Source organism: Gordionus sp. m RMFG-2023, chromosome 3 (assembly GCF_954871325.1).
Source record: "Gordionus sp. m RMFG-2023 chromosome 3, tfGorSpeb1-WG-v2, whole genome shotgun sequence".
Taxonomy (NCBI): domain Eukaryota; kingdom Metazoa; phylum Nematomorpha; class Gordioida; order Chordodea; family Parachordodidae; genus Gordionus; species Gordionus sp. m RMFG-2023.
The window spans coordinates 36,703,651-36,822,946 of NC_088777.1; the positions used below are offsets into that span (position 1 = coordinate 36,703,651).

At 27.0% G+C, this 119,296-nt stretch overlaps 2 protein-coding genes across 6 annotated transcripts; one reads left to right on the top strand and one right to left on the bottom strand.

The window, feature by feature from the left end:
* Nucleotides 1–6,373: 6,373 nt before the first annotated feature.
* Nucleotides 6,374–18,553, bottom strand: LOC135926303 (uncharacterized). Of its 2 annotated transcripts, XM_065462124.1 has the most exons (7): nucleotides 18,402–18,553; nucleotides 17,674–17,809; nucleotides 17,247–17,631; nucleotides 16,899–17,025; nucleotides 8,733–8,995; nucleotides 8,339–8,500; nucleotides 6,374–6,998 (listed from the first exon to the last, which is right to left on the bottom strand). In XM_065462124.1, exons 1-7 carry the CDS (start codon nucleotides 18,429–18,431, stop codon nucleotides 6,953–6,955), a joined length of 1,149 nt encoding a protein of 382 aa, XP_065318196.1. In that variant the 5' UTR covers nucleotides 18,432–18,553; the 3' UTR covers nucleotides 6,374–6,952. The 2 variants fall into 2 exon arrangements, with proteins under 2 accessions (XP_065318196.1, XP_065318195.1); XM_065462123.1 differs by having other exon boundaries at nucleotides 6,375–6,998; nucleotides 17,247–17,809.
* A 32,047-nt stretch (nucleotides 18,554–50,600) lies between these two features.
* On the top strand, nucleotides 50,601–117,472 carry LOC135925649 (E3 ubiquitin-protein ligase UBR3-like). 4 transcript variants are annotated; one of them, XM_065461050.1, is made up of 37 exons: nucleotides 50,601–50,758; nucleotides 50,802–51,021; nucleotides 55,494–55,630; nucleotides 58,393–58,536; nucleotides 58,677–58,925; nucleotides 59,144–59,284; nucleotides 59,498–59,631; nucleotides 59,893–60,022; nucleotides 62,538–62,726; nucleotides 62,866–63,021; nucleotides 63,336–63,463; nucleotides 63,646–63,831; nucleotides 66,818–66,946; nucleotides 68,809–68,861; nucleotides 69,593–69,714; nucleotides 70,293–70,450; nucleotides 70,568–70,637; nucleotides 70,762–70,858; nucleotides 71,286–71,472; nucleotides 72,616–72,747; nucleotides 73,097–73,914; nucleotides 84,271–84,356; nucleotides 85,288–85,431; nucleotides 85,829–85,963; nucleotides 86,789–87,261; nucleotides 90,596–90,706; nucleotides 91,111–91,835; nucleotides 92,198–92,292; nucleotides 100,096–100,288; nucleotides 101,296–101,411; nucleotides 107,439–107,584; nucleotides 107,851–108,120; nucleotides 108,283–108,409; nucleotides 111,515–111,543; nucleotides 116,454–116,714; nucleotides 116,941–117,080; nucleotides 117,183–117,472. In XM_065461050.1, the coding sequence occupies exons 1-37, from the start codon at nucleotides 50,704–50,706 to the stop codon at nucleotides 117,298–117,300; spliced, it is 6,804 nt and encodes a 2,267-aa protein (XP_065317122.1). In that variant the 5' UTR covers nucleotides 50,601–50,703; the 3' UTR covers nucleotides 117,301–117,472. The 4 variants fall into 4 exon arrangements, with proteins under 4 accessions (XP_065317122.1, XP_065317123.1, XP_065317121.1 ...); XM_065461049.1 differs by having other exon boundaries at nucleotides 50,602–50,758; nucleotides 85,823–85,963; XM_065461051.1 differs by lacking the exons at nucleotides 107,439–107,584; nucleotides 107,851–108,120; nucleotides 108,283–108,409; ... (2 more) ...; nucleotides 116,941–117,080; nucleotides 117,183–117,472 and adding an exon at nucleotides 101,934–102,077 and having other exon boundaries at nucleotides 85,823–85,963.
* The last annotated feature ends 1,824 nt before the right edge of the window (nucleotides 117,473–119,296 follow it).

Below are 119,296 nucleotides of genomic sequence, written 5' to 3' on the forward strand. Positions count from 1 at the left end.
AGATTAAATCGCCCTAAATAAAGTCATATAAATAATGTGTTAAATAAAAATATAGTCTGAAATTTTTCTCCCAAAATCGTCTAGAATTAATTTAAGTTTATTATTTCGTAATAAAATTATAAGTTTTTTTTAAAAAACATAATGCAAAAAAGAATATCTGTTAGAGCTCATCATTTTCAGAGAGATTATAACATACAAATTTGCTAATTTTTTAAATATCTTGAAAGTTCAGTTGTAAACTTCCCAATTTTCACCAGGTTCGATCTACAGCACGGAATAAATTTATCGAAATCAATTTCTTAGGCACCTTAGTTTAGAAAAGAGCAAAGTTGTTAAACCCTACTTTTAAAAGTAGCGCGCTACCGCTATCGCTACCTATCAAAAAAAGTAGCGTGCTCTTAGCTACTATTTTTTAAAAGTAGCTTTGGCTACTTTTTATAAAAAAAATTTAGAAATAAATTGGTTTTATTTTTTGCTTATAACATAATTGCATAGTATATAATATATCAAAATCAACAGTAACAAATATTTACACATAGTTAGTTTTTATTATAAAAATATTTATGTAAAAAAACTATAATTTATGTAATAAAAATAATTATTTATGGTAATATTCAATTATTTATTTTGTTTCTATATTATCATCCCCAAGTCTAAAGCGACGACGAAAAAGTATAAGTTACGCCTTATTAAATAATCTCTCAACACTAGCACTTGAGCGCAAGGTAGTTTTTAATTTTATAATACTTTTAATCTAAGAAAAATTATCAAAATTACTTATTTGTATTTTTAGATTTAAAAAATGCGTCTAGAGGATTTTGAATTATATCAGCATCCTTTATTTCCAAAAAATATTCAATGAAAGTCATTTTTATGGTTCTAATTAGGACATCTGTCTGCTATCTCAATAAGTCAATGACATATATAATACCTAGACTGACGATTCATTCATTAAAATGCATTTTTAAGTGTCGTTAAAAGCAAATCAGCTGGACCTGCCATTTTGGTAACACATAGAGTAATTATTCTCATGTTAAAAACTACTATAAAATTGATAACTTGCTTCCTTATTATCTCGATGATCCGATAATTCTTTAATAAAGTTTGCAACAGATATAGGAATAAATTAGGCTCTCGTTTAAAATTTTAATAATGATTAATGTAACCAAGATGGCGTCTCCAGCTGATTTGCATTGATGTACACTTTTAATGAATGAATTGTCAGTCTAGGTATTATATATGTCATTGCAATAAGTAGTGTCTGACAACAAAAATTGTTGTTCCAGAGGATAGTTTTAATCATCATAGTAAATGATGGCTTATGGCTGAATTGTATCAATTATAAAATAGACAATAACTTTATCAGCTAGTTTCTGAGAAATATTGGCATGTGCAATATTTATTGTTAATCAATTTAGCTTGAATTCAATTGGTCTCTTTGAATGTAGTCTCCCCTATAACAAAATTATTAAGATGTTTTCTATCTCTTTAAAACTGTTGGCATAAAAATTCTTACAAAATAAAAATACCATTAGAATTTAAAAATAACAATTGCCTTTAGGTGTTTTTTGAGATAGCTACATTAAGGATATATTTTTTTTACAGTTTGATCAAATAAATTTCCACCTTTTGTTTTACATTAATTTGAAAATATTTTCAAATTTGAATGGAAAATTTGTATTATTGTTATCAAGAACATTTTACTCCAGGGTTCCTATCAATAATAATTTACACCAGATGATTTAGGTTTATATTACAAATTGAAAATATAAACTACAAATTGAAAATATAAATTACAATTTCAAAATTAAATAATTAATTATGATATTATATTTAAATTTTCATGTTTATTTACATTCATTATTTTTAAAAAGTAGCGCGTTAAAAAAATAAATAATTGGAAAAAAGTAGCGCGCTATTAGCTATAGCTACCAAAAAAGATAGCGCGCTACACTTAACAACTCTAGAAAAGAGAGTAGGGTTAAAAAGTTAGTGAAATATTAATTGGTTATGGTTAGTTTCCAATAAAAATTAGTTTATTAAAACTTAGTAATTATAAAATAAATTTGAATCCTGAACAAGTTTAATCATAGTTCAATTACCAAACTTTTAGTATTTTATAATATATAGGCGTGGCCAAGATTTTATTATTAGGTTGATTTTTTTCCTACAAATTTTATTGGAGATTTTTAAGATAACCTATTGTAGACCTTTGGTTATGTTACATTTTATATATAATTTTTTCCAAAAAATTAGAAATTTTAATCATTATTTGCAAAAATTATAAATGATTTAATTTCTTAAATAATCGTTTACAGTGTTATTTATATACATTTATGGGGGTATGTAGGGGAGGGATTTTTATTGGCTAATAATGATTTAACGAGAACATGCAAATTCTGAAGGGAGGGGATTTTAGCCCTCCATCCCTCTAGCCACGCCTATGTTATATATAATATTTTTATCTAAAAACATGTATTTAAATTTGATAGATAGATATTACAATAATTGTTCTCAGATTTTATAACAAAATTTTTCAGAATATATTTGAATCCTACAACAGCATTGTAATTTTTAATATTTAAAACTTATAGATGCAAAAGGCTTTCAAATTGAAAATAATACCAAACATCAAATTCATATTTAAAATAGCTCTTAGCATTCCCAATAAGATAACAATAATATATGACATTAAGAATCTAGATAAGAATGCTATATTTTTACTTGGCCAAAATACTATATCAGAACAGGGTACACTAATTTTTTAGAAAAAAACAACTGTAATCTCCTAAGCAAGGAAGACTCGTTGATGAAACCATTATATCTAGAGAAATAATGTGAACCGTTAAATTTTTGAACCAGTAATAAGGTAAAAGACTAGACCCTTCGAACCAAAGCGGCCAAGGGTGCTGGGTTTTAACTAGATAAAAAGATTATTATGAGGTAGATTGGAATATATATTGATTTTATTGATGGTCGATATTGAAATGTGGGGTAAAAATATTATCACAGAAAAATTCCATTAAGATTTTCCCACCTATTAGAGTAGAAAATTTTGTTTTGACACTACTAATAGATAAAATATTATTTATGTCAATGATAAATCTAGGAAGATTAGATACATTTATATAACATTTATATAAAGGTGGGACACCCTGGAGTTAGGAAGACATCTCTATATATCAGAAATGGCAGATCAATCCCTTCATTTGGAATAGTGATACTAAAATGAAAACATCTTTAGGATTTCTGAACTACATCCAACTTCTAACTCATCAAACCATTTTCGGTTTGAGCTTGCCATGCTCATCACAGGCATCGACTCAATAATCTTGTTCATTTTTTACAATATATTTTCGCATGGGCAGCTCCTTATCCATACCTTCTATATTATCAAGTTTATCCTTTCATTTCTCTATCCTTCAAACTCACCAGATAAATTACTGGGAAAATATAAATAAAAAGAACAATATTTCGAATTTTACAATAATATATATTTTAATTAAGCATTTTTATAAAAGCAGAATGGGCAATCACTTCAACAATCCATCGTCTTTGTTTACGTTTCTAATTGAAAATATTGTTTTGCAAATTAAAAATAGCATTTTCTTTTATTCCTTTTACATTTACAGAAAAGTCTTATTATCAACCATTATGATCAGTCTACACAACCATTCAAACTTAACATGAACCAAACCATCAAAACGGTATTAAAAGTTATTTTGAGTACCTAAACCTTGAACCAATTCTTATTGACCAAGAAATGTCTGTAAAAAAGGTTTAATATTTTAATTTAATCTGAAGCCTAACTATTTTAAATTAAAAATTAGGCGAGGCAGTTTAATGGGTATTGTTTTATTTTTTTAATCATTTATTAAGCGGATTTATATTTCAACTTAAAAATATGATTTTGCCCGTAATATATACCAATATATGTAGAATATCTACCAATAAATTTTAAAGAAATTGTATTGAGAATATTTGGAAAATAGATAGATGACAGACTTTCTATCTGTTTCTAATGTACAATAAAGGCTAATTAATATTTAATATATCATCTTCTTATACCACAATTTTAATAAACAAGTTAATACCATAGTTGGTAAACGCTACCTTTAAAAGTAGCGCGCTACCGCTATCGCTATTTTTTTAAAAAGTAGCGCGCTACCGCTATCACTATTTGTCAAAAAAGTAGCTCGCTATTAGCGATTATTTTTTAAAAGTAGCTTTAACTACTTTTTATAAAAAAAATTTACAAACAAATTTTTTATTTTTTACTTATAATGTATTGTATAGTAAATATATAAAAATCAACATTTATAAATATTAAAATATAGTTAGTTTTGATTATAAAAAAATTTATGTAATAAAAATAAATATTTATGGTATAATTTGTTGCATTTTAATAAAAGATCATTTCAATATTATCATCCCCAAGTCTAGGGCGACGATCAGAAAGTATAAGTTTTGCCTTATTAAATAATCTCTCGACACTAGAACTTAAGGGTAAGGGCGTATTTAAGCTTATATACTTATTTTTAATATAAGATAGATTATCAATAATTTTATTTGCAAGTACATCGTATGTCTGGCATCCCATTATCATTTTGAGGGCTAATGCCACAGATCTTCTTTTTAAAATTCTAGGGTCTAGCCAATGGCCTGTGATTCCCAAATAAGCTCAAAAATATTTAATCAGATCAATTTATAAATATAAACAAGTTTTTACCTTCTGTTATGTGTTCAACTATCTCCTGTGGTACATATATATGATATCTCTGATAACTCTACTATTAGAGCATCTTTCATTTTAAAGTTATCTGCTATTTTCATTAGTGCCTGCCAGCATAAAATTGTTGTACCAGGAGATAGAGTTTTAATCATCATGGTAAATGATGGATTATTAACTAAGGACATTGGCTGAATTGTATAAATTATAAAATCAACAATAACTTTATCAGCCAATTTCTGAGAAATATTATCATTTGCATTATTAATTAATTTGGTTTGAATTGAATTAGTCTTTTTGGATGTAGAGTCGCCTATACCAAAGTTATTTAGATGTTTCTCCATTTCCTTAAAATTCATGAACAGTCTTTAAAATAAATATTATTAGAATGTAAAATTGACAATTTACTGTTGTAATATTCGTTAAATTTGTACTTTATATTTAATTCGCATAAAGAGTTCTTTTGGATTTATTATTATAACGCGTGATAAAAATATTATATTTGAATAGTGAGAACTGAAAATAATTTAAGTTATGAATATTATTTATAAAGAAGATTGAAAAGAGTATAAAAACTCCAATTTTTACCATTCGACATGATCTTTTATAATTATTAACTTTTTTGTATTTTATTTTTATTTTTATTAATCTTTTTTTATTATTTTTACTTTTATAATTTTGTTAATTTGATAATGTTATAATTTTGAATAAAGAATTAAATTGATTTCGTGATTCCTAATTATTATTAATTTTTTTATATATATATTTGTTTTCTATTTTTATTTTTAGGTCTCAAAACCACCCACTTTCAACATTTACCTTTAGGTCTTTCTTGAGGTTATAGCTACTGGATTGATTTGAGGAAATATTTTTTTTACATTTTAAACAAATAAATTTGAAACCAGTTTTGGTTATATATTTATTTTAAAAAATTTTCAAATCTATGGAATGGGAAATTTGTATTATAGCTATTAAGAACATTTTCTTCCCTGGTATCTTCCATTTCATTAATATCATTGTCTGAATCACTTTCAACGATTTGGATATCCATAGGCGATGACATTTTAAATTATTAACACGTGATTTAGGTTTATAATACAAATGAAAATATAAATTATAAATTGAAATTATATTTTAATTTCAAAATTAAATAATAAATCATAAAAATTATAATTAATTATGATATTATATTTAAATTTTCATGTTTATACTTACCATTATATTTTTTATAAGTAGCGAAGTTAGCGGCTACTTAGCTACTTTCAAAAAAAGTAGCGCGCTAAAAAATTAAATAATTACAAAAAAGGTAGCCGCTATTAGCTATGCTACCAAAAAAGTTAGCACGCTACATGTAGCTTGTTACTTTAACAACTCTGGTTAATACACTCGCATCCAATTTTTAATTTTTCAACAAATTTGTTTATCAAAATATAAAACTTAAAAAATAAATACAATTTATTCTTAATAATTTTATTTCATAATATTAAAAGATTATTTAACAATATTTTAAATTAGGATTATATTGTAATAACTAATTTGAATGTGTTATTTTCGAAACTGGTCTATATGAAACAATATAAATTTAAAATATTTTCTAGTTACTGAATTTTTTTTATCAATAAAAAGCATAATACTTTTTCTATTGTGGAATTATAATATAGATATTATATATATAAATAAGTGTTGATCAGATTTGATGGAAAACATTTCCATATTTTTTATTTATTTGAAAATAAAATTATTTGATTTGCAAAAAATTGTTAAAATAACATATTTATTCTTATCAATTTTTACAAGCTAAATATCTTTATATATAAACGAATTAAAAAATATGAAAATGTTTTAAATTAAATCTGCATGTATCATTTATAATCAACAACCCTTAACCTTATAACCTAATTACTTTCTTGTTTAGCTTAATCGCTGCCATTTTTAAGTTAAATAGGGTCATTCTTTATGACAACTGACAGTGATTAATTTAACATTAAGTTTAAACGAGGCGACATTAATGATAATACTTAAAAAGGGAAGGGATAGTTTAAAATGTTATAAATTTTTATAATTTATAATTGTATAAAATAAATTCAAAAAAAATTAATAATTATAATAGTATTTTTTTTTACATATTATAATATTTATTATATAAAATAGGAACCTTTTCATTTTATGATATGATTGTGCATATATAAAAAAATGTATCAAATTTATATTTGACATAAAGACTTAATATGTAGTCGATCTTTTTCTCTTTGGAGGTTTTAGCACGAACCTAAAAAAAAATTATTTAATAATTATAAGTTTTGAAATATGATTGAATTTAAAGCCTGATAAATTTTAATCAATCATTGTTAGATATTACGTTTATTAGAAGAATTCTAAAGTCCTATTCCCCTATTCTGCAAAAAATTTTTTCGTATTAATTTTATTTTTATTTATGATATTTTTTTTAAACGAGTGCTCCCATTTTTTAGTATAAATGTATTTCTCTTCTTTTTAGCATCTATAATTCACACCATTCACTTATTTATTAATATAAATAATTATCTACTTTCCACATGGACATCTTAGCCTATGCATAATAACAACCCTATATGCGCTGATTTAAATTAAGATTTTGAATTCGCACAAAAACACATTATATGAGATAGAGTCCCAATAGGCGGGTCTTAGAAGACAGACCTACCCATTATTTGAAAAATTTTAGCCTCCTACCTGCCCGCTCTATGTTTAAAAATTATTCTATTGGTTGGTTTGGTTTTTATTCAATCTTGGTTATATATATTTATTTTTTTATAAAACATCCAATATTTTGAAATAAGGAATTAATTTTTAACAAATATAAGTAGACCCTGCTCAGCCCACTCATGAAATATTTTAAACGAACTTTACCTTTCGTTGTTTAGAAATATTTTTATGCGTCGTTCACCCATCGTCTAAATTATTAAGCCTTGAGGACATGCTAAAAACCAGCCCATTGCAGGACTAATATTAAATTTACAGATATCTTTGGAGATGTATTAAAATAACTACACCTTAGTGGAAACTGCAACTGCCGGCCAATCTCAACCAATAATTCTGAATATATTCTAGCAGAGTGTTGCTATATTATATTTATAAAATGGACATTTGTTAAAAAGTTGACTTTGGAACTAGTATAGTTAATTTATTACACAAAGAAGTATTCCAAGAACTAGCAAAAATATAATATTTAATAACCCTATTAAAATATGGCCCCTATATATCTATACCTTACACTACTCTAAGTACCAATTTCAAAATTTTAGAATTACATCTATAATAAATAAATATCATAAGTGTGATCTCTTTTAAGCACTAAAGGAAATATGATAGGTTTATATAAAGCTAAAAGCGATTGCCTTTCAGCAATTGTTAAACTTAATAATGCAAATACAGGAAAATACCAAAGGAGAAATTTTGAACTAAGCTAATAATTTTTTTCGATTTAACATAATTGCAGTCAGCAGTAGCAGAACTCCTGGAGTAATTTTCAGTTTCAGATCTCATATCTAAGATTCAAATATCAAAAAGTTAACAGAGGTAAGAATACAGTGGATTTTTATAATTAAAATAGGTATACTATATATTTACTTGTATAATAGCACAGCTATGAAGCATCCAATTAGTTCTGCTATGTAATAAACGTATTGAGTATTCATGTGATGGTAATGATCTCTCCCCTTAATCATAATATAAACAAAAGATGGACCCAAAACTCTGGCTGGATTCATTGCTGCGCCGCTAACAGTACCACTTATATTTATGTTTATATTTATATACTTTTTAAAAGTAATATGTAAAATATTATATCAAAGAAATAATATTTATATAAAAGAAAAAAAGGGAAGAAATAATGATCACCTAGCATAAATATGCATATCTAGACTATATTTTCTTTAACTTACACATCAGAAAATGATAATTTTATATAATAGTAATCGAGAAAATCTAAATATAAAATTATGATAATATATATAAATCATACCCAGCTATTACGGCCGCAATAACAGTTAACCCAACAAGGAATGGTACTATATAAGAGGGCACCCCCGGCCCAGCATAACTATTGCTGATATGATCCGAACTTCCATCATTTTTATCTTGCAAAACTAGTGCCAAAATCAGGAGCAAAAATGTGGTCGTAAGAAATACCTCACAGGTTATCACGCCTCCCAACATCTGTTTTTGAGTGTCGAAAGTAACCATCCCACCAAGATTTTCTTCGTAAATTTTGGCATTGGTAGATATCTAGTTAATTTTTTTAGATAATGATTATTAAATAAATACATCGTCGTTTTATTATTGCCTGTTTTTTAAAAATATATATAAATATCTGCCTCTACCAAAGAATGCAATACGAGAACTTTCAAATGCTGTATGATTCCTTTTTAGGAACTCAGCTCAAAATATTTAAGCACCCGTATATTTTTTTTATTTATAAAAAAATTGATTCCCCCATTAAAATATTAACCATTAATTTAAGATAGCCAGTTTAAATCAGACAAAATATGCGGTCGCAAATGTTTTCTGTCCTTATATATTTTGTTTCTTTTAACACAAATGAAAAATTAAATATTAAACAAAACTATACTATCTTCTTATTACATAAAAAATTGTTGTCAAAATTTTATAATTTTTGTGAAAATAAAATAAACGCCCTTAGAGGGAGTTTCATATTTTCGAGCTGCAAATAATAGGTTTTGTTAGATAAGGATAATTTTTTTACATAATTTATGGTATTATGACAGATATTATAGGTGCAAAATATATAATTAATTCTTTAAGTAATTTATATATATCTGAATATTTAAAAATTCCGAGGTAATAATTTATATTTTTTATTTTCTGAAAATTTAAAAAATTCGACATCACCATAAAGGCAGGGTTGGCAGGGAAAACGTATTCGATTGTTATAATTTTTCATAAAAAATTGGAAGGGGGGCTCTCCCCCAACCTTCTTTTTCTAAGAGGGTTAATGAAGTTAATTTAGGATTAAATAAAATACTAATCATAAAATTATAAAATATTTATAAAAAATAGTAAAAATTTAAAATGACTATTTTATTCATAAATCAGGGTAAAACAATCATTTAAGTGTTTTTAAACAAATAAATATTTATAAAAATTTTTTTTATAAAATGATATTTATATTATATTCATTTTAGACTTTATCAATCAATTGCAGAGTTGTTAAAGGATCTAGATACAAGTATCCTAGATACAATCCTGTATCTAGTTATAAAAATGTGGTATCTGTATCTAGATAGATTTTTGATTAAAATATCGGTATCTAGATATTATTTTATACGATGTATCTGTATCTAGATCCATTTAAAAAGTATCTTTTAACAACTCTGATCAATTGTCAATCATCAAGTTAATTTAAATATTCTTGTAAAAATATAATTGTTATATTGTGTACTAGCATCAAATTTTTAATTTTAATCAAAAAATAATTGATTCAAATTTTTAGCACATGTTTATAAATAGAGAATTTTGGTTAACTCTTTTAGGATTATATAAATTGGAAACGACTAACAAAATATTACATTTAAACTTATTTCCCAGATCACCTTTATTGAAATGACCATAATATACTAAAATAAAATATATTTAAACATTCTAATTGACTCAAAAGTTATATATTATTTATATTCGAAAGTGGAATTAAACCAATATGGCATCTATTTTTAAATTTACCAATGTTTAAAAATATAAAAAGGATAAAATTTTATGTTTTTAATAAATTTATAAAAAGGATAAAATTTTATGTTTTTAATAAATTTATAAAAAGGATAAAATTTTATGTTTTTAATAAATTTATAAAAATATGAATTTAGATGATTAGAAGTAAAATCAAATATATAAGATGAGGGTTCAGTCAATCTAAGTTCTATTTAGTCATTTTTAAATTACTATTCCTCCTGATATGGCTGGTAAAATATGGTATTCATTAAACTACTTATTTTTTAACATATTTTTATACTTTCTTTCTTTCCTTCTCCTCTAGTTTTTTTGTTCTTTTTCAATCACTTATCTTTTTTCCTATATTCTATTTTTATATTTTACACCTATATTAATTTTATCTTAGATCATATATTATATCATTTAATTTACTATTCAAATAAAAAAACCAATGACCAGTTTTATTTATATAAATAAAAATAAACTTTTTTGCTATAGCAAAAATAAAAAATTATATAAGTAGTTTTTTAGAGCATCGGAAAGTGAAGGTGATATTTTCTTGCGAGAATTTAGTTATTTTTTTTTTTACTATAAAGAAGCAAAAGTAAGAATATATAACACATTTTTAACTTTAAATATATCTATTCTTCTAATTTATATTTCTTCGAAAGAAAAAGAAATGATCTTTCAAATACTCATATAGTCAATAAAAGTGGCAAACATTCTAAAAAAAATAATCAAAAAAGAAGCTAGAGCTCGCGTCAAACTAGTTCTTGTATTTCAATCAAATTCTAGAAGAAATGATAAGATAGCAGCAGAGCTTAAATTTAAAGATTATGTAGGAAATGTATCTTAGGGCATAAAAATAATAAATCAATTTTACAATTTTAATTTCTAGATATAAATTCTTTAAAGGAACAACGAAATATCGATAAAATGAATAATAAAAAGAGTTGACCATGGCATCTTTTAACCTAGATGCTTTGGCTCTCCATAATTTAATTATCTCATCTTTTTTTAAACGAAGACTAAATACATATAATAGTGCAGGCAATAGCGTGGTATATTGTTCAATATTGTCAGGAGGAATTTCATGATGCAACGGAAACGATACGGTCTTTGCCTTTTTCTAAACCGGGATGCAACATTGAATTATACAAGAAATCGACAACATACATAGTCAGATTGAAAAGGTTATTTTTTTTGTGATGTCACATTAAATTCATCCTAAAAACAAACTTTAATGTCCCTTAGGTTTTTTGCGATTATTACGAATAGCCAACAGATCAAAATCAAGTAATGTTTATCATCTAATCAAAATGTTTTTATTAACATAACATGATTTTTTTTTTCAAATTAAAATGTGGGTTGTAGTATATTTTAGAAATTTCAAAAAATGTGGTATAATTGTGATAGCTAGTGAGTTGAATGTGATAGATTTCGACTTCTTGAAAAAATTATAGTAGTCTACTAGTCAATGTGGTAGATCTGACATCCCTGCTGCTATATCTTAAACAAGTATTCAAAGATTTTGATCTCTAGATTTTTTAAATAAAGATTTTTTTTGAGAAATACTCAATTCGATCAAATCTTACATAAAATACCAATTTTTTTCTTTTATAAGTAAAAATCTTTCATGACGAAATTATAAATTTTTTGAAAAATGATTTTGATCTTCTTAAAAAATATCTTTTTTTGTGATCTTCAAAGATTCTTCGACGAAAACTTTGGGCAAAAAAACTCTTATTTGATGCTATATTAGTTAAATTTAAAAAAATCTTATGGAAGCCAACAAAATATTTAGAAAAAGTGAGTAAAGCTCCTAAATCAGGCTCATTATAAAAAAAATATTTTATCATAAGTTTTTTATATTTAATTTTCCGCTCTAATTTTTACAGCCTTTTTAAAATGGGGGCGAAAAAAAATTTTTAATTTGGCCTTTCTCAATTATTATTCTTTTTTCCTCCTAAGTTTACACTAACATCTTCCTTATTAAGGGAAAAATTTTAATTTGGTTTTGATATACATTAATAAAATAAACTTTCCTTTTAAACCGAAAATCCATATCATACGGAAAAGGAATGAACCCAAATAAAATTGGAAAGCAAAAAGAGAGAATCCAAGTAAGGGTTGGAGAGAGAAAGGGAATGAAGAAAGAAAGATTAAGGAAGGAATGATAAATATAATGATCATCTATTTGCTTTTAGCAAAAATTTTAGAAGATTTATGTAAATTTTAAGTAAGTATAATTTTAAAAAATAATTCTAGAAAAATAAATGGGTTATCAAAATTATAATATTGATTGAGATTTTATTACAAATTTTTACTATAAAGAAAAGACTTAAAAAATTAAATTAATTATTAAAATTCTGCTAAGTTAGTTTGGGAAATTTGATCAATAATATCTAGGGTTATTGTACTATTCATTAATATTTTTTTATTTGGTTTAGTTAGTGGTAAAACACAAAAAAGGGATAAACATAGTTTAAGTATTTTTTTGCATATTTGTCTTTAAGTAAGTGAAGAATTATGTTTTATTTCAATTTAGGTTAGACAGTGACCTATAAAAATGTGTATTTTAAAAAATATATTTCTTTTTCTAAGAAAAGTAAAGGCCTAAATTTATAATCTGATGTTTTTTTAATATTTCCTGGAAAAAAAAATTACCCCTCACTGGAATTATATTTTTTTCCTAAATAATATATTTAAGAATAGAACATTATAAGCGACACCTGGTACTTATGTATGAAATCAAAAATCAAAGTCAAGATTCGGATTGGAAGATTTTAAAAAACATAAGCCTAAGCCGCGATGTAAAGACCAATTGAATCATATGCTACAACATTAAAAATCAACCTGAATAAATTTTTTTGCAAATATAAAAATAATAAAATATAATAACCATCACAACAGTAACAAACAATCATTGGTGTTATGTGAGAGTGATGGTGCTTGGCACTTCTAAAATAATAATTAGCACTCCCTATTTTTTTTATTTTTCAACATTCCCTCCCCCTCCCCCTTCTAAAAGTTAAAAAAAAATTGGGAAAATTTAAAGTTTATTAAAAATTTATAAGAAATTAAAAATGCTGTATAAATAAAAAGTCAATGAGCCACACAAATAAATATATATTTTTATTAGAATAAAAAGATCAGCTTTACAAAGATTAGGTTAGAAAATGTTCTTCATTCTTTTTAAAATTATGCCCAAATGTATTACACTAGATTGTATCATATTGCTAGATAATCTATCTTTTCTTTTATTCACCTGCTTGGAAAATAATGTTCTCGAGGATCTGAAGTTGATTAAATTATTAATTAAAAACTGATACTAAAGAGTTCGACCAAAAACGAGAAAACCGGACCGAAGTTAATCCTCAAAATAACCTTTACATTCTGCAATCTATAATAAAAAATAATAAAGGTTTTTACGACGTAATAATTACCTAAAAAGTAAAATCAAATTATATATTAAATATAAATTTATATTAATAGAAAAAATTTTACACTACATTAAAATAAAATTTAAGAATAGAGAGTTTAGGCATTTTAACGAGCCATTTACACCTATACCTAAAACGAATTATTTGTTATTCGATATTCGATTAGATTCGTATTTTACGAATACGAATAACACAATTATTCGATTCAAAAATTCCAATCGAATTTGAATAAGGAAAATATATTATTCGTCGAATAATTTTTTATATTATTCGATCGAATTATTCTAGATTATTCGACTAAAATAATTTATAGTATTAATAAATAATGGAATTTAATTATATATTATTAATAAGAATTATATGAAATTTTTCCTATTTAATAAAATTTTCTAGTGGAATAATGAAGAAACATTTTATATTTCTAAAATTGTTGTTAACGGCTGTTTTTATTCGAATAACTTCATAATACAAAATAAACTTCCAAAAATTGTTTTAATATGAAGAGAAAGTATTTATTTTTATATGCAATTTTTAACATATATATAATTATAATAAACTAGTAGCTATCACGTCAAGAATGACGGGCGAATCAAATATTTCTCTTTCGTTTGAGATGAAATCATAAATTTGACTTTTTGCCTAAAATTTTTACCAGTTTATTTGTAAAATATTGCTAGATATGAGTTTTGCATACCTTATTTTAGATTGCATAGCTTTTTGACGATTTATTATTTCCCTACAATTATTTGTTCATATACAAGGTACTAATACTCTATTAACATTTTTTTAAATAATGGAAATTCAGTAACCACCTCTCATCAAAATAAATTTTTAGTTCACATCTCGATAGGCAAATTTCTAATTTATCCATCATTAAATGAAGGAGAAATAACTGATTTACCAATCATTATACGGTTAACTAATGAATACTACACTACACTATTTCAAGTTTATAAATTTTAAAAAACTTATATTATATATTATTTTAGTTTATGTTAATAACCAATAATTAAATGTCAAAGTATATTCTAAAATTAAAAACATGCTTTTTAATAAATAGATAAAAAAAAATATATTATTAATTTGGAGATAATCTATAAATTTTGATTATAGGTGGTAGTGTTTGGGATTAAAGATTACCATTCAATCTCAGTAGGAATTTCTTATTGCCGAAAGAGAGACTATTAATACAAGAATCTTCAACCCCATGTGAGTAACTCTTATGTTGGAGCGCATATGTTTACCAAATATAGAATATCATTAAAAGAGGATACAATCCGAAAAACTTTGTGTTTAAAAAATTGGTTGTTGTTAGATTTGTCTTCTACATAATATGAACATTATATTGATTTTTCTACATTATATATAAATATACTATATATGTATGCTTCTATTTTATCTTACTAATATAATTTGTTTGTATTTTATCTGTAGTTAAATTTTACAAAATAAATATTCAATCTTTTTTCATTTATGGTTAAATAAAATTAATCATTTTATTATTCGTACGAATACGAATAATGAATTATTTAATTTAAACGAATACGAATAAATATTTGATGCCATTCGTATTTTTTAGGTATATTTACACCAAATCTGTTCGATATATCAGATCTAAATCTGCATAGATATTGATGTTTTGAAAAAAATTTGGGTGAGACCGATTAAAAAAATTAATTTAAAATATAACAATTGGGAAAATTATAACCGAAAATTTATTTACTACTCATTTTCAACTTTCATTTGAAAGAAATCTTAACATACAGCTAAGTTTATTTAAAAATAATAAATAAATTTGAAACTTCAGAATAAACTTGACCGTAAATCAAAATTTATAAAATCCTGTTAGGTCGGTCTTAGAATTAAGAAATAACCAGTCGGCCAATTTTTTTTAAAAAAATAGGGCCGTGCGAGGGATTGGAAATTGAATATTTGATAAATCCGAGACCTCTGCAGCTCTCTGATATTTTTTAATATAATATTTATATGGAAATACTTTTACTTCTCACAATAACCCAATAAATAGACTCAACAAACCCTCAATAAGGCTCATACTTCCCCGAGCTTTTTTTGGCAGAAGAATATATATTGTGGAAAAGTATGTGAGCTCTTTTTTTTATATAAATATTATAAAAATAACCGGTAAAAAATGAGATATTATTATCTATTTTAAAATTATCAGACATTTGATTTTTATCGAAGTTGTTGCTTTCTAGGGTTCTTACAATTCCTATCTTCTCTAAAGGAAAAATATCGTTAGTGTTCGGCGATATTTTTAACATCTTACTCCACTCAATATTATCAATCAGCACAGCATATCCATATAATTTTTCACAAGGAACCAGAAATAACGTTTCAAACGGGAAGAAATATTAAAAATTATAAGATTTAAGGGGTCTGAAATCGAAAGACCAAAAAACAAATTTTTTTAAAATATTCTAGCATATATCTTTTTATCACAATATTCCTAAAATTGGGGTTTCCTTTCTTCTTCTTTTTTTATAACCCTTAATATTCACTAAAATATTTTCGTCCCTCTTCCTTTCCAATATAATCAAATCTTCTTTTTGTACACAGATCTATTCACCAACTAACCGTGCTGATTGGGAATTACGCTCACACTTCTCTATCTTTTTTAGAGTTACGTGTTATTTTGGACGAGTTCCTAAAGCGTTGACAATATGCCAGCACACGTTGTGATTTTTTGTTTACTTATTTTTGAAATAAAGGTTCAATGACCGGCCTGCCTTTTTTTATATAAATTTTTTCAAATTTGAATTTCACCCCCTTTCCCCGAAGTTAGAAATACTATTTTATAAGCAATAATCAAGCAAAACACGCAAAAATAGTGTTAAAATAAATATTAATTTAGAAATTTATTATAAATAGAAAATCTTATTCTTAATCTTAAATATTTGAAAAAAATATACTTCCGAAATCACTTTATTCTAAATCCTTTCCTTCCTCTCCTTCTAGTATTTTAATATCATTTTAAAAATTCCGATATTATAAAAAAAATTTACGAAAAATAAGCCGGAGGCTAAAATAGAGCCGATAAGCTGGGCGAGAATGTAGAAAAACGCCTTTTTGATTTTGATAGCTCCATTCAATGCAATGCCTAGAGTAACCATTGGGTTCATATGTGCCCCACTATTACATTATGAAGGCATACAATAAAGCGATAGAATAATATATTCTTTAAGAAAAATTTCTTATATTCTTAAATTAGCATTTTAAAATTTTTTAACTACTTATTAAATGCAACCGCAAGACACCTAGAAAAAAAATTCTAACCATATTCATGATTATAATTGGTCATAACTTAGTAATATAATATTTCTTTCCTTATTAGAATCTTCTAAATTTTAAACCTTATATTTCCGAATAGGGCTACGAGAACGATCACAATTAGACCATGGGTCAAAGCCACACCCGCCAAACCTAAGCCAGAAGTAGACTGCAATGTTCCAAAGTAAACAAGTACCATAGTTGCCAAACATTCTGAAAAGGTAGGTTTTAACCAATTCTGAACGAATTTTCCTCTGTTTGACGAGACCTCGATACCGTCATCTAATGATAAATGGCTCTTGCTGTTATGATTGATGTTGTTGGAATAAAATTTTTTAACCCCATCATCGACGTTTCCGCGCGTCAAACCTTCTCGTCCATAGATTATGTCAAATTCGATGTTTCCGTCGACGACTTTTGTCGCGTTGCCATTATTTTCGGATTTTTTGACCAAGCTAAAATTGGAATCTAAAATTTTACTATCGTTATTATTTTGTAAATGAGGCTTACTAGGGCCTATATTCAAATTCGAATCATTTTTGATTAGTTCTGTCGAATAATAATTATTGTTGTTATTAGTATTAGTTTCCGATAATTTTTGGTCGTTTTCATTAATCATTTCGTGGTTCGCGAAAGCTTTATAATCCTTAAAAAATGGTTTTTAATAAAATAATTTTTTTGATATAAAAAGAAGATATTTTTCTTCAAACATAAAAAAAATATAATATTTTATACATAGATTTTATATTACACAAAATACAGTTTTTTTTATGAAAATTTGTTATGAGATAAAAAGTTGTTTTCAAAACTTTGAATATTTTTATAGAATACATAAAATGAGGGTGAAGGGGAGATTTTTTTATAGAAGGAAAAGGGCGGGTTTTTTTTTTATATAATATAATATTTTAAATAGATATTTTTGACATAAATTAAAGGCTAATTTATTCGTGAATAAGATCGTTTTGCCATTTGAGAATCTTTTTTTTAAAAAAAATAAATCTGGAATAAAGCCATTTAGGTTTGTTTACCAACCCTTTCACGTTTCAAATGATGAATTACTATTAATTATTTAGAAGGAAAAAAAATTGTTTTTCATCACATTTTTGGCCATTATAATTTTTTGAATAATTAATTTATTTAGAATTGTATGAAGAAATTGACTTTATTATAAATTACTATATGGTAATAGTGTATAAGTGTAATCATCAATAAAATGACGAATAAATGTCCACGGATACCTGTTTTTTCCAAGTCCTTGGATTCCACATTTGAGTGAAATCCAATACCGTATTCTGGAAGGGGGTTTCAGTTTATATCTTTTTCCATTTTATTAATTTGCATGATATTAACTAGGAAATTATAAAAATTATATCAATCTTTCAATTTTTAAACTTAAATCACAAAAATAATATTTGTTCTTAAAACATTTTTTTAATCAGTATTGCGTTTTTATGATTAAAATATAAAAACCAAAAGAATTAATAATATTAAATGTTAGAATGACCGGCGGTTATCACTTTAGTTCAAAATGTTAAAATAAAAATAAGAGACAAATACAATTAATATTGCAGTTGCAACATATTAAATTAATTGCTCTACCTGGAAATATTTTCCTTTTACATTAATCACTATATGTTTATAATAGGTAGGTAATCGATCCGAAGTGAACGTAAAGGCTCGAACAAAAATATCACAATTTTAATAAAAATTTTAAAAGCTTAGAAAAAGGGAATCGTTTTAAAAAAAATAATTTCTTCCACACTTAAATGTCAGTCTTAATTAAAGAATATTGATAATTATGATGCGCTGCCGCTGTTTTTATACAAATTTTTATTTTAAAAAACCGTGCGCATTCATGAGGTAATAAGATATTTTTATTTACAATTTGAGACTAAAAAAGAAAGTTTAATGAATATAATTTGTATTTTGGTAAACTTAATAATATATCTAAAAAAAATAGCCGTTTTTTTAATGAAATCTAGTGGGTCAATAGGCTGAGAAATTTATGAAGTGAAGGATCGGTGGCTAAATTTCCTTCGAGACTGAAGCTAGCAAACACAAGCAGTTAGTAATGGGTTAGAGGGATGGGTAGGGTTAATTAATATTATTTAAATATAGTCTTAAAATTTTTTAAAATTAAAGCAACCTAGAATAACCATTAGTTATAAATTCTATATTATTTTTTTAAATTTATAATATAATTAGTGTTTTTTTTACTTTTTATCTTAATAAATACACTTTTTAATAGAAAATTGATAATGCTTATATAATTCGACTTTAAGTATAACAATTCTATATACTATAGATAATTGTTTCGTTTTCAAAAAAATCCCATTTACAATTAATTACTTTTATAACCACATTTATCAATATCTTATATATTTATATATCCATCCATACTACTCTAAATAACAATGAATTAATCATATTTGTTTGTTTAAATATAATTGGATGCGGATCAAAATATTTTGAAAATTATCAAATAAATTATTTTATTCATCAATATACATATCTGGTGATCAGTGTTGTTAAAAGCTACTTTTAATAGTCGCCTATCGCTACGCTATTTTACAAATTTTTGGATAGTTTAAGATTATTAGCAGGCTATCGCTGCCGCTATTTATCAAAAAGGTAGCACGCTACTACTTTTTACGCTATTTTAGATTTTTTTAAAAATATTTTTTACGTATCTCTATTTCCACAAATAAAAAATATGACTAAATTTTCAAATACATATATATTTTTTTTATTACATCTCAATAATAATAACATTTCCATAATGTCATCCCCAAGTCTAGAGGGACGATCAGAAAGTATAATCTGACTAAATAATTGTTCAACACTAGCACTTGAGGGCAATGGAGTATGGCCGGGCAAATTTTTTTAAAAAAATATCGAGCCGGACTAGAAAAATGCTCCATGCAAATTATACTTACGAATTATTATATTCGACTTGATTTATATTTTACGAATACGAATAATAAAAGTATCGAATACTTTTTTTCATCTATTATTCGATTGAATTATAGAAATTTTTTGGGAAATAATTTAAAAATATTCGAAATTGTTTGAAATATTCGAGACTATTCTTAAATATTCAAAATTATTAAATATTTGTAACTATTTATAAATATTTGAAATTACTCTTAAGTATTTAAAATGTTCCATCTATAAATCATTTTTTTAAATTTCAATAATCCATTTTTTCATTTAGAAAATATTTTTAAAGAATTTAACTTTCAAATCAAATATTCCACGATCGAATAATATGACCGTGCCGGTTAAAATCTAAATTCTAACTGCTGAAAATATTTTGCCATTTGCAGACATCTATTGGATACTAGTCCCAGTCATTGATAGTATTTTAGAATTCTTTTTAAAATTATTTTTTTATTGAATAAGAAATATATTCAATAAATATATTCAATGTTATTTATAACATTTCGCCCATTTTTTAAATTTATCTTCATTTTATCTTTATTATTCGATTTCCAACATCATAGGCGTAACCAGAAGAGCAAGGGAAAATCCCCAATTTGAATATTGTCTGTTCTTGTAAATATTATTTTAGCCTTTCCCCCTACACACCCCCCGCCACCCTCTCCCCCTAAAATTTATACAATATCACTAAAAAGAAGAATCTGAAGAAAAAAAGTAGTAAAAGTGAGTAACATTTTAAAATATTTAGGAAAAAAGCATTTTCATAAAAGAAACTGAAAACCAAAAATTATTTTTATAAAAATCACCCAAAGGCCTGCAATAAGTAGTCCTAAAAATTCCATTAAAATTTATTGAGGAGGGGGGCCTATTTTAGTGCCCACCTCCTTAGTAAAATCTATTCCACGTCTATGCCAAACTAAGTACAATATCATTTGAGAACAATATCTCACATCGTGTTTTAGGCCCAATTACCTAAGTAATGTTGCAGATCAGCGTCAAGGAGCTGTGTAAGTTGCTCCATACCCGGTCTAGAATACCATCAAGACGGAGTTTGTTATGACGAGGTCAACGCTAGGATACAAGAGGGTTGATTGAAATATAAAAGAATATCAGGAGTTCTTTGTGACAGACTATTGTGGCTTAAAGGTAAGGCCTATCTTGTTAGACCTGGCTTGTTTTATGGGTATAAAACTTGAGCATTTCGTCTGCCAAGAAATGTTGGATGTAAGTAAAATGTTAATTATCCAGTGGAGCTTAGATTGCACACAACAGATTCGTATGATCAATGATAACTTAAGAAAGAAGATGACCGTAGCTCCCTTGTCGGAAAAAATAAAGAAGAGTAAACTAGATAGTATTGACACGTGGAGAGGACTGATACAGCTAATGTGAATGTCCAAGTTCTCGATTTTGAATCGGGCTAACGAACTAGAGGCTGGCCACGACTAACTTAGAATTTTCAAATCCGCAAGGACATGTTGGATAAGAAGATTGCAGTTGTTAGTTATTACCCAAAGCCGAGCCGTATAGAAGAATAGGGCGCATTCTAAAGTCCCCAATTAGTTTTGGGATTAACATGATACAGAAGAGAGGACTTCAGTAATGGCGTCTTTCGTAGTAATAAATAAGAACGATTATGATGATCCCCGATTGACTCCGACATCTTTAGGGAAAGAGGCCGTTTATTACTCTGGATATCGTTTGTATATATATAGAATGTCTTTTGTACATATTTTGAATTAAATTTACATATGTTTTGGGACTTTGATTTTACTAAACTCGGATTTTATCGAAAGAATTTCTTTAGATCCACATTGCACATTTAATTTTTTTCTCTTTTCCATTATATTTTGCAGAAACAGCATCGCCGTTGATGTAATAGGCATAAATTCAAATAGGATGTCGTCAATTATAACAATTCTCCTAATATTTCTTTCCAACAATTTTCACCCTTACTTTAAATATTGGCTCATCAGCTTAATTTGCCTATATTTACATTTATGAATGTATCCTTTATTTTTAAAATAGGGTTGGGGTAACCTTTTGTCATTCGTCTCTGGCATCTGGCTTAATTCCCATTTTTCACTATAAGTTTGTTAAAACAAATAAATTCTCTTGCCAAAAGCTTCTAAAATATCATCCAAATCCGTGTCATTTTTTTTGGAGAGAATCAGTAATTTATGATTTAAGATTTTATTATTATTTTCACTCAACTATATATGGGGATTTTGAGTTATCCTTTAATTCCTTTGTAATTTTTTCTCTTTATTGGGAGTTATATGAGTTTCAGCTGTAAATAATTATGTATATTTATCTTATATTCATTTTATCTCCGTTATCTCCTTCGCTTTTCTAGCCCTTTGTGGCACCTTTTTAAACATCTAATTTTCCTCTTCTACTATTTACGCTATTATTTATGATTTATTTATTTCTGTTTATTGCTCTCGTCACACGTCCATTCGTATCACTCAGGCGCGTAGCCAGGAATTTTCTACCGGGGTTGAGGGTGGGGATATAATATTTTTATACTGAAATGGTTTTATTTAGAGTATTAAATTATAGAATTAATATTAGAACTAATGATCATATAAAATTTATTAGAACCCATCATATTTGAAAATATTATAAATTCGAATACAAATAATAAAATATCGGAGCGAATATAGGTTAAAAAATATTACAGCGATATAAACTGGTATGTAAAGTAAATCACAATAAAATATTTAATTAAACATTTTGTAAAAATCTAAAAAATTTAGTCAAAATATCCTTCATAAATAAAAATTTAATCTTCTTTGCGATTGCGCCAATTTTTTAATAATTTGTTTTGATTAGATTTCGATGAGTAAAACTAGTCTATTCAATCTATTTTAAGATACCATACTTTTGATATAAGTTTTTACTCTGTAATGAAGAAAAGGCCCTCTCATTAGGGCTTGTACTAATTGATATCATTGCTAAAATATACAATAATTTTAATAATAGGGAAAACTTATAAAATAATTTTAAAGTATGCAATGCTTCCACTCTATTTCCTTGAGTATTATCTACAAAAATGAATCTTTCATACCATTTAAATTCTGAAAATAATTTGTCTTCAGATATATTTATATCCTCATAATAAAATTTAGCTAAATATTTTTTCAATATCATGATTTGATATATCCTCAGATCAGAGAGAGTTATGAGATATAATATTTGTAAATTGGATATAGCCATTTGATAAATCATAAATCGTTCATTGATTGAGTCAACATTAAATCCGAAAGTGAAATAAAAAGAGTTATTTTATAATGATTCTCATTGAGTCCATGTTTATTGGAACGATTTGTTTGTCGGTATCGAGGCTTCTAAATCTCAAAATCATATAAATTCACTTTTGCCTCAACAATCACATAAATCTCGAAACTGGTCAATATTATCCTATGGTCTTCTAAGTTGTAATATAATAATATTCGCGATTCTAATAACTTCAGCCAAATCCATATTTTTGGAAAATATTGCATAAAATTGTTGTGTAATTATATTTATTAATAAATTCCAATGAAAAAAATCGGCAGTCATATTAAATCTAATAATGTATCAGCTTCAAGTGTAATATGTATTTCAAATGATTATGATATTTCTCCAAGGGCATACAAAATAGGCTCTTCTAGATCCAAAAAATGCTGTAACAGCTTAATGCCAAAGGCTCCATCTTGTCGTGCAGGCTTTTTGCAGTTTCTTTTCCTGGAGCACAAGAACTCTCAGAAATAATTTTATTCAGCAAATTTTGGCTACTTGGATATCATATACTCTAGAAATTTTATAATCATAGTCATTATTAGAGATAAATTAAATTAAATTTTTTTTGGTTGATAAAATTTTCTTATATCCATCAGTGTTTAAGGTTTAAAATATGTAAGAAAATTAACTTTAAATTTTCGTGAGATAAAATTTTATATACAAGAAATAAATATTTAAATTAATTATAATTCTTTGCTAATACTTAGAGTAGAATATAACCTATTTTAAATAGAAAACTTTGCAATTCACACTTCATGAAGTCCTTTTATATTTTTTCCAAAAATTCTTGCTATAGGAGGGGGGGGGGAGGTTTCTCCCTCTCCCACAACCCCTCTCGCTTGGTGCGAGCTTGAGCCCTTGTATAATTTTCTAAAATTTTTGCTTTTAAGTTAGTAACAAATAACTATAAATAACTGTTACTTTTCAAAAGTAACTTTTAACATCACTAATGTCAACAAATAAGCAAGATTAATCTTTATAATACTTAAAACTTAGAGTGTGCAATTTAGATAATTATCTAATATTATTTCATAAAAAATTAAAAGCAATTCAAATTTTGAAAATATAAAGAACCCTTAGCCACGATCTACTCAAATAATATTCATAAGTATTAATATTTAAATGCAAATATTAAAAATCGAATAATAAAAAATTATTAGATTCGAATATCTTCTAAATTATTTGAATATTATTATAATCCGGTTCAAATATCGAATAATTTTGAGTCCTACATTTATATTTCAATTCAATAAATTACAAAAAATTCAAAAAATATTATGTATTTAATAGGTAAGGTCCAATTAAATATATTTTACTTTTTTTCAGAATCAAGAATGAAATTAAAAGATGGAAAGAATTTTAATAATAAGTATTAATTAAAACAAGTTGTTAATTACAATAATATGAAAAGCAAATTCAAATTAGACAATCCTTGTTTTTCATATTAAATTTTAAAACAATATCCTTATTTCTTTTCAATGGATCATAAAAGGAGATCCTATTTTCATATAAAATTTATGTGTTTTTTCATAAAGGATTTAAAAATTAGTCGGAAGGCTAATAAATTATTTTCTAGGAATTTGCTTGGAAGAGAATGGTTAGCAATTTTTAAAGGAACACTACAAGTAGTCGTCTTTTTTAATCAACTAGTCAATAAAAAAAACAACAACTTATTTAAAAAAATTCGCTCTCTGTTCATCTGGTGTTGAAAAGTGTTAGCTTTAAATTTTACCTTTACTTATATTGATTAAATATTAAAGAAAGGTACAAATATTTGCTTTATAATTTTAATGTATAATTGTTTTAAATTACCATAATAAAATCCCAAAACAACAATTTATAAATTATGAATATACGATTTCATGTATTTTTAAATCGTAAAATTAAAAAAAAGTATAGCTAGAAACATTAAAAATTCAATCTCATTATAACTTTTCTTTTAAAGTTAAGAAAACAATTTTATTTATTTTTGAATATATAAATGTAAAACTATAAAGAATAAATTACAATCAATCTGATTTCTGAGAATTCCTACTAGATATGTTATAATTAACTGAGACGTATAAATTTATATTTGGCCCCCTTCTTTTTATAAAGCTATATATGATTAATAACTTTAACTACATTTAGATTTATAGTTTTTTCCCAATTATTTTAATTGTTTCCTTGTTACTAACCTTCCCCTTTTTGAACATACATAATATTAGTAGCAGCTTACAGTTTTTAAATTAAATACATAAAATAATAATTAATTGGCTGTATTTATGGGTGCTTAAAAGCTAAGAGTTGTTTAATATAAAGTGCTCATAAAACCTATTTTGTTTTTGTTATTATAATTGCTAATCAATGTTTTAGCAACTTTCAATTAAGGTATTTTATTTATTTTTTTAAAACATATGGGAGATAATTTTTATAGGGGTACAGGCAACTCAATTTTGACACCAAGGGTGTTGTCTCATTAGTATACTTTCCAATTGTAAAATATGGCTATGACTTCTCCCTTTATTTATTTTTATTTTAAAAAAGAATACATAAGCATAAATTAAGGTCTTAACAAAATTGGCCAAATATAGAGTCGTGACTATAATAGAACGAGGCAGAGAAGATAATAAAATTTAACCTAAGAAATAACTATAAACTATGTGATTTTCAGACGGATAATAAAGGGTTAAGAAGAACGTAAATTAGCAGTGGCATCAAGGTAGATAAGGGGGAGGGGAATAGATAATATAATTGGGTAAAAATGTTTTTTCTTTATTTAAAAAGGTATCTGGAAAAGATTTTTTTTTAAAACTGCGAAATACAATACTATAGACACATTTAATTTTTTAATAAAATTTTCACATTAAAAATAAATTGTTATAAATTATATAAAACAATTTGGAAAACGAGACTCTTCATGTACAATATAATTTGTATGGAATAATTTGACCTTTTCTATTTCCAAGTGTAAAGGCGCACTCATACAATAACTCGATCTTACCGCTTGCTTATAAAATATCAACTATTGTAATCGTTTTAAATCTCACCGTAACTAATTCATCTTATTTTGATATCACATTTACTACTTTTATGCTACCGCAAGCTACAACCATACATTGAATCTCATATTATATGACGATAGGGATTTTTTTTATCGAAAAGAAAGAAGGATTTTTTTTTTAATTATAATTGCTTTTGTGCTTCTATTTTTCGTTTTATCTCGAATCTTTAAAAAAAAAGTTCATTATTAATTATTACAATGGTAATATGAATTAATAGAAAAAAATAAATCTATCATACTCGATAACATTTTAGTTATTATTTTCTAGGAAATAAAAAATTAATAGAAATGATGAGACAAAAAAAATAGCAGGAAAATCTAAATAATAAAGAATAACAAAATGAAAAAAATATAAAAAATAATAATGTTAGGTATCATAGAATAAACTCTTCAACTCGTCCCTGCTTAAATTATTGTTATTTTTGGCTATCTCCACACTCTAACTAATATTTTAAGAAAATATTTTATTTGTTAAGAATGAGTCAACTATTGAAATTTTGATATAAATTTTCTTATTTCTACTGTCTTCTACCAAACGAATTAAAACGTTAAATAAAATATAATACTAATTAAGCAGAGGCTATAGTCCTAAAATTTAATACGGAAGCACGCTGTTGCTCTAAAAAAAAATAGGTAAGGGTATGTTAAAATAGGCAAAAATAGAGGCTACATTAATTATTTTTTGCGAGAATTTGAGGCGTCGTTTTTTTTTTGAAATTTTTGAAATAGTTTATTTCGAAGCATTTCACGTAAAATACATTTATATTATATAGAATAGCTATTTTAAAAGTTATGTAAAAATTTATGTTCACTTAAATTATATAAATATATAAAATCTACCTGCTCTTTTCCATTGATCTTGCTCTGGCTTATAAAAAATAATTTGTCTATTAAACACGGATAGTCAAAACTGATATTATGTCATTTCCCTATTTCTTTTAGATTTTCTGTTTCTTTAGAACAATTTCATTTTTTTAAAAAGAGCATTCCGTGCCCCCTTTTTAAAAATTTCTTAAAGGGGGACCGAAAATAACAAATAATATCTATAAAGATTGTAAAATCATAAGATTAAAAAATATCTAGAATCTCGGGAAAAGAAACACTATTGTATCTAATACATAATTCTTTTTAAATCACGATTTAAAATGCGACATTTTAGACTTAGCCTAATGCATGCAATCATAGTTTTTATTTCATTTATACTTCGTTTCTGTTTATTAACTAGAAAAACTGATTGATGAATTTAGTAAGAATAATCAGGAATTACATATTGGGGAACCCAAATGTTCAGTGCTTCTATAATTTTCTGTCATGATGCCAATCTATGGATTTTTTTTCTTATTTTGCCAATAATGTCTTTTTCTTATCCACCAAACGGACCAAAAAGCTATATATACTAAATACTCATAAATTATTTATAAGTTTTAGAATTAATGTTTCCAGAAGTTTGGCTGACTTAACGCTCGAGAGGAGTCATATAGTCTTTATTTGGTTCATCATTTGATTACCTATTTTGTGGTTGGCTATTTAAGAATTAATAAATAAGGTATTAAATATTACCGGAAACCAGATATTTGGAACTTCTAATTCTCCGTCCTAATAGGTTACAAATTTTGAGTTCTTATTTTACCAATAAGTGTTTTTTCCCTTTAAACTATCTATACATAACAAATTAAAGCAATAGAATTTGCTAATTAAGCACTATAAGTTTGGTTATATGTTTCTGAATAAATTTCAAAATTGTATCATTTTAATACTTAGATGTTATAGATTTTATTTTGTTTATATTTTGTTTTTTTTGTAATTCGCAAAACTGATTGAGGGATTATTAAGTACTAGTCAGACATTGAATATTAGGGAAGGGTTTCCTTTAATCGAAAGATTTTGATCGTATTTTGGTCCATTTTGGGTTAAAATGGACGATATCATTATTTATATGAGTTTATTAATATAAATTTATATGCAAGTAATTAATCGATTTCTGTATTTATTTAATATCAGATAATTCCAAGTAATTTCTAACAATATTTAAAATATAATCTTGATTTACAGCAATTAAATAAGTCAATCAGAAAAGTGGACGAATTTATGTTCAAATGACTTTACGATCATAGTTAAGCAATTCGAACATTAACGTAAACCAGATATTTTGTTTTATTCTAGATTTTCTATTATGTCACGATGCCAACTTTCGTAATTTTTCTTATTTTGCTGATAATTGTTTTCTTTATTTTTATTATATCTGCCAAGCGGAAAAATAATATTATAATTAAACATTAAACTTTAACTTTTATTAAAATTTTGGAACAAATTTTTTTATTTTTAAATCGTAAGGTATGGCCAAATTTTTATTGCTAATATTATTTTTTCTTTAAACATGACACTGTACTGGTTAAAGCGCTCAGAATACGATTAAAAATAGGGATATTAAATAATGCTAATAATAATTTTATATAAAAAAAACACAAAAATTATGTTAAAAAAGACGTTCAATATTAATTTTTATAAAATTTTTATAAACTTTTCCTCCGATAACATTGCCATTCTTGCTTTCTTTGTTAATATTATTAGTATTGGTAAATTTAACACGAATACGGTGACTGGTGTTGGATTTGGGTAGAGCAGGGATATCAACATTGCTTATATCCTTAAAGAATCCTGGATTTTCGGGGAATTCATAACTGTTCTTGCGTTTCCCCGGAGATTTGAGAATTACCATCTAAATCTACTTATAAAATAAATTTATAAAGTTGATTCTTTATAATGATAATAATAATTTTGCAAATATTTTGTTTATTTATTTTTATTATAATTGCTTTAGTGCTTCGATATTTTTCATTCCAACTGGAATCTTGGTATACCAATTTTAGAAATGTTCTCCGCAGGAATTTGGTCTGGGGGGGGGGGGATAATAAAATTTTTTAAGAAATATTATTGTTTTTTAAAAATATCAAGCATAAATTTATTAGGACTAATAACTATTTCTAATACACAATTTTAAATTAATGTGAATTATAAAAAAATTATATGTAAAGAATGACTTAAATGACCAAAAATAGATTTGAATTTTTTGAGCTTTAAAATTTATATAAAGTATAAAAAATTTAAATGTTAGAAATATAAATTAATACACAAAAAGCTTAGGGAATAATTGTATTTTGTATGTTATATTATTTACAATGTAAAATCCAATCTTCATTGGGATTGAGCTAATTTTTCAATTATCTCATCCTTGCTTGTTGTCAAATGCCTATGAATATTCAAAAGATCCAAACCTTTCAATCTACTTTCAAAAGTTGTACTTCTTGGTATGTTTTTCAGAGACCTGCAGGCCCGGCCCCCGGGCCGAACCGTATGGCCGGGCCCGAAATTTAAAAAAAACACCAGGGCTGAGCCTGAATTTTTAAAAAAAAACATCTAGGCCGGGCCTGAAAATTTTTTTTAAAAAAATATCCGGGCCGGATTGTATATTTTAAAATAGCCTATATTTGAAATCGTTATTATTAGCTATAAAAATCAAAAATAAAAATAATTTATTTTAAAAAAATCCGGGTCGGGCCTGATAATTTTATTTTAAAAAAGGCCTGGCCGGGTTTGAAAATTGAGCTTAGCCGTAAAAATCTTTAAAAAAATCCGGGTCGTGCCCTGCAAATGGTACCTCTGCAGGGCTCTGTTATTCTTCTTAAAAAAGAGAATGTTCTCTCATTATTTAATTATTGGGAAGAGTTGCTAATATATATAAACTCTTTTAATACATTGGGAATATAATCTAAAATGTGTTTGAAATAGTGCAGAGCATCCATAGCATTTTTTGGGCATTTTTTGGGACTGTATCAACCATAGTTAATCTTATAAACATAGTTATTCAGCTAATAAGGCATCATAAGATACTTTAACATCTTCATGATAAAAATCCAACAAATATTTTTTTTCTATCACCATCTGAAAAAGGTTGGGAAGGCTTTTATGGAAATAATATTTGCAGATTGGTAAGTGCTGCATAATGAATTAAAAACCATTCATTTATTTGGTTTATAAATTTGTATCTAAGATATACTCTTCTACTGATCCTATATTAATGTTTTAACTATGAGCTTGCCTTGCTGCAAGTCGAGTGAGACAAATATTAAACACGTATAGCTCTGCTTTTGACTTAACAATAACATATAAAATATGAAATTCTTCATAAACATTAGCCCTAATTTCCTTGAATTCTAATAAAATGCTCTCCGCTATTCTCATCTTCTTAATCAAGTCATCATGTTTTTGAAAAGTAATACATAAAATAATTGTACATTCCAATGAGAAAAAAAATTTGGAATAAGCATTGAATCCATTAATTTTCCTGCTTCTAAGGAAAAATTTCTTTCAGGCCATTGTGATATGTCAGTAATAGCAAATAATCGGCTCTTCTAACTCCATAAAAGCTGTTACTGCTTGATGGCGGAGACTCTATCTCGTAGGACAAGGTTGCAATTTCTTTCTCCCTGTTGGACAATTTCAGAATAATTATTATTTGACTATAAATTTATATATGGTAGATAAATATTACGCCACTCAAAATTTGAAAATAATAAGATAATATTACGCTGGAAAACTTGAAATCGAAATTAATTGATAAACTTAGTGATGAATGTGATAATAGATGTAATTAAATATATATTTAATATGAGATAGGAATAAATATTAACAAATATAAATTAATATAGTACAGTGTAAATTTAATTCAAAACATTTCCATATTTATTAATTTATTTGAAAATAAAATTATTTGACTTGTAAAAAGTTGTTAAAATAACATATTTATATATTCTTAACAATTTTTACAAGTTAAAATTTTTATTTACAAACGAATTAAAAAATATGGAAATGTTTTAAATTAAATCTGGACAACACTCTAAACACAATTATTTTTGAAAAATATATCCGGCATCTGCATTTTTTGGCTTTGGGGGGGGGGATTTGTCCCCCTGTCCCCCCCCCCGCTGCGTACGCCAATGTCTCATTTTGTTATTAACTTTGTTATTAACTTTGTTATTAACTTTGTTATTAATCTTGTTATTTATATTGTCTATCAGACGGATTGATGCATTACTAAAATAAATAATAATAAAGCTATTCTTATTAGCCTAAGCTTTAGAATTAAATTTTGTTCTTTTAATAAAGTTTTAGACATTTATTTAAGTGTTATGATTTTTTTTAAAATTATTTTAAATAAGCTAAAAATAAAAGTGGTCCATATCAATGAAGCGGAGTAATATATATCTAAATGATGATAGTACAAATTAAAGGTTTGAGTGTGTGCAGACGTCCTAAAACATATATTCCCATTTACTACGGTGAAAAGATTATTAGTAGCTTGGGTATAATTTATTTATCATCAATTCTTAAAAAACATATTATAGACAATGCTTTATATTCTAATATGTTTAGTAGAAAATTCTTAGGTAAGCATTTCTATTTATCATCAATTAGGAATTTTCTTTTTAACAGTAAACTTACGGTGATTTTTTATTTATCATCAATTAGTTATGATGCTAAAAGGGCAAAACTTTATATCCCAATTTGTTTTAACAGTAACTCTTTAGGTAAACATTTTTATTTTTCATCAATTAGGATGTTAAAGGCAAAATTTTATATTCCAATTTGTTTTTAACATTTAACTCTAGGCTAACATACTTTTTTTATCATCAATTAGGATATTAAAGGCATAAACCTTATATTCCAATTTGTTTCCAACCTTGAACTCTTTAATGTTTTTATTTATGATCATTTAGGATGTTAAATATAATACTAAATTACTTTATATCATTTTAATCAAAATTAATGGGGGAGGGAGAAGAGAGATTAATTATGAATGAAATGCTGCCATTGATTTAAACAAATGGAATCCACAACTCAAAAGATTTCCCAAAAAATATTAACAAAAAAATGTAATTAAAAAAACGACCCTAGCCGGTCTAAAACCGGACATGTCTATTATGATCTGCATTTCTCTGATAATTACTTTAATACTCATAAATATTAAAGTTAATATTGTAAAAGAAAAATATATTATAAAAATTGGAATAGTGTTGTTAAACGGCGTGATTTAAGCCGATTTTTAAAAACGGCTAACTCACTATTTTATCTAGAAAAATATTATACAACTAAGATTTTGGGCATAGATGGGATTATTAGCAAAATCTCGAGGTTTAGGTAATATTTTTCTGGCTAAAATATTGAGTTAGCCTATTTATAAAATCGGCTCAATTGAGCTGTTTCAATATTAAATTGAATCAATGTAAAAAAATTGCAAAATAATAAATAATATCTAAAATATGTCACAAAATTTGAATGTAAAAAATATAACTAATTTTATATTTTTTTAAAAAATATTACGATTTAGTTCTTAAAGATTAGAGGATTGAAAAATCAATTTTATCTGGCCCTATCCCACCCGCGTCACCGATGACATAAAATCAAATCTAGACCCAAAATTTTTTTTTAATGTTATAAATTAAGTTTTAATATTTTCTCGAGCCACGGACTTGTCTGACCTGTATTTTATTGATGAATGTCATCAGTTGACGACGGGCAGGCCCTGAGGGACTCTAGTACTCGTATGTATTTTTTTTAGAAATTTTTTGCAAAGCAAATATGCTTAGCTTTCCAAGTCCTTTATTATAATTGGACTTTTCTCAAAAAAATTTCTTTTTCCTTATATACCTATACTAAGAATTTCAAAGAAAATTTATTTACTTTTTCTATTTAATTAATTCCTGACCCTTTAGTTATATTTGTTTTTTCCATCTTTCAAAAAGCTTAGAATAAATTTATTTACTTTATACATTTTGATTAATCTGCCGCTAATTGTTTTGTGTTTAGTAGGAGTGCAGTTCGGGTTATCGCCCTGAACCCCTAAGTTTTTAAAATTTTAAGGGATGCCAACTTTGGGTAAATTAAGATCGCAAAACAATCTTAATAATGTTAGTATAGTAATCGAAATTTGATGTCAGAAATAATTCTTACAATTGATTTTCTTTTATTTCATATCAAAAAATTACATCCTTTTTCTAATTCAAATTCATATAATAATATACAAAAACAAAAATAGTAAAAAATTCAATACATTCAATTTCCGTTCCAACCCTTCACACTAATAATTATTAATAAAAAGATATTTTAATTTAATGATGACAAATTTATATTAACAATAGTTTCACATTGAATCCATCATAGCTAGCTATACAAGAATAGCCCCCCCCCCCACTCCTATGGAAAGAAATCATGATTTGGTTTTTAAAAAAAAAAATTTTCATTAATACTTTTATATTAATAACCTGACAAAATTTGATTTTATATATTTTAAAAAAGAAATATATGCTACCGGAACACTAAATAAAAATAGGAGATACTTGCTCATAAAGAATATGGAAACAAAATTAACAAGAGGCTAGTTTGACTAGAGAAGTGATAAAAATACAATAAGTATAATTAAATGGCGAAATTATCGGGACGTATTTACAATGTCCAATTATATTGATCCATGATCAGTGGATAATGTGAAGAGAAAAAATAAAAAAGAGGAGGTATTTGACGTAAAATGTCTAATGATGATAAAAATATATAATAAATTTATAGGGTATGTTGACCATTTAGGCCATTTTATATGAAATTTCGCGAAGGCGGTGGAAACGGCGGCTGCCAATATTCTTTTGGATGATAGATGCAGCTATTATCAATTCATTCATAATCTGCAATATTCTTACAGGCATAAACTCTCATCGAAAAAAAAAATTGCTAGCAAATTGGCACACTGCAAAAATGTTGATAGGGATGATAATATTCAGAATGATAAATTATAATATATATTAATGCAAAGAAAAAATTATAAGCCTTATATCCTTCCAGAAATTTCAGCTCATCAACCTATCAACCTCCAGGCAGGAATCTCTCGAAGATGTACCCTCTGTAGTACAAAGTTAAATCCCAGAAGAACAAGGTGGTCTTAAAAATCATGCAACGTACCACTATGTCTAAATAAAAATAGAAACTGTTTCGAAATTTTCCATAAGATGTCAATGATATGAATTTGAAACCACTAGAGAGAGCCGCCATAATTTTTTTTGTATGTTTTATATTATACTATACATGAATCAATAAAAAAATTACTATATATCGTGTTGCATCATATTAATTTTATGAGGGACTTAAAGGGTTAAATTATTATATTTAAAAATGTTCTACATAATGGTTTATGTAAATATTTGGGTTTAAAATTTATTTTATAATTATAATTTTAACAATCAAATATTTAAATTATCCTATAAAAGAGATCTTAAGAAATAAAAATGGCAATCTTGTCCATTAGAAGACAGAAAATCTAATGGGTTTAGAAACTCCATAAGAAGGTTTGAATCACCCCAAGGTTATTGCTTGTTTGGAAAAATTAACACTTTTATAAAATTGAAATTTTTTAAATGATAATTTATTATTATAGTTCCCACTAATAATATAGAGATGTATGCACCTATTGATATATAATATTTCTCATTATATAAAAAGGTATGGAAATTATAGATCAATTTTTTTTTTTAAAAAGTTAGAATAGCCCCAGTTTCCCTTATTCCAAAATTTATGCTTACACTTAGGAAAAAACAACTTTGATAAAATAACTTAACCTTTGAGAGGTATATACCAACCTCCATTTACAAAAAAAATTATATCGAATTAAATTTAGTAGATATTTCAAATAGTGTTGCTAAATGTTTTGAGCCGATTTTTAAAAAACAACTAACTCAATATTTTAGCCAGAAAAAATATAATCTATGCCTCGATATTTCGATAATATATGTATTTGTTCCTTCTATGAGCAAAATCTTCAGACTTGCTTAATATTTTTCTAGATGAAATATTGAGTTAGCCGTTTTTAAAAATCGGCTCAAAACGAGCCGTTCAACAACACTATTTTCAACATGGGGTTTTTTTTATCACTTTCTATTTTCGGTGAAATTAATGTGTGCAAAAATTCATAAGTTTATATTAATTATATATATTCGAGTTATGGAACTTTTCTTAAAGCATAGGTTTGTATATTTTGTAATTTTTTAAATAATGTTATATGGAAGATAAATATAAAAAAATTGGTAGTAGAATAGCTATTGAGTCGTCTAAACACATTTCTTCCTTGGTTAGGGTTACATATTCATGAAGATCTGGGGTGATCGGATTAATACTTGTTACATACAAATAATGTCTCAATGCAACCAATTTACCAATTTTTTTGATAATACTTTTGTAATTAATAAATATTTAAAGTTTTATTGTGACATATTAATTTTTCATAGAAAAAAATCTAATTTATATAAAAGTTAATTTTAAAGTCATGACTTTTGCGAAAAACTTAACATTTTGTTATAATAATGGGAAAAAATATATTTACTATATTAGGTTCTAGGATGTTGTGAGTATGTGTGTACTAAATATTTAGCCTTAAATTTGCAAAACTCGCTGAGATATATGCAATTAAAAGTGAGTAGTACGAAGAAAGTCCCACATTATTTCTAGTATAACCTTTTTCCTCTTCACTTCTCGAAGGTTAAATGTAAGTAAACATATTTTGTAAGTAATATATTATTCATTAATAAAATACAATATATAGGGTAAATAAGCTTTTGACCATTTAAAGTTAAACAATCATTTAAATTTTCCGTAAATTTCTGATTTCAGATTAAGATCTCAAAATAATAAGACAAGTTTCGAAAATATTTTATAAATATTTGCCAAAAATTAATATTTTTACTTAAACGAAACCTTTCATAAATGTCAGATGACCAACCTTATTTAGTTATTCATCTCAATTTAAATTTAGAAAATTAATTTAAAAAATATTCAATTATTTTTTACCTTTCTTTGTTTTTCGAATTTTTTTTTAAGTTTTAAAAATTAAACAGCTTTTTTTTTGGAAAATTTCAACTCATGGAGTATTACATATATGTTGATGTTGCGTAATATAAACATTATTATAATAAATATTCCGTGTTATATGTATTTTTTATTACCGAAAACAAAATTAAAATATTATAGGAATTATTATAATTATTATAAAAATCATGGAAAATTCCAAGGAAAAAATAAATAACAAAAAATACCTTATCTTATTTAATTCGAATCACTTTCCATTAACAAGAATAATTTTAAAACCACTTCCCATTTTTAAAACAGATTTTTCCCCAGCCTGACCCTTATACGATAAAACATTTTTATTAAATAATATTTTTGGGTTGAGAGATGCTACTTTAAAAAAAAATGATATGTAAAAAATTTTTATCTCTTTAACTGTTCAAATTACCTCAAATTACACCATGTATAATCAATTTTGTTTTGAAATCATATCTAATCAAATCATAATAGCACACATAATGGGTGAATTGAATTCTGTTTCTGGGTAAAAATATATTTCATTATTATTATTATTATATTTCCTTCTTTTTAAATCGAAATTAGGTCTCTTATTATAGACATATATGATTAGAGGCAAAGAAAAATAAAACTTGTACGTTATATTTTATCTGTTACAGAAAAATGTGATTTTATATAAATTATTTATTAATTAGATAAATTCTTTATATTTTTTTGTATTATAAATTATAATTAACTAAAAAGTGGTGCATAAGAATATTTAATCACTCTTCAGGCACGGTTCTAGCGCTTAATAGTTAGGCGTGACTGAAATATAAAAAAATGATTTAAACCTTCTCAATGTAATCAACTTGGTATATGGTAATAATTTTTTTCACTAAATGGATTTAATAAAGAAAAGATAGAAATACCTTTTTAATTATCTGTTTTAAATATCTATGTATGAGCAATTTTGGAAGGTTTACAAGTCATAAAAAAGGCATAAAAAAGGATGGTACTTTTTTTAGAGATCCTTAAATTTTCTTTAATAAGAAGTCACAATTGCCCCTAAATGCTATTTCTAATTATCCATTCCCAAATAACTTTATCATACTAATTAATCTTTTTAAATAGTATACCTTCTATTACTATTTATTGATTAAGATATGTATCCAATACCTGTTTTATCTGTTTTTTTTAAGATTTATCCAAAAATGCATAGCCTTATGTTGCACCCTAAAAAAATTAATAGGCTTCTATGGTTCTCCTCCAATATGAGAGCCCTTTTGTTATGAAAGCTATTTAAAATTATAAAAGTTATAAAATTTACCAACAGCATTTGAATATTTAATTTTTCACTCCATTATTACTCGCATATGAAAGACCGCTATTGGTTGAACCGGAAGGGCGTGTCAAAATCATTTGATCTCGTTTTAAATTTAAGTTACTGGGATATTTAAATTTTATTCTAATATGGATTTTAATATAGTGGGCATCTATTTTTGCACAAATAATTAACTATGAAACGATACACATGTTTAAATATACTATAAAAGGGGGTAAACAAAATAAGATTTTATTTTTAATAGAATAAAGATTGAAATTAAATATGGACAAGCAATTAATTAAGAGGATTAATATAGTTGATTAATCATTATAAAAAAATGTGTTAAAATTTAATTCAAAATAAAAAATTAAAATACTTACATATTAATTATTTTTAATTTTTCTTAAATAATAAAAAAAAATGTTTAATATAGAATCTTTATTATCCAATAGTAATACTAATTTTTCCAATTTAAATGAAAACTCCCAATCTTCGTCGAGAATTCAAAGACCAAAAAGAATACACAAATATTGGAATAAAGAAAAATTAGATATAGTTACCAAAATGTTATCATGTAAGTATCCTTTGTACAATCGGAATTGGAGGATTCATTATAAAATAATAGACGGAGCTTATAATGGGCTACATTCCGTGATTCTATGACGGAGCTTATTAGTATCCTACCACCAGATGCAATCATTGTAATGGATAATGCATCTATCCATAGAAGCCATCTTATCGATTCTTATAAAGGTAGGATTGAATACCTACCACCTTATTCACCTTAGTTAAATCCCATTGAAAATTTTTTTGGAGTTTTGAAAAATAAATTTAGAGCAATCAATCCCCGCCCTAATTCAAGAGATGAAATTGTTAGGAATATTATTCAACTCTTACACGGATTTATTCCTTATGATTTCACTAACTTTTACAATCACATGCAAAGCTATTTGGAGTTGGGTTATCGCGGGCAACTGATTAATTAGGTGATCTTTATAATCGATTTGTATTAATAATTATAATATTAACTCTTTTAATTTCTAAAAAGGTACCAACATCAAATTCGTGGAACAATGGAATATTTTGATAAATTATAATTATATTTTTTATGTATTAATTATTTTATCGAAATTATTATAAAAGTTTATAGTGTTATCATATTTTTATCGAAATAAATGGATATACAAAATAGATTACATTTAAGAAATTCTAAAATATTTTCAAATATTAAAAAGACTTTTTACAAAAAATGATTTAGAATTTTAAATGAAATTTAATCAAATATCTTACTTGAGCATTCTCAAAGAAAATAAAAAAAAAATTCATTTTTCATCACAAATTATATATATGTAACACATTTCTTTTTATAATGATTAATCAACTATTAATCTTCTTAATTAATTGCTTGTCCATATTTAATTTCAATCTTTATTCTATTAAAAATAAAATCTTATTTTGTTTACCCCCTTTTATAGTATATTTAAACATGTGTATCGTTTCACTGTATAAATAATTTTTTATATAACATATGAAATTTTAAGATCAAATTTGGAAAATTTTTATAAGGCAAGTTTTTAATTTTTTATTAAATTTAAAAGATATTAATATATAATTTAACTTTTATAGTTATAATAAAGTTTGAACTTTACAATTTAAGAGAATTTTGGTAATATTTATGCTCTCTCGATATCATTTTAACAATGATTAATATATATTTAGTGATAGTGTAGCTTAGAGATCTGGAACCGGTAGGTTAAAATATAAATTGTGTGATCCTCGGGTTAAAAATATATTTTTAACAATGTGCGAGCCTCCAAAAATTTTTGTTATATAGGATTGAGCATGAAATTTTTTTGAAGAAAAGAATAAATTATTTTTAAAAAGAATATCATACATATAGATAAAAGAAAGGTTCATATTCATTCATTGTATTATTAATGTAAGATATATTATACATTTAAATTTTATAATTTGTATAAAATACATAATACGGGTTTATTCTTGAAATTCGCAGATGGAATAGAACGATATAATTATATTTAATAATAAATGAGAAATTATCTTAATTCTAAACATAAAATGACTGTAGGTTCATCTAGCTAGAATTTGCCTCCAATTTTTATAAGGGGGAAGAGGTGGGTATTTAAATAGAGCGCGATAAAGGGTAAGGTAAAATATAGGGCAGGATAAAGGGTAAGGTAAAATAATCAATATTTATAGATCAAGAGCAAAATAATTGGTAAAGAATTCTAATTTATTAATAAATATTGAATTAAAATGATTGCTTCACGATACATTTAAACAAATTTTGACTTTATACATATTTGGAGGTAATTTTTAGATTGCGGTTAGTAACAACTAGTTTATCACTTTATAAATAGTGGTTCAATTAATTTGGATTATATCTATAAACCATATTCTGATTTTTTATTTATTATTAACATCTTTGATTTATTAGATTATGCACCCAGCAAACTTTGTATGTTCTTTGCCTGCTCTTTCATAAAATAGGGTCAACTCTCTAATCACATCTTTCTTGATATCTTTTTCTCTTAAGAGCTCCTCTACATTTTGAAATATCTATTGACGATTCTGGCCTAAAGTTGTTAGAAACTATGAGTGGGAATGATTTAAATACCTTGCAAGCTGTTGAAATATGATTTCGAATGGAGTTCTATAAAAAAAATTGTTAAATTTGTTATGCCTGAAAGGCTATGCTAATATCACGTTTCATTTCGTTTATAATTTTTGTTGTTACTTTTGCGACCAACCATTTGAGAAAATTGTTTGCCTTACACTATATTAAATGATATATTTTTTGGATCGAACAATTAACATTATTTTTCATATATAAAGAAAAAGACATTTATAAAGAGATAGCAATAATACATATTTGTTGAATTATGTATTAATATGTTATGTAAATGTTTGCTTAAATATAGAAAATAAAATATACCCTCGAAATATAACGAATCAACAAGTCGAATCCATTATAAGAACATATCATTACTAAATATTATAGCCTTTCATCATGGTGGCCAAGACGACTCTCGAACTCGCGACCTTAGGCCTATCACCTGTTTACTCATCAGGTCTATGTTCAACATAAATACGACATATTGTATATCTAATTATCGAACGCATAACTTTAAATGTCGCCTTTTGGCCGAGTATAATGAGTTCTTTTTCCCACTTATGTTATTACAGAAAAATAGAACCCACTAATCAATTATCTAAGTCTTTTTCCTCTTTCAATAATAACACGGTTAAATAATATAAGAGACTCATATCGTAGAATATATTAAAATTTAGGACGTAAAACAACGCAAAGTAACGTACAATAAGTCATCGTAAAATACAAATCGCGGCTCTGAATCGTAAAATAGGTCAATACTAGTGCTGTAAACGTTACTCCAAAAAATAAACGCTTTATTCGTTACGTTGAAAAAGGAACGAATTATGATTACTCTAAAAAAAAGAACTTTTTAATTTTTATTAAAAAAGTAACTCATTACTTAAAAAAAATACTAAGTATTATATATATAATTATCTTTATTTTTTATCTCCATAGATAATAAAAATAAAATTATACAAAAATAATATTATAAGATAAGTTCTTTTTATAATAATTTTTGTTTATTTTTAACAATTGATTTTCAAAATTTTGATCAGATAAACAATTTAGTGTTCAACACATTCGTCAATTGAAGCAAGAATAAGAGGGTGTGATTATATTCAATAAAAAATTTTAATTGGGGGAATATATAAAAATATTTAAATAAGGATCTTTATTTTCAAAAAAGCTGATTATATTAACTTCACAAGAATCCTCATTCACATCCTCATCCAATTTTTTAAAATCCTTATCGAATTTTAATTTGTATTCATATTTTTATCTATATATGTTTTTTCTCGAGGAACTTTATTTGATTCTCCAGATTATTTTGATATTTTTTTTCCAACCTAACTTTTGATAATTAAAAAAGAAATTTTGTATAATTTTAATATTTGTTTAAATTTAAAATATAATCTGCAGAATATTATTTCAAAATTGCCTTTCCTTTTTAAATTACCTGTTAATTTTTTTTAAATGTTATTAACTAGCTTTTTTAATCATTACAAAAATTATCGCTTTCTCTTCCTATTTTGGTTTTATATATTTGTTGAATGAGTCTATTTTTCTTCTTAATTCATTTTTTTACAATTTTATTTTTTAATCTAAATTTTTTTATGACTTTTAGATTATATAAAATTAAATTAATAAAATAAAATAAGTTTATTTAATAATATAAGAGATTGAAATATTTAATTATTTAGTTAATCATTTCAAATGCCATGTAAATGGAAGGAAAATATATATAATAACATCAAGTTGTCTTTCAGCATACATAATGTAAAGGTGGGCAATATACAGAGAATTCTAAAAATATGGAAAAGACAAGGTAATTACACCATAACGAGAGAATCTTAATTTTAAAAGCTTCAGTATAATTTATCTTCTTCACATTTTTTTTATATTAAAAAAAACTGCACTGATTTACTTTTTATCCAGCTACCCTGCCAATATTGAAAAACCGACTTGATATCTTTTGATATTCATCATAGCCGATCTTTATTCTTATAAATTAACTTTAATTTAATATCTTAGCTTACTTATCTTTATAGGCAAGATCAACAAGAAATATAAAAGTTTCATAAAATTGTAGGTAGTGATCATGTAAAATGATAAAATTTGTCAGACTTTTTTATTATTTATCTTTTCCTATTTATAGTCCTAAGTAGTCTAATATACTTAAATGAGCGTTAGATGGGCTGGGGTATACTCTCTCTTCTGCAATTTTATTTAGAAGATTAATTTTTAAGCCCTAATTTAAAATAATATAAATTCTTATACTAGATTCACCCTTTGGTTGATTATATAGACAAATTATTCTTTTAAACTATGTACCTATTTTTGATATTTTATCCGTATTTTTTCTATATCGTCTTGATCTTCTATTAAAATGGACTGAATTTTGATTTTGAAAAAATTAATTTCTAAAATAATGAAAAAGTTATCCGTGTTTATTTTTTAATTAATATGTTATGCGACAGATATTTTTCTTTAAATCTAGATGTGTAATTGTAAATTAATATTTAAAAAAAAAGATCAATTGATATAGTCGATCTGTTATTTTTTTAAATTCCCAATATTACAACCTATGTGTCAGCGATAGTATTACTAATATTGGTATAGTTAATAACCCTATTAATAATGTAAGCCATTTTAAATCGCCGTAAATAAACATGAATAAAGTTGATATAATTTCATATATCTGCAAGATAATTACTATGAATAATAGCACCAAAAATAAAAAAATATTTTTTCAAAATGGACAAATCATATATTTTTATAAATTTTTTAAATTATTTTTTTCATATATAAATTTATATTTTATAGAATTACACTTTTAATAAATCACATTTCTAATATTTATAAAGTTAATAATTACCACACACACTAATTAGCTCTAAAAGGTATATTTTATATGGAAACTTTTTTAAATCGATATATCATTGGAATATTGGAATTTTTTAAAGATCTTGTAAATAATAGAAAATAAAAGTTTTATGGGGAAACCTGTTTTTTGTCAACATTTGTGGTGGCTACAGGCGCGTAACCAATGGGGGGGAAAGGGGAAAATTTCCCCCCCCCATCGCAAATTTGACTATTTTCATAAATATCATTTTAAGCTAATAAAAATTTTACCCCCCCCCCCCAGACCCCCCCCCCCCCCCCCCACTAATCAAAATTTTACAAATATTTGAATATCAATTTTCCAACATATTATTCAAAATTATTAATAAAATGGAAATATATTTAGTCAAAGAGATTGAAATCAAACGATAATTAATAGATAAGGCTGAGCATGAAAAAAAGTAATGTGTCGTTAGCAGCGATATCATTATTGAATTCAATTGATCAATCAGAGTTTATCATTGCTGCTAGTTGCATCAATAAATTATTTTCCTATAGCTCACTACTTTGTAGAAATATACAAAAACCAAATTTAGATTTGATTCAGGTTATTGATTTGGCGGAAAATATACATGAACAGGTAGATACAATAAGAATGAATGTAGACGTTGAATCGAAGGCTAAATTTTATGATATAATACTAATTAAACCTCGTCTAGCACCTAGGCCATTATTGAGATGAAAATAAATATTGGCTCAACTGAAGAATATTATAAAATATCCATTTTCATCCCATTCTTAGATACTTTTTTATCGCAAATAAAAGTACCGGTTTTAGATAAAAAACAAGTCTTTAGCAATCTTCAAGTTTTATTACCCAAAGATCCTTCTTCATTTTCTAATGCCACTATTGGTAAAATTAAATATTTAGAAAAATTTTATTCCTATGAGATTGATACTGAAATAAATTTAATCAGTGAATTCGAATTGTGGTATAAATATTTATACGTTTAGCTATTTTACCTGAGCATACTATTGATGCGCTCAATCGGTGTAAAGAAACCTTGGCTCAATTTCCTAATATTTCGAAGTTTTTTTATATTCTTGCATGTTTGCCTATTACAACATGTACGAATGAAAGGACTTTTTCCAACTTGAGAAGGTTGAAAACATATTTACGAAGTACTGAATCTCGGCTAAATGGGTTAGCTCTGTTAAATAATCACAGAGATTTGGTTCCAACGACAAACGAAATAATTAAAAATCTTGTATTTGATAAGAAGTTAAAAAAACTTGTTAATTTAATTATTTTCTCGTCAATATTTTAAACTACTATTAGTATTTTCAATAAAAAAATTATATTCTACTTATATTGTATGAGAATTTAAGCTGAGGCTAGTTTTTAAAGCAAATTTTATAAAAAAAATGACATTACACTTTATTTCAACTTTACATTTAAAAAACCTTTACATAAAAACCTTTACATTTAATAAACCTTACATTTAAAAACCTTTACATAAAAACCTTTACATTTAAAAAACCTTTACATTTAAAAAAACTTTATTAAATATAATATACCTAACTTGAAATAATAAAAAAGAGGCTTGTAATATCCTATCCATAAGCACGAATTAGTAAATAATAGTTAAAAATAGAAATATAATTAAATTATGAATAATTTAATAGAATAGCTAAATAAGACCCGGCCGAAGGCCGGGGAAAGCTGGCCGAAGGCCAGGTAAAAGGGGTTTGGGGCGAAGCCCCCAAAAATTTTTCCCCCCTATAAGAAAATCCTGGATACGCCACTGGGTGGCTAAGATATCTAATTAATTATTATACATATTTATCACTTTTGTTTTTAAGATTGAGCTATAGTTTCCAATTATTTCAGGTATTTTTATATCAATAACGCTATTACAATAAGTATGAGACTCAGGGATTAGGTACAATGGATCCTATACCCCCTAAGCATATGAAACAAAATACTTCCCTAGAAAAATAAAGAAGAATAAGGATACAGAAATATTTATAAAATTTGTTCTTCCCACTCCATCTTTCCTTTAATTACATATTTAAAAATAACATTTAAAAAGTGATATTTATTGCACAATTTTAAATAAAAATATAACTAAATTCTGACTAGAAATATTGAAAAATATAATTTTTAAATATGTTTTATAAAAAAAAATAACAGCTAATATATTGCAAATAAATTCATAAAAAATAAATAAATGTTTACGAAAGTTAGCCTTAGCTGTCTACTTTACAGATCAGTAGCGTAACTGGGGGTGGATAAACAGGGGTTCAAGCCCCCTGAAAAATTTGAAAAACCCCTCAAAATTTTGATTTTTTTATACCACTAAAAAAATGTATTTTCATAATGTTATAGCTAAAAAAAAAGTTATAAAAATTTTTCGAGCCCCCTGAGATTGTAAAGGCCTGTTACGTCCATGCTACAGATGATGTTAAAATTCTGTTAGGAGATGAATTATCTTATTTTGCTTTCTAAATATAGTTTGCGAATTTATAACTTTTATTTTAAAGTTATTAAATTTGTATTTTTTTTATCAACTTTAAACGATATTTATATTAATTTATTATTTCAGAATCTATCATTTAAATAATAACCTTTTACTCTTTATGAAAAATTAAAATGGTATATATACGACTGGTGGCATTCTCAGGGGGCTCAAAAAAATATAATTGATCTTATATTGAAACAAAAAGTTTTACACTATCCATCTTTTATATCAAAGAAATCAGGCTACTTCTACAAACTCATACACGTTTTATTATTTTTTGAGTTTGAACGTACCCTTATAACAAAATATTTTTAAAAAAAGAATTTGGGCTAAGTTAAATTCATTCATTGATTACTAAAATGCAATTTCATCACCCCCTTAAGGAATTGAAGTGTGCATCACGTATTTTTACTAATATATAGATCCCATACATTATATCTTATCGTTTATTATAGAGGACGTACCTTTATGTAGCCTCTGCTAGAATAGGAAAGAAGGGGTAAGGCACGGGTTATTTTATTTATTAATTCCGTTGCCAGTAGAATAGTGATGTTTAAATTTCATGTAATAATATAATATAATAATGTACCAAAAGATCCGATTTATTTATTTTTTTGTTTTTTCTTATATTTTTTTAAAAAGTCTTATGCTTTAATTGTTGGGAGTATGTCGATATCGTGTAACCCAAAGAAAAAATCTTGTTTACTGACGTCTAGAGTTGTTATAGATACAAAATAGGTAACGGTATCTGTATCTAGATATATTTATATAAAAAGTATTCCGGCTATAAAGATATTTATATTTAACTTTGATAGATATATTTTTAAATAATTTTGTTATACTTTTTTTTATAATAAATTATATTATAATATGTCTGAGATTATTTCATTAAATGAACTAACAGATATATTTTAACTTGCGCAATGAGCAACATCATGTTAAATTTTATGCTATAATTTATTTTATTTAAATTAATTTAAAAAAATATATATCATAATTTTATATAAATATTTATAGATAATCTCTGAAAAGAAATCAGTTATTAAATATTGAATTTATTTGGGCAATACTTAGATGATATAAATAATAAGTTTTGCTACTAATCAAATTTTGAATAATTATTTGAAAAATAAGCATCGAATTTTAATATATTTATTGATTAAACTAGAGCTCTGCAAAAGTAGTCTCGGCCCGTACCCGGTTCGGCCTTACTTTTTCAAAAAAATCGGGCTCTGACCGGGTCGGGCCTATTATTTTTAAAAAAAATTTGGGTCCATGCCTTAGAAATTTTTCAAAATATATCTTAATTTTTCAATTTTATATTGAATTTTTTATAAAAATATTTGATTATATTTATAGAAACTAGATGCTAATTTTGAGTAATTATAAAAATTAATTTCTATATTTAAATAAATTCGGGCTGGGTCGGGCCAATATAAATTTTTTTTTAAAAAAATCGAGTTCGGGCCGGGCCGGCAAAACTTTTAATAAAAATTTCGGGCCTGGCCGGGTTTGAAAAATTAGCACGAATCACTAGATTAAACCACTATAAAGTTATTCATTTTTCAATATAACAACAACTCTGCACTCATTGCCCCGTTATAGAGAGTTTAGTGTGGCTAAAAATTTTCAGGTAAACTGGAGTACCTTAAAACTTTTAGAATGTTTTGTTATTAAAATATATCAATTATTTATAATCATTTAATTATATCTATATATTGTATATGAATTTTTAAAATCTGACAATCATTATTTTAATAATATATTTATATATGGATGTGATATCAGATAAATAAATTTTTAGACCCATACGAAATTTAAATTTTAACAATAGAGTCCAAATTAAAAATTATGCACACCTTACATAAGTAGAATAAAAATTGTATCTGCCTCTTAGATGGATTTGTAAAAATATATGTGTATATAGATCGTTTTTCGAAGATGCAGACCTATATTTGTGTCTAGATCTGTTTGAAAAGTATTTTTTAACAACTGTTGTCACCTGTCCTAGTTCCAGTGATTGGGATCCTATGTATTTATCATCTTTCAATTGTATTACCTTATTATTATCATGTATATATTAGATATTTCATTAATATTATTATTGGTTCACATTTTCATTTTCATAATTCTTGACATTTATTTACTTACATTCATTGATATATCATTCTCATCATCATATTATTGGTACACTTTATTTATCAACATTTGCTTCGTCATCTATTATTATTGACATTGATGTTCTGGGTGAAGAGAAATGGATTTTCATTTCTTTCGTTTCCCATTCTAGTTTAGGCCATGTCTGAACATATAATTGTATTTTTTCTTTTTCTTTGTTTCCGCTGAGTGCCATGAACTCTTTAAATGATTGATTTATCAAGTCCATATACTTTAAACCAGGGACCTCGTTGGCTAGATACTAGCACCAATCTTGAAATATAGATTAGCATCTTTGTAAAAAATTAGTAATCAATTTTTAAATAATTAGCACCCAGTAATGATTTTACAAAATTTTCGGCGTATTTTAATTTAATATTTCCATATGGCATAATCATTTTATTATGATTTTCTTCCTCTCGTCTCAAGTAAAAACAAAATGTGGCAAAGACAAAAGATATTGTAGAAAAAAAAGTATGCAATCTATTATTTTATAAATGAAATAGAACCTAATATATAAAATACGTTAAGGTTATTTAAATTTAGTATATATTCATTTTTACGTTGATTTTTGAGTATACCAAAAATATAGTTATTTTTTGTATTGGGTCGAGATTTATAGATTATAACTTTTTAAGGATAACGTTAAGAGGCGTGATTAGTAGCTCTATTTTTGCCTCTTCCATAAGATGTGATTGATTTTGTCTAATATTTTAGAGTGATTAGGATGAGTGCACTGCCTTTGTAATCCTTAAGGCCCTTAGGATTTTTACATTTGGGGAAGTTTGATATTATCGAAATAATCGATTATCCTGGAAAATTATTTGTATTCCATATTATATTAAAGGGTGTATAGATTACGTGATTATAATGGCATGATTGATAAATATGACACCAAGCAAAAATTATAGATATCAAACGTATATTGATTTAATATAACAGGATTTAATGGATCTATTTTTTATATCGCACATGTTGTTTGGCATGTTAAATTTTTATACATCCATTTAATAAAATACAATCAAGAGATTTTTTTAAACATTAATTACAAAAGTAAATTTTAGTTTATATTTTTAAATTTTACGGTAATGTAAATAAAAATGATTAAATAAGAAACTACTATCTCTACTTTTGAATCTTTCTTTTGTGATAGCAATATTCAATAAAATTGGATTAATAGTATTACTGCCATATTTTATATTTTCCTTTAATTAATGACTTTATTGATAAGAATATAATAAAACATAAGCCAAATATATCATTATGATTGTAATTTAATTGTACTATTTTAACAAAAATATAAATAAACATCAGTATGTAGCGTATGCGCTATCTTATTTTTTAATATTATTTTAAAACCATATCTTCGATAGGAAATAACAAATAGATTTTTAGAATATGCATCAATAATAACTAATTGTAATTTATAAAATTATTAATAATGACTTTAATATAAAAAAAACATATAATGAATAATTGGTATAAATTTATAGTAATATAATATTTTTTCTCTAGAGAAATTTTTTTTGAGAATCATATTAAACAAACTTTATATTAAGAATATAGAGGTTTTTATTGAATATACAATCTTTTTGGCCTTTTTAACGTACAATCTGTATCTTACACTTTTTTAGTTTTTTCCCGTTGTGGTAGAAAACCACATGGCATCAGACTTATTCCTGCCAGTCCCTTGCTTGGCATTTTTAATGTATCGACCTTTTGCAAAATTTAAGATAGCCTGCAATTATTTCTTAGGCTCTTTCTAAGAGAAATAAGTATACAACTTAAGCTTACAGATATAATATCACTATTCACTTAGTTAGTGATGTTAAAAAGCCCTATTTGAGTCTATTTTTAAAATGGCCCTATTAAGATTATGTAAACCCATAGATTTTGCCAATAGATGGTAGAGAAATTTGGGCATCTATTTGTCTAATCTTGTTGTAATCGAGCTTTTTATAAAGATTAGTTATTCGAACCTAACTCTAGATTTAATGCCGTTCTCTAATTATAAATGTAGTGGGTAGTGTCTACATGAGCTGTGATGGGAGGGGGGAGGGGTAATTGCAGTTTGTTTCCAATTTTTTTAGGGGGTAGGCATATAGGATGGTAGGCTAGGGGTAGAATAAAAATATTGGAGCTTATCTATTAAATTTTTAAAAAAAATGGAGCAAAATATATTGCTGTATATAATTATTTAATACTTTTATTATATACCTTTCAGTCATTATTTTTCAGATAAAACTTATTACTGTATAATTTTCTGTTATCTTTTTAAATGTAATTTAAAAGGTTAGGTTGAGACATTCTATAGTTCATATTCATGCCAAAAAGTGTCCTATAATAATGCATTCATTGTAAATGAAGGGTTTTTAATTTAATTTATGTTATAAATAATAACCCTTTTACAATATTAGAGTATTGATAATTTAAGTTATTCTTTTTAAAATATATGACGTAGTACCATTATAATTAAAAACATGATTTATAATGTGGGAATAGAATACGTATCCTATTGTAGACTCTAGCACTAAGCAGAAAAATATAAAAATTATAAAATTTAGAGCATTAAGTAACATTTTTATTCTTGATAAGAAAATAATTAATATTAATATCTTCTAAAATGATTAATATGATTGACATAAATATTTAATATATGCCATTCAATATGTCAATTTGTAACAGCTACCAGCTGATCATATAATCTGACAATGGTATATTTAGGATGATCATGTAATAAAATTTTGCAGAAATGTCCTATGCCTTAAATTTATCTATATCGAAGAAAAAAGAATTAGTTCAACATTTAAATAATGAATTAGTTCTAACTGATTTAAAAGCCCAAGAATATAATTCACAAAAATTTTTGGAATTTTTAGATGATATTTTTTATAAATCATTTATAGATGATGCCAATTTTTTGCAAATGGTTCAAGTATTGTTTACAGGGGGAATGGATCTGAAAAATTTTAAAACTAAGTGTAATAGCTTATTTACCTTATCTTGAATTAAATTGCATATTAGTTAAAAAATATGATTTTACCAATGTTTGTGGTTTGGTTTGGAACATCAATTTTATAGCATACAGATGTAGAGATTGTGCTGTATCTCCTTGTATGTCTATTTGTCCTCAATGTTTTAAAGGTGGTATCCATGAAAGTCAAAATCATGATTATAATCTATTTAAAAGCCAGGCTGGGGGTGCTTGTGATTGTGGTGATATCAATGTTATGAAACCAAATGGGTATTTTCTTATATTTATATTATTGGATTTGGCATATAATAATGAAAATTAACATATTTAAAAAAAATTTTTTATAAACACCTTCAGGCTCAAAACTCGAAATAGTATAATTTTAAAAATTTGTGTTGGGGCTAAAAAAAATAAATAACCACATGAAAAATTGAATGTTTGATTATTGAACATTTACTTCTTTTATTTTTATATTCTCTTGAATCCCCAGGTTGACAGGCCTTAAGATTATTTTTAAGAATCATGACCAGGCTTAAAAACATTGATCCTAGATTATGCTTATGATTTATATATTTTAAATTTGAGTTATGCTTAAGAATTTTTCTAAAATTCAGACTGATTCTAAAAAAATTGATCTCTGCAGGTCTATGATTATTATTATTGTATCTTAAATATTTAGGGTTACCAGATCCTCAATAGAAATGAGGGTTAATTTGTTTTTTATATATAATAAGAAGATATGGAAGGATTTTTAAAAAAATTTAAATTAATTTTTTGAAATAAATAAAAGCAATCACTTATCCTGGATGGTGTCAGTAAGACATTCATGTGAAATCAGAATTACTCATTTACTGGGTTTCCTTTTATTAGATGTTGAACTTGTAAATTCAACTATTGAGAACCTCAAGATTAATTAAATATTCTAAATTTCCATTTAAATTCATATTAAAACCTATTATTTCTAATTCATTAGAATAATTTTGTCCCAAATTTAAAGGAGAACTAAAGATCCTGTCAAAATAACCATACTTTATACTTATTATATAATTCAATTGAAAATATTTTGAGGTAACTACATATGTTTATGCATTTTCTCCAGGTAATTAAATCTATTTAAAATCATCATGAATATTGCTCAACTATATTAACATTTCATTGGCCTCAGCTGATTATTGTTCTATATACATTTTTAAAATTTTTCAGGATACTTAAAATATATAATTCAATTGAAAATATTCAGAGGTAACTACAATATTTATTCATTTCCTCTAGCAAATTAAATGTATTTAAAATCATCATGAACATTGCTCAACTACACATACCATTGACCTCAATGATTATTTTAGTGTTCTATATCCATTTTAAAAAATTTTGAGAAGTATATATTTACATATCATGCTGTAATATTTCAAATAAAGAATTATTCTAAATTATATTTTAGCATTTTTATTAAAATAAAAAATACAGTGTATTGAAGAATTGATTTATTGGGAAAAAAACATTTTGCAAAAATGTGGATATAGATCACTATAATACTCAGCCAATGATATATTTCTTAGCCTTATAATTTATATATAGGTATTTTAAAATATTATATTGGATAGATAAACTAAATTATTTTATCTTGATGTTAAATTCGTATATTATGCACATTTAAAAAATATATTTTATATTCTTCACTTTCTTTCCTTTGGTTTTTTTATATAGAAATTAACATAAAACGAATTAAATTGTTTGCAGAAAAATGTGCTGATTTATTTCACAGATCATCTATTTCGTTCATTTTTCCAGACTCTTGATTAGAAAAAATATTCCTTTATGTTAGTATTATGAGATGGTATTGAAAAAATATCTAAAGTATGATTCGCAATTTATTGTGTTCTTCAGAGATTGTAATATCCATATTTTTAACCCATTTTGGCTAAGTGGAAATTTTGTGTTTCATCTATCTTTACGATCCGATATTACTAAAAAACCGATCCGATATTTATATTAATTTTTATTTACCATCTATTTTTATATCAATGCCCTAAAAATATCAATATATTATATTTTAATAAAACCCAATTAACTTTCACGAATGATTAAGTATATTATATTTTTATTCTTCAAAAGTTAATAATCTCATTTAAAATATTTGCAATGTTTGTGGATGAATTTAGTGTTTGGTAAACAGCTCCATTTAACCGATTCTTAAGAAAGGCTAAATCAAAATAATTTCGCCATTAGTCTGCCATCTATGGGCAAAATCAATAAGCTTGAGTAATTTACTTTTGGCTAAAATCTTGAGTTAATTGTTTTTTAAAATTGACGAAATCACGCTGTTTAGCAACACTAGCTTAATGCGACTCGTTAGATATTTTAAAATCCTTTTCTTGTTGCAGACAATTTTACAAAAAATTTTGTAAAATTTTAAATTATTTTGTTAAACATTACAACAAATATATTGTATTTTTGTTCTTTTTATTAATTTATTATAATGAAATTATTTATAAAATAAAATTATATGATTATATATACAATCAAAAAATAACCACAAACATTTAAAAAAAATACGGATCGATTTTTTAAAAAATATCGGGCCGATCCTTTATTTTTAAAAATGCTAAATATCTGTGCCCATCCGATATTTAATATCGGCACAGCCCTAATATTTTCTTGCATTTTTTTAAACCTTAAATATTGATAGATATATTATTAAAAAACTTAATATAATTTAATATAAAAAATATATAACGCAAACCCAATAACCAAAAATTATAATAACTGGTATTTATATAGGAAGGATGAAGACACTATAAATGATAGTATCCCTCCTCTTAATAACCCCATTTATTGGGTTTCTGTCACATCTACCTATTTTAACAATAATGACAGGGATTTTAAAAATGAATATGGATTTAACTGTGGTGGTTACGCGAATATTATTTTATTACAACTTAGAAAACTAAGAGATAATATCGAACCAATAATTTCACGAGATTTTGTGAATGTAGAGTGAAAGCGAGATTATTTGATTTTTAAATTCGCAATCCTCGACTTATACTTAGGCATTCAATCGTTCGGTTCGACTATTGACGTGCATTCAATTTAGGATTATTAAAGAATATTCCACTTTTGGATATTTTTTGAGTCAAATCGTGAACGATTTATGATTTATCAAATGGCTTTATCCAATTTAAAAATTTATTCTTATTTAAAAGAATATATTTAGAAATTCGTCTTAGGATATATTAAATCTTGGTAATGCATAAATATTTCGCTCAATTTTATTCATAGGATATAAATGTATCTGATGATTATGTCGGATGCAAATTAATTTCAGAATTTAAATCTTCATGAAAGATTAATTTAAATAAATAATCCTCCAAGAAACGTTATTGATACTTTAAAATATATATTGTAATTTTTTCTAAATCTATTAAAATTACTGTATATTTTGGTAGCAAACAAGTATAAATGAGAAGATTTTTTCTTCATTCCGGAGAATAAAAATTTATCTCAGATGTACAACATCAGAAAATCGATTGAAGGGACTAGTACTTATTATAGATTGAGATTTAATCCTCAATTACAAAACAAATTATTGAAATATTAACTCAATCGTATAAAAGATTAAATTTCCATTTATGAACGATTTTGATTAAATTTTTAAATCATCATATAAATGTTTAATTCTATATATTATTATGTTACATACCAGGTTATATAGCTACAATATTATATTCGCTCTTAAATATTTTGTATTTTCCAATATTTTATTATTTATGTTCATGGTAATATGTTAATATGATTGCTTCTAATAAATTATATATAATAATTTTAATAAATTTTTAATGTTTCAAAAAAAATCATATCAATATTTAAAAAAAATAAATTGTCCCCCCTTCCCCCCCCCTCTCCTAGAAAATTCTACTCTCCTGGCACCGATATTTAGCCCAATCCGATATTTTTATTTTTTTAGTTATTTTATGATTGTATTAATTTTTTTAATTTTATCAATAATTTCTTAATTTTAAATTAATGAAAGGAACTAAAATTACAATTTTTTTATAATGTATAAAAAAATAGTTAAAAATTTTATGCTGTTATATTATCTGTAACAAGAAAAGATTTTAAAATATCTAACGAGTCACACATTCAGCTAGGTGTTGTTAAACGGCTCGATTTAGCCAATTTTTACAAATGATGAACAAGATTTTGGAGTAAATTAGTCAGGCATATTGATTTTGCCCACCGATGGCACAATTGGACTTTTATTGGCGAAATATCGAGGTTTAGGTAATAATATTTTGGCTAAAATTTTAATTTAGTTTTTTAAAAAATCGGCCAAATGGAGCTGTTTAACAACACTACAAATATTTTAAAGGAGATTTAACTTTTGAAGAATTAAAAGAAAACAAAGTACACTTAATCACTCGTGAAAGTTAGTTGGTTTTTTTAAAAAAATATATAAGATATTGATATTTTTATGACATTGGTTCAAAGATGGTAAATAAATATCAATACAATATCGAATCGAATTTTTTTAGTAATCGATCGGTGAAAAATTTATGGATCGCCACAGCGTTAATATTTAAGTAAAATGAGAATATATATCGATATTTTTGACATCTCAAAAGAGGACTTCTGGTAACCCTTATACATATTTAACTAAATTTTTTAATTCAAACTTATCTATAATATATCACTAAAAATTTATGTTTAGTAATTATTCAATAATATATAAATTACATAAAAAGATTTTGCCACAACCATAATATCGAAAAAATAAGCCAGGCCCCCAAACCACCAGAAGATCTTTTGATAATGTTACGTTTGATGTCCCCTTATTTAGTTACTAAAATTTTGGCATTTTTTAGAGAATGTTGTCATCCAAGTAATATATATATTATTATTTTAATTGCTTAAAATTTTATACTATAAAACTGTTATGAATAATTATGACTTATATAAAGTGACCTTAGCATTGAGGATCATTGCTATAGATGGCGCAGGCTGGCTTGTCTTGAATCCCTCTGTAAAAAATTTTAATAGGGTATTTCGGCCTAACCTATAAAATAATTTTGTCAAAGTCTGTAATAATTTATATTATGAAATTTAACATAAATTTTCTTAATTCAAACTTTAAAAAAATTATGAACTTCCAGCTCAGCTTGTAAAATATTTTGCGCGAATTGTTTTGGGCTTCGAGTCACGCTGTGCTGACCTCAACGCCATAAAGCATGGGTTGATTTGGGGTGCCAAGAAAATTTCTATTTTTAGGGTGCCATAATTAGAATAAACATTTTTTCGAGTTGTGCCAAAAGAAGCATTTCAAAACTTAAATTAATATAAAAAAATGACACAAGAAACTCTTAATAATTTATCGATTGAAAGAATGAGATAGTAAACAAATTTATAAAAAGATAGAAAATTTTGCAAAAAAAAAGACAAAAAAATCTTTTAAAATTATCCTTGATTTAAATGTGATAAAATTCTATATTTTTTGGTGGGATAAATAAAGAGTATTTAAAAATTTAGTTATTTATTCTCAAATCTCTTGATGTATCCTAAACTTGAATTTTTCTTGAAAAGTTTCAGAATATGGAGTAAAAATAAAAATAATTTAATTATTTTATATCAGATAATGAAAACCTTCTAAAAGTATTATTTGGAACCTGAAAATTCATAAAATAAATCTTGCACTCGTTGAATTTCAAATTAATATTTCCTTTTCCTATTTATGACATATTTGGAAAATTAAATAATATTAAAAAATTATATGGGCGAGGTGGGAAAGTACATAATAGGTATTGATTGACTTTGTAAAAAAGATGTCGGGCCAGCCCTGATCACTCCAAGCTATGAACTTAATATCATGGACTACAGGTCTGGTCTGATTTTGTATTACAGGTTTAAAAAAATATTTAACCAATGCAGCTATATTGGGTAAAATTTGATCTTTAAATTTATTTTACAACTTTTTCCCCTCGACTTTTATTTTTTCATTCTGATCTTGATTATTTTTCTGGCTTCACCATATTTTCAATAAATTAATCTTAAGACTAACCACTAAAATTAGTTCCTAGACTTGCATATATTTGTTAATACACCTACATTTGGTATTATCTAAAGTCAATCATATACTCTTAGAACTCATTCTTAATGCACCGACTTCAATATGATTTAGATCAATAATCAGATGTGCACCGATATCACCTTTTTAGCCGATTCTATTACCCAAACCGATACCAAAAATAATAATGTAGTTAGTATTTATATTTATTGTCTATGTTAGCGACAATATGTTACTTACTTAATTTTAAATCATTTTGAGCGCGTTTTTTTAAATTTAATTTTACCGGAAATTTATTTTAGCATGTTTAGAATATTTATTTTATGAAATGTAGACAATTTTGCCTTTAACCTTTGAGTCATTTATAATTTTTAAAAAAATTTATGGAAAAACTAATATAAATTATATTAAGCTCAAAAGTTCATGGCAAAATTGCCTAAGTTTATAGGGTAGGTATTCTAAACATGTAGGAATATATTTTCAGTATCAGATTTTTAAATTAAAAAAAACCTCTTAAAAAATGATTTAAAGTTGGAAAAAATAACATATAGCCTCTAACATAGATATAATTATCAATATTAGCATTTTTTCAAATTTATTTGTAATTAATTTATGAAATTCTTAAAAATGAAAAGAATGGAGAAAAAAAGATTATAATTTTTTTTATAAATTTTTATATAATGTTGATTATATGAAGATTAAATATCGATTTATACCTACCGATACCGTGATTATTGGCTCAATGGTGCATCTATGTCAGAAATATTGATAACTTGCTTGCTAAATTATATAAAAATATAATTTCTAATCATAATTTAAGTTATAAAAATTAACTAATTTTATTTGATTTAATTATCTATCAATTTATTAAAAATTTTGGACACGCATGGAAAATTAATTACAATATGCTTATTTCTCTGTGTTTTAAGAGCTGAACTAAAAATTTAAATAATATAGTAAATTTACAAATACAAACATAATTGATTTATAAAACTGTTATTGTAGAAAGAAAAGATAGTCATATAGGAGATTAAAAAATGTCATGATAGGAAAATAATAAACAATTTTAAAAAGAAAATTAAATGCGATTCAAAAAATCAACCACAAATTTTTTTTTGAACATGATTGCATTATGTAAATTTTTGTTAGGAACCTGTTCAGATTCCTGACGATTTTAAAAATTCTGGTACCCTATAAATTTTGGGAGAGGGTGGTCGCTACATTTGTTCTAGTATGAACGGAGGAGTAATTTGTTTACATGTAATATTTAGCGGGTAGGAGTTAAATCTCAGCCTGTTGCCTCGTAAATATCTTCTCTTCTCGAAAACGCTGTCTACAATACCTATGAGGTTATGCGGGGACTTATTAGTTCCTTCATTCTTTAACCATAAATAATAACAGCGGTTTAATCAAACCTTACATTTTCATTTTTGCACTCATTATCTCTTGCCCCCTTAATATACAAAATATAGTACTAGAGAGTATAATAATTTTTTAAATTTATATTTCTTTTAAATACAAAGAATGAAATAAATGGAAAATCGCGTTATTAAAATATTTTAAAATATAATGTCTCATTTTAGATGGAGAATTCAATTTAGAGGATTTACCCTTGTGTTACCCTTACATAGAATTTCTTTCGAGTATGATAAACACAGCAGCTCCTATCAAGGCGATAATCGCCGAAGACTTGATCAGCGGAAAGATTTACGAAGATTTTGTTAAGAGTAAACATCTTACCGCTTTAATTTTTTTATTGCTATTTTTTTAATAATTTTTTTCTTCTCTTTTTAATCGAACGTAGAACTATTTTTCTGTCTTCTCTTTTTTCCATTCTTTTTATATTAATCACATTTTATCTCTGTAGATACCTCTCATTCCAAAAACCTAAATATCGAGCAAAACATTGACGAGCTAGATAGGCTTGGAGAGGTTTTGAATGTTCATAATACTAAAAATTCTTTAACCAATCTCCCCTACAACTCAAACAAAAATATCGAAAACTCGGGAACCCGTTTTTACAGAACCATATTCGTCGAAAATCGCCAAAAATATCTTCAGGCTTGCCACAATCTAGGAACTGATCCCGAGGGAGTTCAAATGTGCCAATCTATCGGTTAATATATTTAAATTATTTTCGATTTCATTATTTACGAATATTTGCTTAAAACGAAAACTAACATAATTAGGAATATGGTATAGATTAGCAAAAAAAAATTTAAAAAATTATAATGGGTTGGGAAATTCGTGCATAAAAAGATCTTTAATTTCTCCCTAATCATTAAAACTAACTTAAAAAGATGCTCGGATTTTTTTTAAAAATTATATTTTAAGACGTCTGCGATAAATCAACCTTAAAATTTTTTTCACATTCCACGGTGCTGGACGAATTAATGATGTGGATTTTCTCTACCGAACTCCCGCAAACTTTGGTAACTTTCGTGTTGCAAATGCTCAATTTGACTGACCCAAAAGGTTAAATTTTTTAGAGTACTTTTATTAACTTTTTTATAAATTTATAAAATGCTAAAAATAAGATACAACTTTACGAAAGAAGGAAATTATAATTAACTGGACACTAATCAATTGAATTTACGTTTTAAAACCAGTGAACAATAAAATTGATTATTTTAGAACTTTACCGCAAAAAACTTTAAAAAAAGTATATTATCTGAAAATATTTTTAAGCGCTCATAAAAAACAGTGGCGAAAAGCGAAAAGATTACAAGACATCTTTCGCGGAATCGGTTGTCAAGCATTACAGCTGCTTACCCAGAGTGCTCATGAGGTGTCTCGCACCTGACTTGGTATCTTCAAGATTGGTAACGTAATATATATTGTTTTTTAGAGGGAGAGAAAGGGTTTTAGTTATTTGTTGGAAATTGATAAGGTATTAAGTTGGGAGTTCGAATAGAGATGACTAGAGAAATAAATCATATAATAAATGAAATATGGGGAAAGAATGTAAGAGAAGCGAGTAACCGAAAATTTTTTAAAGGAAGAAAGAAAAAGGCATTTAACTTTAACACGTTATATTTCTAATTGTTTGATTTTATGTAAATTTTTACGATATTAATTCAAAGTTTCATATAAGTGTCCAATTGTTTAGCAACGCTTCGCTCGCCTACAAAATGGTATCAGGAGAGGGGAATCTCCTTACGTTGAGTATTAACAGCCTGAATCTTTTGATCTTGCCAATATTAATCCCCCAAGGTTAAAAAAATAATATTTTTAAGAATATATCATAATTTTTGATTTAATTTAGGGTCATTTATAGAAAGTAGATATCTGTAATGCCCGGTCCGATACATGTAAAAAATTGGGACAGGGACAAGCTAGGGGAAATCTAAATCCGGGCCAGGCCAGACTGGACTTAAAAATTTTTCTATCTGCAGATCTCTAATAGAAAGAAATACTAATTTTATCCATATTTTGTTTCATCAACCGATATCATTGAAAAATAACTACATTTAAAAGTTATTTAAAAAATAAGAATGATGGGTATAATATTAAGCCTATGCCGATCCAGAAATTTTTCACAGATCCGATTTGAATCAATGTAATAAAAAAAATATTTTCTATACAAAAAATAATAACTGAACTATGAGCGAAACGGGAAACTTTGAAATTATATGTTTCCCACGACAAATTTATTGTTGTGTTATTAAAAGGACCGATTATTTTTATAAACGGATATAATATGAATTTAGCAAAAATAATATTATGTAATCTTCTAGATTTGGCAAATAAAGGTCCAAACTTTCCCGCCATCTATGAGCAAAATTTCGAAGCTTACATTATATTATTTTGGCTAAAATCTTTAAGGCCCGTTTTTAAAAATCTACCTAAATCTAGTTTTTTTTAACACAACTAATTATCACAAATGACTAAGTATTTTTTTCTTCTTCTATACTTCAAACGTTAATACTCATTTAAAATATGGGCATTCTTATTCTTTTTAAAATAAATTTTTTAAAAAAATTTAATTGTATTAAATATTTTTCTCGACCCTAATATAAATTTATACCTAAAGCAAATTATTCTATTTGATTCGATTCATATTTTACGAATATTTCTATTCAAAAATTTGAATCGAATACTAATGAGGGAGGTATATTATTTGTCGAATAATTTTTTATTCATTATTCTATCCAATTATTCGTATTATTTGGTTTTTTCATATTATTCAAAATTTATCAATTCTTCTTCTCCGTTTAATGACGATTTCCAGGTTGGCCAGTTATTCCTTTGATTTTTCTTTTCATTTAATTATTCGAAACTATTCGTAAAATTAAAACTTTTTTATAAATATTTAACATATTCCTTAGGAACATTTTATTTTTTTAATTTACTCACTTTTTAAATTTTAATCATCTAATTTTTGCGAAAATCTATTGAGCAAAAATATTTGAAATATTTTTAAAGAAATCAAATTTTACCTAATACTCAAAATTTGTATAGTAAAAAAATCTTTTATAAGTAAACAAACTTTTATTTATGCACAAGAAATTACAAATTTTTTAAATGTTTAAAGATCCATTCGAAAATTTTTCAGGATTTTTTATAATACTTTGATTTTTTTCATTTTATAAATATTTTTAAAAAATTTAATTTTCGAATCGAATTTAGTATTCGACGAATCAAATTGAATTGAGTATTCGACGAATCAAATCGAATAATTTTTTTATTATTCGTACGAATACAAATAAGGAATTATTCGTTTCATTCGAATACGATTAATACAATTATTTAGTGTTGTAAAAGAACGCGTTCGTGAACGAAGTTCGTTTTTTTTGAAAAAAATTATGAACGACCTTCCTTTTATTTTTGACGAACATGAACGCGTTCCCTTTTTTTGACGAACACGTTTGTTTTTTACTTTCGTTCAATTTTAGAAAATCTTCTTATTTTTATTCATTCGAAAATAAAAAATGCTAATTTTATATATTGAAAATTAATATGAAAATTAATAAAAAAAATTATTTTTAATAATAAAGATATTTTTTATTGACTTAAAACTTTTAATTTTAAACATGGCTAATATATTGTGTTAAAAAATATATGGTATTTATTTATATTAAATTAAATATTAAGTGAAATTAAGAAAAATAATTTATTCAGAAAGTTTTGAACGCCCTTTTTTTGAATTTGAACGTGAACGCGTTCGATTTTTACCAATGAACGTTGAATGCGAACTCGTTCTATTTTATTTGGAAATGTTTACATCACTACAGTTATTTGATTCGATTAGTATTTTTGTAGGTTAATAAATTTTAACTATAAAATTATATAATAACAAAAACCAATTTGATAATAATGGATCAATTTTCTTATAAAAAAATTATAAGTCCGATCCGGTTTATAGAAAAAACGGTCACCAACTGGGCTCGAGATATTTAATATTTGCCCTATTTAAAATACTATACAATAAAACTCTTGAAATCAAACATTCAATTAAATCTTGCAATAATTAATTATGATTATTTTTAAACCATATATTTTTTTTAAAGACTGATTGTATAACGAGTTTTATTGTATTTTTGTATAACGAGTTTTATTGTATTTTATAAGGTTTTTTAATAATCCATTAGAGAAATTTTAACATTCATATATTACCCATCTAAATATGAACCTCGATCTAAAACATTTGTTTAATACAGTCAAAATTTAACATTTATTTTTATGCATAAAAAGAATATTATAAAAAATCCAACGTTCTTATTATTAGGTGACGACAACAAAATTAAAAATCTTCACGTAGCTGTTGATTGTTCGCACAAAATCATGCAAAGTCATTGCTACTGGCCAGTAGTTTCGGATTTGATCACTCTTTTGTCCCATGCACGCATAACACTTTACATGTTAACGGATAAGTATTTGAGTGCGCTATGGACACACGTTCTCTACTCCTTTCAAGGTTAATAGGAGGAAAAGGAAGGGGGGGGGGCAAAATAAAAGAAATAAATAAATACAGGTAGGAAAGGAAGAAAAATAGAAAATACTTAATATACAGAATTAAATGTTACCAATCAGTTTTATTTTTCTGAACATGCAAGGTATGAACGTGAACAAGCGCGAAAAACACAACCATCTTGAGTTTGAACCTCGAACCTATTACGTTGCCTTTTCTTCAGAAATCGAAGTATGTTCTTCGACTCTTCAAGCCTTGTTATGCCATCTGAAGATTGGAAATTTTATCATTGATCTAAATGGTATATTTTTAATGGGCTAAAAAAAATTTAATTTACATTTATCCATGAATATATTTAAAAATAAAATAAAGCTATTAAAATATATAATACATAGTTCTTTTAAAAAGTAAATGAAAATAGATTTTACAACAAGGCAAAAGCTATACACAATATTACCTAAACCTGGGGATTTCACTGAAAGAGGACTAAACTTTTCTGCCACCATTTGACGAAATCTCGAGGCTTAGGTAATATTTTTTGGCTAAAATCTCGACTCTTTAAAAATAGGTTAGGTTTTTAACACTAGTACAAATTACATATTTTTTATTTGTAAGATTCAAATATCTCAGCCACAAGTGATGAAACATCTGTAAAATTCGTTCATTTCGCTACACTTCTGGGAAACGTTTTAATTAGCCTTCAGGACTGGTTTGAAGTTGTTGGCTTAGGGGTCAACGAAATGGTATTTTGCTTGATAACACATATACAAAGGAATAAAAGTGAAGTGGTGGAGAAGAGAAATAAGTAAATGAAGAGAAGGAAAATAAGAAATAAAAGAATAGAATAGAATAGAAAAACGGAAAGATGATTAAAGAAAGAAATGCAAATAAAATTTTTTTTTTTTAAATGAACAAATATTTACAGGTAAGTCGAGACGAGGTGACTTTTCACCTTCCTCTCCATCGTTACCTTGCCCTTATACTCTCATATGGTGTGAGGTATTTTCATATGACTTGCACCGACCTAATGGATATATTAGGAAGCGTTCATCCATCTATTCCCTTGAAGGATTACGTTAGGCACCTAATTAAGCATCCCCTCAGGATTCAGGTAAACATTATAGTAGCAAGAAGTGTATATCACTATCGCCTAATTTTAGTGTTCCTCTTTTAAACTTAGTAAATACCTTGTTAACTCTGAAAAATTGATAAATGTAAGCAGGATATTTTTTCTTTATCTAGATTCTGTTGTCATTCATTAATCTTAAAAAACAATTAGAATTTCTCTCGATCGCACGAATTCTTCTTTATCGTACCATCTCTGGCTCTTATCTTAAAATCGCGAATCACCAGCGTCTCTTCCTTTTCATTCCAATTATCTAAACAACTTTATTCTATTCCTCGTCTTTTCCTTTATATCCGCAACCCATATTTCTTAATATGTCTTTTTTAGATTTCTTCAAAATCTATTTCAATATCCTATCCCTATATGTCTCCAAATGTTTAATTGGTATACCTAAAAGATTAAATGACCAAATCTGTTGTTGAAGTCCTTTATATTATTATCAATAACCCATCAAAGGCATATGTTGTATATAAATTATCCTATCGTCGGTCACATTCAAAACCTATTAAATGACTTTTAAAATATTCAAGGAGAGATCAAATACATTAAATTTTTCATTTTAACAAGATCATTTGATAACATAGCTTTAAATATTCTATGTGTATTGCCTCAATCTTTTTCATAAAATTTATTTCATTATTAAACTGTAGGCATATTCGGAGCATGAAATAAAAAAAACATATTTCTAATATATTAAGATTCGAACTTTTTACTGGTCATAAAGAACCTATAAATTGACACATTTCTGCAAAACGTCTTTTGAAAAGATCGTGATATATAACCGTCTGTTTAATTTTATTATTTCATAGCATATAAATTAGAGTATTACAAAATTGATTCTTTGAATTTGCCCGAGCCCACCCATTGTACTAAGATAAAATCCTTAAACTCAGGCCTTGCTTTATCATATCGCCATTAAATATTAAAATTATATTGCCGGAATAATTAATTTATTTCCTTATTCAATGAACAAACTACCTTTCTTTCATCTAAAATTATCATGAATTTAAATATTTGATTAAATTTAAAACATATAATGATGGAATAAAATTTTTATAATATATATATTAATTTTTTTTATTCGTATTGGTAAGATTTTTGAAAATCTACTTTACTAATAGAGTATATTTTAAAAAAAAATATTTTATAACCTTTTAGTTATTCAACTATACTATAGCTACAAGCCTGTTGTAATAAGCCTAAAATAATCTAGGTTTTTAAATAATGTTTGCATTGCATTTTAGTATACAAAAAGCAAGAAAAAATGAAAGAAATATTATAATTGAAACGAAATTAAACTAAAATCAATAATGAATATTGTTTATTTAAAAAAAATATATATAATGTATTATGAAATAAAAAATGAATTTAAAATATACTCCATATTCGATTTATGCAGGCATGGCGGTCTGGATTTTTCAATAGCTTATTAATTTTGGTTAAGCAGTATATAGATTTAGTTAACATTTGTTGAATGCCTTTTGTTATACAAATAATCAATTTTGATCTGTGCAAAAATTTTTGAAAGGCTATTATTTCAATATAAAGGGGGATCTTGAGCTAGAAATTTTTTAATTTGTTATATTAATGATTAAAATAAAGATTATTATTTATTTTAGGTTTAGATTATTTATTTTAAATCCTTATAAAATTGTTATTGGATCCAATTTTAAAATAATTCTCATATTAGATAGATGAATGTTTTTTTTAAATTATATTTTATAAATATTATGAAAACAATTTAATTAATAACTGATATATTACAGTTAAATTTGGGTCTGTATTCGCCCCACGAATGCTTTTGCGTTAGTTTCTGCTAATTTTAGGAAAAAAAATATTTAATATTTTTCAAATAATTTATTAATTCTAAATAAATACCCTGATTTTTATTATCTTTTGACTGATATCCAATAATCCTTAGGTTAGCCCTCTGTTAAATATTTTCTTTGTCAAAGTTGCTCCTTTTAAGCATCTTCCGAATCAATAAATATACTCATAGAGTTCTGTATCCATTTTTTAATGCTTGATACCTTTCCTGACTTCTACCTCTGTGAAGTATAAACATTGTTCTAAAAACATAATATTAATCAGCAACCCGGAGCTAGCTGAACCGCTTAAACATGATAAATCTATATATCAAAATTATGAAAGAAACAAACCTAACCGTTATAATTCTTTGAAACTGAAAATGTTTAGACATATTTAATGTAAATATGTTAAAAGATTTTAATCATTTAAATTTTTTTAGAATTAGTTATCCCGAAAGACTATAATCGTTATATAGTCAATCATTATAAATTAAGATGATTTATTTGTTCCCTCTTTTTCGTTTTTAATTAACCTTAATTTCTTTACGTCTATATTATTTGTACATTCGTTTTAATATTCGTTAACTCCTTTTTAAATTCAATTACCTTTCATAATAATTAAACCTTAACCAACCTGTCTAAAATAATATATAGCAATAAAATAAATAAGCCAGCTAATTTCAATCCTAAAATAGAATATTTCCCATCAAGATTGATGAAAGATAAAATTGTTTTCCATTAAAATTACTATCCTAAATTCTTATAAATGTTGAAAATTAAAAATTTATTTTGCAGTTGCATTGCTTGATTAGCGTTATATTAAGAATTGTTTGAAATTTACTTACCAATAACTGTTGGTAAATTCTACCTTTTTAAAATAATGACTATTTTTATATTAAATTTAGGTAATGAAATTAAAAATATTAAATCTCTACCTAATCGTTTTGAATCTGTGATATTTAACAGTATAAACGCATTTAATTTCGCGCGATATGATATAGGCCATGAAATTATAACAGAATTTAATTTATTGTCATGCACAAACAATACACATGTCAAGCTTAAAATTATATTAAATCCACAGCTTATTTCATGGATTATAGATTTCATTCTTTTGGGGGGGGTGTGACATAAACAAAAAAAAGAGTACTAATTTTTTCTAGGCGGCTCTCAATGAGATAAACGCAGGTCTATGGGTCCGCAATGGTATTCAAATGAAAGGGCAAGTCATGACTTACATGCAAAACGCTTTCAACCACTCTATGGCTTACCCGGATATCTTTATCCTACAAGTAATTTACTCTCCGCTAATTATTCATATATTATTCCGATAATATTTAATTAATTCATTTTCCGGTTGCTCCCCACTTTCCTCTCTAGTATCATCTCCGTTATTTTAATTAAAATATTTCCCACTTATTTATTCTTTACTGGAGTGTATTTTCCTGCGTTATTTTTTTAAATATAACTTATTATTTAAATGCCTTAACTTGAACATCAACATATATGATTATAAGACTTGCGTCATATCCGCCAATCTTAACATCTCAGAACAAAATATTTCTACTTTATCGCATATACTTTACCGCGGACATATGATAAATCAAAAAATTTTGAGACTCATTTTAAAAAAATATATAAACATAGCTTATACATGTTTATTGGTGAAGTCTGTGAAATTGCATTTGCGATAATGAATTCATGGACATTTACAGTATTCAAATATTTGCGGAAATGACCTGGTATACTGGGCGGCTTAAAATGTGACATTTTTAAATTCATTTCGGTTGATTTGTTAGGCAGAAATCTTTTCATTTCTAATGTTTTATAAATTTATTTCTCATCTTGATGTTAAATAGACTCCACCCCAACCTCCTTTAGATACCGGCTAGGACCCGGCTTTATTGGTTGTTGGCAGATCTGATGGTATATTTTGATAGATTACTTTGTTGAGATAACTCCTAAGACTGAAACGATTCTCTTTGGTTTTATATGCTAGCTGTTTAAGTTCCTTTTAATGAGTTGGTGTTTTCAGTTGTTTTAGCTATTGGCAGATCTTTCTCCTTCCTAATTCTCTGAACAATACTATTGCTTGAGATGCCTATGCATGACTTTCATGATTATTTTATTTTACGATTCACGGGCACAGGGTTTATTTTCTTTAGATAGCGAATGTTCCTTCCACATAGGCTCCCTTTAGTCATTCACTATGTATTCGAAATATTGAGACACAAACCTGTAATCGTTTAACTATTCTTTTACCACACAAGTCGTTCGCCGTTTACCAAAATTATTATGGTGGAATAAGATTGCTATATCTAGGATATTTGCAATATAAATCATCTGCCTTTTCTCAAAATAATGGAGAATAAAATATCATTTCTATTTTTGCCCATTTTTTTGCCTAAATAATTTTTCGAACTGAATAATAATAAAAAATTATCCACATCCATTTTGTTTATTTCAGACCTCGAAAGGATAAATTTAGGAACCAGAACATGGAAACCTTGGGACCGCATCAAATCTAAGATCCAGAATAAGAGTCTTTTTTGACATTTTTAGAAATCCTAACTAGGACTTTTTCTCCGTTTTGGTGATTTTTAGTTTCCCCTCCGATTTTTCTTTTCCATTTTTGACGGTCCTGAGCATCATTGTAAAATTCATTTTCCTCATATCCGCCGCTATCATCCACGTCATCTTAGGCCTTCCTCGAGATCTTGATCCCCCTACTTCCATCAAGGTGCATCTCTTTACCCAGTCATCTTTTATCTTACGTCCCATATACCCAAACCATCTTATAGAACTACATTTTATTAAATATTTGGCGCCATAAACCGAACCATTTTTTAGGTTCCAAACTGGTATATTTGATGGACCAGCCATATATAACTTTTTATGTGGAAATCGAATAAAGCTTGAAAATTAAAAATGTTTACACATTTTTTAGTGTAAAAAAATAATATACATAAGAATTATACAGTTTTTGTATTTTATGATTATTAGCGGTTCTACTGGTTCCATTTTTTTTTAAAAGATACAAAAATTTGTGATTTACCTACTTTAAAAATATTTGTTATAATTTTAAAATATTTAGAAAATATAAATCTAATTTATTTATATTTATTTTTTTATTTAATAAAATATAAAATTATAGATTTGTGCTTGCTTCATTCCCGCCGACGAATTCATGGATATTTTATTCACTTAGTATAGCTATGATTTATATATGCAATTTTAAGAAAGAGGTGTCTAATGAAGGAACATTGTTTTTATGGTTAATTTTGAATATAACCTGATCATTATGCACAGCTTTTTTTATTGCAACATTTTGATGAAAATGAATAAAGATATATGATTTCTGGAAGCTATACAGAAAGATCAAGGCTGCATTCTATCTTGTCTTATTATTTTTCTTAATTCTGAATAGAGCATCAAAAAAAGCTGCTTGAATACTCTTTTTTGCTTTGTTTATTAGTCTACTTATTATTTTTACCTTAAAAAATCATAGACAATTATTTATAATTCTAAAAAGAAAGATGATCTAGGAAAATGCTTAATCATGGGTGGATTTAAGGGATCTTTGGATACTTTTCCAAGTTGCGCCTTTCGAGCGTCTCACTGTTTAATAAATACCATTATTGAGCTGTGAGGCAAGTCGGCCATTTCACTCCTGACTTTAACCTTGGTAGGTAGGGTACTGATACTTTCCCTTCAAGGTGAGACATAATTTTGGGGGAAAAAGAAAGACAGAAAGAATGAATGAATTTTTTTTAAATGTGAAAAGTGTTAACATAAATTAAGTACTAATTGTTTTAACCTGAATTAAATCAAATGGGTCATTAAGCAAGGCTCTATTTATTTTTTTGCTTAATATCTAAATAGATATTTGGGTGTAATATAACAAATAGTATATAAAAGGAATGTTTCTTTTATTAAAGCTACAACGTTAACAAATTGTTTCCCCTTTGGTGCAATTCCAACATTACGCTCACAGATTACAAAATGATTGAAGGGCTGTTGGTACTCATATCTACTCTCCTAACCTTTAGGGACATGATAAGTAATAATTCCTCTTCTAACCATTTTAAATATAATATAAACTTTTATTGGGTTCTCAGATTTTAATTTTAGTCACAGTCTCTTGTAACATTTTACTCTATTTACTTGAATTTTTTCCAATCTTTTATGCAATATATATCTCTATGATATTCTTCTATGGTGAAATTGATAAGGGTTTGTATTTTGTATGTTATTATAAGTGTATTCGCATTCAGAAAGAAAATTAAGGAAAGAAATTAAGTACAATTTTTAAATACAATAATAAGAAATGATTATAGTTTGGTAATGTGGCTAAATGTTGGCTAATTCATCTCAATCTACAGGCGCTTGCCGGAGAAAATCCGTTAACTTTAAGGCGTTACAATTTTATTAGTTTCTTTCATATTTGAGCTGCTATATTTTTAAGAAAAATCCCGAGGCCAGTATGATAGTTTTCTATAAAAATTCGGTTTCGCCGGCTAAAAATTGGCGTAAGCAGCTAAATATATAGTAATTACCCAATTATAGTGACAACAGATCGAAAATGGAGAATGTTATAGGTTACAAGTTAAAAAAATATTTTAAATGATATTTTTTAAGGTCCGGACGAATGCATTACCATGAAGGGCGATATGGTATCCCTATTATCCAAATCTGAACCTTCCCATAGTCAACTGATCGAATTGACGCCTGATAAATCTGCTTTCATCATAGTTAATTCTCGGGGAAGCGAATTATTTAGGAAATTTTTGAACGAAGTTAAACCTATTTTTGATTTTTATTTTGACAGTGATTAGAAGAGTCTTCTTTTATTTATAAGCGATACCCTGATTTTTTTTAAAAATATATATCCTCCTTTATTATTAATAATGAAGATCGCGGAATACAGACCTCCTAACCTAGAAATGGGTGGAGAAATATCGCAAGGGTCCTACTTACCTAAAGGTATACCAAATCAATTATATATTATATTTATTTTTGAAAAGTAACGGCTTATTATGAACAGCCTTCTATTTTATAAATTATAAAAATAATTTTATTCCATTTTGTTTCATTAACAAAATTAAAGCAATCGTTTGGCGAGATTTATACGATCCGCTAAAGTTGATGATGGGTGATGTGAGCCGAAAGGATTACCAAACTAGCATGAATAAATATAAGGAATTGTAAGTTGGAACCATATTTTGTGAAGTAATGATACAAAACGTCGAATGGATAACATCATAAATTACCCTCACATACAACAAAATGGCAGGTGTGGTTGAGGAAGCAACCCTGAACTTTGAGAGTAGCAAGTTATTTTGACTTAGATTCGAGCGATTGTTTTTTTAGACCAACCTCCTTAGACAGGTAGCTTAGGAAAATAATTAGGGTTAATTATATTAAAAAACACGTAGGTGTTGACCGACGTTATGTATCATTACCAATACCAAATTAAATACGTTACCTATATGAGGAAATAGATAATTGAATATGATTGTTATATTTTTTTATCATGTTTGTTTGAGGAAAAGGTTAATAAATTGAAAGGGTTAGGGGGGGGGATGATTTAATCTATCTAAATTACCAGTGAATTTTTTTTTACAAATATAGCCTCAAATGGAACTATAACAACAAATTGAGTTCAGATACAATCGAGAAAATATGGCCACCATTCCGATTGCCGAATTATTTGAAAAAAGATACCTCCTGTCGTAACACTAAATTATTCGATTTCGTGCTACCCAACTTGTTGCGTTCTTCAAAATTTGATCTCCTATTGGTGAATGTGCTTTACGATGTAAGTTCTTAAGCCACCGCCAATTTTTTTCTGGCGATATTTTTTATATAAAAAAATATTTCAATGTCTGCTATAAGATTGATAAGAATGTCATGAACTCGTTTAATTTTATATTGTTGGATCTAGGTGGATATTATTTCTGAGAGTTGGTTTTCGACTTATTCCTTTTTTTTATGATCAAATTTGATTATGCATATTGTAATTTTTAAATCCTAAGGCTAAATTTATGCCAATTTTTTATAGTTTTGGTATTTTATTTTTATTAGACGATTAAATAGACTTTCGGTTACATGGTTTTAAGGAATGGATCAACGATTATTAATAATAATTATTTGACCATATACTCTTGTATTTTCTTCACATGGCAACAACGATTTTTAAAAGCTTCTTATACCTTTTAGGACTGCGATTTTTCTCTAAACCATGCCATAGCATTTTTAAGGAGGTATATATAGAGATACACTATTCTTGTAGTCAGAATTAGCCGATGCCGATATGTAACTTTTTAAGGCTAGGAAGATTTTTGCCGATTCTTATATGTAGATTTTACATCGAAAAGTATTATTTCAAAAATAAAGTAGATTATTTCAAACTTGTAAACTATCATTTTCAATTTAAAGTTATAAAATTATTTTGGCGATATTTGTACTTAGTTACCGAAATTCTCGCAAAATAAAAATTTTTTAAAGAATTTTTTTTCCCAAAATTTTAAGTTGGGTTTTTAAGGAGATCAGAATAATTTTTTATTAAAATTTGTGATTTCATCATGAAATATTATTTATGCATAAAAATAATAAAAGATTTACTTATATAAGATTTTTTTTACAATAAATATTTTGATATAAAAATACTTTGATAATTAAACAATCATCAAAAAATAATTTAAAAATATAGATTTTTTATGATGAAATTTTATTTTAAATAAATAAAAATTATCTCAAATAAAATTAGTTTTTTTTTATTTGGCAATTTATCTACTCAACCGTAATATGTAACCTTATATGCAAGATCGTTTTTATAAAAAAAATTCCATCAAAAAAAGAAGGGAAAAGAAGAAGAAGGAATAAGAATAAAAATGCTTAAAAATATATTAAATTTTACAAACAAATTCATTATATATTTTTTTTAACACACAAACAAAAGTATATAAAAAATAAAGATAGAACGCCCGAAATTGTGTTACAATTGGCCGTTTACTTATTGGGAATTAAGCTAAGCGTCCCTATTACTACCGATCAGGATATCAAATCTCTCAATGAAGAACCATTAATATCGGTAATCATTTTTATTTATATTTTTTAGAAAAATTAATATTTTGTCTTTTTTCCTCCTATATTATAATCACATATTTAAATAAAATTAGATCATTTTGGGCTAGTAATCCAAAAATAAATATAAAATTTTAGCCCAAATGATAGTGGAAAAATTAGGTAATACGATTTACAAATGATTTATAAATCTTAATTAATTTCCGATTATTACGATTTTTTCTATTCTCCTTTTTGTAGGCTCCTTCAATATTTCTTTCCACTTTCGGTTATTTAATTTATATTTGGTGATGCTGTTTGAAATCACAATTCGAAATTTGAATTTACTCTTTCCTATACATATATAAAATAAACAGAATATGGGGGCTTCCTCTCACCACGAGTCATCTAAACATTATATACCGACTAAAACCGTAAATGACAATGAATCGGCCTTTGAAAATGCTGACCATATTTCCCTCGAAAAAGGAACGGATAGTGATGACGAAGGCAGAAAAGTAAATCGATTCGACATTCCCACCCTGACCCAATTACTAATGTACAGACCTACCCCGGTTAAATTTAACCAAGTTTACGCCAAAGATTTCTCATACGAGCTCGAACTCGCTAAGAATTACTCCAGAAAGGAGTCCCCCGAAAATTCTGCGAAGAGGGAGGGATCATTTGAAGTTTCTAATGGCTCTAACAGTGCCAAATCACTCTTAAACACCAATATAAAGTTAAGATCGGTTTTGCTCTCAAAATTCGCTTCTTTAGCCTCACTCCCTTCTGGTTCAAAAAACTATAATAATAATAATAATAAAATTTTCAACGAAACAAAATGCGATGATTTAATTCCTAGACCACAAAATATAGTTATCAGCATGGAGTATTGTATAGAACAAATCTACGAATCTTTCGCTGGGAGTATCTATATCGAAGATCATAGGCATTCAGATAACAACAATAGAATAGGGGACGGAAAGTTATTTCTTGGAAACCTTCTTGGGAAATTGAGAATATTTGGCCCTTTCGGAAGTGACAATTTGTCGAAAGAAATGGATGAATACAAGAATAGCAATGAAATGTGTGTCGAAGGTGTCCAAATAGACCAAGAAACGAATAACAACAGTAAGAATTCAGAAAAGTCCTCTAAGGAAAAGCGGGCCTTTGAAAAGGGGAACGGGATGGACAAGTACACACATATATATATATATATTTATATATATCAGAGACCTGCAGAGGTACCATTTTAACGGCTCGGCCCAGATTAAAAAAATTTCGGCCCGGCCCGGTTTAAAAATTTTAGACCCGGCCCGAGTATTTAAAAAAAAAGAACCCCGGCCCGGCTTGGATTTTATAAAAAAAAATTTTTAGACCCGGCTCGGAATTTTTTAAAATTATATTCGACCTGGTATATACAAAAAATTCATTATTTCATATTTTATCATATTTTTCGGCGAGTATTATCATTTAATAAGCAAGTATATTAGCTAATGTTGTTAAACGGCTGGCTCGTTTTGAGCCGATTTTTAAAAACGGCTAACTCAATATTTTCGCCAGAAAAATATTGACTAGGTCTCTGATATATATATATATATATATCAATTTCTATACCATTTTCTAACGGGTAATGGAATATTTAATATATTTTTTACTGTATTAAAATACCTTATACGCCTAAAGAATAAAATATAATAAACATAACCATTTTTATTTTAGGGCACAAATCTTTTAATCATAAATATAAATATATATTTTTACGACTTTGAAGCTTCAATTAAATAATAATAATTTATGATTAAAAAATATTAAATACCCCCTTTTCCAATTTTTTTTATTTCTTATATCGAAAAAATTTTTGCTCTTGATTTATTGTACAGTGTTAATGTCTTAATTGGATTCTTATATTTTAAGAATTTTGGTTGTCTACTAACCCCAAAAATTAATTCTTAAATATATTTATTTCTTCTCTATGTTAAAGTAAGATCATATAAAATCAACTAAAGATTCAACCCGAGCCTCTTCGATTTTTTTTAAATTTTAAATGATGGTAGTATATACACTAACTAGTAAAAATATAAAATTTTAATTCTCAATTCAGCTTACTTCATGAGATATGGCCATCTTTAGAAACGCGGAAATTCCTAAAGAGACTTAATTTTAAATATCTCAAAAAGTAATTAAACTAAAGACATGATTTAAATTTAATTAACTCTAGAATAGCCATTTAATATGATATAAAATTTATTATATTAAAGATAGATCTATTACCAAAAATCGGAAATATAAAACCGGAAATGGCTATAAAATAAAAATTGCTCGTGTTTTTTCTTTCAAATTCTTTTTACCGATAGACATTATATTTCTTAATGTTTGTACAAATTCCTAGATTGAGACGAGTACTGGGCCAAAAGTTATTACAATTTAAATATATGGCTTAAATCCTATATTACACCAAATATAGGGTAATCATTTTTTTAGAAAAAGTCAGCAATATATGTGAATAATAGCATTAAAACTAAAATCTTAAAAAATCTGATTATTTTGCATTTTTTAATATTTTAAAACGCAAATAACAATTTTATAATTCTGACAAAAACAGCACTTATATATGGTATGAATAATTTTATATCAATGAAGTTAATGGAAAAAAGAACAAAGTGCATAAGAGATTAGTTTTATGTAATATAAAAGAATTATTTACCAATTTGAAATTAACAATTTGCTATCATGAGACCAAAAAACTGTATTTTAGCAGGCGGGTCTGGAACGCATACAATGTGCATCTGCACATTTCATCAAAATTTTGAATTAATTATAGTTGGTGGTAAATTATATAAGTTAACTGGAAACCAGCATAACTAGCCATTTCCTCCCTTAAAAGATTATATGCACTACATTACACAAAGTCTAAGCAATCCAGCCCAGCCTTGCTGTTACTTAAGGAAATGCCAAATGTGTCCCGGCACTTTGAAACTTAAAGAAAGACTACATTTATTGTTTGATAATAATTCCATAGATTATATATTATTTAGACAATGGTTGGCGGCAAACCATACAACCCTCGAAACGTTAACTAAGTCCTCCAGCGAATTTGTGGAATTTGATTGATTCGGAACAATCTTAAGTCATTAAAATCTAATTTGAAGGATGGGGAATATCTAATAATATCCGATTTTGCAAAGAACTACGCTTTATTCTTTTCTTGAAAGAAAGATTTGATAAGATTTTAATAATTTTTTATTTTTATGATAAAGCTGTTACCCAGTATAAAAAACAAAAAAAACTTTGTAAACCACTACAAACATTATAATGATTTTGGGATCAAGGCAAAATGGCATTTTTTTGCAACTGCACATGGCAAAACTCCTTGTGATAGATTAGGGGGAATTACTAAGAGATTGGCGGCTAGAACAAGCTTGCAAAGTCCTTGTGAAAATCATATACTAACTCATATGGATTTATATAATTATGTGAGAATTAATATTCAGGGGATTAATTACATATTTATCAGCAACATTGATTTAAGAATGGAACCAATCTCGAAAATAGATTTTTAACGGCCAAACGAATTCCCGGGACACAAAAATATCATTCATTTATTCTAATTGAAGGAAAAATGAAAGTCAAAATTTATTCTAATACATTAGATTATTTAATGTATGATATTATTTAAATAATATGTTTATCACAATATTAATTTTTCAGTGATATTCATGTAATATAAATAATTAGCTAAATAAAGTTATAAATATTTTTACATTTATTTTCTTTCTAAAAAAATAGTTAAACTTAGGTTTTAAATATGGCACACTGTCTCCTAGTGATCTGCATAGGCCTAATTTTTCTAACACAGCCCGAAAGATTTATAAAAAAATATATCAAACCCGATCCCAAACGAATTTCCTTTTTATTTGTTTCGTAAATTATTATACATTTGGTATAATTAGCATTTAAATACTACTTATATCTAAAGTATAATAACTATTGGCCCAGTACTCGTCCAAATCTAGGATTTTGTACAAATATTAAGAGGTATAATGTCTATCTGTAAAAAAAATTTGAAAGAAAAAAAAGAGCAATTTTTATCTTATAACCATTTCCGGTTTTCTATTTCTTATTTTTAGTAATAGACTTTTTTTCAATAAAATAAATTTTGTATCATATTAAAGGGCTATTCTAGAGCTATTTAATAAGATTTAAATTGTGTTTCTAGCTTAATTATTTTTTGAGATATATAAAATTAAATAGTGTATTTTGGAATTTCGCGTTTCTAAAGATGGCCATATCTCATGAAGTAAGCCGATATGAAAAGTAAAATTTTACATTTTTACTAATTAGTGTATATGTATACGTTAGCGGCAATGTAGCCGGAATTTTTTCGGCAATGTGAGGTAGTGGTAGGCAGGGTAATTTTGTTATTTCGGCAAAGTATACATTGCCGAAATAACCAGGCAATGTGTAATTTTTGTAATATTTATACATTGCCGAAATAACCAGGCAATGTGTAATTTTTGTAATATTATATTATTAATAATTTTTTCGTTATTATTAATAATTTTTTAAGATTAATATTATATTTTATATTTAAATTTGTTACAATATATTTTTTGATTGATATTTTTCTTTTTGAATCGCTAATTTTTTTTATTTTTTGTGTTATATGTTTTTTTAATAAATTTTTTTTAAATATATTTTTTTGATTGATATTTTTTTTTTATATTTTTTTTTGTGTTATATGATTTTTTAAATTAATATTTTTAAATATATATTTTTGATTGATATTTTTTTTATTTTTTTTTTTGTGTTATATGATTTTTTAAATTAATATTTTTAAATATATATTTTTGATTGATATTTTTTTTTATTTTTTTAATTTTTTGTGTTTATATGATTTTTTTTAATAAATTTTTTTGATTGATGTTTTTTAATAAATTTTTTTAAATATATTTTTTTGATTGATATTTTTTGATTGATAATTTTTAATATATTTTTTTAATAAATTTTTTTAAATATATTTTTTTGATTGATATTTTTTAATATTTATTTTAAAAATCTTCTTCTTCTTCTTCTCCGTTTTATGGCGATTTCCAGGTTTACCCGGGTAGGCCAGTTTTCCCTCTGATTTTTCTTTTCCATTTTTGACGGTCCTGAGCATCAATACTTGTAAGATTCAAGCTTCTCATATCCGCCGCTATCACATTTGTCCACGTCATCTTGGGTCTTCCTCTAGGTCTTGATCCTCCTACTTCCATCATTGTGCATCTCTTTACCCAGTCATCTCTTGTCATACGTTCCACATGCCCAAACCATCTTAGTCTATTTCGTCGCATTACCATACCAATCATTTCTATACCTAATCTTGCTCGCAATTCCTTGCTAGTTTTTCTCTCTCTCAGAGATACCCCACACATCCATCTAACCATCCTCATCTCTGTTCTTTCTAATTTGGCTTCGTGAATTGCTTTCATTGCCCATGTTTCACCGCCATAAACTAAACAACTCCTCACGCAGCTTACGTAAACTTTCCCCTTTAACTTCAGAGAAACTTTTTTATTTGTAAGAATAGACGACATCTCTCTGAACTTCTTCCAAGCTTGTCTGATCCTTGCAACAACAGCAGAATCTACACCACCATCTGCGTTTAGCATATCACCTAAATAACAAAACTTATCCACTTTTTCTAGGGTTAACCCATTGCCAATATCCAGACCACCATTTTTTAGGTTATCATTATTATGTATCCCTTTCATGCATGTTTTACAAATAAAGGTCATTCTTTCTAACATCAAACTGCCTTTTTTCCCACTACATCTTTTATGTACCCATTTCTGGCATCTGGTGCATTGGATAGAATTTCTAGCAACTCCTTTCCCACATACACCACAAGGCCACTTACCTGATTCTTCTATCTTTAGATTTTCCCCACCAATCATCACCTTTGTTTTTGATGCATTCATTTTCAGGCCCTTTGCTTCCATAGTCATCTTCCATTTACTAACTTTATCCCTCAATTCTCCCTCACTGTTTGCCATTAATACAAGGTCATCTGCATATAATATCTCCCAGGGAAGTCCTTCACGCATTTCTCTAGCCACCACATCCATTACTAAGATAAATAATAATGGACTCAGCACGGATCCTTGATGAAGTCCTACCTTCACCTCAAAGCTGTCACTATCACCATAATCCGCCCGTACTGCTGTTTGTGCTCCAACATACATTGCCATCACTGCGGTAACTAACCATTCCTCCACACCGGATTTTCTCAAGGCCCATCTTGTAATCTCACGCGGCACCCTATCAAATGCTTTCTCCAAATCAACAAACGCATAATAGAGTTTCTTTTCCTTCGCAAGATACTTCTCCTGAATTTGTCTCACCACAAAAATTGCATCTATTGCGCCTTTTCCCGATGTAAAACCAAACTGCATTTCATCAATTTTGATTTGTTTCCTTATCCGCTTTTCTAACACTCTCTCAAATACTTTCATTGCATGTTCCAAGAGTTTAATAGCTCTGTAAGACCCACAATCTAAAGGATCACCTTTCCCCTTGTATACTGGGATAATTATACTTCTTCGCCAGTCCTCGGGTATAGTACCTTCTGTGACAATCTGATTTGCTAAATTCATTAACCATTCAATCCCTAAATCATCAGAACCTTTAAACATCTCTGATACCACCATCGTTAAACCCGATGCCTTCCCTTTCTTCATCTTTTTCACTGCTCTCCTTATCTCGTCCTTGCCAAATTTACACCCTGGACCTTCTACCTTTGCACAACTAATATTATTATTCCATTCATTTTCTTCATTCAAAAGTCCTTTCATGTAAATCTTCCAGGTGTTCTTAATACCACTACTATCAATCGTCATTTTTCCTTCCATATTTTTCAAACACTTTACACCTATCACATCCTGCCTCTTTTTTGACATCTGTTTTGCCATTCTAACCATATTTCCAATTCCATCAGCGCATTTCATTTCTTTAGCAAACTCGTGTCTTTTTTCTTCTTGAGCCTTCGCTATTAATTTCTTAGCATTTCTTTTAGCCATCTTGTAAATATCATTATCACTATTTTCTTTGCTATTATACCATACTTTGAAACACCTCCGTGTCTCATCCACGGCTTTCGCTACCTCTGGGCTCCACCACCAAGTCTCCTTATGTCTAGGCGGCCCTTTTGTCCATCCACATACCTCCTCAGTTGTCATTACCCAAGCTTTCTTCATGGCTTCCCACTTGTCATTCACCCCAGATGCTTGTGCCACCTCCGCCTCCCTAATCGCCAATGCCATATTGAATTGACGTCTAGCATTCTCCTCCTTCAATTTCCAAACCTTCAGCCTTGGGACAAACTTTCTTTTAGTGACCCTGGCACCTTTAAGAGTGAGATCTCCTACAACTAGTCGATGCTGATTTATACATTCCTCTCCCGGTATCACTTTCACATTTTTTATTATACATCGATCACATCTCCTTAATAACAAGTAATCCACAACACTTTTGGTACTACCCGACTTATAAGTCACCAGCTTCTCTGATTCTTTCTTAAACATTGTATTACAAACAATCATATCCATAGCATCACTAAATTCTAAAATCCTCTCTCCTTCCAAATTTCTCATGCCGTAACTGAACCCTCCATGTACTCCTTCATAACCCTCACTACTCGCTCCCACATGTCCAATCAGATCGCCAGCCAGGATAATCCCCTCTTCATTTGCCAGTATCGATGTCACCCCCAATAGACTGTCCCAAAATACATCTTTCTCTTCTTCACTTCTTCCAACCTGAGGAACATATGCCGAGATCATATTATATAGCTTTCTACCAATAATCATCTTGATAACCATTATCTGGTTGTCTAGCCTTCTCACTTCGACTACTTTGTCTACCAATTTCTCCGCAACCAATACCCCAACTCCAGCCTTACCATCATTACCTCCTTGCCAAAAGAATTTATACTTTTCGCTAGTCTTGCCAATCATTCTGGTCCCATTTCCTTTCCATCTAGTCTCCTGTATGCAGCACACATCTATATGTCTTCTGTGCAATACATCGACGACTTCTCCCGCTCTTCCCGTCATACTCCCAACATTCCATGTCGCGACCCTAACTCGAACACCCGTAAACTGGTTTCTCCACTTTTTATCAGGTCGTTTATGGCCGTCATAGGTTTTATTTTCATGAATAGTGGTTCCACCAGGTTTCCCATCCTTCTTTTTGTCGTTGGCGGATGAGGAGGCCCACGGGGTACTTTGGGCTGTACCCCGCCCATGCTTTGTTGTAACCATAGGGAAATTTTTGTAGCATGGTTTTTACAATCGGATGCCCTTCCTGACATCAACCTCTTTAAATGGTTTTTACACCCCGTCGAGGAGACGGTGATCCTATTCTAGACCCAGATCACAGGGAACCTTTTAGACCTCCATTTGCCGCCAAAAGACGTTGCCACTCCCCCGCCACGATGAGGCTGAAGGTAGGATTTTGGGAGAGATAGCAAAATTGCACAACCAATAGATGCAAATGCAAGGCATCTAAAATGTCTTGCAACTCACATTGTCATGCTACAAATAATAAATGATAATTTTATATTTATATTGTATTATATTGATAATAAAAAAATGAGTTGTAAATATTGTTTTTTCTATTGTGAAGATACAAAATCTTAAAAGATCTTATAGGGAAGGCTTGCTACCAGATTTCCGTTAATAATATAGTGTAAAAATATATTTTAATAATATTAAGAAGCAGATAAATATGATGGGGGTGGGGGGGGGGAGAAAAAATTCCCACCCATTTTACCAAATGTGTCTGATTTGGTAAATTTTTTTTAAAATAATAAAGAATTTACCCCTATCAAATAACTAAAAGTGCGTATATGATGTAACAAAAATATAAAAATAATGGCCTTATAAAAATAATGACCTTATAAAATTTGTGAGAAATATTTTACAAAAAGATTATAAACCCGAAGAAAATTTAAAACATAAATTGGCCAAAGGCCTTCTCAAAGAGAGAGCCTAGCATAATTCAATAAAATATAGTAAAAAAAATTATCTAAAGGCCTTCATTTTTCGAAAAAAACTTAGAATGTTTGGTGTATAATCTTAGTAATTGTTTAAAATAAATATAAATATGAGGGCTAACTTTGAAAATGCTAAAATTAATTTCGTAATTATATTCATTTTCGAAAAGCTATTTAATACTTTGATAGATTTAAATTTCAATAGTAGCTCTAACTTGTAATTTCAGATCATTCACTAAAGTGAATAAATATTTAAAATGTATTTACTCACAGAATTGAAATAAATAAGTCAAAAATATTATAGTTAGTTGATATACAAATAACCGATGCAGGATTCTATATTTAAATATATTTCGTAGTTAACATTTTAGGAAAAAATAAATTAATCTTACAATTATTTTAATCTTATATTGGTCTACTATTATAAATTATATTATAAAAACATTTCCGGATGTTATGAAGATTAAAGTTTAATCATAATAGTGAAATTTATTATCATTTGAAGTGATAAATGTTTTATTAATAAAATCTTGAATTTAATCAAATCAAGGAATGACGATTTGCAGGAAAATATCTCGTCATTAATTTTGAATATATAAATAAAAGCGAATTTAGGATCATTATTGTTGATATTACTGTTAGTGACTTAAAAATATAAAACATATCTAAACTGAAATTTTAATTTAACATGTTTACAAAACATATTTTTACCCATTTAATTTAAAAAAATTTTAAAAAGTTCAAAAATAACGATTATGACAATTGTCACTTTTCTATTATACACTTTCCCTGAAATATTAATTTAATATGTTTACAAAACATATTTTTACCCATTTACTTTAAAAAAACTCAAAAAAGTTCAAAAATAACGATTATGATCATTGTCACTTTTCTATAATACACTTTCACTGAAATATTAATTTAACATGTTTCCAAAACATATTTTTACCCATTTACTTTAAAAAAACTTCAAAAATAACGATTATGACAATTGTCACTTTTCTATAATACACTTTCCCTGAAATATTAATTTAATATGTTTACAAAACATATTTTTACCCATTTACTTTAAAAAAACTCAAAAAAGTTCAAAAATAACGATTATGACAATTGTCACTTTTCTATAATACACTTTCACTGAAATATTAATTTAACATGTTTACAAAACATATTTTTATCCATTTACTTTAAAAAAAGTTTAAAAATAACGATTATGACAATTGTCATTTTTCCATAGTACACTTTCACTGAAATATTAATTTAACATGTTTACAAAACATATTTTTACCTATTTACTTTAAAAAATCTAAAAAAAGTTTAAAAATAACGATTATGACAATTGTCACTTTTCCATAGTACACTTTCACTGAAATTTTAATTTAATATGTTTACAAAACATATTTTTACCCATTTACTTTAAAAAATCTAAAAAAAGTTTAAAAATAACGATTATGACAATTGTCACTTTTCCATAGTACACTTTCACTGAAGTATTAATTTAATATGTTTACAAAACATATTTTTACCAATTTACTTTAAAAAATCTAAAAAAAGTTTAAAAATAACGATTATGACAATTGTCACTTTTCTATAGTACACTTTCACTGAAATATTAATTTAACATATTTACAAAACATATTTTTATCTATTTGCTTTAAAAAAACTCAAAAAAGTTCAAAAATTACGATTAGGACATTTGTCACTATTACCTAAAAAATTATCTATCAAAAGATATATAATAATCATTTTTAAAAAAATATTAAAGAATATCAATCAAAAAAATATATTTAAAAAAATTTATTAAAAAAATATATTAAAAAACATCAATCAAAAAAATTTATTAAAAAAAATCATATAAACACAAAAAATTAAAAATATAAAAAAAAATATCAATCAAAAATATATATTTAAAAATATTAATTTAAAAAATCATATAACACAAAAAAAAATATTAAAATAAATATCAATCAAAAAAATATATTTAAAAAAATTTTATTAAAAAAACATATAACACAAAAAATAAAAAAAATTAGCGATCAAAAAATATATTGTAACAAATTAAAATATATTTAAAAAAAACTATAATATTAATCTTAAAAAATTATTAATAATAACGAAAAAATTATTAATAATATAATATTACAAAAACACATTGCCTGATTTAACCCGGCAATGTGCACATTACCTGGTTATTTCGGCAATGTATACTTTGCTGAAATAACAAAATTACCCTGCCTACCACATTGCCGGAATTTTCACATTGCCGCTAACATATATACTACCAACATACAAATTTTTTTAAAAATCGAAGAGAGTCGGTAGAGAATCTACTTTTTTTGGTTGATAACATACAATATATATATAATAAAGTTAAAAATTCAAAATAAAAAAAATGTTTTATATTAGTTTATTTTAAGAAACAAAAAAAATAAGTAACGGCAGAGAGATAAACAGAGAAAGAAGAGAAAAAAATATATATCTTGAAATCAGTTTTACTTTAAAAAAAATTTGCAGGAAAAAATTTGCCAGGGAACGACAGAAGAAAATTATGAATTCTTACGTTTCGAAACAGAAAAAATTTATTCAACACGTATCTCAAAGTTATTTTTATTAGATATTAAATAGCATTTTATTAATCTTGATGTCGGTTTTAACTCAATATTTAACGCATTTTTGATTATCTTCACCCTTATCACAAGTTATATATCCACAAAACATTTTTAATCTTTCATTCCTCTCTTTGTGATTATGATGTCTTGGATTTAAAAAATAATGAAATATATAATAAATAAAGATTATATAATTGGTTGCCATTTAGCGTGAGGCGGAATTTTTTAAAAAATAATCTAAATAACGGACCCGTCCCAACAAAATAATTTTTTATTCATTTTTATAAATCACCGTTTTACTGAGTTTCGTTCTTTTGTTTTTTTGATCGATACATTATGTAATGACCCTTAAAAAAGGCAGAGTGAAAATTTTTGGACCTTTGGTCACATAATACCTTAATCTCTGATTATTTTAATTAGATTCAGAGACATAATGAGATTACTCTATTTTGTTGACACCAACACTTACAAAAATAAGATATAAATGAATTATTTTATTTTGATCCTGATTAGAGGTTAAGCGTTCCCTTGCTCAAACTGGTCCACGAGCTGGACAACATGTCCAAATATTTTTACTGGCCAGGTCGGAAGTTCGCAAATTTCTCATGGCTTACAATTAGGCAAATATGTTACTTTTTCTTCATAAGAAATTATTAGTGACTTGATCTGTCACAATTTATAAAATTATTTTATTGTAGGCAAAAAGTGGTATGGACCGCGCCGAAAATTGTTTTTTAAAATATTCCCCTGCTGTTGAGGCCAACCTCTAATCCTGATATATGATTCCGAGCTTCGATGATTATTTTATTATGGTGATTTAATTTTTATCGCCCTCAATTAGTTTTTTTTTCTTTCATATCCCTAGTTGCCTCTGAATCCTTTCATTGTTTTCTTTTTTTTCTGAAATGCAATATTACATTAGATCCCAACCTATTTTCCCATCCTTCCTCAACTACTATCGATATTTCTAATTCACCCTCTAACACGGAACTTTCTGGCCAACGTGTTCTCGAGCCATCCTTTCTTGACCAGGATTCAAGTGCCAAAGAACAAAGCAAACGTGAAGGTTAGTTTTATTTTCGATCGCCTTACATTATTAAAGATATAAATAAATGTTTTTTCAAAAAAATGGAGATGGAACCAGTGTTTAAGAAAAAAAAATAAGTTTTTTCACCCAAAATTTGAGCAAAATATATTTTGAAGATCAAAAAAATTGAAGATTTTAATTTGAGCAACCTCAAAGATGATTTTTGAGCAAAATGAAAATGTTTTTTATAAAAAACATCAAAGGGAAAATCAAAAACCATTTTTCATTTTGCTCAAGAATTTTTTTTGAGCATAATCAAAATCTTCAAAAGGAGGATCTTTGAAGATTTTTATTTTTTGAACAAATATTAACTGGATAGAACATTGAGCGGTGAAAATTTAAAAAGAAAAAAATGATTATTTTTTATAAGAAACAGAATCATCTATCATCTCGAAACCTACTTTGATAACAGGGACCGAAACATGTGCTATTTGTGGTATGCTAGTTAGACTCGAAGACCGGAATTGCGATCAACCGAGCGGGTTAATAGTTTTCACGAACAATTCCAGTGGTTATTCACTTTATAAAAATATTATATAGACCGATTTAAAAATAATCTTTCCCAGGGCTATTTTACGTATGTTAGGCTTTATGGTAATATGTTAAACGAAATTTAATATAGTTAACAAGGAAATTATAGATGGCTTTAGCATTGCATTCAAATAAATTTTTTATTTTTTTACAGTTTATTGTATAAATAATAACTAAAAAAAATTAGAAATAGCTGTTAAGATCGTGTCAATTTACAAGCCATTAATATAATTTCAGGTTTTTATTTAAATTTTCTTAATATTTCTTAAAAATTAGGTAAACAGTTTATTTATTTTTCACCATAATTTCTATATCAATTATGTTTAAAAATTAAATAAATAAAAAATTCTTCCAAAATCTGAATATTTATTTGTTTTTTTAACCCTAATCACTCTGGTTAGAGTCTAATACATATCTGTTCCTCCTTTTCAGCTTTTTTAAAATTTACCCATATAATCTCATGGTCTTTTTTTCTTTTTTAAGCCATTTTAAATGTCGACTTATCTTCCCAGATAAAACAGTCACTCCATGTATGGTTACCAAATTCTATATTTTCTGAATTCATTGGCAGATACATAATGTTTTTGTTGAAAATATTGTTTTTTTATAAATGTAGTCGTAATAGATATTAAATTAACCAAATTTCCCAATAGTACAAATTTCTTCGATTTATTATTATATTATTTATAATTGTGTTTTGGAAATCGGTATTTATTTCGGCCACTTTCATATTACAGAATATCTATTCAAAACTGTTACCGTAATCATTTATATTATATTTCATAAAAATTTATTCTCCCTCAAGTTCTGGGCAAATGTTGGAACCCATATTTGGAAATTCCTGACATATGTGACGTGCCACTCGCAACCCTGAAAAATTCCTCCCATATGGAATCAAATTCAATAGATTATGGCGCCGAATATCATATTCCCCAAGATTCTATCGATACTATAAATTCCATACTTCCCCTAACTAATAACCGTTATCCAGTAGGAAAAAATGCGTTGGATATCGAAGCGCCATCATCTTCCATAACCGCTCCACGGAATGCGGTCCGAAAGGAATTTTATTCAAGCAAACTAAAAGGGGAGAAAGGTATCGACAAATCTATCTTGAACCATATGCGAGGTAACATGGCATCAAACATGGTCAAGGCTTACTCGCAATACTTCGAAGCAGTGAAAAATGAATCCAGTGAAATAGACAATATAAAAAGATTGGGAAGTTTCGATGGTTGGGTCAATTCTCAGATCTTGTCTAATGGGTTGATACCCGAGGTTTTATTATTTATTTTATCCTTCTCTCCCTGAATTTTCGATATATTTTAACTAGGGCTGTACCGATCCACAGATTTTTCACCGATCCCATATTTATATTGATTTTTATTTGCCTTCTATTTTTGTATCAATGTCATAAATTACTTTAACAAAAACCAACTATTCACCAATGATTTAGCGTATTTTATTTTTTTAGTTTTCCTAAGTTGATATTCCCATTTAAAATATTTACAATGTTTATTGGTAAATTTAGTGTTGTTAAACAGCTCCATTTAGCTTGAGCCAAATCAAAATTTTAACTAAAATATTAATAGTTATGCCTCCAAATTTCGCCAATAGAATTCCAACCTTTCTGATATCTGTAGGAAAAATCAATAAGCATGGGTAATTTACTCTTGGTCAAAATTTTGAGTTAATCTTTTTTTAAAATTGGCCAAATCGAGTTGTTTACTAACTGATGTGACTCGTTAGATATTTTAAAATCCTTTTCTTTTTGCAGAGCGAAGTGTAAACAAGACACATGAACTTCATAAAATTCTTAGCATTGACACTTTTTTTTATTACTTATAAATTGACTAGTTGATAACCCATCAAAAATGATGGGAATAAAAAAATCATGAAATATTACAGGAAAATTTTTTTTATTAAATAAAGGAGAACATTCAGTGAATTTTCTAAAATTTGGAGGTAAATTACATTAAATAAGGAGATTGAAAGTATTTCTTTTCCCATTATCTATATAGAAATAGCTGGTAGTAATTGAGGTATCGTTAATAGCCTGGATAACCTGATCGAACGCATGTCGCTGTAAAACATTCAGATTGGATAACGTTACCATTGATACATCTGCTTCTATTATTGGGTCATATAAATTAGACTGAGTGATAGGGTCAGGAGATGGAAGATTAAAATCGTTGCAATTGAACCCAGAACAATCTACACAGGTTAGAAGTATGGAGGATATTCCTGTGGTAGCAAAGGGTAAGACATTTTTTTGTTGTCCTCTGAGATAGTGTAGTAGAGTATTGTAAATATATGTCGTCTTACCTGATCCACCAGGAGCATCTATATAAAAAAATCTGGTAGTAATTGAGGTATTGGCAATAGCCTGGATAACCTGATCAAACGCATGTCGCTGTAAAACATTAACAGGATTCCTTACATAAAGATTTTATGAAAAATATACGTTCACCACCGCAAATTATGGTAGTAGAATTTTTTTTATCTCAACCACAATATGGGAACTTTGCAAATAGTTTAAAATACCTATTTATCAATATCTTCCCATGCCAGAAAATTAACCTTCCTCACTAATCCTAAGTACTTATTATAAATTAGATTTAACAAATAAATTTAAATTATATTTAGCCAATTGAAAAATAAACATTTATCTCATATTACCACCCCAAAATATGCCAGTATAAAAATTTTATCTCAATACAATATTTGAACTCTGGAAATGACATACAATACCAATTTATCAATATCTACCCTACATTTTTAAATATTCTATAATTTGATTTATTCTGTATCTTCTTAAAATACCATCGCAAAATATGGAAGGAAAATTTTTTTTAAGTACTTATTATAATTTAGATTTAACAAATAAATTTAAATTATGTTTAGCCAATTGAAAAATAAACAATTATCCCATATTACCACCCAAATGCCAGTATAAAAATTTTATCTCAACAACAATATTTGAATTCTGGAAGTGACATACAATACTAATTTATCAATATCTACCTACATTTTTAAATATTCTGTTTCTTAAGACTCAAATAAATAAATAAAGTTTGCTTTGTTAATAAAGAAAATAATTAAACATCTGTTCTGTCTCCTATATTCTGGGGCCTTTGGCAGATATACTATTATGTCCTGTTGTAATCATTTCGTTATTAATATCAACATGTGAAATGCAGGTTGAGTATGGGTCATTTGAGACTTTAAAATTATTTTCTGATAACCAGAGGTAAGCTCAAACATGATTTAAATCTTGTGCCAACCTGGTGGTGATTTATTCTGTAATAATATCTATAAAAATTAAACATCTTTTTAATTACTGTCTCCTATATTTTGGGGCCTTTGGCAGTGTCTTGTTGTACTTTACGATTTTTTAATTAAAATAAAAAATGGTTGATTTTAAAATTAAATAATATAAATAACTATAAATCAAAAAAATAAGAGCTTAATAAGCCAATAAAAATAAAGATTAATAAGCCAATAAAAATAAAATTGCATAATAATAATATATATATTAAAGATTATATCACAAATTTTAATATAGAAGGTGGGTGAGTGGGAAGAACGTTTGCCTTTAAAACGTTAAGTCATGGGTTCGAATCCCGTGATGTACAAAAAATTTTCTTAAAATTTAACATTAGAGAGATATAGTCTCCATCGATTTATTTAACATTAAGAAGATAGGAAAGTTGATAGGAAAAATAAAAATTAACATTAAGATGATAGGAAAGTTGATAAGAAAAATAAAAATTAACATTAAGAATATACGAAAACGTTCATTTCTTGATTACGGTGATTATATATATAGATAGTCAGATATTCGATCTAGTTAAATGTTATATACAAATGACCAAATTTTTACCCGTTCATATGTATTTTTTTTATCCATATCAAACAATTATAAATGAAAATATTATTGAACAAGTAATTTTTTTCTAAAATATGTTTTAAAAAAAACTGACATAAAAGCCTTAAAAAATTTATGTGTTTTTTATTTCCCATATATTTTTTAAATTATTAATTCCGAGATTTATAATTTTTTTTATTAATAAAAATTTGACTATCACACACTTGAATATAAAATATTTTATTGAATTCTAAGTAATGAACAAGAATAAATAATATAGAATAAATTGTGGGCGATTGTATAGAATAAGTACGGAAGATTGAAGGTTAAGAATATACCATCAATTGTAGTATGTGGAAACCGTGAAGATTAGGAATATTAATAATTAAGTTCTTTATTTTCAACTAAGATCAAATAAAAACAAAAAAGTGAAAGTAATCATGATCATTTAAGTATATATACAAAATTAACATCAATTTAATATTAAATAAAAATCATTGTATATCTTTTCAAAACATCAATTTAATATTAAATATAATATAATATATCGTTTTAAGCCTTAAGTCTTCTACAATACAAAATCCATTAATAAACATTGTTACTTGTATTTAACACTAAGTATAGGAGGCAATTTAAGGTTGTTGTAAAATTTTATAAAAGATCTGAACCCAAACTCGATACCTATGGAAAATCGGAATCCCTTATGCTTATTTAATCTAAAAACAAAACTTTATTTTATATCAGCAATGGTTATATCTTATCAAAAATTTCGGTTGGGACAAGTACACCCACTTGACTACCTGCGGCCATTACCTGCATTATTCGTGTTATAAATCTTATATGGATACTTTACAGGTAATTTATATATAATATGTATTTATTTAATGTAGTCTCTAGTAAAATCATACTAAAAGTAAGAAACAATGAGTAGGAATAGATAGATTAGATAGATAGATAGATAGATAGATAGATAGATAGATAGATAGATGGGTGGATGGATGGATGGGTGGATCGATAGCTAGATAGAATGTTGAATGAATTTGGCAATAAATGCCGACACAAGTAAATTAGCATCTCTTCGTTTTTTAAAATTGTGAGTCACGAGGTTTAGTGAGTCTGGTTAATGGCAATCTAGTCCACTAAATATTTTTTAAAAATTTTGATTACACCATGCTTACAAGACCATATTTTACAATAATAAATTCTTACGACTCTAGTAATTACAATTAAAAATATTATTGCAAACTACGTTAATTAAGAATCAATCCAATGCATTCAATTCCAGCGTCATATCTAGTCTGGGCGAATTCAATTGCCCCATTTGCCGGCACATCTCCAACCGTCTTATACCCGTGTACTTACCCAAATCGGATAGCCATTTATACATAAGGAATGATCTAAAGAAACGAAAATGTTGTTTTCCTACTAATTCTTCAAACATCTCCGATAACTTTCCTAGTTCATTCAACAATTTTCCCGACTACGATCCCAAAAGTGAGAATAAATATGAGGATGGTATTCCGTACGATGTTGAGAGAAAAAACAATCTAAACAGCTTTATCTTAGAAAGTTTACGTGAATTTTTAAATTTCGATAGCAATAAAAGTATTAACGACAATCCGCTTTTACTAGATAGTGATAATAGTAATAATCTTCTTTTAATGAAGGAATGCGAAATACAATTCGACGAACGCCTTATAGGAGACAATTTCATGCGTTCTGCGTCGGTTCCTTACTTTTCTTTAGACCCTCTTAACCTAAATATTACGGATGATAACGTTCTCAATAGCAATTATACAAATATTTCTCTTAGGGATGATACGGACCGGGATAATACCGTTCCCCCTACGGATGATATTTTGAACATGGACTTTTTGACGGATGATCCTAGCAATGTAATTCAATTAGACTCATCTTCAAATTTTGGCAGCTTGCCTAAATATCAGCTCCTTTATCTCTTTTCTAGACTGTGCTCTGTGCTAAGGTAAGGAATCATATATCATTTTGTATTAAACCGCTTATTATTAAAATATCCTGGTTTCATTATTAGAGTATTCTGTCTTCACTGACAGAATAACATAATAATGCAGATTATTGTGTACTGTAATATTTTAAAGAGATCACCATAATTTATGGAATGGGTGAGGGGTAAGATAGAACAGAAATAAAAAGAAGAAAGATTAATAATTATATTATTTTAATCGAAAATATGATAGAGGCCAGTAAATATATAAGAAACTTAAATTAGATTTTGTCAGAAATGGAAATAGATCACTCCAATCCTCAAGCGGTGATAATAAATTTCTTATTATATTTATTAAATCAATTTCATGTATAATAATCAAGGATTAACCTAGAGGCGGAGTTGGTGAGGCGCCAAATTAACATTACAAAGGATAACACGACCGGCAATAACGACCTTTCTAAGAGATTATTTTTCAGTATTTAAAAAAAAATCTCCATAAAATATCTTTAATTTTTTTAAAGTAATAATACAATTATTATTATGTCATACTCTTTTATTCAAATAAAATTTACATCTTAATTTATAATTTAGCCAAAAAATATATAAGAAATAAAAGGGAGAAAATATTAGGTTTGTTGGGAAAGAGATTAATTCCAATTTTTTTAAAAAAGGTTAATATAATGTTTTTTTATTTATAAATGTATCTAAATAATTGTTTGAATTGCATATAATAAATTTATTAGAAACAGTCTTTTTTATAGAACCGATCATAAGAAAGATAGCATTTAAAATAAAGATAAATCGATATGATCGTCTATTCTAACAGATGTGAACTTATCCCTGATGCTAAAAGAAAAAGTTAATATAAGCTGTATGAGAAGCTGTATAGTCTACGATAGCGAAACCTTGGTGGTGAAGCTAAATTGGGAAGAACAAAGATAAGAATGGTCGATGAATGTGTGGGGTATCTATGAGAGAGAGAAAGAATCAATCAACGAATTGCAGGAGAGAATTAATATAGAAATGGTCCGAAAAGTGATTAGAAGAAAAAGACTAGGGTGGTTTGAGTACGTTTAACGAAAGATGATTTGGTTATAAGAGATGCACTTTGATGGAAGTAATGGGAGCTAGGCCTCGTGGAAGTCCAACAAAGTCGTGGACGAAAGTGATAACGGGTGGCATAAAAAATTTACAGATAACGAAGCCAGAACCGAAATTAGCTTACCCGGGTAAACTGGGAAAACCGCTAATAAACGATAAAGAAGAAGAAATCATTTGTATTTAAAACAAACTGGATACAACTTTGAAATTATGATTATTTTCATACTCAAAACCAATTTAATTCTAGGCTAAAATATTTTAAATTACGCTATATGCTCTTTACAATCCCCTTGACCTTTATGCAAATGTTGAAATAATTTCTTTGCTAAGATTATCTTTGTCTGATTCGATTGCGATGGATACTTAACAAGCATAATGAAGCTAATCTATCACCACATTTTGTTATGAAATTTTTTTTTCATAATAGGTGGTGATAAGGTAATTAATAATGCCCATTTTATTGATTTTAAATATGTATAATCGTCTAGTAACTTGGAAATATTTATTTCATTTAAATCAGAAGATTGATGATATTTATTCTCTCTCTTCTTCCACATTTCAATTGTAGATATTATAAAAATCAGATAATTTTGCTACCATTTTATAAAACTCATGCCAGTGTTCATTATATTTTCGCAGAATCATAATTTGAAATGATGCAATTACTTTCAAATAAAATCTTAAAAATAATATGAAAAAATAAATTACATAACAAATTTAATTTTCCAGATAGGGGAAAATTTTGAAATTACATATTTTGTTAAAATCATTTTATAGATAATTCAGGCGTGATTATAAAGCACTTTAGAAATTATTTTTTAAATTAATTCAAAATTTTATGGTAAACTGTCTAAAATTTATTTTAAGTAGCCATTTGTTGTTTAAAACCTGGCTTGAAGTAATTATTTTTAAAATGATTATTTTTAAACCGCAGTAACATTTAGCACTATTAGGCTAATACTCAGCAATTGGTCAAATCACAATACTTAAAAATATTTTTAACAGCAAATGAATACCTTACACTTTTGTGGTTATTTTTCAATTCTAAACTAACTCAGGTTAAATGTCAAAGAAACATATTCTCTTTTAAGTTTCCCACTTATTACTACACCTAAATATTTAAAAAGTGCTAATCAATAATCATTAATTAAGATTTCCTAATATATTTTAATATTTATACTTTTAACGCCCTATTATGGATATATTTTTGAAGTTGAAATTTCTAATTAACTTTTGAGACATAATAAGCTAGTAAATATTGAGGTTTTCCTCTATTCTATTTTCGTGTTATGTACAATTTGTCTACCTTTGTTAGTGATAACTTAAATAAATAGTCAAGCACGGTGTTATAATTTCCAGCTTTGTGTATATTTCATTTCTGCAGTCTCATTGAAATAGACGTGTCCTCTCGCAAGTGAGTAATTAGGTTTTGTGATCTGTTATGATCGTGAATTTTTTGCCAATGGGGTACTCTAATCTTTATCGATAAAATAATAGCAAGAGCTTCACTCTCTATATTTGTATAATTTATCTGATTTCAATAACGTTCTAGAGGCTGCTACTGGCTTTTCCTTGCCTTCTCCTTCTTACATTTCCAATCCTCTTAATGTTTTTAACTCGTCTAAACCATGTCCATTTTTCATTGTTCACTATTCTGTATTGTGGATCTGCGAAGTCCGCAAAATTATTTATTCCTTTGATTTAGGTTCGGGAATATTTATTATCGCTTATAATTTTATCACCATTTGGATGTATTCCATCACCGTCTATATCATGCCCCAAAAAACGAATTTTGTCTTTCATGAATACTCTTGGTAAAGATGCGTGTCAAACCATAATTATTCTCTCAAAAGCCTTTTTTTTATGTTGGTTGTCAAGATTCAATCTTTGTCCTCTGTAATCAATAAAATCATCTATATAAAATATGACTTCTTTCAAATCACCGAATATTTGTTCCATTATTTGTTAAATCTGATTGAGGCTGTTTTTAGAGGAAAGAGTAATCTTTTGAACCAAAAAAACCTTTGTGCGTCGATATATTACTATTTTATATGTTAAATTTACTAAATTTTTTATATTTAATATGTGAATTTTCACATAGTATAACTGAAATATGATGTGTTTGGTGAATAAAAATTTTATATTATATAATAGTAAGACCACTTTTAGCTGATTAGCTGAGATTGATGATTTATTTAATATACTTAATAACTTATAATAAAAAGAGATAAAATATTAAAAACTTTAAATAAATACTGGACAATTTTGGTTTACATTTTAGCTTTATTTAATTTTTTTTCTTACGGCCCAATTTTATAAATACTGTCATTTTGATTAATTTACTGCCCAAAAAATAATGGTTAGATTTCAAAAAAATTTCCATTGTTCCATCGATGTTGGTGGCATTATTTTTTCCAAAAAAAAATCGTTTTTTATTTTTTTTTCATGTTTTTTTTTTATTTTTATTTCCATCCCTAGCTTCTATACGAAAAAATCTTATGTATCTTTACACCAAATTGTTCCAGAATATTCTTTTAATTTATTCAGGAGTGTTCCCTTTTTGTATTCTGTCATGGTTGAAAGAAGCACCGCCAAAAATATAAAAATTTTAAATTGTTAGAAATTTAACTCTTAATCGCACAGGTGGGATTAAATATCATATAATATATAATTTTATTTTGAGTTAATATTATTATAAAAAAAATATTTTCATAGCTTATTAAAACATAAATAAATTTTTTTCAATTTTAAAAATTAACAAATATATATCCGTAAGTGGGCGTTATATGCGTAAATATGTAAGTATCATTTTAGGAAACCGGAATGATGATTGGATAGCGCTTTTTTTATATTTGGGTATATATACATATGAAAAACCTAAAAATTAAAAAAAAAATTTAGGTTTCTTTGATGTTTAATCTATGAGTAGGTTTAGAATAGTAAAATAATGGAAATTTTCTAAGGTAAATATTGCTGGCGTTATTTATCAAAATCTCTTAATTTTTGTTTTATATGTGTATATTTACGTGCTAAGCATTATCCTAAAAAATTTTTTGAAAATAATTTGATTTGACCGATTGCCGAGCTTAAAACCGACCATTTGCTAAATATTCGATTGACCAAATTTACTAGTAATACAATTTGAAAAATGGCTATGCAAAATCTAGTTATTTTAAAAACGTTATTAATCAAAATTCTTTCGATATTTTTGCCTGAATCTATTAGCAGCTTAACATTTTTAGATAAAGTATTTATGTGCAAAATTAATTTTGATTTTTTCAGTAGTTCAAGAGTTATAAGTGTTTTTTGGAGCTTGGGGTCACATAGACCTCACCTGGTCATCCTTGTAACTTTTTTTTCATCTATTTTGGCATTGATACATTAAGCATAAGTAAACCATTTTTTATACATAATTTAAAAGTTATATTATATTAATATTTGCAGTGATTAAATCAATATTTCAATTTTTGATATCATTTTATGGTATTTAATAACTTATGTCAGTTTTAAGAATATTATTACTATAAAATAATTAAAATCATTAACTTATAGTTTATTTAAAAATTTTTTAAAATATGAAAGCTACAAATTGATTTAAATATATAGTGCTTTTAAATTGGGGTCCGAGGGTATCCCAACTAGTGTTTCGCGTGATTTTTTTCACATGTGCAATGAAGGGTTTAAAAACCTGGTATAAAAAATAACCCTCTAAGTCAGGATTATGACAACAAAGATGAGAGAGGTTGTTTGCAGTGCCGGTCTCATCTGACTATTGGGTCCGATGGGACGGTCTGACCTATGATCGATTAAAAAAGATAAAGTTTACTATGAATTACTTTTATTTACATGAACACGTAAAACATGATTACTTAATGCTTGACACTTTATAATATTTCATTCATTGTTTGCTTTTCTTCCGTTTCATTATAGTCAAGTAATTTAATTTAGGTGATTTTATTTATTAGGTATTATATATTTATTTTTAGAAATTGAAATCATAGATGATGATAATATTATTGAATCTCCTCTCCCTCTTCTGAAGGTGAAAAAATAACAATAGATTTAGAAGATAGTAGTAGTAAAAATGAAAGAAATTAATCAAATTCAAATTTGAAAGATGTTAGAGAATTATATAAATTTTTTAGAAAGAATAATTCTGGAATATTTTTCAAGCACAAGTAAATTATCTGAATATATCAAATTGAGAGTTCAAAATTTCAAATATATGAATTAAAACTGCATCAAAAAAACAATTTATACTTAATAGACCCTTCTCTCTTCATATTATTTGTTGATATTTGATTAAATGATATGAATATGATTTTATATTACATATTCGCATATGTAATAAATATTTTAATCTTACTCTAGGAGACGACTTATGATTTATATAAATGTTTCACAGGAAAAAATATTAGTTCAGAAAGAAATAATTTTTTCTTTAGATTATATTTGTATTAATAAAATTACAACTACGCTAAACACTAAAATTAATAAATATATTGCTGAATTTAATCCCCACATTAGGCTACATCAGTAGCATGTTAATAGATCTTTTCTGAAGTTGGTGATAAAATATCAACGGAATAGAATGAATCCAAAGATGGTTCAACCTCTAATGAAATTTGAATTATGGAATTAATTTGATTTTTTATAAGATTATTAGTATATTTATATATAAATCAATTTTGCAAATATCTATCCCATATTATATATATCAAAAACTCATTAAATATGCAAATTGATTTTTATAATATTCAATAAATTTGGTATTATAAATATTTGATGATGTAATTAAAATATTGGTAATTTAACATATTTCATTTTTAATAAATTTAATGCAGAATAAAACTTTTATAGCATAATAAAAAAGCATATTTTAAATGTAACCGGACCGACTCTCATCCGACCTAACTGTCCAGCGGTCCAGTCCCATTTTAAATAAAGACGGGACTGGACCGCTGTAAAAACTAAAAGAAGTAAAATAAAAATAGACCACAAAAATTGATTTTCAATATGAACGGAGTTTTTTGCATTCATGGCTGTAACCATTACTCAAAATTTGATTCATAACAATTCTGCAAATTATTTTTCCTATTATTAAAAATAAAAAATAAGCGCATTCTTATATTTATTTTTTTAATTTCAAAGATGGGTGCATTGATTTTAAATGTTTAAACTCAGTATTTTTTCATTTCGAATTATCTTATATTTCAATATATTGTTCGACGGCTCGATTATAAAAGACCGCCAACACAATATTTTAGCTAAAAAAATATTACGCAAGCCTAGAGATTTTTCACATAGATGGTAGAAAGGTTGGGGCATCTACTAACGAAAATCGGGGCATGACTAATATTATTTCCGTTAAAATCCTATTTTAAATTGGCTAAATCGAGCCGTTCACTAATTTAAATCAAACCAACTCTCAGTTTTCTAAATTTGTATTTATATTAAATTAAAAAATTTAAAGTTACTCAATTAACGTTATAAATTTCAATTAAAAATGTTTTTTTTTAAATGAGTGAGAAGAACCCTTTTCTCAAAAAAGTCACTAAACTGATAAACTTTTTTGACTAAAATTTTCCCGTAAAAGCATCACCGTGAATGCATCGCTGCAAAAGTCGTTCCGAAAGATATTTTCGTGAATGCAATAACGTAAAAAACCCAGCAACATTTTTACCCGGGTTTGGTTCGGTTTAAGGTTAAAAAAATAGATGGGTTTGGTTCGGGCTCGGTTCAGGGAAATATTTTTGAACCGAGTTTGGTTCTGGGTTTAGCTCGGGTTTATGAATTTTTGAATTGATAAAAAAAAATATTTTATATTTAAATCATAATTAAAAAACTAGACATAAATTTGGTATAAAAAATAAATTTTTTATTTTATTTATAGGCAAAATATAGTTAAAAATAAAAAATATAGTCATGTATAGATTTTTAAAAAATTTTTATAGGCAAAATATAGTTAAAAATAAAAAGTATAGTCATGTATAGATTTAAAAAATTTTATTTAGACGTATTTCTTTAAATTAACAATATCCAATATAATAATTTTTACTTTGACTTGTTCACTTTCATTTTCCTCTAATTAATAATCTTTGAGAATTGAAAATAAATGGTGTAAATGAATATAATTGTATAAAATTTATTAACAATCCAATAGTAATCTTTGAGAATAAATTTAAAAATGGAGTAAATGAATTAAGTTGTTTAAAATTTATTAACACTTCACTTAATTGGAAATTTGAAAATCAAGTAAATTATTAATATTTGTATTTACAATTATACAAATATCTTATATTAATTTAAACAATATACTGAACCCGGGTTCAAATAAAATTGCCGGGTTCGGTTTGGAGTTTTGGAAATTTTATAAACGGGGTTCGGTTATTTTTCTATAAACCCAGGTTTTCTTCTCCGAGTTCGGGTTCGGTTCGAACCCCTGGGAAAAACATTCAAACATAATTTTGCCCCTAGACTAGTCGATGTGGGGTTAGTAGTCCTATTTTTGTGATGAGATAGCTAGGGTTAGATAAATAATTATTAATATTATTTTTGCTGAATTTAATCTATATCCGTGCAAATTTATACCAAACAAGATAGCAAGGCCATAACTGGATCCTGGTGTTTTAGGGGTCTGGGAAAATTTTTTTACCATCAATATATAAGTAAAGAGGAGGGGATTCTTTAATCATACTTAGATTTATCTGATAAATGATTTTTTCACTGTAATGTATTCGTGAAAATATCTTTTCATGGTAATCGACATTCGCGGGAATTTGTAAACTGTAGGGCCCTTCACACCAAAAGTTTCACAGTCATATAGCTGTTGTTGAACCATAAGAGTACGTATTATCTCCTCTTCTTTCTAGAATTCTATAGATATTTTAATAGAATATGATTTTTAGACAAGAAAAAATGTGAATAAGTGCACCTAAGCGTATATTATTGTATCTTCACCTTATGTTTGAATCTATTTTTTTTAAATAGACAAAAATAAAAAGTTCTAGCTACTTTTCAGAATTAACAACAAAAATTACTCAAAGGTTTAAAGAATAAACTTTTAACTCCCCTATTTTAATCATTACTGAATTAAGAAAGATGAAATGAGTTATTTATTATCAAAGTTTATATATATAGTTCACAAATTATTTGAAAACCTTTTTTTAAAAAAAAGTATCGTTGATTCACAGACTACGGTGTAAATTAGAAAATTTAAGACCTTTAAAAAAAGTACTTGATTTTCGATCCAATGGAGAAGACCGTCTCGAAAGCGATTTTGTTGAGTCCACCCTGAGCGAAAATATTAAATATACTAGTCAAATGCTGGTCGATTTATGGTCTTACTTGAATTTCCTTGATTTCGACGGGTAAAAAAAATAATATTGAATAATTGAAAATATTTTGTATGTTTTCTTTCCTTATTACTATTGAGTCATAGTTTCAGCAAAGAATAAATAGAATAGTAATCGGGTTTTGAAGGCAATAAAGAGGAAAATAAAGGAAATGTGTGATCAATTTTATCAAATTATTTTGCCATTTCTATACCTTTGTTAAGTAAATTTACCTAGAAAGCTATGTGTGAAAATTTAGAGGAAGGAAGGTAAATTGTGCCCTAAATTTGCCAAAAAACAAGAGAAATTTAAATCAAAATTAACAAAAAGAAGGAAATCAAAATAAATATTTTCCTCCAATTTTATATAAATGACAATAACGTCTGCATAACTCCTTAAACCGTTTTAAATTTCAAAGACGATCTTGCTTCATACCCCTTCCTTCTTTAATGATAGAATTCCCTGGATTAAGCATGAATGTAATTTATATAGATTGAGTCCTGCATCCTACCTTTAATTTCGTGTTCGTCCCGCAAGAAAATTTTAAATGTTCCACCTATCCGATATTTTATAAAGATCCTAGTCCTTACCGAAGTCATATTTTAAGAATAAGTTATAATCGATCCCGATTTTTTTATATTATTCTACTAAGGAAAAGATACGAATTTTCAAAGGAAGAAAATTGTAAGCGCTACTGAAAAATAAAAAAAATTATTGGGTTTTTTTTCAAAAGAATAGTTGTAAAAGCATTAGGAACGTAATAAATCAATAAAATTTGCCAACATCCGTTTCCGGTCTTTTCCGAATAAAAAATTTGAATAAAAGTTCTATGTGAATCGAGAAAATATCTGACTGACCGGAGTTTGATCGGACTGAAACAAGTCCATGCAGGGCTTTTATATGAAACATGTAATTGTGAATCGAAAAAAAAGAAGAAGAAAAAATTAATAGATTTAAACGAAAGGACAAACAAAAAAAAATAGAAAGATTATTTTTATTAATATAAAAAACCTTTCTTCATAATTTAATTTCTTCCTTATAAGTCATTCAGATTCCACCAAATTAAATCTATTAAAACGCGTCTTATGCTTCTGTGATCCTTGTGCTCTATTAGTCACTTACTTTCTAGCCTTGAAAGATCTGGTATTCCTAAATCAAGGTAAGTTCTTTTTTGAGTCTTTAATAACAATTTTATCAAATTCCTTCTTATAAAAAAACCTTAATAGTTACCACTAATATTTAGTTTTATCATAGGACAAAAACTTTGAATTTTATTTTTCGAAAATTTGATCGAATTGAACAGTACCGATAAACCCGATCGTTTTGATTTCATGAGCCTTAACCGAACCTTTATGTCAAATTCTTTTAAAAAAGCGATATAATTTTGCCTGAACGGTTTAAACTTGTTTGAGATAAATATTTTGATTGTAATTTTAAGACATTTTTTTTGAAAATTACGATAGCTTAGATTTCTCTGGGGAGTTACAGTTATATTATTTCCTTCTTTTTTAAACCAGTTAATTCTCTTATATACATATTTATTAAAATTATAACGCTATAATTTTTTTTTAAATTTTGTGAATAATTTTAAAGCTCTAAATAACATTGGTAATAAAATCGGCTTGGGTCCCTTTTTTTTAACTATTTTTTTAATAAACTTTTGGAAATTTGGATCCCTCAGGAAAAAGATTTAAACAAGACCGTGCCACCCGATATTTGGACAGAAGCCAAGCTTACAAAAACAGGTCTGATCCAGGATTGCTAGATGTCACGATTTAGCCGTGATTCTCACGATTTCTTACCAAATTTTTTACTCAATCACGGCACTTCACGTTTTTTGAGCAAATTGAAATAATCACACCTTTTCTCGCTTTTTTCAAAATATTTTTAAAAACAAATATAAAATTTTATTTTCAAATATTTAAAAAAATTGTAGTATTTGTTAATAGTCCAACCAACCAATTATATTCATTGATCATTATTATCTTTAAGAGGCATATTTAGGCATTATCCTTAACTTTAGCACTTTATTAAATAACATAAATTTACAACTACAATCTGAAGATGTCAGCTCAGCTGTATATACACGCTTATCAAAAAACATAAGAATCCTTTAAATTTAAAAATTCAACAAAATTTTTACAGAGCATTTCCAAAAACATTTTACAATGTAATAATTACGTAGAAAAGGCTTTGAATCAAAGATGTTTGTGAAAAATATTATAGAATATATAGAAATACGCTATGATATTATAGATAATATAGGAAAATGTCTTAGCTATGACATTAAAAAATGCCAGCATTTGATCAATTTCAAAAAATACTATTAATTATAAAATATCAAATATAGATTCAGATATTCTCTTTGAGAAATATTCACATTTTTATTCCGATTACGAAGACAAATTATCCACAATCACGCAGGAAGATTTCCTTTCAAATAATAACTCCTTTAATAGAGAAAAATGCAATTTTATATTTACCATTCCATATTCAAATGCATCATCAGCGAGATAATTCAGCCTAATGACTACTGCTTGACGAAAAAAAGTAACAGATTACATTTATCTTGATTGAAGGTTGAAATTATGATTAAACAAAATTATAATTATTCATACAAAGAGTTTTCAGCCTCTCTTCATTGCTCCGATGCCAAATCTTTATTGCCTCTTTTAAAATCATCCATGAAACCTATATTTCTTATCTTATCTAGCAAGTTAGTCTAGGACCTTCCCAAATTAAACGCACGTGAATTATACAGAGACCGGTCCTCTGCATAATTACGGGTTTTTTTTCAAGGTACCAACAAACCTTGTTTCACAGGTATATTAAACAAAAGATGGAACTTGAACATGGCCATTTTTTTTTTAATTTTAATAGAGGAAAATGTAACTACAAGAAGGAAGAAGAGGAATAGGTCCAATCAATTACTTCCTACTATATAGGATGTTATGCTTGATTATTATTTATTAATATATGTCAAAATTAATCAAAAAATTAAGTGAATATTAAGGTAAAGGGTAGTATACAATTTACTCTAACTATATCAGTTAATCTAAATTAAAGTTTGATGTAAGAACTAGATAATTCCTCCAAAAATATACCCTAAAAATAATATTAGTAACCAAAGTGAATTTATACCCGAACTTTTTAGTTTAAAATTTGAAAGGGATCCAAAAGTATATAAATATATATTTAACGTTCCTTATTAGTGATAATACGTTACCCTGGTTTTAAGAGATCCTGATAAAGTAGTATAAAAGAGAGTTTAGATTACCATTTTACAATCCAGCCTTGAGATTACTCGCCCAAGTTAGTTTTCTGTTAACAATTGTTGATAAACTGATTATATATTGCCGCTAGCATCTTTTTAAATCACTCCTGTCTGCAGCATTTTTATAAAAGATATATCAAGTAAAACCCAATTTATCTAAAGATTTAGTGATCAATCTAAACCAGCTGCTTTTGTATAAAAGGAAGGGCTTAAGGGAAGATTCGACCGAAAGTATCTGTCAAGAGCTTGATATGCCTTAGTACGTGACTGATTAGCTCAATTTTCCTAAATTTTACCGTAAGGTGTATAGGGATATTGTTACATCTCTTCACAAGAATAAGTTAGAAGTATTGTTTGAATAGAAGGATTCAGTAATATAACAAAAGCACTTGTTTATAACTGATTGTGCCTTTTATTATGGTTGCCGGGTTCCAAGTCGAAATTCCATAATAAAGCGAAGAGAGTACTAAGGTCTTGAAAAATTTTGTCTTCAATGGGATAGAAAGTTGGCTTGAGGACGAAATTTTCATAAATAAGTGATACTTAAATCAGGCCGTGGCCAGTCTTAATATCTTCATCCGCCCTTCCTCTCGTATCAAGAGTGATCTTTAGATATTTTGGATTATAACTTCCTTAATTTCTACGTTATCAATTATTAGGTTATCATGTGGTAAATTATAATAGGCACTCATCACATCTGTATTGGGTATCAGACGAAATTTCTTCGCCTCAGTGATAACTATGTCCACTATATATTGTAGGTTGTGCATAGACGTAGCCGTTATACCTAGATCATATTATAAACCACCATAAGATCTGAAATAGGCTGTGCCGATATTAAAAGACCTGTTTATGAATGTGTATATCTTAGAATTGGCACTAGATTGACAGCTAATTTTTTACGCATTAACATCTTGAATATCTATATAACGTTAAAACTTGTTATAAAACAAAATAAATTATTATAAGGAGGCGTCAGAATTGACTGATCAAGATTTGTTCTGGATCAGATCGGCAAAAAATTGTTAAAACTCGATCCACAACATAGGCTCATTTTATTTGCCGATACTTATTTTTCTTTAAAATATTTTTGTTTAATAAATTATTTTGAAGCTTTTTTTAAGATGGTTATGCATTAAAAATTGGCTGCTTATCATGTGGCGATTCCGAGATTTGCACATTTATAACCATATCATTTTAATATCGGGGCAGCCTTAATCTAAACAAACCTTTTTCTAATATAATATAATGAAGTTGAATAACAGAGGGGATAGAATGTAACCTTGTTCAGTTCTATCTTTACAGGGTTGTTAGTGGATTTTACTCCCTCATATATAATTTAAATTGAGTAGTTCTGGTAACTATTTATAAGAAGGTGCAGCAATTTCTCATGAACCCCTGTCTCTTTTAAAGCTTGTCATAGAGTGATTTGTATAACTGAATTAAATGCCATTTTGAAGTCTAAAGCTGCAATAAGAAATTGACTCTTCCATACTTTGAACCGTTCCAATTATATTTTTAGAGCAAAGATTGCTTCCAAGGCATTATGTCCTCGCAAAAAGGGGACAATAGAATCCTCAAAGAATGGTTCAATAAAAGGTTTAAGTCTGTTATAAACAATGTACGTATATATTCTATATGAATTTAGAGAAATTCTCCTTCAGTCCTTAACTCTTCTTGTTTTTGATAAATTTATCATTATATAGATAAGCCATTCACCCGGGCATATTCTTTCATACCATAATTTGGTCACAATAGGAAGAATAATGTCCGCACTCAAGGAGAGATCCGTCTTTAGAAACTCTGCATAAATACCGTCCTGACCGCAGGCTTTATGATTATTTAATTTCTTTATAAAATTAATTAGTTTACCTTTAATTGGCTTCAATATTGTCCTGTTATCGTCATTAGAATTTAATAAGTGAGGATAATAAGAAGTAAAAAGTAGCGATCTTTTAAGAATGCTCTTTTCTCTCTTCTCAATTTATGATGATATCAAACAAGGTATACTTAGCCCTGTTTCTTCTTGGCCAGCTCCTACCAGGCTAGAAATAAGTTATCTGGAGTTAGATGAGATCTAGTCTGTGTATCTTTCGTTGACAGATAGTTTAAAGCAGAGATAGTATAAATAAATATAAATAATACTCCTGCGGGCCCAGATGTTGTATACATTTCGATCCTCATTAAGTTCCTCCGCTATTGGCAATCTTTTATTTTCCTTGAGAATTTCTCTTCGATGGCCGGGTCATTTAGTTCATCTACATTCAGTTTTAATCTCTTTGGTCTATTGCTGCCAACTTACCCTTTTCCTCTTAGGCTTTAGGATTAATACTCAGGTAACACCCATAGATCCTAGTCAAAACCAACTTTTATAATATTTATATCCATCCCATAGTATTTTTCGAGCAGATAAAATAATCGATTTGCGACAAAGTCTCGTATGAGGCACTAAAATGAGTGAAAATTTCCCTGGGATCAGAATGTTCAAGAAATATTTTCCCTATATGTAAGTTTAGGTTGCGTGCGACATATATTTAAAAGCACTCCCCCCCTCCATATCAGAATTTATGTCGATATTTGCCGTTCCTAGTGCACTATGACTCTTTCAAGCCACTTTGGCATTAAGGTCTCCCGCTATTATGAGGACTTCGTGTTTGCGAAATTTCTTTAAGTAAACAATGGGGCAAAAGACCGTCTTTTTCCACAATGTTCAAAGTTTTTCATTTAGAATTAAACCTGATAGCGCATATTCTACTATTTATAGCCTCAAAGTTATAGAACAATTGAGATAAATCGTTTTTAATAATCAGATTTACCATTTCATATTTTTGTTTCTTCCCTAAAATTATAAATCGTATAATTGTGGCAAATTTGCCTATAAAATTTCGTCCAGTGGGACTTTTCAATGTAAGCTAAGTCAAGGTCAAGGACCGAAAAAAGGGCTCTTAGTGCACTCTATTTGTTATCTTTGAAAGTTATCACCTATGGAAGGACATAGATTTAGGATCAACACTGGAGAATATGGTATGGATTAATTAATAATTTCAATGGCATAATTTAAAATTAAAGTTAAAAATTTGTTAACAACAAAATAATCAACACCTTAATCTCTTTATTACTTGATGAAAACTAATATGAGAAAATTGTAAAATAATAAAATAAATTTTAATTTCTTATTAATATTTCAATTTTATTTTGGACTCAAATATGTTTTTATTTTGGACTCAAATATGTTTTTATTTTGGACTCAATTCCTAGAACTAGAATATAAATGATAAAATAAATTTCTAGAGAAAAATAAATAAATAATCTTCACTATCTTATTAATTTTTATATATCCTATCCCTTCATAAGATTTGTATTGTCTTAAAAATCTTGTTGTATTAAATATAATATATTAAGCAGAGACCTGCAGAGGTACTCATTCACGGCCCTGACCGGATTTTTTTTCAAAACGGCCTTGCCCGGGCTTTATATTTTCAGGCCCGACCCAGTTTTTTTTTAATATTTTTAATTTTTTACTGGCGATTATTGATTTCATAATATACGGCCCGGATATTTTTAAAAAAAATTTACAAGCCCGGCCGAACCCGCGTATTTTTAAAAAAAAAATCAGGCCCTACCCTGGTATATTTAAAAAAATTAAAATAGGGCTCGACTTGGGCAGGGTCTGATATTAAGTATGATAAGTATGCTACGCCCCCCGTAAGAAAATCTCGCGTTTTCGAGTGAAAAATATCTGACCATCCTGGTCTGATTCGAGAACTTTTACGATAATATAACAATTTATTTCGAAAATTTTAAGTTTTTTCAAAAAATTACTAATAAAGTATCCTTATTTTTTAAAAAAAAAATAAATGCGTTAATATCTGAAAATAATATATTATTATTTTTTACTAAAATATTATATAGACGTAATACTGAAGCTCGTGAGAGTTTTCTTCTTCATACAATTGGTTCAAATTGTGAAATCCGTATATCCATCTCTCCCAACCACATTTTTTGAAGATTTAGCAAATACTCCTGATCCCTATACAAAATTAAATCTGGACTCATCAGTTTTCTTTTTTTGCAAATCATATTCATTTTTCTTTCTTTCTTAAAGAAAAGATTTTAAATATTTCCTTTAGACTTTTCATTTATTGATACTCATCATTTAATTTATTTAATTTATGAAATATTTTGGTAACATGGAATTATACCAAATCACATGTAATTCATGAAATAAATTTTTATTTTTATTAGTAACTTGAGATTATATTCTCGTCGATCTTATATTAGTAAGTTTTATATAATTTTTTTAATTATTTTAACCTTATTTTAGGAAATCGGCCTTTTTACCGGATTAATTCGCCGTTTATTAATTACGCTCCATCTGAATCCCACCAAGTCAAATGCTGATTTTAATCAGGATTTTCCATCGAATGAAGACAATTTGCCTTCGACATCCAAAAATTTAGAAATTATCCGAAATAATGAAACGTTTATAGGGGAATTCAAGGACATTTGTTATTTGATAATGGAAGAATTGTCCCATTACTTATCGTTCTCTTATCTCCTTCACCAATCTATCCATATCATGCACGATGAAGATGTTTGTATATTTTTTTAGTAAATTATGGGATATCCAAAAAAAATAGTTATAAATTACATAAATATATTATTTTTTTTTAAATATTTGGTATATATTATTTTTAGAGTAAAATATTAGCATGCAAAATTATTATTTTCAAAAATATTTAAATTTATTTCACAGGGATTCGTTCTAACTCCTGAAGATGAAGAAGATGCTCTTCTGACGACCCGGATCTCTCTTTTAATAAAAAAACTTGCGATCTTCAAAGAAAATGATTTTGCCGACGATATAACATTGCATTTGATAGGTAATAGTTATTTATATTTTTTTCAAATTATTTGTCTAAATGGGCATTTTTCTCCCCTAACTTATTAATTAAAACTTATAAGCAATAAATTCTTACTTCAAATTCAAATATAATTATGACTCCTACTTGGAACCCAACTAAAAAATAGTGGATCTTGATATTTTTATACATTTATAATCAGAATTTTATAAAGTTTGAAAAAAAATTTTGAGCGAAAATCTTTGAAGAATAGAGGTTTTTAATCATATTTGACCTAAAAATGCCAAAATCTTTTTAAAAAATTGCCTAACTTTTTTAATATCCTTTTTACATATTTTTTTATATATAATTATTATACTAACATTTATATTGTTTTTATATTTTTATATAGTAAATTTTTTGTAATTTTCATGCATAAAAATTTTTTTAAAAAAAATTTGGCAGATTTTTTTCAAATCTGAATTTTTATCAATATATATATTGTATGTTTATATAAAGTTATTTTATTAATTGTATACATGTTTTATAGATATGTGTATGTAATTATTTTTCAATAAAATAAATTTAAAAAATAAAAATTTGTTATATATTATACCTTTTAATATTATATATCAAAATTCAATTTAGCAAATTCGTGAAAAAAAGTTCTAAAAATCCAAATACAGAAAACTACAATTTTTATGGAACAAATGTCTATAAATGTCAATTTTAAACTGACAATTACAATAATTTCACCAAAAATATAACTACCATTCCTAGCCCCTCATTAGCAGCAAACACTAAAAAAAATTGAATCAATATACCAAATCTAACATTTAACTCCTCATTACATCATGCAACGACTTAAGCCCAAAACGTACTATTTATTACCCTTTATATGACCCAAAAATTTATGCTAAATATTCTTATGCAAATGAATAAGCGTGGATGGAACACCTTTGAATTTCAAATCACCATTGTTGAAAATTTAAAAACTTTCAAATAATCTTAAATTTATAATAAAATTATATGTGCAAGACAATCAATAAACTCCTATCTATAACATATAGCAAACTCATATCGAACTATTTATTTACTCACCAAAAAAATTTTTAGTCCTATATAATTCCCTTCAAAATTCCTTTGAATTTAATAAACATTTCATCGAATCTCTTTTAGTCCCAAAATTTTTTGATTAAGATTTTTACTTCGCCTCTTTGCCTGTTTACCAAGGATATCTGACCTCCCTTCCCCATTTAATGGCAATTACTTGTTTTCTTTTATCTCTGACTTAATTATTCTATTTCCTTGTTTATCAAGTTAAATCTACGTCTCGATTCGTCTAATGAATTTTGGCTCTTTTAATTTTCTAAGGTTCCGAGCACCCCGCCAGCCATTTAAAGAGCCTCCTAGTACCCATGTTTCAATATGATTTTAACTCTATATATCCTAATCTATCTAATTTTCAACTAATTAGAAACATATTAATGGCCAAAATAACTAGACGCTATTCTTGAAGCTAGGGTCTTATTTCTTCTGTTGACACTTGTGATGCCTGTGCAATCAGATAACCACATTTCGTATGCTGTTTCTTTTACCTTAAAAATGGTGGCCGCTTTCTGTGTCACGACTATCTTAATAGGTTGATCGGCATATGTTTGATTTCCGCCGGCTTCCCCAGTAGTTCGGAACCCTTTTTTAATTAATGATGCCAAGCATCCTGATGACATCTTTGCATCACGGCAATCTTAATAGATTGATCGGCATATGTTTGATTTCCGCCGACTTCCCCAGTAATTCGGAACCCTTAAGCCTTTTAAATAATGATGCCAAGCGTCTTGATGACATCTTTGCACTATGGTAAAAAGCTTGTCTGGGATGTGTCATGCGTTACCTGATAACCTTCTAATGGAAATTCTAGCCTCTTATAGACCTCCAAGAAATCGAAAAGTCTGATAAATGTAGATTCCTGTTAAATTCTAATTTTTTGTGATTTGAGGAATCCAGCTCCTTAATTCCTAATTTTAATCTGTTACGTAAAAATGTTAATAATGACTGGAAGGATTCCCTTTTTCTAGAACAAAAAACTTAAATCGAAATTCTAATAGGGAAATTAAAGGTTTTCTCTAAAAGATATCTATATCTTTCTTAGCTTCCTTTTTAATAATTACGTATTGCCAAAATATTTTTCCCTAAAAAAAGTATACAATATCTATTTTTATGGCTAAAATTTCTGCATTTATTTTTTAAAAAATTATCTACGTAATTTTTGGTTTTTTTCCCACAAATATGTGATATTATATATTAGTATAGCCCCATTTATATTTTTTTTTATTAAAAATGTTCTATGGGTTTCTAAATCGAATCTTATAGTGTAAAATGATATATTTTTGTATTTAATATATAAGTCTGTGTCCTAAATATATTTAAAATAACCTCTCTAAAATCTTCCATTTAAAGTTTTTTAGAATATTCAAAACACTTGATATGAATGAAAGTTATTTATTATATAATATTTGAAGATAGCGAATGAACGTAGATATTACCTACTGACAGCTAAATTTAAAAATATAAAATATTGATCACTTTTTTAATAAGATTTCTCAAGTTTATAAATTTTAAGCTAACTTTTATTTATTTCTATTATTTTAAAAAAATAACAAATTTTTGTAAATTAGCCACTATTTTATTTTTACAAGTAATAATACTATATTTTTTTCATTAAAATTAATAAATTTGTTTATTTATACTTTTGATATTTAGGACACAGTCTAGTAAAAAAAAACAATACGACATAGGTTTCTTTTTTTTTATTTATTATAACTTTTGGCTGATGTATATTTTGTTGCTCATTTTTATTAAAAATAGTTTGTTTTTTAAATATTAAATTCCTCACTGTAACTTATTATTTAAAAAATCAAAGAACCGACCCAAAACCAAGCTTTAAAACATTTTATTTTTTAAATGGGGTGAGGCCGAAAAATAAATTTAAAAAAATACAAAATCGGGCCTAGTCTGTAAATAGGTGCCTCCGCTTGATTCCCGATTTTAGCGTCTCGAATTTATGATCCCTTGAGGATTATAATGATTAGGCAATTGTTTGGCTGATAAAAATTCATTATTTTAAATATTTTTTATTATCTGTAGATGATTCCGTTCTTAGTGATCGTTACAAGGTGAATTTAATTATCTATATATAATATATATATATATATATAATTTTGTTGTTAAATTGAAATCTTCATTGTTTATATTTATAGGGTGGTGGTCTATATAGATTATGTGGCTTTGTTATTTATAGAATTATATATCAATTTTTCATAGCTTATAAAAGATAAAATGCAAGTGACCACCAACTAATACTGATTACATTTAGGAATTTTTAATTCGTTAATTTTAAATCAATTAATTGGCCTAAGTATCTTAAAAGGACACTGACACTATTTGTTGCAGTTATTATTTGGATTGTGAATTAATAAAAATTTTTGTTTTGTTTTTAATTTATTGCTTCTTATAAAGAAATGGAATATTCTTACTAATGACTGAGATACCATATATTCCCATTCATAGGGAAGATATTTTCTTTCAAATTATACACAATATTTATTATTAGCTATCATGATTATATTTTTCTCGTTTTCTCCAAAGCTTTATGTTATGTAAACTCTTATTTTCATTCCCTTTAAAATTAAAATTATCAAGTATGGATATCGTTATAATACATCATGATATGCATGTACGGGACATTAGTTCTGGCATCCATTCATGACGGTATCCGTTTTTAGTCCGGTGGGTTAATGTGAATGAAAAACTGACATGATATTCCTATTTATTTATGATTAAATGAGGGAATATGTATGACAATAAAGGGCCAACTAGCTTAATAATATCATTATGTGTGTTTAAGAGCTGTGGGGAGACATAAGATTGTGGGAGGGGGGGGGGGGGGGGGTGAAGAGTTAGAACTCTGGGTGGGAGGGGGGCTACTGAAAGTTTTGTCCACCATGAACATATTGTCGAATACCTAAGGAGTTTCTTGAACGGGTCTTTTAGTGGAGGCTCTAAGCCCATCTATTTTTCCAGGGGTATAAGGTTTGACCTCCTGATTGACCACTCAAGTCCTGTTGGCGTGGCCTGACATATTGTCCTCTTACGTTACCCGTGATAGGTTTCTAGCCAACTGTGCGAGGTCCCAGAGTCAGCATAATTAGCTCGAGGAGAAACTAGCATCCAGGGAATCTGGATCCTCCCATGTAAGCCACTTTACTATCGGTGACGAAGGATGGGATTTTCCCATATTATTCGAAGCGTCTGCGTATATGACTTCGTTGATTGGGAAGGAAAAGGGGAATGGTTTCATTAAGACCCCCTGCGACTACCGCCTTCGTTATGTTTGCTATAGTCAATCGAGGGTGTCTCAAAAGGGTGCATCATCGTACGGTAATATGGCGTGCCGCCGCCAGCTCCCTCCATCCAGAATGTGTTCAGTGTGTGGCACATCGCCTTAGTTGTGTTATGGTACTTCAATCTTTTCATATACTCGATAACAGCGTTGTTCATGCCATATTACAGCACGATGATGCACACTTTGAGATGCCCTCGATTGGCTACCTGCAAATATACCCCAAGGTGGAAGCCGCCTTGCCAACCTTAATGACATTCCCCTTTTCCTTTCCGATCAACGAAGTCATTATGCACGTAGACTCTTCGAATAACTACATCGGTATGCCGACAGACCGTCTTCAGAGTTCTCGCTCATTTACGACTAAGTCAAACAAATTTTCAATATCCAATACGCTGCCACATTCTATATCAATCAGAAGGAGATTTAGGCTTTAGAGGTAATATGGAAGGAACCGATATGGGGAAATTCCATTCCTTGTCACCTATAATCAAGTAACTTACACAATCGCTAAAAAAGGCCCCAAGATGCGAGTTCCTATTCGCGCAAATTATGCTGGCAATCGTATTCCTGGACTAAGTTGGCTAGTCACCTATCAGAGATAGCATAAGAGGACAATATGGCAAATCACGTCAACAGGACTTGGGTTGTCAATCAGGAGACCAACGCCTATATTCATAACATCAATTACTCGGACTTCTCATCTACATCTGGCGAAATAGATTAGCTTAGAGCCTCCACCCCGATAAGACCCGTCGAAGACACATTTGCAGCATGATGGTAGATTTCGATCCTACGGTATTCAACAATACACTCAACCCACGGTGAACAAAATCTTCAGTACCCCGTCCACCCCCCCCCCAACATTCATATACCATCTCATAGAACAAACACATTCACTTTGTTAAGCCAGTTGGCTCTTTATTGTTATATATTCTCACATTTAATCACGAATAAATAGTAGTATCATTGCCAGTTGGCTTTCTTTATTTATACCTTTCTTTCACATTATCCCACCGGACCGGAAACTTTAGGGGTACCGTTAAGAATGGATGCCAGAACTAATGTCCGGTACATGTATATATATATGATGTAATATAACGGGCTACATAATGCCGCGAAAATTTTAGCATGAATTGTATTATGACGAATGTCGATTACCGTTAAATAATATTATAGCGAATACATTATAACGAATGAATTACCGCGAATGCATCATCGCGAAAATATTAAAGCGAATTTATTATAACGAATGCTTTAGTGCGAATGTAGTAGCGTTAATGCATTATCACAAATGTATTATCTTAAATGAATTACATCAGTTGCAATATCGGAAATGGAGTTTGATGAAAATTACAATTTTATATTTATCGGCCTTTATACAAATTTAGTTGAACCTGTAATTTAAGGTAAAGTCGTGTTTGGGCCTAAAAACATTTTTTTTTTGAAAATAGGGCTAAGGCTTTTGATTATTTGACTCAAAATATATAAAAACGATTCAAATCAATAAAACAGATTTCTCTAAGATTCGGGTAAAGGAATTAAACATTTATATTAATTGATTGTTTTAATATGTGTTTAGTTATATTTTTCAATTAAATTTGGGACAGGACAGGCTCAGGCCTAAAATTTAAAATAATGGGTAGGCTCGGGCCTAAAAATAAATAAAGATTTTGGATGGAGCTTTGGCTGAAATAAATTAAATTTGAAAGGCGCTAAGAAAAGTATTATTTGAAACATTGAGCCAAACAGATAATTAGTCCTCGGAAATCTTTATAATGTTCTTTGACAAAACATGCTTTAATTAGTGAGAAATTTAGCATTGACTTGATAAGCATATTTTGATAATAAATTAAATTTGTATAAAGTTCTCTTATTGCTTAATCAGAAAGACAAGACCAAAGCTTATCACAACAAGACATGAAACAATATTCAGCATCATAGGTAGATTGTCGAATTGAATGGCTACACATCTCTGAACTTAATTCATGTAATCTCTGATGATGAAAGGCTACTATTGTGACTATACCTAAAACGAATTATTTGTTATTCTATTTGATTCGATTCGTATTTTACTAATACGAATAACACAATTATTCGAATCGAATTCGAATAAGGAAAATATATTATTCGTCGAATAATTTTTTATCTATTATTCGATTAAAATAATTTATATTAATAAATATCGAAAAATAATCATATATTATTAGTAGGAATTATTTGCAATTATTCCTATTTAATAAAATTTCCTAGTGGAATAATGAAGAAACATTTTATATTTCTAAATGTTGTTAACGGCTATTTTTATTCGAATAATTCATAATACAAAATTAACTTCCGATATGATGGACGAAGAAAGTATTTATTCTTATATGTAATTTATAACACATATACAATTATAAATAACTAGTAGCTATCCCGTCAAGGATGACGGGCGAATCAGATATTTCTCCTTTATTTGATGATGGAGATATCATAAATTTGACTTTTTGCAAAAACTTTGTGTTTAAAAAATTTGTTGTTGGTATTGTCTTCTACATGTTATGAATATTATATTGATTTTTCTACATATATAAATATACTATATATGTATGCTTCTATATTATCTTACTAATAAAATTTGTTTGTCTTTTATCCATAGTTAAATTTTACAAAATAAATTTAATATGCTATCTTTTTTAATTTACGGTTAAATAAAATTTTCGAATTGAATCGAATATTCGACGAATCGAATAATCATTTTATTATTCGTACGAATACGAATACTGAATTATTCGATTTATCGAATCGAATATGAATAATGCAATTATTTGATTCGATTCGTATTTTTGTAGGTATAATCGTGACTCAGGAATTGGGAAAAACAATATAATAATGATTTCCCTAACTGATTCTTGTTAGACGAGTCTTTTTCCTAGTAATGTGATTACAGACAAAATTGTATAATGGATATAGAAACATATTAAATATAAGTAGTTAAAATTGAATGAATTGAACATGCCTCATATATTATTAAAAATAACTTAGCAAATTATAGTATATTTCAGTTCAGTTGCTATATTTTATTAATCTGGCGAATATCATAAATTTTATTAGAGTGGCGATAATAGTGATTGTGCATTACTATCATCGTTTTGTTCTGAAGATGAATGGAATAAAATATTTACTTTATGAGTGCAATCTTTGTTCTCGCAAAACAATGTTGTCTACTTCAAGGAGTAGATGTACAACCCTAAAATATCGAAGGCAGTATATTAATTATATCAACCATTTGTCAAATTTAAATCACTATTTCATGATTGATAATGCATTCTTGGTAATGTCTTCGCTATGATGCATTTGCTGTAATGCATGTGCGATAATGCTTTAACTAAATTATAAATTATCACCTTATATATAAACGCTAAATTTTTATTTAGTATTTAGCTAGGTATATATAGCTTTTTTAGCTATATATTTTCTTATTTCAAAGACATTTACTTTTTTAAAGCATGTTAGAATTAGAGTATTGGATAAAAATTAAAAGTGATAATGGAAAGAAGTGTAATAAAATTATCTTTATGATTGCTTCTTTTTTTCAATTTAATATAAAAAATTCATTATCATAAATTAAATAAATCGGTGATAGTTATTATAATTTTGTATTCTTTCTTAGTTTTATCATCATAATTTAATAATTTTTAGCCCTCGATGCTTATTTTAGCTACTCTTTCCCCTTTCTCGCAACACCGAAATTTCTCATGGAATATTGATCAAATTGGATCTAACTCCATCCTCCACTCTTTACCAGCTAATTATGAAACCCTATTCTCACGTTATTACGGAGCCCGATGCTTCGAATGCATGAATGTTCCTTCCGACCCCGGGATTTGCCTAGCATGCGGAACCTTAGTATGTGTTAAAGATGCTTGTTGCGCCAAAAATACCATTTTCGAGGCCGTTTCAGTGAGTTTTATTAAAAGATTAATCAAAAAAAAGGAAGGGAATTGGGAAAATATAAATTTAAATGAAAAGAGGAATTAATTTTTTTTAATACTTATTTTGTCTAAAGTAGTTCAATGTTATTAATGTTCAATCTCCACAACGAATTTTTTTATTATATCAATTATTATATATAAATTTTGAGGTTTTTATTCTCACGATAAATAATTATATACCTTCCGGTTATAAGCATTCAACTCAATGTGGTTCCGGCACTTCGATTTACCAGATAGTCAATTCTGGTTCTATCCTTATCATTTGCGAACACAGAGCTTGTGTGTGGGCTTCGCTTTATCTTGATTGCCATGGGGAAGAAGATAAGAACCTCAAGTTTACACTTTTTTGTTATGTTCTTCCTCTTTATATTTATAGATAGTATAATTTTTAATGTTTTCAATCACATCAAATCATTTACACAATTATACTATAAAGGAGAGGCAAGCCGCTCTATTTGTGTAATGACAGACTCAGGTATTTGCAAAATATGTACCTGACAGATAGCTTCTTAACTATGGTCAAAAGATGGACATGGCATTTAAACATACTCTGAGTGAAAACAAATGTTTTATAAAAATTGGAAATTTGTTGGATTAAAAAAATATCTATATAATTATTTAATTATTAAACACAAGATTATGATGTTTTTTTAATAAATAATATATTGTGAATAATAGATGCTCGCAGAAAAATTAATAATTATGTTATTGTTTAATTTATTTTGAAAAGGGGGAAATATTCGTTGTAGTATTTTTAAAAAGATTATATAATTGTAAATAAATTTATATCATACAATAGTAATATAAAAGAATTTGAGTATAAATTATTAATTTTATAGTGCATTTATATTTATCATGTAGATAAAAGAAAGAAATCATTTATCATTAATGATGGATATTCGTTACGTTTTTAGTCTGGAAAAAAAAATTCAGCATGCGGCATAGATTAGTAAAAGTTAACAATGCGTTTTTAACTGTCGCCGATAGACGGATCGGTTATTTTTCTACGGTCTTTAGTTCTGACTAATCTTTTTATAAATATTCTAATTATCTTATGCCTAAATATTGACCATAACTGCGTTTAGCGCATACAAATTATTTATATTCATTTCCCCCTTATATAAAACTTATAAGCTTTGCAGGAAAACATTATATTTAGTCCTAAATAAACAACATCTATCAAATATTCTCCAAAGCAGTGGAACGCATCACATCAAAATAAGCAGGCTTTTTAATCAGACAATATAAGCTAACAAGTGTCACATATTCGTAACGACTTATTTTTTATTGTATTAAGCGTTAATATACCATTTTGCATGTTTAATTCTTATTTAAATCCTTATATTTGAACTGAGCTAAATCCCTACAACTAATACCCATTCTACAAGCTAATTTTCCCCAATACCGACTAATAGAGAGACCATAACAATTCTCAGGGCAAGACCTTCCCCACTTGTCTTTAACAAGTTTATGAACTCTTGGATAAAACAGGAATGGAATGCTCCACCCTATTAAGTCCCTCTGATTCAATTCTAAGCACTTAATTATTTTTGTATAGTATGTGTATATATATTTTAACTCGTTTTATCGGGGTGTTCTGATATAGTATCTTCCATTTCTATCTAGAACATTTTATATTTAGTATGTTAATTATTCCTCCTTTTTGATCCAAAGAGGTGTATAAGTTGTACTACAATAGGACGGCGGCAAAAAGATATGGAGTGGATATTATCTCCAATGAAAAGCTGAAAAACAAATTACTCGAAGTAAAGAGGTGTTCGGATTGTCTAATGTGGGTCAAGTTCGCTGATGATAGAGGTCTGCTTTACATTAAGCGCCTACGTCAGCAGGTTAGATGTCAATAGGTGGAAAAGGATGCTTTTCTAACAGAGCTGTAGGTGGCAATGGAAAATATTTCGGAGGAAAGCTAATATTGGGGGTCGATTTCAATGGGTATGTGGGGAACGAAAGGTCGGGGTTTGAACGATTTCAAGGTGGACTTGGCTACGGATTCAGATAAAAGGAAAGAATAAATTGTTACAATTAATCCGAGCATTGGTCAACATTTTTTCCCGAAAAGGGCGGAACATTGGAAACATAGAAGTGGGCCTCATTGAAGTCAAATTGATTATCTTTTGACCAGAAAGAATGATCTTTGGAGGATCAAGTATTGCAAAATTATAGTGGGGCGAAGCTAGAAATCAACCAGTAGTGTTGGAATGTAAAAAAATGATCATTCAAGCCCCAGTCAAGATTAGACCGGATAAATGAGAAGTCGGCGAACGCCAATCATTAGCAATGTATTGTTAGGGAAACGACTGGCAACAATACCTGGATTTGGGAAAACTAAAGGGGCAAGGCGATTAAAGAAGAGATTTTATAGAAAGAGGAGATTATAAAGTGTGCCAGCTAGAAGAAATGACGGTACAAGGTAAGGTCTATTTCTCAAAACGCGAAAAACAGAAAACTTACTAGTGTAAAAGGGCGGTAAATAAATCAGTGACGATACAAATAATATGGCGAAGAAATTAGACTTTAAAGGGGGGAGGG

What these genes read in the sequence shown, in the direction of transcription:
- LOC135925649 (XM_065461049.1), top strand. Translation starts at nt 50,704, where the DNA reads ATGGTTCAAGTATTGTTTACAGGGGGAATGGATCTGAAAAATTTTAAA. An exon ending in CTTATATGGATACTTTACAG is followed by an intron (nt 90,707 to 91,110) that starts GTAATTTATATA and finishes ACGTTAATTAAG; the next exon opens with AATCAATCCAATGCATTCAA. An exon ending in TTCTAAGAGATTATTTTTCA is followed by an intron (nt 92,293 to 100,095) that starts GTATTTAAAAAA and finishes TTTAAAAAAAAG; the next exon opens with TATCGTTGATTCACAGACTA.
- LOC135926303 (XM_065462123.1), bottom strand. Translation starts at nt 18,431, where the DNA reads ATGTGGAATCCAAGGACTTGGAAAAAACAG. An exon ending in GCCCTATTCGGAAATATAAG is followed by an intron (nt 17,026 to 17,246) that starts GTTTAAAATTTA and finishes ATAATGTAATAG; the next exon opens with TGGGGCACATATGAACCCAA. An exon ending in TAGCCTCCGGCTTATTTTTC is followed by an intron (nt 8,996 to 16,898) that starts GTAAATTTTTTT and finishes AAAATTAACTAG; the next exon opens with ATATCTACCAATGCCAAAAT.